This window comes from Ranitomeya imitator, chromosome 5 (assembly GCF_032444005.1).
Source record: "Ranitomeya imitator isolate aRanImi1 chromosome 5, aRanImi1.pri, whole genome shotgun sequence".
In the NCBI taxonomy this organism is placed as follows: domain Eukaryota; kingdom Metazoa; phylum Chordata; class Amphibia; order Anura; family Dendrobatidae; genus Ranitomeya; species Ranitomeya imitator.
In genome coordinates, this window is record NC_091286.1 from 411,057,207 (window position 1) to 411,201,385 (window position 144,179).

A 144,179-nucleotide genomic window follows, 5' to 3' on the forward strand; every position below is an offset into this window, starting at 1 on the left:
TGCCAGCTCTGCTAGCAGTTTCAGTTTCTTTCTAGGGTATGATTCAGCACAAACTTGTCATCATGATGTGAAACATTTACTGAGCTGTAGCCTGAGAAATGCCTGAGATTCAAAGTTCAGAGTAAAGCCATCTAGTAACAAAATATTACAAACTTCTTATTTGTCATCATCTGTACTGTTGATTTATGCAAAGTTTGTTTATTTCTATCCAAAATTATACATGATTCTCTATTCTTGCAGGCATCATAATATACCTTATTTTTTTCATAAGACAAAATTATTTTGAAAGCGAATTTATATGATTACAAAATGTCTAACAAACATCCTATGAAGTCAGCTGCATTTGAGCATTTCACATTGACTCAAAATGAAAAATATTTTGTGTGTCAGCGTATGACAGATGAATACAAATACTGTGAGCTCAAAATCAGTGCATACTCAGGCAGTAATAAAAATGCTTCTACGAGAGCTTCCAATCTTAAAAGACATTTACAACACTTACTCTCAGAAATTGTCAAAGCTGTGACTGAGAAATATCACAGCGACACAAAAAAACGTTGTCAGCACTTCACGCTATGCAAAAGAGGAGGAAAAAGCGTCTCAAACATCAGTTACAAGAAATTTTGTAAGTGGCAAAGTTACTGTAACAAATAACAATGGCAGCAGATATGTTTAAAAGACAGCTCATAGAACTTGTTGTGAACGACAGTGTACCATTATCATTATTCGCACGACCTGCTTTTACTGTTCTTAATGGTGAAATGGTCCACAAACTTGGTGTTTCTCTGGAAAGAGAAATGTATCAGAAAATTAGTGATTGAAGAAGCCCTTAACCAAAATTAAGATTTTAAAAAGACTCTTAAGAGACGTTTTATATTTCTTAAAATGGATGCCTGCACATGTCATAGAGTGAACTATTTTGCTATCAATGTGCAATTTGTTTGTGACAACAAGAAAATTATTACCAAGACACTGGCAGTAAAAGATACTAAAGTTCATCACACCAGCCAGTTTCTCCAGGCCTTAGTGGAAAAAGTTCTGCAAGATTATGAACTCAAAAAAGAACAAACATGAGAAGCCTACAACTGCATTTGATCTCCCTTTTTTGGGTACCATAAATCTCACTCTGAAACACTACTGTTGTAGGAAAGAAAAAAATCCACACTACTGAACCAGGTGCTTAAAGAATTTCCTTTTCTTCTACTAAGGAGCCAGAATAGTATTGCACGTTCATAATTCTGATAACTTGATGCACCCTACCTTGGACATGGTTGCCGTAGCAGCAGCCATAGTAATATTTCTCTGTTTTGACATATGCAATCTATGATGTGATCTCCTGACTGTACTTGATTGCTGTGCATTGGTTGACATGTATTCTAATTTCTTTTTCTATGTTTCCTTTTGCCCACATGTTTTTATAAAAAAAAATATTTTCACTGAGATAAAGATTGTTCTGATGAAGGTCCATCTTGGACCGAAAACGTTCGACAAGCTTTTTATTGTCTGGATGCATAATAAATGAACACACCTTTTCCAAAATATTCTTTGAGTGCCAAGTTATTTTGAACATCAAAAAAGAACAGGTTCTTGCTATTGTAACCAACAATACTTCAAACATGATAAGTACAACTAAACTGACTAATGAGAATAATGAAGGTGAACAGCAGCTAGAAGAAAACTTCAGATTCAGTATGTTTGAGGAGGAAGGCCACAGTCCTGTAACTGAGGAACAAACATATATTACTATGGAAAAACAGCAAAATTATACTTTACAATTACATGATTTTGTTGAAGCTGCTTCAAAGCTTTCTCATATTCAGCACAAGCGCTGTATTGTGCACACACTGCACCTGGCAATAAGAGGTAGTCTGCAAGAGGAACATGCTGGAACTCTGATTGGCAAAGTGAGAAAATTGGTTATTGCCTCTAAAATTGATTCGTTCTTGAAGAGACATGCTATAAAAGGGGAAATTGTGAATCAAGCCACTCGGTGGGGCAGCACCTATTTAATAATTGAGCGATTGCTGGAGCTGAAACCTTTCCTTGTAGATATGGCCATCCCTCAGGTAACACTAAATGAAGGTCAATGGACACTGGTGGCTGAATTGAAGGAGTTGCTTCATCACCCATTTACAGTGACAAAAAAAATAGAACTGAGGATTTAACTCCTGGCATTTTTATAAAGGAGTGGAAGAACTTGCTGTTTTGCTTGTCCCAAATAGTAGGTGTAATTACAGACGGCATTGCTGCTTCAATGAAACAGAGAGAAAATCCCATGGCAGACAATATGATCAGTGATAACAAAAATTCCCCATTAAATGTCACCTGCTTAACCCAGCAGGAAGTACGTTGGTGTCTAAAAATCACTAAAATTGACAAATCTCCGGGCCCGGATGGGATACACCACCGAGTACTGCAGAAATTAAGTACAGTCATTGATAGACCATTATTTTTAATCTTTAAAGACTCCATAAAAACAGGGTCTGTACCACAGGACTGGCGTATAGCAAATGTGGTGCCAATATTCAAAAAGGGGACAAAAACTGAACTCGGAAATTATAGGTCAGCAAGCTTAACCTCTACTGTGGGTAAAATCCTGGAGGGCATTCTAAGGGATGCTATACTTGAGTATCTGAAGAGGAATAACCTCATGTCCCAGTATCAACATGGGTTTACTAGGGACCGTTCCTGTCAGACTAATCTGATCAATTTCTATGAAGAGGTAAGTTCCGGACTGGACCAAGGGAACCCAGTGTACGTAGTATATATGGACTTTTCAAAAGCTTTTGATACGGTGCCACACAAAAGGTTGATACATAAAATGAGAATAATGGGGATAGGGGAAAAGATGTGTAAGTGGGTTGAGAGCTGGCTCAGGGATAGGAAACAAAGGGTGGTTATTAATGGAGCACACTCGGACTGGGTCGCAGTTAGCAGTGGGGTACCACAGGGGTCAGTATTGGGCCCAATTCTTTTTAACATATTTATTACTGACCTTGTAGGGGGCATACAGAGCAGAATTTCAATATTTGCAGATGACACTAAACTCTGCAGGGTAATCAATACAGAGGAGGACAATTTTATATTACAGGATGATTTATATAAACTAGAAGCTTGGGCTGATAAATGGCAAATGAGATTTAATGGGGATAAATGTAAGGTCATGCACTTACTCTGGGCAAAACCGTCAATGAAAAAGACCTGGTTGTATGGGTGGATGACAAACTCATATTCAGTGGCCAGTGTCAGGCAGCTGCTACAAAGGCAAATAAAATAATGGGATGCATTAAAAGAGGCATAGATGCTCATGAGGAGAACATAATTTTACCTCTATACAAGTCACTAGTTCGACCACACTTAGAATACTGTGTACAGTTCTGGTCTGCGGTGTATAAAAAAGACATAGCTGAACTAGAGCGGGTGCAGAGAAGAGCGACCAAGGTTATTAGAGGACTGGGGGGTCTGCAATACCAAGATAGGTTATTACACTTGGGGCTATTTAGTTTGGAAAATAATATACAGTTTTTGGAAATAAATAAACGGAAAATGTGCATGATTTTAATGGAAACATGCATGAAAAAAAGGATTCGGAGGCCGGATACATCATTTCACATCTCAGTTTCATACGTTATTCGCTGGATCCGTCGCTGTGCATTTTTTCGCCGGACAGAAAAACCGTTCCTCTGTATGTGTTTTCTGTCCGGTGGAAAGAGCTTTTTTGATGGATCCGGCAAAAAACAGATGAAACGTGTGGCCATCAGACGCAATCCGGCGCTAATACAACTCTATGAGAGAAAATGGATCCAGCAGAAAAAAACGGATCGTTTTTTTTTTTTCAAAACTCGCCAGATTGTGCCTGACGGCAAAAACCTGATGTGTGAAATTAGCCAGATAGATATATGGATAGAAACATCTATGTATCTATAGATATATCTATAGATAGATATATCTATAGATAGGCCGATGTTGATAAATGAACATAAAGAAAAAACGGGAAAAAAACGATGTGGGCTCCCGCGCAATTTTCTGCGCCAGAGGGGGAAAGCCGACTGCCAGGGGCCAATATTTGTAGCCTGGGAAGGGGGTAATACTCATGGCCCCTCCCGGGCTATGAATATCAGCCTGCAGCTGTCTGCGTAGCCTTTACTGGCTATTAAAATAGGGAGACCCCCCAAAAAAATGACGTGGGGTCCCCCTATATTTTATAGCCAGAAAGGCTATGCAGACAGCTGCGGGCTGATATTCATAGCATAGAGAGGGGCCATGGATATTGGCCCCCCCCCCCCGGCTACAAATACCAGTCCGCAGCCGCCCCAGAAATGGTGCATCTGTAAGATGCGCCAATTCCGGCACTTAGCCCCTCTTTTCCCACTCCCGTCTAGCGGTGGGATATGGGGTAATAAGGGGTTAATGTCACCTTGCTATTGTAAGGTGACATTAAGCCGGGTTAATAATGGAGAGGTGTCAATAAGATGCCTATCCATTATTAATCCTACAGTAGTTAAAGAGTTAAAAATAAAATAAAGACACAGCCAGAAAAAAGTATTTTAATATTCTTAATTTAACAATACTTACCATACTTCAGCGCCTGCAAAAAAACGTAAAATAATAAACCGTATACTACCTGTCTGCGTAGTCCAATTAATAACGAGTGTCCCACGATGATCTCCCCTATAGAACAGTGACATTGGGTGATGTCACTGCTCTATAGGACCTTCAGTGACACACTGACAGGAGACAATGGCTCCTGCAGTGCATCACTGAGAGGTTACTATAGTTGACTGGTCTCACTTTATGGCAAAATCTGCGTGGGAACTTTCTGTGTGGCAATGCCAAAAGTGAGACTAGGGACTATTGTTTTACAGTGGCGGAGGAATACAGTGTGGAAGGATACCTTCCTCCCGTCATTGTATTCCTGGAGCCCCTAGAGAGCGGTCGCATCAGCAGATGCTGCTGTTCTCCACGGGAGATCGTCGTGGGACACTCGTGGATTTCTGCGGATCAGGGAGTATATTGTTTGTTTGTTATTTTAATATTTTTTACAGATGACACTGGCTTCGGGGATCAAAGTGACAAGTGATGGTGAGTATGTAATCTACAGTGGGGCAAAAAAGTATTTAGTCAGTCAGCAAAAGTGCAAGTTCCACCACTTAAAAAGATGAGAGGCGTCTGTAATTTACATCATAGGTAGACCTCAACTATGGGAGACAAACCGAGAAAAAAAAATCCAGAAAATCACATTGTCTGTTTTTTTAACATTTTATTTGCATATTATTGTGGAAAATAAGTATTTGGTCAGAAACAAAATTTCATCTCAATACTTTGTAATATATCCTTTGTTGGCAATGACAGAGGTCAAACGTTTTCTGTAAGTCTTCACAAGGTTGCCACACACTGTTGTTGGTATGTTGGCCCATTCCTCCATGCAGATCTCCTCTAGAGCAGTGATGTTTTTGGCTTTTCGCTTGGCAACACGGACTTTCAACTCCCTCCAAAGGTTTTCTATAGGGTTGAGATCTGGAGACTGGCTAGGCCACTCCAGGACCTTGAAATGCTTCTTATGAAGCCACTCCTTCGTTGCCCTGGCGGTGTGTTTTGGATCATTGTCATGTTGAAAGACCCATCCACGTTTCATCTTCAATGCCCTTGCTGATGGAAGGAGGTTTGCACTCAAAATCTCACGATACATGGCCCCATTCATTCTTTCATGTACCTGGATCAGTCGTCCTGGCCCCTTTGCAGAGAAACAGCCCCAAAGCATGATGTTTCCACCACCATGCTTTACAGTAGGTATGGTGTTTGATGGATGCAACTCAGTATTCTTTTTCCTCCAAACACGACAAGTTGTGTTTCTACCAAACAGTTCCAGTTTGGTTTCATCAGACCATAGGACATTCTCCCCAAACTCCTCTGGATCATCCAAATGCTCTCTAGCAAACTTCAGACGGGCCCGGACATGTACTGGCTTAAGCAGTGGGACACGTCTGGCACTGCAGGATCTCTGTCCATGGTGGCGTAGTGTGTAACTTATGGTAGGCCTTGTTACATTGGTCCCAGCTCTCTGCAGTTCATTCACTAGGTCCCCCTGCGTGGTTCTGGGATTTTTGCTCACCGTTCTTGTGATCATTCTGACCCCACGGGGTGGGATTTTGCATGGAGCCCCAGATCGAGGGAGATTATCAGTGGTCTTGTATGTCTTCCATTTTCTAATTATTACTCCCACTGTTGATTTCGTCACTCCAAGCTGGTTGGCTATTGCAGATTCAGTCTTCCCAGCCTGGTGCAGGGCTACAATTTTGTTTCTGGTGTCCTTTGACAGCTCTTTGGTCTTCACCATAGTGGAGTTTGGAGTCAGACTGCTTGAGGGTGTGCACAGGTGTCTTTTTATACTGATAAGTTTAAACAGGTGCCATTACTACAGGTAATGAGTGGAGGAAAGAGGAGACTCTTAAAGAAGAAGTTACAGGTCTGTGGGAGCCAGAAATCTTGATTGTTTGTTTCTGACCAAATACTTATTTTCCACCATCATATGCAAATAAAATGTTAAAAAAACAGACAATGTGATTTTCTAGATTTTTTTTTCTCAGTTTGTCTCCCATAGTTGAGGTCTACCTATGATGTAAATTACAGACGCCTCTCATCTTTTTAAGTGGTGGAACTTGCACTATTGCTGACTGACTAAATACTTTTTTGCCCCACTGTATGTTATATGTACTGTATGTCTGTATCTATGTATTGTATGTAATGTATGAGTGTATTGTATGTAGTATGTATGTATGTAGTATGTATCTTGTATGTATGTAGTATGTATGTATGTAGTATGTATGTATGTAGTATGTATGTTGTATGTATGTTGTATGTATGCATGCTGTACGTATGTATGTAGTATGTTGTATGTATGTAGTATGTATGTATTATGTATTTTGTATGTATGTAGTATGTTGTATGTATGTATGTAGTATGTTGTATGTATGTATGTAGTATGTATATAGTATGTAGTATGTAAGTGTGTATGTAGTATGTATGTAGTATGTATGTTTATGTTTTTTACATTCAACACATTAGCCGGATGATGGGACTAATACTGTCCCATCATTACCTAATGTGTCAATCACTGTCATAGTAGCAGGCATAGCCCGATGGGACTTGTAGTCCGATCGGACGATGCCTGCACAAACACACAACCCCCGAGAGGCCCGCACAGACCCCCAACAGGCCCGCACAGACCCCCCGGCAGGCCCGCACAGACCCCGGCAGCCCGCACAGACCCCCGGCAGGTCGGCACAGACCTCCAGCTGTTGTGAATTCTGTTTTCTAACTCCTTCCTGTGGTCATGAATGGTACTTCGGCGAGCTCTGTCAATGGACTCCCTCTGGTGGCTGTGAGTGGAGCTGCTGCTTCTGAGGTTCCTTCCACAGGTGACGTAGTTTATTCTTTGGCTGGCTGTTCTATTTAACTCCACTCAGATCGTTACTCCATGCCAGCTGTCAATGTTCTTGTACTGGTTCAGTTCGCTCTTGGATCTTTCTGGTGACTTGTCTAATCCAGCGAAGCTAAGTCCCTGCTAGTTAATTATTTGTTCATTGTTTCCTTGTCCAGTTGGCTATCATGATTTTGCCTTGCTAGCTGGAAGCTCTGGGATGCAGAGTGGCACCTCCGCACCGTGAGTCGGTGCGGAGGTCTTTTTGCACACTCTGCGTAGTCTTTTGTAGTTTTTTGTGCTGACCGCAAAGATACCTTTCCTATCCTCAGTCTGTTTAGTAAGTCTGGCCTCCCTTTGCTGAAACCTGTTTCATTTCTGTGTTTGTGACTTTCATCTTAACTCACAGTCAATATATGTGGGGGGCTGCCTTTTCCTTTGGGGAATTTCTCTGAGGCAAGGTAGGCTTTATTTTCTATCTTTAGGGCTAGTTAGCTCTTAGGCTGTGAAGAGGCGTCTAGGTCGTGTTAGGTACGCTCCACGGCTATTTCTAGTTGTGTGATAGGATTAGGGGTTGCGGTCAGCAGAGCTCCCACTTCCCAGAGCTTGTCCTGTGTGAGTTTAACCATCAGGTCGTTCCGGGTGCTCCTAACCACCAGGTCCATAACAGTACAGCTGGCCCAGTATTAATGCATCTCAATAGAGGGATAAGAGAAGTTCTGAGACCATTTTTTTTTCTCTGCAGTGTTTTTTGTCTTTCTTTTCCCCTTAACCTCTGGGTGGTTCAGGACACAGGTGTAGATATGGACATTCAAGGTCTGTCCTCTTGTGTGGATCATCTCACTGCAAGGGTACAAAACATTCAAGATTTTGTGGTTCAGAATCCGATGTTAGAGCCTAGAATTCCAATTCCTGATTTGTTTTCTGGGGATAGATCTAAATTCCTGAATTTCAAAAATAATTGTAAACTGTTTCTAGCTTTGAAACCCCGCTCCTCTGGTGACCCCGTTCAACAAGTAAAAATTATTTCTTTGTTGCGTGGTGACCCTCAAGACTGGGCATTTTCCCTTGTGCCAGGAGATCCTGCATTGCGTGATGTATATGCGTTTTTTCTGGCGCTTGGATTGCTTTATGATGAACCAAATTCAGTGGATCAGGCAGAGAAAATCTTGCTGGCTTTGTGTCAGGGTCAGGATGAAGCGGAGGTGTACTGTCAGAAGTTTAGAAAGTGGTCTGTGCTTACTCAGTGGAATGAGTGTGCCCTGGCGGCAATTTTCAGAAAGGGTCTTTCTGAAGCCCTTAAGGATGTCATGGTGGGATTTCCCACGCCTGCTGGTCTGAATGAGTCTATGTCCTTGGCCATTCAGATCGATCGGCGCTTGCATGAGCGCAAAGCTGTGCACCATTTGGCGGTATTCTCTGAGCATAGGCCTGAGCCTATGCAATGTGATAGGACTTTGACCAGAGCTGAACGGCAAGAACACAGACGTCAGAATGGGCTGTGTTTTTACTGTGGTGATTCCACTCATGCTATCTCCGATTGTCCTAAGCGCACTAAGCGGTTCGCTAGGTGTGCCACCATTGGTACGGTACAGTCTAAATTTCTTTTGTCCATTAGTCTGATTTGCTCTCTGTCGTCCTATTCTGTTATGGCATTTGTGGATTCAGGCGCTGCCCTGAATTTGATGGACTTGGAGTTTGCCAGGCGCTGTGGTTTTTTCTTGGAGCCCTTGCAGTATCCTATTCCATTGAGAGTAATTGATGCTACGGCTTTGGCCAAGAATAAGCCTCAGTTCTGGACTCAATTGACCATGTGCATGGCTCCTGCACATCAGGAGGATATTCGCTTTTTGGTGTTGCATAATCTGCATGATGTGGTTGTTTTGGGGTTGCCATGGCTACAGGTCCATAATCCAGTATTGGATTGGAAATCTATGTCTGTGTCCGGCTGGGGTTGTCAGGGGGTACATGGTGATGTTCCATTTCTGTCAATTTCGCCTTCCACTCCTTCTGAAGTCCCTGAGTTTTTGTCAGATTACCGGGATGTATTTGAAGAGCCCAAATCCGGTGCCTTACCTCCTCATAGGGATTGCGATTGTGCTATTAATTTGATTCCTGGTAGTAAGTTTCCTAAGGACCGACTGTTTAATTTATCTGTGCCAGAGCACGCCGCTATGCGGAGTTATATAAAGGAATCCTTGGAGAAAGGTCATATTCGCCCGTCGTCATCACCGTTGGGAGCAGGGTTCTTTTTTGTGGCCAAGAAAGATGGCTCTTTGAGACCTTGTATTGACTACCGCCTTCTTAATAAGATCACAGTCAAATTTCAGTACCCTTTGCCGCTGCTGTCTGATTTGTTTGCTCGGATTAAGGGGGCTAGTTGGTTCACCAAGATAGATCTTCGAGGGGCGTATAATCTTGTGCGAATTAAACAGGGCGATGAATGGAAAACAGCATTTAATACGCCCGAGGGCCATTTTGAGTACCTGGTTATGCCATTCGGGCTTTCTAATGCTCCATCTGTGTTTCAGTCCTTTATGCATGACATCTTCCGAGAGTACCTGGATAGATTCATGATTGTATATTTGGATGATATTTTGGTCTTTTCGGATGATTGGGAGTCTCATGTGAAGCAGGTCAGAATGGTGTTCCAGGTCCTTCGTGCGAATTCCTTCTTTGTGAAGGGGTCAAAATGTCTCTTTGGGGTTCAGAAGGTTTCATTTTTGGGTTTCATTTTTTCCCCTTCTACTATCGAGATGGACCCTGTTAAAGTTCAGGCCATTTATGATTGGACTCAGCCGACATCTGTGAAGAGCCTGCAGAAGTTCGTGGGCTTTGCTAATTTTTACCGTCGCTTCATCACTAATTTTTCTAGTGTTGCTAAACCGTTGACTGATTTGACCAAGAAAGGTGCCGATGTGGTCAATTGGTCCTCGGCGGCTGTAGAGGCTTTTCAGGAGTTGAAGCGTCGTTTTTCTTCTGCCCCTGTGTTGTGCCAGCCAGATGTTTCGCTCCCTTTTCAGGTTGAGGTTGATGCTTCTGAGATTGGAGCAGGGGCTGTTTTGTCGCAAAGAAGTTCTGATGGCTCGGTGATGAAACCATGTGCCTTCTTTTCAAGAAAATTCTCGCCTGCTGAGCGCAATTATGATGTTGGCAATCGAGAGTTGTTGGCCATGAAGTGGGCATTCGAGGAGTGGCGACATTGGCTTGAAGGAGCCAAGCATCGCGTGGTGGTCTTGATGGATCACAAGAATTTGACTTATCTCGAGTCTGCCAAACGGTTGAATCCTAGACTGGCTCGATGGTCGCTGTTTTTCTCCTGTTTTGATTTTGTTGTTTCGTACCTTCCGGGCTCTAAGAATGTGAAGGCTGATGTCCTGTCAAGGAGTTTTGTGCCTGACTCTCCGGGTGTTCCTGAGCCGGCGGGTATTCTCAAAGAGGGGGTAATTTTGTCTGCCATCTCCCTTGAATTGCGGCGTGTGCTGCAGAAGTTTCAGGCTGATAGACCTGACCGTTGTCCAGCGGAGAAACTGTTTGTCCCTGATAGATGGACTAGTAGAGTTATCTCTGAGGTTCATTGTTCAGTGTTGGCGGGTCATCCTGGAATCTTTGGTACCAGAGATTTGGTGGCTAGATCCTTTTGGTGGCCTTCTTTGTCACAGGATGTGCGTTCTTTTGTGCAGACCTGTGGGACTTGTGCTCGGGCTAAGCCCTGCTGTTCTCGTGCCAGTGGGTTGCTTTTGCCCTTGCCGGTCCCGAAGAGGCCCTGGACGCATATTTCCATGGATTTTATTTCAGATCTCCCTGTCTCTCAAAGGATGTCGGTCATTTGGGTGGTTTGTGATCGCTTCTCTAAGATGGTTCATTTGGTACTCTTGTCTAAATTGCCTTCCTCCTCTGATTTGGTGCCATTGTTTTTCCAGCATGTGGTTCGTTTGCATGGCATTCCGGAGAACATCGTCTCGGACAGAGGTTCCCAGTTTGTTTCGAGGTTTTGGCTGTCCTTTTGTGCTAAGATGGGCATTGATTTGTCTTTTTCTTTGGCTTTCCATCCTCAGACAAATGGCCAAACCGAACGAACTAATCAAACTTTGGAGACATATCTGAGATGCTTTGTTTCTGCTGATCAGGATGATTGGCTGAGTTCGCCCTTAATAATCGGGCCAGCTCGGCTACTTTGGTTTCGCCTTTTTTCTGTAATTCTGGTTTCCATCCTCGTTTCTCTTCAGGGCAGGTTGATTGAGCCTTCGGACTGTCCTGGTGTGGATACGGTGGTGGACAGGTTGCAGCAGATTTGGACTCATGTGGTGGACAATTTGACATTGTCCCAGGAGAAGGCTCAACGTTTCGCTAACCGCCGGCGCTGTGTTGGTCCCCGACTTCGTGTTTGGGATTTGGTTTGGTTGTCATCTCGTCATGTTCCTATGAAGGTTTCCTCTCCTAAGTTTAAGCCTCGTTTCATTGGTCCGTATAAGATTTCTGAGGTTATCAATCCTGTGTCATTTCATTTGGCCCTTCCAGCTTCTTTTGCCATCCATAATGTGTTCCATAGGTCGTTATTGCGGAGATACGTGGCGCCTATGGTTCCCTCCGTTGATCCTCCTGCCCCGGTGTTGGTCGAGGGGGAGTTGGAGTATGTGGTGAAGATTTTGGATTCTCGTATTTCGAGACGGAAACTCCAGTACCTGGTCAAGTGGAAGGGTTATGGTCAGGAAGATAATTCCTGGGTTTTTGCCTCTGATGCTCATGCTGCCGATCTAGTTCGTGCCTTTCATTTGGCTCATCCTGATCGGCCTGGGGGCTCTGGTGAGGGTTCGGTGACCCCTCCTCAAGGGGGGGGGGTACTGTTGTGAATTCTGTTTTCGAACTCCCTCCTGTGGTCATGAATGTTACTTCGGCGAGTTCTGTCCATGGACTCCCTCTGGTGGCTGTGAGTGGAGCTGCTGCTTCTGAGGTTCCTTCCACAGGTGACGTAGTTTATTCTTTGGCTGGCTGTTCTATTTAACTCCACTCAGATCGTTACTCCATGCCAGCTGTCAATGTTCTTGTACTGGTTCAGTTCGCTCTTGGATCTTTCTGGTGACCTGTCTACTCCAGCAGAAGCTAAGTCCCTGCTAGTTAATTATTTGTTCATTGTTTCCTTGTCCAGTTGGCTATCATGATTTTGCCTTGCTAGCTGGAAGCTCTGGGATGCAGAGTGGCACCTCCGCACCGTGAGTCGGTGCGGAGGTCTTTTTGCACACTCTGCGTGGTCTTTTGTAGTTTTTTGTGCTGACCGCAAAGATACCTTTCCTATCCTCAGTCTGTTTAGTAAGTCTGGCCTCCCTTTGCTGAAACCTGTTTCATTTCTGTGTTTGTGACTTTCATCTTAACTCACAGTCAATATATGTGGGGGGCTGCCTTTTCCTTTGGGGAATTTCTCTGAGGCAAGGTAGGCTTTATTTTCTATCTTTAGGGCTAGTTAGCTCTTAGGCTGTGAAGAGGCGTCTAGGTCATGCTAGGTACGCTCCACGGCTATTTCTAGTTGTGTGATAGGATTAGGGGTTGCGGTCAGCAGAGCTCCCACTTCCCAGAGCTTGTCCTGTGTGAGTTTAACCATCAGGTCGTTCCGGGTGCTCCTAACCACCAGGTCCATAACACCCGGCAGGCCCATACAGACCCCGCATGGTCCCGCACAGACCCCGCCCGCACACACAGACACGCAGTCTCCGCCCACGCACCACCCACACTCTCTCCATCATGACATCATTTCAGCAGCAAATCACAGCCATGCCTTTAGTTAACATGGCTAACATGCCTAACAGGATGTGCCCACACTTCTTAGGATCCTCAACTGGCTCATTGCATTATGGGAACCTCCGATTCCGGTATTCGATATTGTAAAAGTATCGGAACTCCGATATAGCGAATATCGGCCGATATTTGCAGTATCAGAATGCTCAACACTACACATGTGTTAATTCATAGTTTTGATGCCTTCAGTGTGAATGTACAATTTTCATAGTCATGAAAATACAGAAAAATCTTTAAATGAGAAGGTGTGTCCAAACTTTTGGTCTGTACTGTATATGAGGGGACAGTACAGAGACCTTTCTGATGATCTTTTTAATCATAGACCTGAGACAGGGACAAGGGGGCATCCTCTACGTCTGGAGGAAAGAAGGTTTAGGCATAATAACAGACGCGGGTTCTTTACTGTAAGAGCAGTGAGACTATGGAACTCTCTGCCGTATGATGTTGTAATGAGTGATTCATTACTTAAATTTAAGAGGGGGCTGGATACCTTTCTTGAAAAGTATAATGTTGCAGGGTATATATACTAGATTCCATGATAGGGTGTTGATCCAGGGAACTTGTCTGATTGCCGTATGTGGAGTCGGGAAGGAACTTTTTTCCCCAAAGTGGAGCTTACTCTTTGCCACGTGGTTTTTTTTTGCCTACCTCTGGATCAACATGTTAGGGCATGTGTTATGAAAGGCAATTCAGAATCACAATGGACATGGAGGTCAGAGCACATACAGTGATCTGACAATAACCCAAAATAATAGAACGAGCTCTGAGACGTGGGAACTCTGCAGACCGCAATCCCTAATCCTATCAAACCACACTAAAGGTAGCCGTGGAGCGCTCCTGACCAGAACCTAGGCGCCTCGTCACAGCCTGAGAAACTAGCTAGTCCTGAAGATAGAAAAATAAGCCTACCTTGCCTCAGAGAAATTCCCCAAAGGAAAAGGCAGCCCCCCACATATAATGACTGTGAGTAAGATGAAAACACAAACATAGAGATGAAACAGATTTAGCAAAGTGAGGCCCGACTAGCTGAACAGAACGAGGATAGGGAAGATAACTTTGCGGTCAGCACAAAAACCTATAAATAACCACGCAGAGGGGACAAAAAGACCCTGCGCACCGACTAACGTTACGGAGGTGGTCCCTCTGCGTCTCAGAGCTTCCAGCAGGCGAGAAAAACCAATAAAGCAAGCTGGACAGAAAAATAGCAACAAAATAACATAAGCAAAACTTAGCTTTGCAGAGCAGCAGGCCACAGGAATGATCCAGGGGAAAAACAAGTCCTACACTGGAACATTGACAGGAAGCATGGATCAAAGCATCAGGTGGAGTTAAGTAGAGAAGAAGCTAACGAGCTCACCAGATCACCTGAGGGAGGAAACTCAGAAGCTGCAGTACCACTTTCCTCCACAAACGGAAGATCCCAGAGAGAATCAACCGAAGTACCACTTGTGACCACAGGAGTGAACTCTGCCACAGAATTCACAACAGGCATGTTAGGTTAGGCTATGGGTTGAACTAGATGGACTTAAAGTCTTCATTCAACCTTAATAACTATGTTACTATGACACTACTATTAGAAAATAACATTCTTCTGGCAGCTGTTTATGTGGACTCGAGTCATCGTATATTGCTGGATGATCAACAGCTTACTAAAGGAAAATAAGCTCTGTCTGAAGTAGCAGTTAGGATCAGTGGGCTACAGGACTGCCAAGAGCAAGAGAACTTGGGTCTTGCCTGTGCTATAACTACCATAGCTTCAGACTCATCAGATGAGGAGTTTAATTTTGAAAAGTATTTGGACAACATGGAGAAGGCAAAGCGTCGCCGCAAGGAAAAAGATTGCACTTCCATAGAAAACAGATTGACCATATTTCAGCAAAATGTTTTGCTTGCTCTCAAACAATTAGAAGATTTCAACCATTCATCAAAACTGACTGTGCATGAGGTAATTCCTTTATAGCCTGAAATTCTTAGAGTTGTTGCCCGAGTGATTACTGCTTTGCCACCAACCCAAGTTAGTGTAGAGAGGTTGCTCTCTTGCCTTAAAATAATTAGATCAGATTTGAGGTCATCTATGAAGGAAGATCTGATGGAGGCGATAGAATTTCTCTAAATAAATTCATACACTGCACAAATGTTATTAAGTACATTTTTGTTGAAAACATTTTTCCCCACTTACTGCATAGTTTATTGCATATTTACAATTTATTAAAGTTTTTTTGTGTTCTAAAATTGTATTCCAATAAATATATTTTATTTTCTATTTAAATAGCTTGATTATTGTATCATGATGGTGATTAAAAGCCTGATGTTACCATTTTAGTAAAGTAAATATATAACTTAAACATGAGCCATGTTTGTGGGAGTTGGAGACGGAGAAATTGAGGAGTCGGAGTTTTGGCTTACCATTCCACAGCCCTGCAATTATCTCTATATCACATTCCATTGGCCTGTGTTCTACCATTCATAGATTTGGTATTCCTGCTTTTTTATGGTAAAATACACTATTGTTGGATACTATTACTTTCCACTGGGAATTTTTTGGTTCTTGGTCATCCTGTTCTCCAGGTTTGTCTTTTTATTAAATATAAACCATAAAATTGCATATAGAGTAATTTATAACTGGTCAGTAATACTCCCTTGTTCTTGAGTGGGTCATGTAATTATTTGGAGTGCCAGTTTACATCCAAATCCAAATATGGGATAATACTATAAATGTGTGGATGTTCATAACTATGTGCCTGAAGAATCTATTGCTATTTAGTCTCATTAGATATAAGCCTGGTAACCTGGATTATATCAGACCAGAAACCAGCCCTGTTAGCATGTTAAGATAAAACCGAGAACATGGATGTGTGGATTCGTGGATCGAGTTAAAAGAGCAGTCCTAGGTTAAAATATTTAATATTAGCATTATTATTTAATATTACTATTTCATCGCCTCAAGGGCACATTAGACAATACACTATATACACAATGGTTATTCATATACAAAGGTCAAATGCAAATACAGGTGAAGTACAAAAGAAATGCAAGTTAGATGTTTGACCAAGTATGCTGGCCATTTGGGGACATGGGCTGCCAGCTAGTTCCAGTTCCTCCCAGAAAGTTACTCGACGTGGCCCTCCCATGAGAAGTGAACTGCAAGCATGGCAAAGAGAGAGAGCACATGATCTTACATAAGCCTTTACCCTCTTGGTTGGTCACACCCTTTTCCGCCTTATCCCCTTTCCCTGGGTGTTTGCAGGTAAAACTCCAAAAACTTAAGAAGGATCATAACATCCCAATGGAAGGTCATAGGGTGGCGGTTCTGGTGCCATTAGATCCGACTAAGCCACCGTTATGCTTGGAGACCACACACAGCTTTGGTACCTGGCTTCTACTAGTCGTTCTGCATATCCCTCACCCTGGTGTGCTAGAACGGACAGAGGCCCTGGAATGCGTTTGGCCTGTTCCAAATATCTAAAAAATGTAACTGGCATTTGGCTAAGATGTATGATAACTCTATATTATACTTAAATCTCCATATGCAATCCTAGCTGACTAGAGGAAGTTCGACTAAAGCAGTCTCACAGCGTGGGCTCCACAGGTGGTCATCCTGAGTGAGCCTTGATACTAGCTAGTGAGGTTGGACCACCTACTGAGCCAGGTGTCCTGTTACAGCTACACATGTTGAAGGAGGATGCTAAGCTGCCATTAAATCCCCCCATATTCTTCACACAACAGATAAGTGACCCAATTTTGGAAACTAGACCCTCTAAAGGAATGTATCTAGATATGTGATGAGTACCTTGAACCGCCAGGTGCTTCACAGAAGTTTTAACGTTTAGCTGTATAAATGAAAAATCACATTATTTTTCAGAAAAGTATCATTTTAGTCCCTTTTTTATTTTCACAAGGGTAACAGGAGAAAATGGAAACCATAATTTGCTGTGCAATTTCTCCTGAGTAGGCAAACACTTCATAGAATCATAGAATGTTATAGTTGGAGGGGACTTCAAGGATCATAGTGTCCAACCCCCTGCTCAATGCCAGATCCACTAAACCATCTCAGACAGATGTCATTCCAGCCTCTGTTTGAAGACTTCCACTGAAGGAGAACTCACCACCTCTCATCGCAGTCTATTTTACTCACTGATCACCCTCAATGTACAAAAATTATTTTTCTAATATCTAATCTGTATGTTCTCATTTTCAGTTTCCTTCCATTGGTTCTCATTTCCATGTGCAAATGGGAATAAAGGATGATCCCTCTACAGATATTTGTAGACAGCTATTAAGTCTCCTCTTAGCCTTCTTTTTTTGCAAGCTAAATATTTCAAATACCTTTAACCATTCCTCGTAAGATATACTTTGCAGTCAGCTCACTATCCTAGTAGCTCTTCTCTGAACTTGTTCCAGTGGTGGGTAAAAATTACCATTTGGGTGCATGGCAGGGCTCAGAAAGGAAGGAGTAACATTTTGAAATGCAGACTTTGATGGAATAGTCTGCGGGGGTCATGTTGTGTTTGGAGAGCCCCTGATGTGCCTAAACAGTGGACCCCCCACAAGTTACCCAACTAGACCCTTCAAGGAATTTATCTAGATGTGTGGTGAGCACTTTGAACCCCCTGGTGAGTCACAGAATTTTACAACAAAATGTTGTTTTAGCCCCAAATTTTTTCATTTTCAGAAGGTTAGCAGGAGAAAATTGACCCCAAAATTTGCTGTGCAATTTCTCCTGAGAACACTGATGCCCCATATGCGGTCAAAAACTACTTTTGAGGCAGAGTGCAAAGCTCAGAAGGGAAGTGCCATATTGGAGTTCAGAATTTGAGGGTATGATGTCAAATTGGCAGAGCCTCTGAGGTGCCAGAACAGCAGAAACCCCCATAAGTGACCTCATTTTGCAAACTACACCCCCAATGAACTCATATAGGGGTGCACTGATCATATTGACACATGTGCCTCACAGAATTTTATACCATTGGGCGGTAAAAGAATAATTACATTTTTACCACTAGAATGTTGTTTTAGCCCCAAGTTTTTAATTTTTCTAAGTACTAATAGGAAAAATTGGACCTCAGTTTGCTGAAATACTTTTGAGGCACAGTTCAAAGCTCAGAAGGGAAGGCGCGCCATATTATGGTGTAGATTTTACTGTTGTGGCTTGCGGGTGCCAGAACCCACTGGGAGAGCACATGAGGTGACAGGACAGCAGAACCCCTCACAAAGTGATGCCAGTTGACAAAGTATACTTCTCTGAATTAATCTATGGGTTCTGTGATCATATTAACAGCACAGATGTGTCACAGAATTGTATACCATTGGGCAGTGAAGAAAAATAATTATACTTTTACCACCAAAATTTTGGGTTTAGCCCCATATTTTACATTTTCATACTGGGAAGTAAGTAAAAATGGCACAAGAATTATTCCCACAAATCTCTGCTGACCGTGGAAATACCCCATGTGTGGCTGTACAGTACTGCTTAGACACACATCAAGACTCGGAGGGATGCAGTGTTATTTACCTACTGTGGCGTAGATTTTCCTAAAATAGTTTGTGGACTCCATATACAGAGTCTCTAACTAATAGAAGACCAGAAACCCCCTTCAACTGACTCCATTTTGGAAATTATACCCCTTTGGGAATTTATTTACAGGTGTTCTGACGATTTTGACTCCATGGGTGTTTTTCCAGAAACAAGTAGCACTGGATGTTGCTGAGTGAAAATTGAAAACTGCTGTTGTAATGATCAGTACGTTGTAGTCCCTAGTACGTTGTAGTGACCAGTACATTGTAGTCCATAGCTCATACTTTTGGAGACATAGCTACAGAAATGCCAAACATGTGGATGCTAAGTATATGGTTTAGGCACACTGGGGCTCAGATGGTAGGGAGGCATTTGGATTTGGGAGCACAGAATTTCCTGAATTTCTTTGGGAAGGGGGGGGGAGGGTACAAGGAGCCTATTCGCGTTTCCATAGCCTTTGTGCTACCTGCAACATGGAAGGTATTTTGGGGGGATTGGCTTGAAGCTTTTGTTACGAACATTTTACATAGCATATGGGATCACATTTATCCTGTGCTCTATGCTGAGCACTTATGTGTTTCCATCTAAGTGTACGGTGAAGTGATTCAGATGAAACCCCCAAGGGATCCATTCACTATAATATAGGCAGCAGTTACTGTGGACTCCGTCTGGCCTCTGTTCTGAGGTGTCCTTCTTTTCAGAAGGGCACAAAACGTGGCTGAGGCATTTTTATGCATGTCTAAAGAGAGACACTGCCAGATCATAGGCCAGACTGTGCCCACAGTGCCTCAATCTGCCTCTTTATAGGGAACAATCTGCTGGGAGTTCAGTCTGAATCACGTATTTCAGAGATTTATATGGACACCCTGGTGCAAGCACTTTATTCTGCGAGCTATAGCTTTTTAATTTTTCTGCTGATTGAGTTGTATGGCAGCTTGTTTTTTTGTGGGACAAGATGAAGTTTTCAGCTATACAATTTTTATTTACATTCGATTCGTCTTTTGGATCACGTTTTATTCCACCTTTTGTTTGGCGGCATGATGATAAAGCGTCAGGTTTTTTTTATGGTGTTTACTGATGGTGTTAATTAGTGTGACATTTTTATAGGGCAAGTCGTTCCAGATATGGCGATACCAAATATGTGTACTTTGTTTATTTAGTTTTTCATAAAAATATTTAGTTGTGGGTACAATACATATTTTTATTTATTTATTTTTTTACAATTTTTTTTCTACACTTTTTTACTTACACATACTATGGGACTTTGACTTTCAGCACTCTGATCGCAGTTATAAAGCATAGCAATGCAGGAGCTTTTCTATGCTTTGTAACGGTCAGTGCTGCACTGACACAAGTTAGTGAGATCATGCACTGTGCATAATTTAAGTAACTTACTAGAGCCTGGTGACCCAGATGTCGTCATAATGACATCAGATGACCATGGCAACAATCGGAACCCCCCGATGATGACATGGGGACAACGATCAGAGGGCAGATATAGCTTTCTCCCTCTCCCTGCCTTCTAAATGCTGCGATCGATATTGATCACAGCATTTAGGGGGGTTAAACTTCTGGGAGCGGAGCAGGCACCACTCCTGGCAGTGAGTGCAGGGTGTCAACTGTGAGAATCGCTGAACACCTGGTAGTGTTTGCGCGCGCATAGCAACTATGATCACAAAATCGACTTGACGTATCTATACATCCAAGGTCGGTAAGTACTTACCGACCAGAACGTATGCATACGTCCAAGGTTGTGAAGAGTTTAAATATTTTCCTCCTCACCTTCCCACCGCAAACATTTTATTTTAGTGTCGACATGGCCGTATGAGGGCTTATTCTTTTGTGTGATGTGATGTCGTTTTAAATTACATAATTAATTTTACCATATAATGACCTGACCTCAATAGGACAGTGTGATTGTGGTGATAACAAGTGTACATATTTTTATTTAATTTTTTTGGCTTATAAAAACGCCATATATATTTTATATATTTCACTTCATAAAGCTGAAAGAGGGCTTCTTCTTTTTGAGAGGTTAGCTGTAGATGGTGTCATTTTGGGGTTCATATGACTTTCTAATCTCTTTATCATGCATTTTGTTTTGTAGCTGACATAACCGAAAAACAGCAAGTCTGCTATAATTATATATTTTTTTCTCCAGTTTGGCGTTTGCCATGTGCAAAATTTTATTGTCGGAAACTTACTCACACGGCGGTACTAAATACAGTCATGGCCAAACGTATTCACACCCCTGCAATTCTGTCAGATAATACTCAGTTTCTTCCTGAAAATGATTGCAAACACAAATTCTTTGGTATCATTATCTTCATTTAATTTGTCTTAAATGAAAAAAACACAAAAGAGAATGAAGCAAAACATTGATCATTTCACACAAAACTCCAAAAATGGGCCAGACAAAAGTATTGGCACCCACAGCCTAAAACTTGGTTGCACAACTTTTAGACAAAATAACTGCGACCAACCGCTTCAGGTAACCATCAATGAGTTTCTTACAATGCTCTGCTGGAAATTTAGACCATTCTTCTTTGGCAAACTGCTCCAGGTCCCTGATATTTGAAGGGTGCCTTCTCCAAACTGCCATTTTTAGATCTCTCCACAGGTGTTCTATGGGGATCAGGTCTGGACTCATTGCTGGCCACCTTAGAAGTCTCCAGTGCTTTCTCTCAAACCATTTTCTAGCGCTTTTTGAAGTGTGTTTTGGGTCATTGTCCTGCTGGAAGACCCATGACCTCTGAGAGAGACCCAGTTTTCTCACACTGGGTCCTACATTATGCTGCTAAATTTGTTGGTAGTCTTCAGACTTCATAATGCCATGCACACGGTCAAGCAGTCCAGTGCCAGAGGCAGCAAAGCAACCCCAAAACATCAGGGAACCTCCGCCATGTTTGACTGTAGGGACCGTGTTCTTTTCTTTGAATGCCTCTTTTTTCTCCTGTAAACTCTATGTTGATGCCTTTGCCCAAAAAGCTTTACTTTTGTCTCATCTCACCAGAGAACATTCTTCCAAAACATTTTAGGCTTTTTCAGGTAAGTTTTGGCAAACTCCAGCCTGGCTTTATGTCTCGGAGTAAGAAGTGGGGTCTTCCTGGGTCTCCTACCATATAGTCCCTTTTCATTCAGATGCCGACGGATAGTACGGGTTGACACTTTGTACCCTCGGACTGCAGGGCAGCTTGAACTTGTTTGGAAGTTAGTTGAGGTTCTTTATCCAACATCCGCACAATCTTGCATTGAAATCTTTTTATCTTTGAAATCTCTTTTTTCTTTATGACACTGCGCACGGTAGACACAGGAACATTCAGGTCTTTGGAGATGGACTTGTAGCCTTGAGATTGCTCATGCTTCCTCACAATTTGGTTTCTCAAGTCCTCAGACAGTTCTTTGGTCTTTCTTTTCTCCATGCTCAATATGGTACACACAAGGACACGGGACAGAGGTTGAGTCAACTTTAATCCATGTCAACTGGCTGCAAGTGTGATTTAGTTATTGCCAACACCTGTTAGGTGCCACAGGTAAGTTACAGGTGCTGTTAATTACACAATTTAGAGAAGCATCACATGATTTTTAGAACAGTGCTAATACTTTGGCCCACCCCCTTTTTTATGGTTGGTGTGGAATTATGTCCAGTTTGGCTTTAGGACAATTCTTTTTGTGTTTTTTTATTTAAGACAAATTAAATGAAGATAATAATACCAAACAATTTGTGTTTGCAATCATTTTCAGGAAGAAAATGAGTATTATCTGACAGAATTGCAGGGGTGTGAATACTTTTGGCCATTACTGTATGTTGTTTCTTCATAGGTGTATAAACATGGCAAATATTGAGCATTCAATTGGCTCAGCTGGTAGCTATATAATGCAGCTGCCAAGTCCTGAACCATTTTTTCCATTAGGCTAGGGTCACACTTGCAAGTGCAATCCGAGAAACTTGCATGAGTCTCTCGCATCAATACCCGCACTGCCGCCAGCACTGGGGACCGGAGTGTGCGGCTGCATGTATTTCTATGCAGCTGAACGCTCCGGTCCCGAGTGCCAACGGCAGTGCCGGGTATTGATGCGAGTTTCTCGCATTGCATTCATAAGTGTGACCCCGGCCTTATACTGTAATTTTACTTAATTTAAAAAAATAAAGAAAAAATTAATACTACACATGAAAATATGAAACTTTGCAATATCTTATTTGAGAAATCCTCTTCCTTCTCCTTCAGGACTGATCAATCGTTCTCACGGGTAAAATGGGTTTCAGGGAACACAGATTTTTCACATTACTGAAATTGAAAATGACAGTTTTCCATAGAACTTTATAAGCACTAACTGTTGTTTCAGAAAAACTTGCAGCAGAATATCTTTGAGTTTCCCCCTGGTTGCCTGTAACTCTCTCCAAGTGGAAAATGAAGAAGCGTACTGTTGGATCTTCAAGAGCAGCAGAATAAATAATCTGCTTCGTGTATATTTCATTACACAGCAAAACAAAAAAAATGGATGGCATTTTTCTTTTAAGACTTTTTAAAAAATTTGCACATTAACTATTAGACAATTTCAGAGCAAAAGTCTCAAAACTATTACATGATGAAACTCACTAGAAGAAGGCATGGGAATTTACTTTGCATCACTTTGCATAATTAATTCACATGCAGTACGTGCTTCATACTGCAAGCAATCAGACATGTATCATTTAAAGCTATGATTACATAATGGAAAGTAGGCAATTTTAGACATTCAAAAAAAACTATCTCTTAAAAAAGACCCTTTGCAAACGTTTTCATGTTTGCTTCAGAGCAGAATAAAATGTTTTTTTGTTTTTATCTTATTTCAACTCTATCAGCAAATTATTTGGCACCTAATGAGTCTTAAAAAAAAAAAAAGTATTTCAGTGGGTGTTATTATACGATTGTCACTGGAGTGTGTGTACACCTTCTTCCCTTATAATGTTGACCAATCATAATCAGGAGGCAACAAAGCAAAAAAGAACACAACCCCACAATAGCTTACCATAATTTTATCAGTATGTGAGATGTAATAATACAGCCCTGATCTCCTGGTCTAACCGTCCGTATTATTAGAAAGTAATGGGAGATTACAGCAGAGATGAATAACGCCTTTCAGCAGTGGTGGGATTCAAATTTTTAACAACAGGTTCTGTGTTTGTGTGAAGGAAAACCACACCCATTTACACACACCTTTTCCTCAAACATATACAAGTAGGGGCGCAAATAGTTGGAAAAAAATAAATTGGAATGAGATCAGAACAGTGCACATTCTCGCCAGCAGCTCTCCTGACCCGCGTGTGACAGCTGCATATATTTCTATGCAGCTGTCTCACTTGACTGACTGGCTGGTCACATGATACTGTATAATGGCCACACAGTGCTCCATACTGTATAATGGCCACACATGATGCTCCATACTGTATAATGGCCACACATTATGTTCCATACTGTATAATGGCCACACATGATGCTCCATACTGTATAATGGCCACACATGATGTCCCATACTGTATAATGGCCAGACATGATGTTCCATACTGCATAATGGCCACACATGATGCTTCATACTATATAATGGCCACACATGATACTCTATACTGTATAATGGCCACACATGATGCTCCATACTGTATAATGGCCACACAGTGCTTTATACTGTATAATGGCCACACATGATGCTCCATACTGTATAATGGCCACACATGCTCCATACTGTATAATGGCCACACATGTTCCATACTGTATAATGGCCACACATGTTCCATACTGTATAATGGCCATACATGATGCCCCATACTGTATAATGGCCACACATAGTGCTCCATACTGTATAATGGCCACACAGTGTTCCATACTGTATAATGGCCACACATGATGATCCATACTGTATAATGGCCACATGATAATCCATACTGTATAATGGCCACACATGATGCTCCATACTGTATAATGGCCACACATGATGTCCCATACTGTATAATGGCCAGACATGATGTTCCATACTGCATAATGGCCACACATGATGCTTCATACTATATAATGGCCACACATGATACTCTATACTGTATAATGGCCACACATGATGCTCCATACTGTATAATGGCCACACACGATGCTCTATACTGTATACTGTATAATGGCCACACAGTGCTCAGTACTGTATAATGGCCACACACGATGCTCTATACTCTATAGTGGCCACACATGATGCTCCATGCTGTATAATGGCCCTACATGATGCTCCATACTGTATAATGGCCACACAGTGCTTTATACTGTATAATGGCCACACATGATGCTTCATACTGTATAATGGCCACATGATGTTCCATACGGTATAATGGCCACACATGATGCTCCATACGGTATAATGGCCACACATGATGCTCTATACTGTATAATGGCAACACAGTGCTCCATACTGTATAATGGCCACACAGTGCTCCATACTGTATAATGGCCACACATGATGCTCCATACTGTATAATGGCCACACATGATGCTCTATACTGTATAGTGGCCACACATGATGCTCCATGCTGTATAGTGGCCACACATGATGCTCCATGCTGTATAATGGCCCTACATGATGCTCCATACTGTATAATGGCCACACACAGTGCTCCATACTGTATAATGGCCCCACATAATGCTCAATACTATATAATGGCCACACAGTGCTCCATACAGTATATTGGCCTCACATGATGTTGGGTACAGTATAATGGCCACAAATGGTTACCCCACCCCCACCATTGCCCTCACACCCCCATCATTGTCTTCTGCATCACTACACACACACACCTTTCAATGCACTCCCTCAGAGCAGCTGGCAGTTTCTGCTCCCGCGGCGCTAAATGATGTAATCCAGCCGCACCGATGACTGCTCACGTCGCTGCTGCTCCGGTACACCACAAAGACCTTTCCGTGTCTCCTATGCCAGTCAATGTCAGAGCGAGGAGCAATATCTGCTCCAATCCAACACAGCTAGCGTCCGCTCCATACACTTCGTACACCTCGCGCACACGCGTCTCCGATCCGTACACCTCGCGCACACGCGGCTCCGATCCGTACACCTCGCGCACACGCGGCTCTGCTACATCCACACTGTAAACCCCTCCTGACCCCACACATAAACTTACCTTCATCCAGCACCATGACAACCAGCAGAGTCCTGCATGCATACACAGAGGCCCAGATCATGTGACCCCTGACGCCTCCCCTTCTGTGACTTCATCTCAGGTCCTGTGCGCACAGAGCAGCCATATATGTGGTGTGCTGCTCTGCAGATGGAGGGATAAGGCTGAGGCTGACATTGCAGTGCATGAGGTTGGGAGGTGTGCATAAGTACCAGACCGCGGCACTAAATCTCACCGGTTCGGTGAACCGGCTGCTTTTTTAACAAGCGGTTCCATTGAACCGGGGAAAACCGGCTGAATCCCACCCCTGCCTTTCAGATAAGGTCAGGAAGAGGCAGCAGAGCAGAGTTAAATTATGTCACATTACACACCCTTCTATCAGCTCTCATCTCCTAGTACTGTCAACGCTGCCCTTTCCAACACAATGCTTGTCCAGAGATTAGTCCTACTTATGTCTGTTGTGCTAAGGGCAACTTGGAACCCCTCTGCAATTAGAGAATAACAAGTTACTACTGTGTGAGATGTCATGAAACTCAGCTCTGATCTCACTTCAAAGCAATGACAAGATGCTGTGATTGTAACTCATTTCCAGACAGGCTTTGTGGGGAGATGCATTACAGCAGAGCTGAGTGATATGAAAACAACAGATCTGACAGAAGAGTAATGTTACGTGACACAGCTAAACTTAGCTGCAAGATAATCAGGCAAGAGGTTAAATCACGAGAGCAGAGTGATTTCATTATATCTCACTGAAAAACTGTCTATAAGCTATGATGATGGTGTATTCTTTCCTTTGAGAGCTACGACCTGGTTATGATTGGGTAACTCAAGCAGGGAGAAGATTTACGCACTCCAGTGAAAAATATCTGATAATTTTTGTTAAGTTCAAGTGTATGTTAAATCATTAGGTGCCAAATATTTTTATTGCCAATACCTCTGGGAAGGAAAGACTAGATCATAGGTTACAGTTGGAAGAGACCTAAAGGGTCAGCGTGTCCAACCCCCTGCTCAATGCAGTGCAGCTTCCACTAAAACTTTTCAGACAGATGTCTTTACAGCCTCTGTTTGAAGACTTCCTTTGAAGACTTCCATTGAAGAACTCCCCACTAGTGATGAGCGAGTATACTCGTTGCTCGAGATTTCCTGAACATGCTTGGGGGGTCTCCGAGTATTTGTAAGTGCTCGGAGATTTAGTTTTTGTTGACGCAGCTGCATGATTGACACCTGCTAGCCAGCCTGAGTACATGTGGGGGTTGCCTGGTTGCTAGGGAATCCCCACATGTAATCAAGCTGGCTAACAGATGTAAATCATTCAGCTGCGGCGATGAAAACTATATCTCCGAGCACCAAAAAATACTCAGAGGACACCCGATCGTGCTTGGGAAATCTCGAATAACGAGTACAGTCGCTCATCACTACCTCTTATGGCAGCCTATTTCACTCATTGATCACCCTGACTGTCATTTTTTTCTAATATCTAATCTGTATTTTTTCCCTTTCAGTTTCATTCCATTTCTTTCCATATGCAAATGAGAATATGGATGATCCCTCTCCACTGTGACAGCCCTTCAGATATTTTTAGACAGCTATTAAGTCACCTCTTAGCTTTCCTTTTTGCAAGCTAAACATTCCCAGATTCTTTAACTGTTCCTTGTAGGATATAGGCGGTCCGCTCACAATCCTGGTAGCTTTTCTCTGACCCTACTCCAGTTTTTTAATGTCTTTTTTAAAATGCGGTGCCCAGATCTAGACACGGAATTCCAGATGAGGTCTGACCATTGAGGAGTAGAGGGGGAAAATTATTTCACATGACCTAGACTCTATGCTTCTCTTAATACATCCTAGAACTGTTTGGCTTTTTTTGCTGCTGCTGCATCACACTATTGACTCACATGCAGTCTGTGATCTATTGGTAAACTCAAGTCTTTTTCAAATGTGGTGCTGCTTAGTTCTATTCCTCCCATTCTATAGATGTAATTTTTTGTTTTTCTTGCCCTGATGTCGAATTTTGCTTTTCTCCCTCTTAACTACCATTATATAATTTACTGCCCATTATTCAAACTTATCTAGATCCTTTTGAATCCTTTCCCCGTCTTCTCTAGTGTTAAAGGGAATCTGTCACCCCATTTTTGGCCTATAAGCTGTGGCCACCACCATTAGGGGCTTGTCTACAGCATTCTGTAATGCTGTAGATAAACTCCCAGTGTAACCTGAAAGATAAGGAAAACAAGTTAGATTATACTCACCCAGTGGCGGTCACGGTGCAGTCGGGTCCGGCGCCTCCCATCTTCATACGATGTCGCCCTCTTCTTTGCTTCCTGTCACGGCTCCTGCGCAGGCGTACTGTGTCTGCCCTGTTGAGGGCAGAGCAAAGTACTGCAGTGCACAGGCGCCGGGCCTCTCTGACCTTTCCCGGCGCCTGCGCACTGCAGTACTTTGTTCTGCCCTCAACAGGGCAAAGTACGCCTGCGCTGGAGCCACGACAGTAAGCAAAGAGGACATCATCGTATGAAGATGGGGAGCCGGCGCGACGCCCATCGGACCAGACCGCAGCGGGACCGCCCCATGGGTGAGTATATTCTAACTTGTTTTTCTTATCTTTTAGGTTACATCGGGGGCTTATCTATAGCATTACGGAATGCTGTAGATAAGCTCCTGATGGCAGTGACCGCAGCTTATAGGCCAAAAATGGGGTGACAGATTCCCTTTAACTATCTCTCCTAGCTTTGCATCATCTTCAAATTTGATTATTTACCTTCAGTTCCAATATTTATATCATTTAAAAAAAATGTTGAATAACAACGGGGCCAAGACTGAGCCTTGTGGTACCTCACTTGAAACACTCTTCCAATTGGATGTGCAACCATTTACCACTCTTTGAGTACGATCGCTGAGCCACTTATGAATCCATCCACCTAAACGTAGCCTTGTCAATCTCATACTTAAGTATGAGATACTTTATTAAATGCTTTGCTGAAGTCAAGATATACTATCTCTACAGCATTTCCCTGATTCACCCAGTCAGTGATTCCATCATAGAAGAAAATTAGATTAAGTCTGGCATGACTACGGACTACGGTGACTAAGGACCCCAAGAACCTGTCCTACATAGAGTCTGCTAAGCGCTTAACTCCTAGACAGATGAGGTGGTCACTTTTTTTTCACGTTTTCATTTTTCCATCACCATACGGCCTGGTTCCAAGAATGTCAAGGCCAATGCCTTGTCTCGCAGTTTGGATCAGATATCACCTCCCGAACCTCCTTCCTCCATTCTTCAGCATGGGGTGGTCATTGCTGGGGTGTCCTCTAAGTTGGAGCGGGAAATTTGCGAGGTTCAGTCTCTTGTTCCTCCATATTTGCCTGATAAGCTCTTTGTCCCTGTTAAGTATCGGTTGAGGGTTCTCCAGGAGTTCCATGACTCTGCTCTCAGTGGACATCCTGGAGTCTCGGCCACTCGGAGAGCTATTGTGAGGCTGTTCTGGTGGTCCTCCATGTCTTCTGACATCGCTGTTTGTGTCTGCTTGTGATACGTGTGCCCGTGCTAAAGCTTCCCATAACCGGCCAGCCGGGCAATTGGTGCCATTGCCAATTCCGGATACACCCTGGATTCATTTGTCCATGGATTTTATCACTGATCTCCCTCCATCAAATGGCAAGACTGTGGTTTGGGTGGTGGTTGACAGATTTAGTAAACAGGTGCATTTTGTACCTTTGGCAGGACTACCTAACATGGAAACTTTATCCAAGTTATTTATTGAACATGTTGTGCAGTTGCATGGTATGCCTCTGAATTTGGTGTCTGATAGAGGAGTCCAATTTGTGTTCAAGTTCTGGAGGGCATTTTGTAAGAGATTGGGTATTGATTTGACTTTTTGCTTGGCCTATCATCCCGAAACTAACGGTCAGAGAGGACCAATCAGTCACTTGAACAAATTTTGCGGTGTCTTGTCACGTCTCGGTAGGATGATTGGTGCTCCTCGCTGCCCGTGGCTGAGTTCGCATATAATAATCGGGTTAATCAGTTCACTGGCACCTCTCCATTCTTCTGTAACTACAGTTTTCACCCCCATTTTGGTGAATTTTCTTGGCTGGATTCGGGGTGTCCAGGGGCTGATTCGGCGGTTCAATGGTTGGAGGTCTGGAGGGAGGTTCAGGAGAACATTAGGGTGGCTGTGGGCAAACAAAAACATTTTGCTGATCAGTGACAATCTGTGGGACCTAACTTGCTGGTAGGAGACAAAGTGTGGCTGTCTACCAAGAACATACATCTGAAAGTTCCCTCTATGAAGCTGGGTCCTAAGTTTATTGGTCCTTACGAGATCATTGAGGTTGTCAATCCAGTTGCCTTCTGTTTACCTTCGTCGCTTAGGATCCCCCAATGTATTCCATTAGTCCCTTCTTAAGTCATGTGTACCTTCCTCTGCTGGGTCTCCATCCCCTCCGCCTCCTGTCTCTGTGAGTGCTCAAAAATGAGTATGAAATTGAAGGGATTGTTGACTCTCGGATGGTTCGCAGTTCACTTCAATATTTGGTCCACTGGAGGGGTTACGGTCCTGAGGATCGATCTTGGGTCCCGACGAGATCTGTCAATGCTGATCGATTGGTTCGGGCATTACATGCACGTTACCCTGTAAAACCTGGGGTTTTGGTGCCCCCCCCACTTCAGAGGAGGGTACTGTCATGATCCAAACTGGGTTTTGAGTCCTGTCTACCCCTTTCCCGGTCTGGTCATGTCAGGGGTTAACTTTGCTCTGCTTTATTCTGGGTTCAGGTTTGCAATTTAGCTCTGCTACATCCTGCAGGTGGTGTCAGTTATATTTTCTGCCTACGGCGTGAGTATCTGACTCTGGTATTACCCCGATTTGTCCTGCTGCCTTAGCTGACTTTGCTCATGTCTGTTCCTTCCTCTCACCCCATCCCGACTTGAGTGTTTTCTTTTGTATTTGGATTTCCCAGTGTTTGACTAGGCTTTGGTTCTGACCTGATTTTGTCTCTTGCTTCTGATACTGTGGCTTATGACTGGTACTGACACTCTGGCACCCCACTGACTCGGTATTTGGTGTTTTCCCTTTGTACTGAGCTACTCTCTAGGTTTTGACCTGGCTTGTTTGACTATTCTGCTGCCACCTGGTGGTAGCCTCGCTGCAGGTCTGCTTTGGCAAACTTGCTGTCCTCCCTCCACTCTATTGCCATCTAGTGGAGCTTGCATCATTCTGCATAGCTGCAGAGTGACACTAGGGACTTGAATTCTGTCTTTGTAGTGGAAAGTGACTCGTTATTCATAGCCATGCAAGATATTTAGTAAAAACTAGTCAGAAATTCAGCTTTGAAAAGTAAAGCAGCAGATCAGTGCAAGCATAGAGTAGCCTGTAAGTCATCATTAATAAAGGCATTTAGCATGAGCTGATAGACATTTTAATAAATATGTCACATATATTGCTTATGAAGACAGTTTTTATATAAAGCCATCAATTAGCCCTGCAATAAGATTGATAAATGTGTGTATATTTTTTGTGGTTCAGCATTCGCTAGTGGGCGACAGACTACAACCACCTGTATATCACAAACTTCAAAATACGGTAATGATGACACACAATAGAACTGATTGATGTTGCTTGCAGAGACTTCTCCAACAGAGATCTTTAGTAAACCCCTTTATCCTACTAGAGAGATATACTAATCCTTTCTAGGATCCTTTTTAACTATGAAAAATTCATTAAAGGTAACCTGTCACCATGAAACTGCAGTCCAATTTGTAGGCACAACGTTATATGGGGGGGGGGGAGAAAATCAGCAGATTGATATATAGTTTTGCTCTTCCTCTGCTCTATCTAGGATTTTTGGTTCAGTGGGTGGTCTAAGGGTACCGTCACACAGTGGCACTTTGGTCGCTACGACGGCACGATTCGTGACGTTCCAGCGATATACTTACGATCTCGCTGTGTCTGACACGCTACTGCGATCAGGGACCCCGCTGAGAATTGTACGTCGTAGCAGATCGTTTGAAACTTTCTTTCGTCGTCAAGTGTCCCGCTGTGGCGGCATGATCGCATCGTGTAACAAAAGGTGTGCACGATATTGTATACGATGTGCGCATAGTAACCAACGGCTTCTACATCGCAAACACGTCATGAAATTATCGCTCCAGCGTCGTGCATTGCAAAGTGTGACAGCAGTGTACGACGCTGGAGCGATAATGGTGCGATGCTGGAGCGTCACGGATCGTGCCGTCGTAGCGACCAAAGTGTCACTGTGAGACGGTACCTTAACAGTGACAAAGCTTCCTTTGTATAAATGTGCGTAAAGAGAAAGCTATCAATCACTGATTGGTCCAATGGGTGGTCCTAAGACCTCAGAAAGAATAGAGGTTTAAAAGGTGGAAAGGCAAGTTATATATAATTTTGTGAGAAAAGATTCAGAAGAAGTCTGCTCGGCAACTCCTGACCTATAACATGGTGCCTGCAGATTGGACGGCATTTTCGTGGTGACAGGTTCCATTTAATCTATTGAAAATCCCATCAGTGATTTTGCTCTCTAGCTGTTCATGAGGCGTAAAATGCATTCTTCAATTCACAAAGATTAGATGGCATTATGCCTTGTAGAGTCTATGTTTGGTCCAATGGTCAATGGAAAGACCTGGGGGCTAAAACAGTGTAGAAGGAAAATGATACATTGACCAAGAATGTTGGAAGAGAAAAAAAAATAAAAAATCTGACTTTTACAGATGTATGGCTCCTGAATAAAATGAAGTTTTCCTGGACTTTAGAAAAAAACAAAAAACACCTGTTTAGAAAGACTGTGTGTCATTTTATTTCCACAGACCATAAATTAGTACTCCAAGGTATTGTGACTGACTAATGCTCTCCAGAAAGCATCATTTAAAACGCCTCCAGAAAATGGAAATTTGCTCCACATCACAAGCTAATTTTTCCATGCCTGGGTGGGCAGGCGCTCCTGCCCATTCCATCTACACTATACAAGTTTGTTCTAAGACACAAAATAAGCCAAAAACACTGCCATTTTCAATCCACGCATAATGGAATGTGCACAGTGATTTACATATGGATGCAAATTTAAAATGAAACTCGGACAATTTCCATAATTAGTAAAATGGACGTACAAGGGTCAAGTAACAAACCAAGGCAATTTATTATGTCATTGTAGGAATCTAAAAGATGGCTGCACTTCTGCTATTGCCTAACCTGGTACCTCTCAGAATCCTTCCAAAGCACTACATTCAGATCTTTGCTCCATGTTAATGGATTATTCCTGCATTTACACACAAACTATCCGAAAGACTTCGAAATTGTAGCATAAAACCCCTTCAAATGTAGCTCAACTTTTTCGCAACCTGAAGTTGCACAAAAATTTAGCGACTTTTGGAATTTTGGACAGCGCCACCAAATGGAGTGTTTAAGGCTGGTTTCACATTTGCGTTTTTTTTTGTTGTTGCATTTTTGCGGTAAAAAACGCATGCGTTTTTTTCCCCTATACTTAACATTAAAAACGCCTGCGTTTTTTTGCATGTGTTTTGCCGCGTTTTTCAACCGCATGCGTCTTTTTTATGCATGCGTTGTGTTGCAGAAATGCAACATGTAGTAATTTTAGCGGCGTTTTTTTGCCGCAAAAAAACGCATGCTTTTTTTGCGGCAAAAAAATGCATTGCTGTCTATGTAAACGCATGCGTTTTTAACCACATGCGTTTGCGTGCGTTAAAAATGCATGCGTTTTTATTAAAAAAAAACAAAAAAACACTGATAAACCACCCCACACCATAAAATTGATAAAGGGATCCTACCCCTAACCCTACAACCCTAACCCTACCCCTAATCCCTTTAAGGGCAGGGTTTGGGTTAGGGTCCCTTTAGGGTTAGGATCCCTACCCCTAACCCTAGCTCTTTCTGTTTATAGTGGGTTTTTTACTTTATTTTGATGATTGGCAGCTGTCACACATTTATCTGCATGCGTTTAAAAAACGCAAACGCATGAAAAAACGCATGTAATCGCGTTAAAACGCCGCGTTTTTTTCACCACATGCAAAAAAGCATGCATCAAAAAAACGCGTAGTTTGCACGCGTTTACTTGCGTTTTTTCACCATACTTTTTTTTTTTAAACGCATACGTTTTATAACGCAAGTGTGAAACCAGCCTTATTCGTGCACCACAATCTAAGACTGGAGTACAAAACCCCAGTTTTAATGAATCATGGCATCAGTGTTTTGCGCAGAGTACATTCAGTGGATGGGCACAAAAAGAAGTCTAATAGGTACAGCTTTAGCAAAATACCGCATAGCAGGGATTAAGGGACGTAGTTTGGTCAATTTTCTCTGTACAGACCAATAATATGCAAACTTTTTTCATTTTGTCCTTTGTTTTACATAACACATTGAAAATTTGTGTTGGAGGGATCAAAGTAAAAATAATTAAGGTGCAGTTATGATACATGACCCTAGTAGCTCCATTTTAATTCTGAAAATTTGCCCAATTAATTTAGGATCTGTTGTTAAATTAGGAAGTGTTCTTCAAAGCTTTGTCTAAACAGCCTTAATTATAATTAAAGGGGTTATCTGGGACTTTGCTTATTTAATATAATGGGGCTAAACACTTACCAGCAGATAGTTGCTAACTACCTGCCCAACGACGATTTCTGCTGGCTCGGAGCAGTCACGGAGTACTTATACTGGCAATTCTGCAGCTTCCAGTGATATTAAAAGAGCATCTTCCATTCCACTCTGCTCTGTTGAGAGGGCATCTCTGCCGATTGACATATGGATCCCTGCTGCCTAGCTGCGGGGAGCCAGCTGTCCAACAGCAGGACATTGGTAGTGCCTGACGACAGAGCAGACCGAAAGGGAAAAGGCTGCTCTGATGATGTGATGTCACCAAAAGCTGCAGAATTGCCGGCAGTAGTCCGTGACCACTCTGAGCTGACAGAGATTGGCGCCGGACAGAACCGGCAGGTAGTTAGCAACTAACTGCTTGTAAGATTTTAGCCCCATTACAAAAGATTAACTCAGTCCCGGATAAACCATTTAACTTTATAAACCCCTACGTGACCTATGAGTTTAATAGACATTTATATCTGGTAAGATGGGCATGTATCTAAAATAAATGAACTAGAATAACTTAGAAGGGTTGTCCACTGCTGGGTAATTCAGCTTAATCACTTCAGTGCCCCAAAATACTGGACAACCCTTATAAAATGTCTACTTTTAATTGCAAATTGAATTTGCTACCATTATATTTTAACTTAGTTGACTAATTTGGTATCTAACGCACAATAAACAATTCAGTGGGAAGTACAATATATATGGTACGGACATGGGGCCTACTAGGGTAAACTAAAGTTTTCTCTGAAACAATAATGAAAAACCACCGAAAGATGTAAGATCAATTACAAATGGTACACTGTATGGGGAAGGTTAATTTTTTAGAATGGAAAAAAATGAAAGGGTAATGATGAACAATGTTGTAAATAGCTGTAAATATCTGAGACATTGCCCAAGATTAAACCAGCTAATATTGATATATATAGCTACAATCAATGCATTAGTGACCGTTTCTAGACCATGATGCCTTAGGCTGCATTCACACATCTTTATGACATGTCCTAGTGAGGTCAGATTTTTTATTTCTTTACTCGGACCCATAGAATAGACTGGAAGTATTAACGTATCTGTTAAAATCATGGATCCAAGAGTGAGATCTAGGAGAGTTAGTGCAGGTCCTATTCTCATCTATTTAGTGGGTTAAAGTCTATGGGGATCAGTCTAAAATGGATGGAACTCAGGCGTACAAAGTATGTCTTCTGTGTTTTCATCCTACCTTAACTGATCCATTGCGAAGATTTAATAAAATATTATTTTATTTTAAACTAAACTAATATTAAAATAGTTAAGTCTACTTGGGAAAAAAAATGAGAAAAAGAGACAAATGAAACAAGTATTAGGCCTGTTAGACCCGGCAGTATTTGTTGTACTTGACGTATCCATTTGTACTTTTAAAAAGGCGTAGGTAAACGTTAGGAACAAGAATAGAAAAAAAAAACGTATGGTGGATATTATGCTTGTGCACATTTTTGTTTCTATCTGCTATTTTTTTTTTTTTACAGTTCGTATCAGTTTTACAACAGATTACGGTAGTTTAAAAAAGTGCAGCTTTCAAAAGTTACAAAAGCGTGATATGAAACAGGCTCGACACCCGAGATAAAAAGAAGGGTATAATTCTCTCGGATGGTGACTCGCGGATGTGTGCATGCAGCCGTAGGACAATATGTAGGTGAAGGTCAATGCTCTAGAAACATTTCGAGCTCCGAGTCGCTGTCGTCACGTTTTTAGCTACATGCTCCACAGTGTCTCAGATCATATTGTATCAATGGTAAAAATCAAGAAAGCGTTAACGCTATGTTTTCACAGGTCAGAAATGTAGCAGATTTTAGGTTTGTTCACACATTAAGAGTTTTACTTCCAACACCGTAAATTCACAAGTATCTGCAAGGAAGTCCACAATGGCAGGTATTCCTGCGAGTGAGCGGCATTTTTTATTATTTATCATGTCTAATAAATCTATTAACCTGTAGGTTAATAATGTTATGAAGGTGCACGGCCGCAGTACTAAAAGTGTGGTGCCAGGAAAAACAAAATGCACTTTTTTCCTCCCATGAGCTGCCAGATTTCAGTCATGTAGGCGTGCCAGCGCGGCTACAGTCATCGCTCACTATACCGTGACTGACAGCAGGCTCTGTAGTACTTCAGTACAGAGCTGGCTGTCAGTCAAACGTCCAGGGCGCTTAAACCCGCCACTCACAGTGCTGTGAGCAGTAACTGTAGTCACGCCTGTAAACACTGCAACCACAATCATATATATGGGGAAAATCCGCAATAAAACAAGCAGGTGACACTGACATGCTGCAGACTGCTTTACTGATACCGTATTCCCCTGATAGTCTGTTCAAAATGTCAGAAATCTGCAGCACAACTATAATGTGTGAACATGAACATACCATTTCTGTGTATTTCTGGAGTTAAACGGTTTACAGTCCTGGAGATGTGGATTCATTTTTAAAAATCTCATCCATGTGCTACGGACTTATTCCACACAAACAATTGACCTGTGAAGTGGAATTTTATATCTTCGGCTTCCTAAATTTCACCAATTTCGAAGGGAGGGGTGACATTCACATCGAAACCTGCAATCTGATTAGAGATGGAAATAATACAATTATATGTTATGACTACCCCTGAATTTCCATGTACCTGAACCGCTGCATAACCATATGCTCGCTGGGAAGAAATCATTTTAACAGATAACAGTAAAGAGACAAAAAGTAGAGAAAACACAACAGGTGGGTTAGCAGTCTGCTGTGAACAAACTAAATAGTATTGTATCGGAGGATGCAGCGGACAGGGACAATAACTGAATAACAGATTCTGCTCCACGTGAAGACAGGGTCATGTGCTGCATGGTGTGCCCTCTGTGTACTGAAACATGGGCATAGTCCCGTAATGCATTCAAGTCCCTAGCACTCGACAAATGTTTTTTTTTTTCTTCCCCAGAAAAGAATAAAATGTAAATTAGAAATAGAACGGAGGGTAAAAAAAAATCCTGTATCTCCTTATTTTTCAAACGTAGAAGAGCCGGACTCTGGATGTACTGACAAGAAGTTCAGCATCGTAGAACTTGGTTTCTATAATTACATTGCCACTGTAAAGAAAAAAGAAAAAAAACTGTTATTACTACAAAGCACCTATCTAAATCCCAGCTTTTACAAGGGTACTCTATTAGAACAGGTAAAGAGTTTATAAGAATCCGTCAGCAGGTTTGTGCCATGTAATCTCAGAGCAGCATTATGTAGGGGCTGAGACCGTCATGTGTCACTTACTGGTCTGTATGTTTGATACAATCACTGCTTTCTATGATATATAGATACAGATTATATATATATATATATATATATATATATATATATATATATATATATATATATATATAATCAGTGCTAAAATGCTAAGCTCTGCCCACAACACTGATTGACAGCTTCATGTGTGCAATGTGCATAGGCAGAAAGCTGCTGAACAGTGGTGGGGGTGAGGATACACAGAGCAGAAGGACTGCGAGGCATGAGATGGCTAGTCCTATAATGATAATCTGCTGATAAAACACTGACTTTATTGATTAACAGCAACACACAGTCTTTTAAGTGACACATCATTAGAATCAGGGTCTCAGCCCCTGCATGATGCTGCTCTCAGATTACATGGCAAACTCCTGGTGATAGATTCCCTTTAAGTAGTTTTGCTGTAAGACATTTATCTCCCTGTAAGTTCATCTAATATATTCATTTCTCCCTCTGCTAATAAACTAAAGTCTATAAATGTAGAAAAAATACAACAAACTCGTAGTTTTGCGATACGACATCATATTTAATGATGATTTCTTACAGTGTCACCTTACAACCTGTGTCACAGTTTCTAGACTTGCAGGATTTACTAATCACTGGACACAATTCACCTGCAGTAGACTTCAATGCAATGCGCAGTCGTCACTTGTGACTGCGACACTTTTTTTGCGGCAAAATTACAGCTCTTAAATAGTCAAGCAACAGAAGGTTGCACAGACGTTTATAGAGAGACTTTTCTGAGAATTGATGTCGGGTGACACATACAGTGTATATTTGATTGTCAATTGTGTACCTTAACATTTTGAGCCCTACATATTTTCACGTGTCTGGAATACACTAATCCATACGAATTCCAGTTTTCTAGACTTCAGGTCGAGGTTTTTGATGAGCAGAAAAACTGGGCGATAGTAGCCTAAATGCTATGAAAACATAGGTTCCCAATCCAATTTCCACCATGTCAGCACACTGGCCAAGTTCTTACGTTAAAACATTAGCGGGCATCATTTGAGACTCCGGTGCTGCTTCTATCATGGACTGCCAGGTGTTCACAGAATTGGGCATTACGAAACCAAACTCAAAAGACCATTCTGAAAGACAAAAAAATACGTAACACATAATGAAATATTTAAAAGGATAAACCAAATGTATTGTTTGTGTGGGATGGTCATGAAACAAAATCTGCGGTAGAAAAAAAAAAAAGGAATGCAGATAAAAACGCAATGGACAAGAATAAAATTCAATATAGAGTTGGCGAGAATCACTTTACGGGACCAGGTCCATGGACCACATCAGTAATCTGTGGCCGCTGGACGAGAGCCGTGTGATCCGCCTAATGCATGACGGCATCTGGAGTTCCTCTTGATTAGTCGGCCTGACGCGACGCCATCATTGCTGCGTAAAGCACATGTGACGTCCCACCAGGCCGACATATCACAACACATGACTGTAGATGTCTCACGTAAAAGGCGGCTTTCAAGGCTCTGGTCCTGAAGGGGTGGATTGACGCGGTCTTGTGAATCGATTTGCCAGTAACATACCTTTAATATGACATCAACATGACCAGAGATTTTAGATTGACCTACATATTTTACCACTGAATGTGAACATAAAATGAAAATGTTAGTCATACTCTACTAGCAGGGATGAGCTGTGGAACCAGGGCATAAAACAAAGATCAAACAGTGCGTTAGATTTAGAAAACTAATGAAAAAGCATTCGACTCCCGCTCGTTTCTAAAGAGGCAACTCGAAAGTAATAGACTTTATAAACCAATCTCCAGGTTTGAGAATCGCATTCACTTCCTTTAAGAAACCATACCTTCTAAACACTGCCCCTTAAAGTAGACTTTCTGTTCTAGTCGAAAGTTCTCCATCTCTTCTTCAGATGCAAAGTTGATCTCTCTGGACACAGATTTACATTTCAAGATTTTCTTGGGCACCCGAGCTGTAGGAAAAGGCAAACAATGTAAAAAAAACAAACAAAAAAAAAAAACAAAGAAACCCATAAGCACCACAGTTATATGATCTACAATAGATGTATTGCTAGAATTGGTAGAATATGTCTCTAGATTATATTCTCTGAAGGACATCGTGACTTGCGTTTGGGCAGTGAGCTCCTTCGGTTCTGCAGCATTAAGAGTTGAGCAAAGATTCACGGGACTGTGGTCCGGTGGCCAAGTCGATGGTTCGCGGCTGCTAGACCAGAGCTTTGCAAATCTCAATTGTACAGGGAAGATTGATCCTTAAAGGGACCCTGTCATCAGAAAAAATGCTAAGAACTTGCAGATATGGGGTTAATCTGCAGGTTATCACCGTTATTATGCTGCCTGGTGCCTGCACGTAGTCCAACGCTGCGGGAAGAAAAGCAACTTTATTCACCCCAGCAGCGCTCCGGTTTCAGTCATGGTGGCGGCACCTGCGCTGGACTTCTTCATTCTTGTCATTTTATCCTTGTCTACGTAAGGTTATGAAAGAGGCTACGCTGCATTACCAGGCACAGCCACGATTACAAACAAATGATGTGCCTATGAAAGAAAGGGGTCTTTTTATACTGGTGTAACATTGGGAGTCTACTCTGTCTGATTGCCTGTCTCCAGTAGGTGTACACACCCAAAAATGATGCACAGCAGAGAGCACGATCGCTCTGTCAGCACCATTATAGTCTATGGCCAAGTCGGCACAAACACCCAGATCTCACTTTATGGGGGTTTTCGAAAGTAAGCTCCAGAGGGGACCAACGCAGTGTGAAGGCACCATAAGAATTAACAGGGATCAATACTTTTTGCTGAAAAACAAATAAAAGACTATCACTTTCTATTGTCTTTATAGCTGCATAAGTGGCAGAAAATGTAGATATTTTATACGTAACATTGACAACCACACCTGTACACAAGGCGAGCCACGCCACATGTTTCCTGCTCGTCTGAAAATCATCAAATTGCTCGTTAGAAGTTAATACTTACAGGGAAACTTCTACTACGAGCAGTTTGTACAGTTATCATATGGATAATATCTACAGAAAAGCTGAGCTACTCTCATACAATGCATTACTCAATTACTAGAAAGACAAACTGACTTTTTTTTTTATTTTTTTTTTATAGATTTTAGTAACTCAAAAGGATTCTCAACTGAAATCCCCTGTAATCCCCTCTGGCTTTAGTTTGTACAGAGCTTATTGCTTATGATCTGCACTAATGATATAGTGGATTCTTCAAAAAATCAGCTCACCATAAAAACAAAATCCTGTACTGATACACTTTAAAAACCTGCATGTTCATATTATACATTTCAGGCATTGCAGCTCATAATCATAGAGAAAACCGATAAAGGGGAGAGTGCAAGGCACAATAACAAAGAAAAAAAATGACAGTTTTATTGATTAATAATTAAAAATAATACATACAAAAGGTAAAAGGGATTTTCCCACGATCTTAAGTTCATTTTAATCAATAGATCTAGGAATAATATTAATTTCCACAATTGGATGTGTTTAAATAAAATGTCCATGTGACGAGATGATCTTAGGCTAGGTTCACACTACGTTATGTGAACCCGTTAAACGGACTACGTTACACCGTGGCATAACGCGGTGTAACGTAGTCCGTTAACGCCACCATTGCTTGTAATGGCGAACGCATCGCTAGCGCACGCCCACATTGGGCATGCGCTAGCGATGTGCCGTCATATTAGTGACGGACCGCGAACGCTGCTTGCAGCGTTCACGGTCCGTTCCTCGCTAGCGCAGATCGGGCATCTGCGCTAGCGGGATCGGCAAACGCGATCCCTTTTGGGACATTGCTTTAGCGCAGTCCGTAGCGCTATGCGCTAAACGGACTGCCCTAACGCAATGTGACCCTAGCCTTTTAAATGTGCCCCTGCTGTGTACTGTGTAATGGCTGTGTCTGACCGTGCAGGAACATGGTCTGATCATTCCTCAGCTCCTCGGCAGGGGAGGAAGCAAAAGACTATACTGACAGGACAGCATGGGATCACGGCTGATTCTTTCTGTGAGATAAAACATTTCACTGCCTGTTTTAAAACAATGTTTTACTTCAAATAAAGAATCATTCGCACTCCCATGCTGAACAGGACGTCATAATTATCATTATTCACTGCAGCCTGGATGAGGGTAGTTGACACAAGCTGTGAGGCAGTGTTGTGGTCACTTGTCCCTGCTTCTTTCACTATGATCACTGTGATTGAATCGATAGGTCATCAGGGCGCAGAGGTGAAAGAAGCTGTGGCAAGTGAACACAACGTTGCCTTCTGAGGACGTACGGTTTCATAATCCTGAGTGAATACTTTTGGCTCAAATGGAACATTACAAAAAGTAAAGTATGAAAACAGATATAGTCGTTTATGGAGAACTGTAGGGAAAGCGGATCTTTCACTGGATTACACAATAGAAAATACTAATATTACTAACCATTTCCTGATGTAGGACGTAATAGTATGTCCTACATCATGTTCGCATGTGTGAAGTGGGCTCAGGAGCTGAGCCTGCACAATACCCGGCAGATCCTCTCCCCCTCCCCCACTTTCTAAATAAATAAAATAACATATTTGGAGTTGCCATGTCTGAGAAGATACAATGTATCAAAATATAAGATCGATCAACCCAAACTTGTAAACACCGTAATGAGAAAAAAAATAAAAAACACCAGATTAAAAAATGCTAAATCTTGTGTACCAAAATGGTATTAAATTAAAAAAAAAGAATCATCAACACAAAATAAAAAAACAAAAAAAACAACAAAACATAAGCTTCACTGATGGAAAAATAAATAGGGGTCCCAGAAAATAGTGACACAAACCAATTCCATTTGTAAATTTCCATTTTTTTCACCACTTATAAGACAAATATTGCTATACAAGATGGTATCCCTGTAATGATACTGACCTGGAGAATCATTTTACCACTCGTTGTCTAAGGGATCCATTTAATAATTTATGCACCTGTCTATAGTGAAATCTGGTGACAGATCAGTTTTAGTGGGATAAAAAAAAATAAATGGCAAGAAGTACCCTTTAAAAAGGACATACCGTATATACTCGAGTACAAGCTGAGATTTTCAGCCCATTTTTGAAGCTGAAAGTGCCTCTCTCGGCTTATACTCAAGTCATTGTCCCAGGGGGTCGGCGGGGGAGGGGGAGTGGCAGCTTTCACATCATACACACCCCCTCCTGGCACGCAGGCAGCTCTTCCTGTGTTCAGCGGTCACGTGGTACTGCTCATTAAAGTAATGAATATGGACACGTCTACACTCCCATAGGCGTGGAGTGCATATTCGTTACTTTAATGAGCTGTACCATGTGACCGCTGAGCCCAGGAACAAGATACCGGCGCCATATACCATCGGAGAAGCAGGGACATACAGAGACCGCCAGGAGGAGGTGAGTATGACGGGGGAGGATGAGCCATGCGATATTCATCTGTCCCCGTTCCACCGCCGAGCTCTATCTTCCACGTACTCTTGCTGTAACGTTCAGGTCAGAGGGCGCGATGACGTGTTTAATGCGGGCCCTCTGCCTGAACAGTCACAGCCAGAGGATCCGGAAGACACAGAGGCGCGCAGCGGTGGAACGGGGACAGGTAAATATCGCAAGTGCCAGGGGCCTGAGCAAGCGGCACCGGCACCAGGCCTCCATAGCGCCTCGATGTCCCCGCCTGCTCAGGACACCGGCACCTGGCCCCCAGTGACGAGAGGTGAGAATGTCATTTTATTTTGTTTTTTATATCGCAGCAGCATATGGGGCATATTATTCTATGGAGCATCTTATGGGGCCATAAACCTTTATAGGGCATATTATTCTATGGAACATCTTATGGGGCCATCAACCTCATCTTATGGGGCCTTTATGGAGCATTACATGGGGCATATTATTCTATGGAGCATCTTATGGGGCCATCATTAACCTTTTATGCAGCATTACATGGGGCATATTTTAATATGGAGCATCTTATAGGGCCATTATTAACCTTTGTGCGGCATTATATGGGGCATACTTTTTGTATGGAGCATCTTATGGGGCCCATCATGAGCTGTATGGAGCATTATATGCGGCTCCTGATTCAATATTGATATTCAAAAACATTTAACCTAATGATGTCCCAATTAATTTTACTTTTATTGATATCTATTTTGATTTTTGAAATTTACCAGTAGCTGCTGCATTTCCTACCCTAGGCTTATACTTGAGTCAATAAGTTTTCCCAGGTTTTTTTTTCGGCAAAACTAGGGGTCTCGGCTTATACTCGGGTCGGCTTATACTCAAGCACATACGGTAATAAAACTTACCTTCATGTTCAACTCCTGGAAATGACAAATCTTCTGCTCCCTGCCACATCGTCTTCCCTGTTTCACCATCCCGGAGAATCATTGAATTTCTAATAGGATTAAGGAATACAACCTGCAGTGATCTAAAACACAAAAACATTCAGCCATTCATACATTACCAACTCCAAAGAAAAGATGCGGCTGGGTTATCATGCAACTCATACTATACATCCAAAAATTGGGTAAATGTTGCCATAGTCTCCTGGATGTTTTTCAGTACACGGACAGGGCTTGCCGCCGTCTGACAACCTCTTCAAAATGTTTCTATTTTTTTTTTTTACGAGCAGTTAATGACCACACAGATGCGGAATCCTGGATGTTAATCTCCACTAAAAAGGTGACTGCGACCTCTAAGCACTTTCTAATGCAGTTAAATGAAGATGGACCTTGCACACCAGACTTGTCTCCACCAATGATTTTACAACTTACTAGAAGCATTTTTCAAGTCCAGAATTGCAAATTTTTGCTGCAGTATTTCAGAGTACACAAGTTTAAAAAGAAACTATGCAGAGGAGGGTAACCTGTGCTGCTTCTCCAAGACCGACACAACTGAGAGAACATAGCCATAGGCAGGTCAACTAAACTGAGCCGGAATGGAAAAAGTCAGAAAGTACCAGCCAAAACGATTGGTCTCTCCATTCAAATTTTTATTTCAGGCTAGGTTTTCTCTGAAGCGGCATGCTGCATAGAGGGAGCCTGTCCCCGATTTCTGCTGCCTGTAGTTGGGAAGCAAGAATAACCCGACAGGTTCCTTTGATGCAATGCATCTCCTGAGAACATGTACTGGATCCAAGTTATTGAGGTTGTGATGGCTCACAACGTAAATGTACACACCTCAGAGTGAAGGATAGTCCTTGCAGCATGGCTGAGGCGTCATCTGCTAATGTGATTTAAACAGCTTAAGTTTACTTCACCCTGACTAAGGCAGAGGGCCACGAAGATTAGCAACTTCACACAATGAATTCAAGAATAGCCTAACGTGGTTATATCATACGTAAAGTCATCATCGAACGCTAGGCTAGGCTCACACAAATGCAGTGCTCTACCCCCAGCTCTGAATCAGGTTACCCTCAGAATCACACAAAAACAGGATTCCAGTGAAAACCACGTCAGAGCCAACTCCTATTAGGACCTTGATAGAACCACTTTGGACTCCTGGCCTTAATCGTAGCATCATTCCTACAATAAAGCTGACACTATATCTGTAAATATACAAAAAAAAACACCGGCTCATTTACTGGCAAAACAAAATGATCCTCATTTTCCCGTTACAAACAAAAATCTAAGATGATTTTTTTCCAGGATGATAACGGGCAATCATAAAATCCTCCATGTTCTTGCACTGGATGGTTAGTATTATAGTATGATCATACAGAGACTTATGATGTGGAGTCTACAGTGGATTCTGCTCTGAAATCCACATTAAAAAAACAACTTCAAATAATATTAAAGGCATTTTATTGATTTCAATAAGGTTATGTTCTCACGATGAGTTTTTAATGATTTTTTTTTACACTGCATATTTTGGAAAAAATGTAAGTAACCTATGTGTAATTCATGGGTGCAGAAAATCCGCAACTTCAAAAACTCATCAAAAGCTCATCGTGGGAACATAACCATTTATATAACTTGTTTTTCTTCCTTGAAGTAGTTTAAAAAAAAAAAAAATGAAAAAAAAAAAAAAAAAAAACAGTACGGTGGAAAAAGTGACATGTAACTTCTTTTAAATGGGTTCCTCATAGAATTTGCACCACATTTTACACTGATGTTAAAAACTTTCAAAAACGTGTGAAAGAAAAAAGAAAATCAGATACAGGGTCATAACTGAAGAATGTTATAGAAAAAAATAAAAACACACACAGATTTCTGATGAGGATTTCTCTTGAGAAAAGCATATTGAATATTTTCACACCACTGGGGAATTCACAGAAAATTCAAGACTGGATCCCAATTAAGTCCTGAAAGTGTGCAAATAGTCTAACACTGCTTCAATTTGGAAAGTGTTCCTGGATTGTATATGTGATGGCGAAACCAACAAAAGGCTGCCAAAGTGAGACAGGACTCCGCACTCTAGGATTGTGACACAACTGATTAAACTTACTGTATATTGGACTTATATCTGATATGAATTACCAGGGTATCAGTGAAAAATACATTTCCAGTGTATGAAAAACTGCTTAGCTTAAAGGGAACCTGTCAGCAGTTTTGGCTGATATAAGATACGGCCACAGCCTTTCAGGGCTTATCTGACCTGATAAGAAAAATACATTTTATCATACTCACCCGGCGGCCTGTCCGGTCCAATGAGTGTCGCAGGTCCTGGTTGGCGCCTCCCATCTTCTTGCGGTGCCGCCCTCCTGTTGCTTCATGGCTCCCCGGCATCGCGCTCCTGCGCAGGCGTACTTATCTGCCCTGCTGAGAGCAGAGGAAAGTACTGCAGTACGCAGCCACCGGGAAAGGTCAGAGAGGCCCAGTGCCTGCGCACTGCAGTACTTAACTCTGCCCTCAACAGGGAAGAAGATGGGAGGCGCCGGACCCGGACCTGCGAGACCCATCAAACTGGACGCCCCCCGGGTGAGTATATTAAAACTTATTTTTCTTATTTTTCAGGTCGGACCAGGGGTTTATCTACAGCATTGTTCAATGCTGTAGATAAGCCCTGAAACCTGGTGACAGGTTCGCTTTAACCATTGTGCTTGTATTAGACAGCACATAAGCTTCAGATTGTCTATGCATCGGCTGTGATAGAAAAGAGGGCTAGCATAGCTATAGAAACAAACTAGTGCTAATCACCTTCACAGGACTGATGACATGCTTGATATGGGGCCCGAACAAAGATATTTTTAGTTAGCTTTTGGTCACTTGGCACCTTCTAAAGAGGCTTTTACACTGAAAGTTTATTGTGAAATTTTTACTATTGTGGAGACCCGGGGGATCAGTGGGCACCCAGGTCCGCTACCTGGAACCACATGGACCATGGATTGTCCTGCCAAATGCCCGCTCTCCTTTTAATGTGGACAGAACACTACTCAGACAACACAGGGTGGGGGTAAAACAATGTGGCAATAATTTATTGAACCACCAACACACAAGAGCATACAGAACAGTCCCAGCAAATACCCAAAATGGTGAAAGTTATAGAGAGTCACCCTTCCGCTGACTTGCCGGAAATAGAGCTGCTTCAAATGTCGCTTACCCCCACCAGTGGCTCTCCACTTTTGGTGGGCCCCCACAATCAGGAGGTAGCGACAAGCTTAAGGTACCGTCACACTAAGCGACGCTGCAGCGATACCGACAACGATCCGGATCGCTGCAGCGTCGCTGTTTGGTCGCTGGAGAGCTGTCACACAGACAGCTCTCCAGCGACCAACGATGCCGGTAACCAGGGTAAACATCGGGTTACTAAGCGCAGGGCCGCGCTTAGTAACCCGATGTTTACCCTGGTTACCATCGTTAAAGTAAAAAAAAACAACCACTACATACTTACCTACCGCTGTCTGTCCCCGGTGCTGTGCTTCTCTGCTCTGGCTGTGAGCGCCGGGCAGCCGGAAAGCAGAGCGGTGACGTCACCGCTCTGCTTTCCGGCCGCTGTGCTCACAGTCAGTGCAGGAGGAGAGCAGAGAAGCACAGCGCCGGGGACAGACAGCGGTAGGTAAGTATGTAGTGGTTTTTTTTTTACTTTAACGATGGTAACCAGGGTAAACATCGGGTTACTAAGCGCGGCCCTGCGCTTAGTAACCCGATGTTTACCCTGGTTACCAGCGAAGACATCGCTGAATCGGCGTCACACACGCCGATTCAGCGATGTCAGCGGGAGATCCAGCGACGAAACAAAGTTCTCGACTTTCTTCCCCGACCAGGGATATCACAGCAGGGGCCTGATCGCTGCTGCCTGTCACACTGGACGATATCGCTAGCCAGGACGCTGCAACGTCACGGATCGCTAGCGATATCGTCTAGTGTGACGGTACCTTTAGGAAGCTAACCGAGACCAGTGAGGTATGTGGTCAGGGGAACAGATTGTCCCAATCTGGATTCTTTAAGACGTCTCTGGGGTTTCAGTGATGGTCAGTGAAGAAGTCCTGTGTTCTACTAGCCAGGTCCACAGTACCCTAAGCTGAGATCCTGAAGAGTCACACCGACCAGAAGAAAAAGTCTCTTTATATAGTGGTATGTAACCTATTTTCAGATTTAACAAGTGTCCTTCAGTCTAGCATCACAGATAGGGGAGAAGAATGGTGATTATATCAAGTAGCATTACTTGACCATTTAAACTATTTGCATACTTTTCCCTCTCTGCTTTCAAAGTCAACAAACAGGCCCATAACTCAATGCATAATTAGCATATCAGCAAACATCTTTTTTCAATGGCCATGCATTACTGTTTTACAAAGATAACAGAAGATAAACTGTAGGAGATAATATTAGGGGTTAATATTCGTCCTACAAGGAGAGTTAATACTTCAGACAACAGTTTATGATTCTGGGCCTACACAAATTACGTCTGGCATAATTAAGGGAAAACGTTAAGTCGTCACAACTATCATGATAATCTTTCAGTGTAAACTGGCTCTCGATATATGAGCAAAATGCTTGTTCATAAAGTGTTATGGCCTTTTGCGCAGCGTAAAAGATTATCATTCTCAGCGGCGTATCCTCCTGTGGCAGCCCATGCACACTAAGTGGCACAGTGACAGACCATGCGCATTAAGCGATCTCTGACAGATCACTCTGTTTAGCGTTTACTAGAGTCTGTATGTGTTATCAGTCTACTGTACGACCACCGATCGATAATATTTACTGATAAGCCGTCATTTAGTGCAACTGGTCAGTCCATGTAAACTGACCCCAACAAGTAAGAATTGTCCAAAGTGGAAGATTTCTTTACCATGGGATCATCACCTACAAACAGGCTGTCTATCCGCTACAAAGTCCAATACAAACTTAGCACTCTCACCCACAAACCTCTCCACAGTTCTATACCAGTTGAGTCTGTATTGTCCGCTGTAGTGTGATCCTCCATGTGCATGCCGCTCACTAATGCTTACTCACAGCCTCAAGCTAGCTTAGTGAACGGCGTGCACACAGAGGACCACACTACAGCGAATAATACAGACTCAACTTGGCTAAAGGTGACCCTAAGAAGCTGAAAGGCAAAATGTCTGCTTGTGCCTACTTTGTGCAGACGTGTAGTGAGGAACAGTTCTGCACCACCCTACATCTCCTCCCTCACATCTGTTTATCACGTTACTCATGTTCTCTGTTCCGCTAATGACCCAAGACTAACATCCTCAATAATCTGAACCTTCCACCCCATCTCCAAAACTTCTCACGTGCTGTGCCAATTTTCTGGAATACACTACCCAGGACAATTTTGATTAATTCCCAATATCCTCAGTTTTAAGCGTGCCCTAAAATGCGCTTCTTAAGACTGACCTACCGCCTCAATTATGCAACTACTCCCGTTTTGTGCTTCCAAAATTTTCTTCCAAAGCTGGCCCCTCGTAGCATCTGTTCACACACGCTCCTTGCACTTCTAGCCCTCTGTGTCTGTACTGTACACAGAGGTTGGTGACCGATTCATGCAGCGCTATGTGAATACCTTACTTAGTATATTATGGCTGTATCATACACTACAAGCACTTTTTACCATTTATCTTTCGTGTCTCCTCTATTTCCTCATTGATGGTGAGCTTGCGAGTAGGACCCTCACACCTGTTGGTATCTGCTGAATTAGGTGTTACTCTATATTGTGTGTCCATGTAATTTCTCTCTGAATTTTAAAGTGCTGCCGAATATATTGGCGCTACAGAAATAAAAATTATTACTACAGTCCTACTCAAAGGAGTTATACCAAGAAATAAAATACACTTTAATAGATCTCGGAATAAAATATATTCCCCAAATATATCTACACTTTAAAATATATAATTTCTCATTCTATAAAACATAACTAAAAATATATATATGATGGTGGCCCGATTCTAACGCATCGGGTATTCTAGATATGCATGTCCACGTAGTATATTGCCCAGCCACGTAGCATATTGCCCCGCCACGTAGTATATTGCCCAGTCACATAGTATATTGCCTAGTCACGTAGTATATTGCCCAGCCACGTAGTATATTGCCTAGTCACGTAGTATATTGCCCAGCCACGTAGTATATTGCCCAGCCACGTAGTATATTGCCCAGTCACGTAGTATATTGCCCCGCCACGTAGTATATTGCCCAGTCACGTAGTATATTGCCCAGTCACGTAGTATATTGCCCAGCCACGTAGTATATTGCCCAGCTACGTAGTATATTGCCCAACCACGTAGTATACAGCACAGAGCCATGTAGTATAAAGCACAGAGCTACGTAGTATACAGCACAGAGCCACATAGTATACAGCACAGAGCCACGTAGTATACAGCAGAGCCACGTAGTATACAGCACAGAGCCACGTAGTATACAGCACAGAGCCACGTAGTATACAGCACAGAGCCACGTAGTATACAGCACAGAGCCACGTAGTATACAGCAGAGCCACGTAGTATACAGCACAGAGCCACGTAGTATACAGCACAGAGCCACGTAGTATACAGCACAGAGCCACGTAGTATACAGCACAGAGCCACGTAGTATACAGCACAGACAAGTAGCATATTGGCCAGTCACATAGTATATTGCCCAGCCACGTTTGTAACAGGTTAGAAAATAAAAAATAAACATACTCACCTTCTGAAGGGCCCCTTGTAGTCCTCTCGCCTGTGTGCGGTGCACGCGGCAGCTTCCGGTCCCAGGTTTGGTATGAGCGCAGGACCTGTGATGACGTTGCGATCACATGACCGTGACGTCATGGCAGGTCCTTGTCGCATAGCATCCTTAGCACGTGTTTTGCCACGACCAATCAGCGACTTGGATTTCCATGACAGACAGAGGCCGCGACCAATGCATATCCGTGACAAAGACAGACGGAAGTGACTCTTAGACAATTATATATATATATATATATATATATATATATATATATGTGTGTGTGTGTGTGTGTGTGTGTGTGTGTGTGTGTGTGTGTGTGTATATATATACATACAGCCACGTAGTATACAGCCACCCCATTATATATATATATAATAGCCCTTTAATTTTTTGCTAAAGTGGTCAGAGAACTTGAGTGATATAAAACTTGTTTTGCTTTTCACTACTTCTCCGACACTACGTAATACTCTCACATGACACTTGACTGCAGGGGAGATGTATGCTCAGTTTTACGTTGCAGTCTAAACAGCTGTTACATTGTGGCATGCAACATTTAGAAATAAGCCATAGACCTTCTCAAACAAGTAATAAATTGTCTGGGAGAGAAGATACCGGTGCTCTTTATCAATGCATAGACAAAGGTGAACGTCTCACCGATGATACATCGCTGCATGCAGAAAAGCTAGAGGCACCAGTTTAACCATTGTAATGGAGTAATAGTATTCCCAGATGTAGAGCTGGAGAAGCTGATCAGAGGGAGATGTTTCCAGGGTGAGGATTGTGTACGTGAGGTTGATATAGAATACATTTGCTGAAAATATTCAGGAAAACAACATCATTGTGTTACAAGAGTTTGTTATAACTTCTAGGCTGCAGTTCCCCAGCATTTCTCATACACAGCAGGTGGTGCTCACTACACCTTCTAGGCTTCACCTTCCCCTGAGCTTCCCATTCACAGCAGGTGGTGTTTGTTATACCTTCTAGGCCATACCATCCCCAGAGATTCCCATACACAGGAGGTGCTGCTTGTTTTACTTTGTAGGCTGCCATTTCTCCAGAGCTCCCCATACACAGCAGGTGCTGCCTTTTATACTTTCTAGGCCGCCCTTCCCCAGAGCTCCCCATACACAGTAGGTGCTGCTTGTTATACCTTCTAGGCCACCCCTTCCCCAGAGCTCCCCATACACAGCAGGTGCTGCCTTTTATACTTTCTAGGCCGCACCTTCCCCAGAGCGCCCCATACACAGCAGGTGCTGCCTTTAATACTTTCTAGGCCGCCCTTCCCCAGAGCTCCCCATACACAGTAAGTGCTGCTTGTTATACCTTCTAGGTCACCCCTTCCCCAGAGCTCCCCATACACAGCAGGTGCTGCCTTTTATACTTTCTAGGCCGCCCTTCCCCAGAGCTCCCCATACACAGTAGGTGCTGCTTGTTATACCTTCTAGGCCACCCCTTCCCCAGAGCTCCCCATACACAGCAGGTGCTGCCTTTTATACTTTCTAGGCCGCACCTTCCCCAGAGCGCCCCATACACAGCAGGTGCTGCCTTTTATACTTTCTAGGCCGCCCTTCCCCAGAGCTCCCCATACACAGTAGGTGCTGCTTGTTATACCTTCTAGGTCACCCCTTCCCCAGAGCTCCCCATACACAGCAGGTGCTGCCTTTTATACTTTCTAGGCGGCCCTTCCCCAGAGCTCCCCATACACAGTAGGTGCTGCTTGTTATACCTTCTAGGCCACCCCTTCCCCAGAGCTCCCCATACACAGCAGGTGCTGCCTTTTATACTTTCTAGGCCGCACCTTCCCCAGAGCGCCCCATACACAGCAGGTGCTGCCTTTTATACTTTCTAGGCCGCCCTTCCCCAGAGCTCCCCATACACAGTAGGTGCTGCTTGTTATACCTTCTAGGCCACCCCTTCCCCAGAGCTCGCCATACACAGCAGGTGCTGCCTTTTATACTTTCTAGGCCGCCCTTCCCCAGAGCTCCCCATACACAGTAGGTGCTGCTTGTTATACCTTCTAGGCCACACCTTCCCCAGAGCTCCCCATACACAGCAGGTGCTGCCTTTTATACTTTCTAGGCCGCCCTTCCCCAGAGCTCCCCATACACAGTAGGTGCTGCTTGTTATACCTTCTAGGTCACCCCTTCCCCAGAGCTCCCCATACACAGCAGGTGCTGCCTTTTATACTTTCTAGGCCGCCCTTCCCCAGAGCTCCCCATACACAGTAGGTGCTGCTTGTTATACCTTCTAGGCCACCTGTTATGACCTGGTGGTCAGGACAATAATGGACCTGGTGGTTAAGAGCACATGGAATGACCTGATAGTTACTGATAATAAAGGACGAGCTCTGGGATGTGGGAACTCTGCTGACCGCAATCCCTAATCCTATCACACACACTAGAAATAGCCGTGGATTGCTCCTAACGCTCCCTATGCAACTCGGCACAGCCTAAGGAACTAGCTAGCCCTGAAGATAGAAAAATAAAGCCTACCTTGCCTCAGAGAAATTCCCCAAAGGAAAAGGCAGCCCCCCACATATAATGACTGTGAGTAAAGATGAAAATACAAACACAGAGATGAAATAGATTTAGCAAAGTGAGGCCCGACTTACTGAACAGACCGAGGATAGGAAAGGTAGCTTTGCGGTCAGCACAAAAACCTACAAAAAGACCACGCAGAGGGCGCAAAAAGACCCTCCGCACCTACTCACGGTGCGGAGGCGCTCCCTCTGCGTCCCAGAGCTTCCAGCAAGCAAGACAACAATAAAAATAGCAAGCTGGACAGAAAAATAGCAAACCAAAGAAAATACAAGCAGGAACTTAGCTACTGCTGGGAAGACAGGTCACAAGAACGATCCAGGAGTGAACTAGACCAATACTGGAACATTGACAGGTGGCATGGAGCAAAGATCTAAGTGGAGTTAAATAGAGCAGCCAGCTAACGAATTAACCTAGTCACCTGTGGAAGGAAACTCAGAAACACCCACCAGAGGAAGTCCATGGACAGAACCAGCCGAAGTACCATTCATGACCACAGGAGGGAGCCCGACAACAGAATTCACAACAGCCACCCCTTCCCCAGAGCTCCCCATACACAGCAGGTGCTGCCTTTTAGACTTTCTAGGCTGCACCTTCCCCAGAGCGCCCCATACACAGCAGGTGCTGCCTTTTATACTTTCTAGGCCGCCCTTCCCCAGAGCTCCCCATTCACAGTAGGTGCTGCTTGTTATACCTTCTAGGCCACCCCTTCCCCAGAGCTCCCCATACACAGCAGGTGCTGCCTTTTATACTTTCTAGGCCGCACCTTCCCCAGAGCGCCCCATACACAGCAGGTGCTGCCTTTTATACTTTCTAGGCCGCCCTTCCCCAGAGCTCCCCATTCACAGTAGGTGCTGCTTGTTATACCTTCTAGGTCACCCCTTCCCCAGAGCTCCCCATACACAGCAGGTGCTGCCTTTTATACTTTCTAGGCCGCCCTTCCCCAGAGCTCCCCATACACAGTAGGTGCTGCTTGTTATACCTTCTAGGCCACCCCTTCCCCAGAGCTCCCCATACACAGCAGGTGCTGCCTTTTATACTTTCTAGGCCGCACCTTCCCCAGAGCGCCCCATACACAGCAGGTGCTGCTTGTTATACCTTCTAGGCCACCCCTTCCCCAGAGCTCCCCATACACAGCAGGTGCTGCCTTTTATACTTTCTAGGCCGCACCTTCCCCAGAGCTCCCCATACACAGCAGGTTCTGCTTGTTATACCTTCTAGACCGCACCTTCCCCAGAGTTTTTCATACAAAGCAGGTTCTGCTTGTTATACCTCCTAGGCCATACCTTCAACAGAGCTCCCCATATACTGCAGGTGGTGATTGTTATACCTCCTATGCTGCCCTCTCCCTATACACAGCAGGTGCTGCTCTGGGAACATCTCAGGCTGCTGAAACAGAAAAGTGGTTAACACTAGGATTACAGCAAGTACAGTCTGAGGTAACAGTGCTTTGTAACCTCTAGGAATAAGTACTTTAAATCTGACAGACACTGTGGAGATCGCGGGGGATGGGGCTTATTTTATTAATGCTTGCCACAAGCTTCAATTTGACCACTCACAAAAAGTATAATAGAGGCTGGGGATGTGCAACTGTGCCATGAGCGGCTTATAGGCACATGAGGATTAGTAAAGGGGGGGGGGGGGAAACGTTATGAAATCTCTCTGCCTAATGCTCTCATGCAGCCAATGACCACCACAAATTTCTATGGAGTCTCATGAACTATCCCCCAACATTTCCAGTATGTGATTTTATCATTGGTTGCAACTCATGTGACACTAAAAAGGTACCTTACTCCACTAGATTAACGCAAATATTAAGACAAACCAAACACCTATTTATGGTGTGGATAATGCTGATGGGTAATGTAGGAAAATCAGTGATATCACACAATACACTGTTTAATGTACACAAAACACAAATGCAACTTGTGCAAAAGTTTGCTTTAGGATGGAAACCATTTCACTTTATTACCTAAAAGAAAATTATAAAAGGGAATCTATCAGTAGGATCAACCACGTTAAGATTTATGAACCAGATACAGATCTCACTGAGAATCTGCCTCCAGAGTGTCACGACTGTTGTGGGGTGACCTGGGGCTCCTTCCCTGTCCCCAATGCTAGGGGGCGCCCTAGCTCGCCCTATTCCCTGGGATACTTTTGAAGGTGAAGATGCCGGGCCACGTACCTTGCCTTATCTCCTTAATCCGCACTCCGTCTACACCAACCAGAGGAACAAGGTAACACGAACAGGGGAAAGTAAAATTCCAAGCTTACAACTATTCACTCACATATAACAGAGGAATGCACCAGGAAGTGGAAGATGGGGTAAAACCAAAGTAGGATAAGGAAAAGGAATTATCACAATTACTAAACCAAGCAACAATCACAGTAACCCAGCAAACTCCTACTCATATAACCATGAACACCTACCCTCCTAGTCATGCAGTAAAACCTATCTCTGACTATGTGTGACAATCAGGACCCAGATTATATAGGAGATAGGAGTGGCTAACAGTGCACGTCTGAGAGCCCTAGCTCACAGAGCTCCCAACATGGCCAATTAACCCCTGTACTGCCAAAAGAAAATTACACAGTTTAAAAAGAAGGGGAAGTGCTTCTTTCCAGTGCAGAAGGAGCAATCAGATGCTGCGGTCTTCTGGCTCCTCTCTGTTGCGATAACTCAGTGACACATAGCTTATTTTAACTGAAATGGGGTGTTACCCATGTTACACATGCAATGACTGACAGTTTGCTCTCCTGATCTCACTGCAGAACTGGGTTGTGATTACAACTAACAGTACTGTAGAGCTGAGCTTCAACTCATTACAAACACATCTGCAGTTGTAGCTGTCCATTCACAGTGCTGTCAGCACTGCTGTATTTCTCTCTGTCCACACTAGCTGCCTTTGAGATGGAAGCTGAAGTAGTATTAGTTGTAATCAGTCACAGCTCTGCAGCAGTGCTGAAGGCACTATGAGAGGAGAGGTACATGTGCAGATATGCTTGTAATGAGATAAAGATCATCTCTGCTGTACTGTGTTAGCTGTAATTACAACACAGCTCTGAAGTGAGATCTGGAGAGCGGATTGTCAGTAATTACAACTAAGTCTCACAATGGTAGCGCCTCCCTGCATTTAATATAATGCTCTGGATGCAGATTCTTGGGAAGCTTTATGTGCGGCCCATAGATAACTCATTAATATTAAGAAAAGCAAGGCATTCTCTGGAATAAGACAGTGGATCAAGATATCATTTTATTCAACTTCCTACCACCTACATGCCCATATAGAAGGCTTGGAAGGGATTGACCCTACTTACAGAGAGTGTGTATATACACATATACACACACACTTATCCAAAAAAGTTGAGGCAGCACACCAAATCCAAAATTATAAAGTGCTTTTTAATAGCCCATGTGGCAACGTTTCGGTCCTGGGTACAGACCTTTCTCAAGCAATTACAGAAGTGCATAAACAGGATATTTAAGGCAACCAAATTAACAAGTATTTAGCAGCAATATTGTAAATAAATACCATTATAATGGTGATTAAGCACAGTACATAAGAGTACAATATAAACAGATCATATAAAGTGACATAGTACAATGATAGTGCAAAAATGTACAGTACTAGTGATTAACATGTATAAAACATAATTGATTGAATTATAGCCAGCTGTCCACAGTTAGTCATATTCCATGACTCACCCCACCCATTCCTGATACATTGAGCCAAAAACCGGCGTCCTGCAGTGAACACTGCACATATCCTTGAAAAAAATCCACTATACTGGATAGTGTACCGATTGGAAGTTCACATAATGCCATCTTGGAAAAAAGTGAAAATGAAAAATGCCCACAAGCGCTAGACAAAGAAAAATTTTTTTGTATTTATTTATATATATAACGCATATATATGACGTGATTCTAACGTGTCAGGTATTCTAGAATATGTATGCAGTTTATTTATGAAGATTTCAGAATAATGCAATGAATACACAGGATTCGGCCGGCCGCGACCAATTAGCGAAGTGTGGTTCAAATCCCACGGCAATTCGCAGCCAGACTGCGTCTGTCGCTGATTGTTCGCGGCCGGCCACGTAGTATATAGCACAGCTACGCAGTATATAGCACAGACAACGCAGTATATAACACAGCCCACGCAGTATATAACACAGCCCACGCAGTATATGACACAGCCCACGCAGTATGACACAGCCCACGCAGTATATAACACAGCCCACGCAGTATATAACACAGCCCACGCAGTATATGACACAGCCCACGCAGTATATAACACAGCCCACGCAGTATATAACACAGCCCACGCAGTATATAACACAGCCCACGCAGTATATAACACAGCCCACGCAGTATATAACACAGCCCACGCAGTATATAAACACAGCCCATACAGTATATAACACAGCCCACGCAGTATATAACACAGCCCACGCAGTATATAACACAGCCCACGCAGTATATAACACAGCCACATAGTATATAACACAGCTATTTAGTATATTGCACAGCCACGTAGGATATAGCACACCCCACGTAGTATATAGCACAGCGAGGTAGTATATAACACAGCCCACGCAATATATAACACAGCCCACGCAGTATATAGCAATGTGGGCACCATATCACTGTTAAAAATTAAAATAAAAATTAGTTATATACTCACGTCCCTGCGGCCCCCAGATCCAGCCCAGGTCTTTAGCGATGCTCGTCGCGACGCTCCGTTCCCAGTAATGCCTTGTGGCAATAACACGTGATGATGTAGCGGTCTCGCGAGACTGCTACGTCATCACGGGTTGTTGCCACAATGCATTCTTGAGACCGGAGTGTCATGAGGAGCGGGAAAGGCTGGCGCGGACAACGGAAGGTGAGAATATAATGAATTTTTTTAAAAATTATTTTTAACATTATATATTTTTACTATTGATGCTGCATAGGCAGCATCAATAGTAAAACGTTGGTCACACAGGGTTAATGGCACCGTTAACAGACTGGGTTACACCGCGTTATAACGCAGTCCGTTTACCGTGTTTCCCCGAAAGTAAGACCCTGTCTTACATTAATTTTACCCCAAAAAGTCCCACCCTGTCTTACTTTCAGGGGAGGTCTTACATTAGCCGGAAAAAAAAATGACAATTTTCAAATTCAGTACAGTACTTAACGTTACACCGTTCAACTGGAAAGCAGACAACAAATCAAAGTACGGTAACAGTAACACACTACGGTACGGTACTGTACGGTAATTGCCGTATACCCTCTGCCTGCATACCATAACAGTGCCGTATCCCACTGCACACAGCCCCATACCCCATAACAGTGCCGTATCCCACTGCACACAGCCCCATACCCCATAACAGTGCCGTATCCCACTGCACACAGCCCCATACCCTATACAGTACATGTTTCCCTACTTGGTTTTTAAATGCTGGACGTTTTCCTCTGCGGTGCGGCTGTGGGTGCGGAAGGCCTGTGCTGCAGGGAACGCTGTGCCAATCAGCAGGGAAACAGCGGTGACGTGGGGCTGGGGCGGCCAATTACAGCCCGAGCTGCTGGGCCAATCAGCACTCGAGCTGATTGGCCAATCAGCGCTCGAGCCGGGGGCCGGCGGTGACGTGGGGAGCAGGGGCGGCCAATGAGCTGTTTAGCTGGGCGCATTGCGGGGTTAACACGGCGAGTTAACCCCATGAGCGCTGGACCCGCCCAGCTGCACCTGAGGACACCTCTGGAGCCTGGGGACCCAATGGGGGACAGCGGCGGCCCAAAGGTAAGGGCCTTACATTTCACAGCGGCCCCCCCAACCCTGCCTTACATTCGGGGGAGGCCTTACATTGGAGGACCCCCCCGAAACCCCCACCCTGTCTTACTTTCGGGGGGGTCCTACTTTCGGGGAAACAGGGTAACAGACTTCTGAAATGCTATGTGGGCGCTGACTGGAGGGGAGTATGGACGGGGCACTGACTGGACGGGAGTATGGAGGGGCACTGACTGGAGGGGAGTAGGGAGGGGCCAATTCGCGGCCTGACTGTGCCTGTCGCTGATTGGTCGCGGCCGGCTGGGCACGACCAATTAGAGATGTGGGATTTCCGTTAAAGTCAAACGAACAGAAGTGGAAAACAGACAGACGGAAGCGGACCTTAGACAATGATAGATAGATAGATAGATAGAGATAGATAGATAGATAGATAGATAGATAAAGAAAACAAAAAGCAGCACCAAAAGAAAACAAAGGGTGCAAAAAATCCTTCCAGGTATATACCAAACCTCATACTATAGTCCAAAAAATGAAGGCAGCACTCCAATAGGAAAAAAAGTGATTTATTGGCCCATGTGTGACGTTTCAGTCCAGGATGTGGACCTTTCTCAAGCACTCAAGGCTTTTTGGACTATAGATAGACAGAAAGAGAATTAGAGCAGCACAAAGAAAGAGTCCGGGTGCAGAGCCCCCCAGGCAAATACCAAACTTAATTATAAAAATCCAGAAAAATTGGAGGCAGCACACTGTTTTGTAGTGAAAAGGAGCTATTTAATCAGTCCAGAAAGTGACGTTGCGCACCTTGGGGTCCTGCTCTGCTTGCGCACCTTGGGGTCCTGCTCTGCTGCGCACCTTGGGGTCCTGCTCTGCTGCGCACCTTGGGGTCCTGCTCTGCTGCGCACCTTTCGGTCCTGCTCTGCTGCGCATCTCGTGGTTCTGCTCTGCTCCATATCCTGCGGTTCTGCTCCTTTAGTCTGTACTGGCTCCTACCAATTCCTGTCCCTCAAGTCTGAACTGGTTCTCATCTATTCCCTACTCTTACCTGCCTGTGTTCCCGTATCCCCTAAAGCAGTTCCTGTCTCTCCAGTCTGAACTGGTTCCTAACAGTTCCTGTCCTCCAGACTGAACTGGTTTTTACCTGTTCCCTTTTCCCACTCATACCTCTTTATGTTCCTGTCTAATCCGAATCAGTTCCAGTCCTGCCAGCCGTACCCGCCTGCCAAGAGTGTCAGCTATGCCCACCTGCCGTGCCCGCCTGCCTGCCAGCCATGCTCACCTGTTTGCCTGAGTGCCAGCTGTGCCCGCCTGAGTACCAGTCATGCTCGTCCGTACTTGCTCGCACCTGTTAAGACTTCTGTTCCCCAGTGGGATCAGCTGCTACGGCCAGACACTGCCCTGGACTGGTACCTGGCAGCTACTTGCCGCACAAGCCTGACCTTACCACTAGAGGCTCCAGTGAACAACAAGGTAGCTGCTTAGCCATGCCCCTCCAGAGTAGTCTGGTTTGTGGCACAGTGGGGCCACAACCTGTTATGAAAGGCAATTCAGTACTACAATGGACATAGCGGTCAGAGCACATACAGTGATCTGACAATAACCCAAAATCATAGAACGAGCTCTGAGACGTGGGAACTCTGCAGACCGCAATCCCTAATCCTCTCCAAACAACACTAGAGGCAGCCGTTGATTGCGCCTAACTCTGCCTATGCAACTCGGCACAGCCTGAGAAACTAACTAGCCTGAAGATAGAAAATAAGCCTACCTTGCCTCAGAGAAATACCCCAAAGGAAAAGGCAGCCCCCCACATATAATGACTGTGAGTTAAGATGAAAAGACAAACGTAGAGATGAAATAGATTCAGCAAAGTGAGGCCCGACTTTCTTAACAGATCGAGGATACAAAAAGGTAACTTTGCGGTCTACACAAAACCCTAAAGAAAACCACGCAAAGGGGGCAAAAAGACCCTCCGTACCGAACTAACGGCACGGAGGTAAACCCTTTGCGTCCCAGAGCTTCCAGCAACAAATTAGACAAGCTGGACAGAAAAAATAGCAAACAAATAGCAAAGAAGAACTTAGCTATGCAGAGCAGCAGGCCACAGGAATGATCCAGGGAAAAACAAGTCCAACACTGGAACATTGACAGGAAGCCAGGATCAAAGCATTAGGTGGAGTGAAGTAGAGAAGCACCTAACGACCTCACCAGATCACCTGAGGGAGAAAACTCAGAAGCCGCAGTACCACTTCCCTCCACCAACAGAAGCTCACAGAGAGAATCAGCAGAAGTACCACTTGTGACCACAGGAGGGAGCTCTGCCACAGAATTCACAGCAGTACCCCCCCCTTGAGGAGGGGTCACCGAACCCTCACCAGAGCCCCCAGGCCGACCAGGATGAGCCACATGAAAGGCACGAACAAGATCGGGAGCATGGACATCAGAGGCAAAAACCCAGGAATTATCTTCCTGAGCATAACCCTTCCATTTAACCAGATACTGGAGTTTCCGTCTTGAAACACGAGAATCCAAAATCTTCTCCACAATATACTCCAATTCCCCCTCCACCAAAACCGGGGCAGGAGGATCAACAGATGGAAGCATAGGTGCCACGTATCTCCGCAACAATGACCTATGGAATACGTTATGTATGGAAAAAGAATCTGGAAGGGTCAGACGAAAAGACACAGGATTAAGAACCTCAGAAATCCTATACGGACCAATGAAACGAGGTTTAAACTTAGGAGAGGAAACCTTCATAGGAATATGACGAGAAGATAACCAAACTAGATCCCCAACACGAAGTCGGGGACCCACACGGCGTCTGCGATTAGCGAAACGTTGAGCCTTCTCCTGGGACAAGGTCAAATTGTCCACTACATGAGTCCAAATCTGCTGCAACCTGTCCACCACAGTATCCACACCAGGACAGTCCGAAGACTCAACCTGTCCTAAAGAGAAACGAGGATGGAACCCAGAATTGCAGAAAAATGGCGAAACCAAGGTAGCCGAGCTGGCCCGATTATTAAGGGCGAACTCAGCCAAAGGCAAAAAGGACACCCAGTCATCCTGATCAGCAGAAACAAAGCATCTCAGATATGTTTCCGAGGTCTGATTGGTTCGTTCGGTCTGGCCATTAGTCTGAGGATGGAAAGCCGAGGAAAAAGACAAGTCAATGCCCATCCTACCACAAAAGGCTCGCCAAAACCTTGAAACAAACTGGGAACCTCTGTCAGAAACGATATTCTCTGGAATGCCATGTAAACGAACCACATGCTGGAAGAACAATGGCACCAAATCAGAGGAGGAAGGCAATTTAGACAAGGGTACCAGATGGACCATCTTAGAAAAGCGATCACAGACCACCCAAATGACTGACATCTTTTGAGAAACGGGAAGATCAGAAATAAAATCCATAGAGATATGTGTCCAAGGTCTCTTCGGGACCGGCAAGGGCAAAAGCAACCCACTGGCACGAGAACAGCAGGGCTTAGCCCGAGCACAAATCCCACAGGACTGCACAAAAACACGCACATCCCGTGACAGAGACGGCCACCAAAAGGATCTAGCCACTAACTCTCTGGTACCAAAGATTCCAGGATGACCAGCCAACACCGAACAATGAACCTCAGAGATAACTTTATTGGTCCACCTATCAGGGACAAACAGTCTCTCCGCTGGACAACGATCAGGTTTATTAGCCTGAAATTTTTGCAGCACCCGCCGCAAATCAGGGGAGATGGCAGACACAATTACTCCTTCCTTGAGGATACCCGCCGGCTCAGACAAACCCGGAGAGTCGGGCACAAAACTCCTAGACAGAGCATCCGCCTTCACATTTTTAGAGCCCGGAAGGTACGAAATCACAAAGTCAAAACGGGCAAAAAACAGCGACCAACGAGCCTGTCTAGGATTCAACCGCTTAGCAGACTCAAGATAAGTCAAGTTCTTATGATCAGTCAATACCACCACGCGATGCTTAGCTCCTTCAAGCCAATGACGCCACTCCTCGAATGCCCACTTCATGGCCAGCAACTCTCGGTTGCCCACATCATAATTTCGCTCAGCAGGCGAAAACTTCATGCAAAAAAAAGCGCAAGGTTTCATCACTGAGCAATCAGAACCTCTCTGCGACAAAACAGCCCCTGCTCCAATCTCAGAAGCATCAACCTCGACCTGGAACGGAAGAGAAACATCTGGTTGACACAACACAGGGGCAGAAGAAAACCGACGCTTCAACTCTTGAAAAGCTTCCACAGCAGCAGAAGACCAGTTGACCAAATCAGCACCCTTCTTGGTCAAATCGGTCAATGGTTTGGCAATACTAGAAAAATTGCAGATGAAGCGACGATAAAAATTAGCAAAGCCCAGGAACTTTTGCAGACTTTTCAGAGATGTCGGCTGAGTCCAATCATGGATGGCTTGGACCTTAACAGGATCCATCTCGATAGTAGAAGGGGAAAAGATGAACCCCAAAAATGAAACCTTCTGCACACCAAAGAGACACTTTGATCCCTTCACGAACAAAGAATTAGCACGCAGGACCTGAAAAACCGTTCTGACCTGCTTCACATGAGACTCCCAATCATCCGAGAAGATCAAAATGTCATCCAAGTACACAATCAGGAATTTATCCAGGTACTCTCGGAAGATGTCATGCATAAAGGACTGAAACACTGATGGAGCATTGGCAAGTCCGAATGGCATCACTAGATACTCAAAATGACCCTCGTGCGTATTAAATGCAGTTTTCCAATCATCGCCTCGCTTAATTCGCACAAGATTATACGCACCACGAAGATCTATCTTGGTGAACCAACTAGCCCCCTTAATCCGAGCAAACAAATCAGATAACAATGGCAAGGGGTACTGAAATTTAACCGTGATCTTATTTAGAAGGCGGTAATCTATACAAGGTCTCAGCGAACCATCCTTCTTGGCTACAAAAAAGAACCCTGCTCCTAATGGTGACGATGACGGGCGAATATGCCCCTTCTCCAGGGATTCCTTCACATAACTGCGCATAGCGGCGTGCTCAGGCACGGATAAATTAAACAGTCGACCTTTTGGGAATTTACTACCAGGAATCAAATTGATAGCACAATCACAATCCCTATGCGGAGGTAGGGCATCGGACTTAGGCTCATCAAATACATCCCGGTAATCAGACAAGAACTCTGGAACCTCAGAAGGGGTGGAAGACGAAATTGACAGAAATGGAACATCACCATGTACCCCCTGACAACCCCAGCTGGACACCGACATGGATTTCCAATCTAATACTGGATTATGGGCTTGTAGCCATGGCAACCCCAACACGACCACATCATGCAGATTATGCAACACCAGAAAGCGAATAACCTCCTGATGTGCAGGAGCCATGCACATGGTCAGCTGGGTCCAGTATTGAGGCTTATTCTTGGCCAAAGGCGTGGCATCAATTCCTCTCAATGGAATAGGACACTGCAAGGGCTCTAAGAGAAACCCACAACGCTTAGCATACTCCAAGTCCATCAAATTCAGGGCAGCGCCTGAATCCACAAATGCCATGACAGAATACGATGACAAAGAGCAGATCAAGGTAACGGAAAGAAGAAATTTTGACTGTACCGTACCAATGGTGGCAGACCTAGCGAACCGCTTAGTGCGCTTAGGACAATCAGAGATAGCATGAATGGAATCACCACAGTAGAAACACAGCCCATTCAGACGTCTGTGTTCTTGCCGTTCAACTCTGGTCAAAGTCCTATCGCACTGCATAGGCTCAGGTTTAAGCTCAGGTAATACCGCCAAGTGGTGCACAGATTTACGCTCACGCAAGCGTCGACCGATCTGAATGGCCAAAGACATAGACTCATGCAAACCAGCAGGCATAGGAAATCCCACCATGACATCCTTAAGGGCTTCAGAGAGACCCTTTCTGAACATAGCTGCCAGCGCAGATTCATTCCATTGAGTGAGCACGGACCACTTTCTAAATTTCTGACAATATACCTCTATCTCATCCTGACCCTGACAAAGAGCCAGCAAATTTTTCTCTGCCTGATCCACTGAATTAGGTTCATCGTACAGCAATCCGAGCGCCAGGAAAAACGCATCGATATTACTCAATGCAGGATCTCCTGGCGCAAGAGAAAATGCCCAGTCCTGAGGGTCGCCGCGCAAAAAAGAAATAACAATCAAAACCTGTTGAACTGGATCACCAGAGGAGCGAGGTTTCAAGGCCAGAAATAATTTACAATTATTTTTGAAACTCAGAAACTTAGTTCTATCTCCAAAAAACAAATCAGGAATAGGAATTCTTGGTTCCAACATAGCTTTCTGATCAATAGTGTCTTGAATCTTTTGTACTCTTGCCGAGAGCTGATCCACAAATGAAGACAGACTTCTAATGTCCATTGCTACACCTGTGTACTGAACCACCCAAATGTCTAGGGGAAAAAAAAGGGAAAACACAGTGCAAAGAAAAAAAAATGGTCTCATAACTTCATTTTTCCCTCTATTGAGAATCATTAGTACTTTTGGGCTTCCTGTACTGTTATGAAAGGCAATTCAGTACTACAATGGACATAGCGGTCAGAGCACATACAGTGATCTGACAATAACCCAAAATCATAGAACGAGCTCGGAGACGTGGGAACTCTGCAGACCGCAATCCCTAATCCTCTCCAAACAACCCTAGAGGCAGCCGTGGATTGCGCCTAACTCTGCCTATGCAACTCGGCACAGCCTGAGAAACTAACTAGCCTGAAGATAGAAAATAAGCCTACCTTGCCTCAGAGAAATACCCCAAAGGAAAAGGCAGCCTCCCACATATAATGACTGTGAGTTAAGATGAAAAGACAAACGTAGAGATGAAATAGATTCAGCAAAGTGAGGCCCGACTTTCTTAACAGATCGAGGATAGAAAAGGTAACTTTGCAGTCTACACAAAACCCTAAAGAAAACCACCAAAGGGGGCAAAAAGACCCTCCGTACCGAACTAACGGCACGGAGGTACACCCTTTGTGTCCCAGAGCTTCCAGCAACAAATTAGACAAGCTGGACAGAAAAAATAGCAAACAAATAGCAAAGAAGAACTTAGCTATGCAGAGCAGCATGCCACAGGAATGATCCAGGGAAAAACAAGTCCAACACTGGAACATTGTCAGGAAGCCAGGATCAAAGCATTAGGTGGAGTTAAGTAGAGAAGCACCTAACGACCTCACCAGATCACCTGAGGGAGGAAACTCAGAAGCCGCAGTACCACTTCCCTCCACCAACAGAAGCTCACAGAGAGAATCAGCCGAAGTACCACTTGTGACCACAGGAGGGAGCTCTGCCACAGAATTCACAACAACAACCCCTCGCTCATGCCACCCAGTCAGGGCGTGAGCGTTACACACTAGACACGCCAGTCCACCTCGGACCTGTTGCTGTGGACGACTGCACTGCTGTGTTAATGTGCGGCTCACAGCTTTACACAGTACATGATATCATTCAGTTTACAGTCACTAAACACGCCAGTCCTCCTCTTGAGACCAGTTGCCATGGGCGACTGCACCACCATGCTGTTCTACTCACAGCTTTACACCGTACACAATATCCTCCGGATTGCAGCCTGGAACCATATCCTCCAGTTTACAGTCACTAAACACACCAGTCCTCCTTCAGGCACAGGACAGTCTACCTCCGGTCACAAGACAGTCCACCTCAGAGACCTGTTACCATGGGCGACTGCACCGCTGTGCATGCTGTAGATGCCAGGCGTCTCAGCTCCTCTGGCCTGTGTTGCCTTACACAGCATGGAGCTCTGCAGACCCGACTGCTCTGTACTCCTCCAAACACCAAACTGACACTCTCTTATCCCGATACACCCAAACCCTAAACTGCAGGGCTTTTAACTAGCAAACTGTGACCTTCAGCTACATGGAAGACCCAGCCAGGAATTAAACGGACTGCAACACTAGCATCTGCAGTCTGTTTCAAAACACCAAAGCCCACAGCAGGATTTCCCTAAATCTGCCTTGGACAACTAGAATGTCCAAGACCAATACTCACTTTAGTCTGCATTGCAACAACAGCTACACCTGTGACTGCAATGCCTTCTCATGGCCTCACTATGCCTCCGTACGCAACCTGGGGGGGGAACACTGCCTCACAAGAGGTAATCAATAGGTCACAGCTATTGTCAGGAATTGGCATCAGTGGACCCACTTCTGTCCAAACATCACAGGAAGAGTCAGAATAGGAGCAGCATGGAATCATTTGGGTGATTAATACTCATTATTCTACACCATTCTGCATTGTTTTTAACAAAAACTTAGGACCCCTCACAAACCCTTTAATTATCAGAATTGTCCTCTAACTGTTTTCATGAGTTTCTATATCAGCCAATACAGTTTTATAGGGGTGTCACTCAGTGCTGTCCAGCGCATGCAGATTACATTGGGCTATCTATGCAGTGATACATTGCCTTCTCCCTTATTCATGAAGATTTCCCATTCAGGAGCCCGGGAGAGTAGGTTTACAACTTCTGTGACCATTTTGGTTGATTTTCTACATGACAACTGAAGTTTTTTGTTTGTTTGTTTTTAACCAAAGAGGACTTGTAATGCCCTAACCTGACAACTACAACTTCCATTAGCAAAAAAATTCTTGAATAAGCCAGAGCTGATGATGGTTGTAATTTTGACCTAGCTGTTGTGTGGCTCCTACAATAGATACTGCTAGAATACATTTTCCCTTTTAAACATAATCTACTCTGGATGCAGTCCTAGGAACCTTGCATAAAAGGAAAAAAAATAAATAAAAACAGATGTAATTGATTTTTTTCCTCACATGTTTAACGGATTACACATTTTACATATTTAATGGCGAGTAGTTGACAGCAGGCTCAAGTCAAGGTTTTGCCCGAGTTATTGGAATATTATCCGTCTCTCTCCATCTATCCCATAATGACACCATGTATTAGCAATCTTCCTGAGAGCATTAAAAGCCCATCATACTTATGGCGGAGGCGAGCGCCGCAGAAAATAGACCTGGCCCTGATCACGGTTAGAAATGACCACAAGATGTGTACACCTGCATTAAGCACATTAACTAGAATGTGTGCCTGTCATGAACACCGCGCGGTGGTGCTAATTTCCTAGATGCACCATAAATTCCATACGTGCAGGCCACTCAATAAACCCACACAACCAGAGCCAAAGCCTTCGAGCTACCTGCCATGAGCAGCAGGAAAGCTAGCTTTCAATGTGGTCGCATAGCACTTCATTACTGAGCCAGGGCTGTGCATACATTTTGTCCACAAGCTGAGAGCATTACCTAATAAAGCTGCCCACCGAAAGGAGAGTGCGGTAGTGGGAAATCTCACTGATTTATGGTGTATGAAGCCTTCCCAAATGTGATATATGGCAAAGATACAGCAGATAGGATTACACCTAAAGCCCTGACCATTCTAGGTTACTAGAAAGAATCCCGAGAAGAGAATTGGTACACATTACACACACACACACACACACACGCACACACACTTAAAGGGAACCTGTCAGCAGGATTGTGCTCAGTAACCTACAGAAAGTGTCAGATTGGCGCCGCTATACTGATTACAATGATACCTGGTGATGGAATCCGTCTTGTGGTTCTTGTTTAATCTTTATTTCTAGGTTTCAGTTAATGATATGCTCGTGCTCCGCGGCGGCCTGTGGGGGGGTCTTCATGTGGTCCTCTGATTAGGTATTCATCAGTATGGCTTCTGACAGGTTACTGATCCCTCATTGCCCCTTAGTTTACATAATGAATATATGTACAGTACATACAAAAAAAAAAAAAACACCTTCTGCAGCCAGACACCAGTGTTGTGAATTCTGTGGCCAAGCTCCCTCCTGTGGTCGAGAGTGGTACTTCGGCTGGTTCTTGTTGTGAATTCTGTGGCAGAGCTCCCTCCTGTGGTCACAAGTGGTACTTCTGCTGATTCTCTCTGTGAGCTTCCGTTGGTGGAGGGAAGTGGTACTGCGGCTTCTGAGTTTCCTCCCTCAGGTGATGTGGTGAGGTCGTTAGGTGCTGCTCTACTTAACTCCACCTAATGCTTTGATCCTGGCTTCCTGTCTATGTTCCAGTATTGGACTTGTTTTCCTCCTGGATCGTTCCTGTGGCCTGCTGCTCTGCATAGCTAAGTTTTCCTTTGCTATTTTGTTTGTTTTTTTCTGTCCAGCTTTTCTATTTGTTTGCTGGAAGCTCTGGGACGCAGAGGGTGTACCTCCGTGCCGTTAGTTCGGTACGGAGGGTCTTTTTGCCCCCTTTGCGTGGTTTTTAGGGTTTTGTGTTGACCGCAAAGTTACCTTTCCTATCCTCGCTCTGTTCAGAAAGTCGGGCCTCACTTTGCTAAATCTATTTCATCTCTACGTTTGTCTTTTCATCTTAACTCACAGTCATATGTGGGGGGCTGTCTTTTCCTTTGAGGTATTTCTCTGAGGCAAGGTAGGCTTATTTTCTATCTTCAGGCTAGCTAGTTTCTCAGGCTGTGCAGAGTTGCATAGGGAGCGTTAGGCGCAATCCACGGCTGCCTCTAGTGTTTGTTGACCGCAATTCCTGATCCTCTCCAACAGAGTTCCCACGTCTCAGAGCTCGTTCTATGTTTTTGGGTTATTGTCAGATCACTGTATGTGCTCTGACCTCTAGGTCCACTGTGGTACTGAATTGCCTAGTCATAACAGTACAGGAAGCCAAAAGTACTAATGATTCTCAATAGAGGGAAAAAAGAAGTTCTGAGACCATTTTTTTTTCTCTGCACTGTGTTTTGCCTTTTTTTCCCCCTAGACATTTGGGTGGTTCAGGACACAGGTGTAGCAATGGACATTAGAAATCTGTCTTCATGTGTGGATCAGCTCTCGGCAAGAGTACAAAAGATTCAAGACACTATTGATCAGAAATCTATGTTAGAACCAAGAATTCCTATTTCTGATTTGTTTTTTGGAGATAGAACTAAGTTTCTGAGTTTCAAAAATAATTGTAAACTATTTCTGGCCTTGAAACCTCGCTCCTCTGGTGATCCAGTTCAAACAGGTTTTGATCATTATTTCTTTTTTACGTGGCGACCCTCAGGACTGGGCATTTTCTCTTGCGCCAGGAGATCCTGCATTAAGTAATATCGATGCGTTTTTCCTGGCGCTCGGATTGCTGTACGACGAACCTAATTCAGTGGATCAGGCAGAAAAAAATTTGCTGGCTCTTTGTCAGGTTCAGGATGAGATAGAGTTATATTGTCAGAAATTTAGAAAGTGGTCCGTGCTCACTCTATGGAATGAATCTGCGCTGGCAGCTATGTTCAGAAAGAGTCTCTCTGAAGCCCTTAAGGATGTCATGGTGGGATTTCCTATGCCTGCTGGTTTGCATGAGTCTATGTCTTTGGCCATTCAGATTGGTCGACGCTTGCGTGAGCGTAAATCTGTGCACCATTTGGCGGTATTACCTGAGCTTAAACCTGAGCCTATGCAGTGCGATAGGACTTTGACCAGAGTTGAACGGCAAGAACACAGACGTCTGAATGGGCTGTGTTTCTATTGTGGTGATTCCACTCATGCTATCTCTGATTGTCCTAAGCGCACTAAGCGGTTCGCTAGGTCTGCCACCATTGGTACGGTAGAGTCAAAATTTCTTCTGTCCGTTACCTTGATCTGCTCTTTGTCATCGTATTCTGTCATGGCATTTGTGGATTCAGGCGCTGCCCTGAATTTGATGGACTTGGAATATGCTAAGCGTTGTGGGTTTTTCTTGGAGCCCTTGCAGTGTCCTATTCCATTGAGAGGAATTGATGCTACGCCTTTGGCCAAGAATAAGCCTCAGTACTGGACCCAGCTGACCATGTGCATGGCTCCTGCACATCAGGAGGTTATTCGCTTTCTGGTGTTGCATAATCTGCATGATGTGGTCGTGTTGGGGTTGCCATGGCTACAGGTCCATAATCCAGTATTAGATTGGAAATCCATGTCGGTGTCCAGCTGGGGTTGTCAGGGGGTACATGGTGATGTTCCATTTCTGTCAATTTCGTCATCCACCCCTTCTGAGGTTCCAGAGTTCTTGTCTGATTACCGGGATGTATTTGATGAGCCCAAGTCCGATGCCCTACCTCCGCATAGGGATTGTGATTGTGCTATCAATTTGATTCCTGGTAGTAAATTCCCAAAAGGTCGACTGTTTAATTTATCCGTGCCTGAGCACACCGCTATGCGCAGTTATGTGAAGGAGTCCCTGGAGAAGGGGCATATTCGCCCGTCATCGTCGCCATTAGGAGCAGGGTTCTTTTTTGTAGCCAAGAAGGATGGTTCGCTGAGACCTTGTATAGATTACCGCCTTCTAAATAAGATCACGGTTAAATTTCAGTACCCCTTGCCGTTGTTATCTGATTTGTTTGCTCGGATTAAGGGGGCTAGTTGGTTCACCAAGATAGATCTTCGTGGTGCGTATAATCTTGTGCGAATTAAGCGAGGCGATGATTGGAAAACTGCATTTAATACGCCCGAGGGTCATTTTGAGTATCTTGTAATGCCATTCGGACTTGCCAATGCTCCATCAGTGTTTCAGTCCTTTATGCATGACATCTTCCGAGAGTGCCTGGATAAATTCCTGATTGTGTACTTGGATGACATTTTGATCTTCTCGGATGATTGGGAGTCTCATGTGAAGCAGGTCAGAACGGTTTTTCAGGTCCTGCGTGCTAATTCTGTTTGTGAAGGGATCAAAGTGTCTCTTTGGTGTGCAGAAGGTTTCATTTTTGGGGTTCATCTTTTCCCCTTCTACTATCGAGATGGATCCTGTTAAGGTCCAAGCCATCCATGATTGGACTCAGCCGACATCTCTGAAAAGTCTGCAAAAGTTCCTGGGCTTTGCTAATTTTTATCGTCGTTTCATCTGCAATTTTTCTAGTATTGCTAAACCATTGACCGATTTGACCAAGAAGGGTGCTGATGTGGTCAATTGGTCTTCTGCTGCTGTGGAAGCTTTTCAAGAGTAGAAGCGTCGTTTTTCTTCTGCCCCTGTGTTGTGTCAACCAGATGTTTCGCTTCCGTTCCAGGTCGAGGTTGATGCTTCTGAGATTGGAGCAGGGGCTGTTTTGTCGCAGAGAGGTTCTGATTGCTCAGTGATGAAACCGTGCGCCTTCTATTCCAGGAAGTTTTCGCCTGCTGAGCGAAATTATGATGTGGGCAACCGAGAGTTGCTGGCCATGAAGTGGGCATTCGAGGAGTGGCGTCATTGGCTTGAAGGAGCTAAGCATCGCGTGGTGGTATTGACTGATCATAAGAACTTGACTTATCTCGAGTCTGCCAAGCGGTTGAATCCTAGACAGGCTCGTTGGTCGCTGTTTTTTGCCCGTTTTGACTTTGTGATTTCGTACCTTCCGGGATCTAAAAATGCGAAGGCGGATGCTCTGTCTAGGAGTTTTGTGCCCGACTCTCCGGGTTTGTCTGAGCCGGCGGGTATCCTCAAGGAAGGAGTAATTGTGTCTGCCATCTCCCCTGATTTGCGGCGAGTGCTGGAAAAATTTCAGGCTAATAAACCTGATCGTTGTCCAGCGGAGAAACTGTTTGTCCCTGATAGGTGGACGAATAAAGTTATCTCTGAGGTTCATTGTTCGGTCTTGGCTGGTCATCCTGGAATCTTTGGTACCAGAGAGTTAGTGGCTAGATCCTTTTGGTGGCCATCTCTGTCGCGGGATGTGCGTACTTTTGTGCAGTCCTGTGGGATTTGTGCTCGGGCTAAGCCCTGCTGTTCTCGTGCCAGTGGGTTGCTTTTGCCCTTGCCGGTCCCGAAGAGGCCTTGGACACATATCTCTATGGATTTTATTTCAGATCTCCCCGTCTCTCAAAAGATGTCAGTCATTTGGGTGGTCTGTGATCGCTTCTCTAAGATGGTCCACTTAGTACCCTTGTCTAAATTGCCTTCCTCCTCTGATTTGGTGCCATTGTTCTTCCAGCATGTGGTTCGTTTACATGGCATTCCAGAGAATATCGTTTCTGACAGAGGTTCCCAGTTTGTTTCGAGGTTTTGGCGAGCTTTTTGTGGTAGGATGGGCATTGACTTGTCTTTTTCCTCGGCTTTCCATCCTCAGACTAATGGCCAGACCGAACGAACCAATCAGACCTTGGAAACATATCTGAGATGCTTTGTTTCTGCTGATCAGGATGACTGGGTGTCCTTTTTGCTTTTGGCTGAGTTCGCCCTTAATAATCGGGCCAGCTCTGCTACCTTGGTTTCGCCATTTTTCTGCAACTCTGGGTTCCATCCTCGTTTCTCGTCAGGACAGGTTGAGTCTTCGGACTGTCCTGGTGTGGATACTGTGGTGGACAGGTTGCAGCAGATTTGGACTCATGTAGTGGACAATTTGTCCTTGTCCCAGGAGAAGGCTCAACGTTTTGCTAATCGCAGACGCTGTGTGGGTCCCCGACTTCGTGTTGGGGATCTGGTTTGGTTATCTTCTCGTCATATTCCTATGAAGGTTTCCTCTCCTAAGTTTAAACCTCGTTTCATTGGTCCGTATAGGATTTCTGAGGTTCTTAATCCTGTGTCTTTTCGTCTGACCCTTCCAGATTCTTTTTCCATACATAACGTATTCCATAGGTCATTGTTGCGGAGATACGTGGCACCTATGGTGCCATCTGTTGACCCTCCTGCCCCGGTTTTGGTGGAGGGGGAGTTGGAGTATATTGTGGAGAAGATTTTGGATTCTCGTGTTTCAAGATGGAAACTCCAGTATCTGATTAAGTGGAAGGGTTATGCTCAGGAAGATAATTCCTGGGTCTTTGCCTCTGATGTCCATGCTCCCGATCTTGTTCGTGCCTTTCATATGGCTCATCCTGGTCGGCCTGGGGGCTCTGGTGAGGGTTCGGTGACCCCTCCTCAAGGGGGGGGTACTGTTGTGAACTCTGTGGCAGAGCTCCCTCCTGTGGTCACAAGTGGTACTTCTGCTGATTCTCTCTGTGAGCTTCCGTTGGTGGAGGGAAGTGGTACTGCGGCTTCTGAGTTTCCTCCCTCAGGTGATGTGGTGAGGTCGTTAGGTGCTGCTCTACTTAACTCCACCTAGTGCTTTGATCCTGGCTTCCTGTCTATGTTCCAGTATTGGACTTGTTTTCCTCCTGGATCGTTCCTGTGGCCTGCTGCTCTGCATAGCTAAGTTTTCCTTTGCTATTTTGTTTGTTTTTTTTCTGTCCAGCTTTTCTATTTGTTTGCTGGAAGCTCTGGGACGCAGAGGGTGCACCTCCGTGCCGTTAGTTCGGTACGGAGGGTCTTTTTGCCCCCTTTGCGTGGTTTTTAGGGTTTTGTGTTGACCGCAAAGTTACCTTTCCTATCCTCGCTCTGTTCAGAAAGTCGGGCCTCACTTTGCTAAATCTATTTCATCTCTACGTTTGTCTTTTCATCTTAACTCACAGTCATTATATGTGGGGGGCTGCCTTTTCCTTTGGGGTATTTCTCTGAGGCAAGGTAGGCTTATTTTCTATCTTCAGGCTAGCTAGTTTCTCAGGCTGTGCCGAGTTGCATAGGGAGCGTTAGGCGCAATCCACGGCTGCCTCTAGTGTTTGTTGGAGAGGATCAGGGATTGCGGTCAACAGAGTTCCCACGTCTCAGAGCTCGTTCTATGTTTTTGGGTTATTGTCAGATCACTGTATGTGCTCTGACTTCTAGGTCCACTGTGGTACTGAATTGCCTAGTCATAACAGGTTCTGTCTATGAGCTTCCTTTGGTGGATGAGAGTGGTACTGCGGCTTCTGAGTTTCCTTCCTCAGGTGATGTGGTGAAGTCGTTAGGTGCTGCTCTATTTAACTCCACCTGGTGCTTTGATCCTGGCCTCCAGTCAATGTTCTAGTATTGGTCTTGCTTCCTCCTGGATCGTTCCAGTGGCCAGCATAAGCTAAGTTCTGCTTGTGTTACTTTTGTTTGCTATATTTTCTGTCCAGCTTGCTATATTGTTTTTTCTTGCTTGCTGGAAGCTCTGAGACGCAGAGGGAGCACCTCCGTACCGTTAGTCGGTGCGGAAGGTCTTTTTGCCCCTCTGCGTGGTTGTTTGTAGGTTTTTGTGTTGACCGCAAAGCTATCTTTCCTATCCTCGGTCTATTCAGTAAGTCGGGCCTCACTTTGCTAAATCTATTTCATCTCTGTGTTTGTATTTTCATCTTTACTCACAGTCATTATTTGTGGGGGGCTGCCTTTTCCTTTGGGGAATTTCTCTGAGGCAAGGTAGGCTTATTTTTCTATCTTCAGGGCTAGTTAGTTTCTCAGGCTGTGCCGAGTTGCATAGGGAGCGTTAGGCGCAATCCACGGCTACCTCTAGTGTGGTGTGATAGGATTAGGGATTGCGGTCAGCAGAGTTCCCACGTCTCAGAGATCGTCCTATGTTTTTGGTAATTGTCAGGTCACTTTGTGTGCTCTGAACTTCAAGGTCCATTGTGGTTCTGAATTACCTGCTCATAACACACCAGCGCTTCAGCATAATCGCACGTTTAATGTGCAGTTAATGAATGTGCCTTGTGTTTTCCTGAGGAGTATAAAAAAAATTACACAATTTTAAAAAGGAGCCTGCCACGCCTGCGCAGTAGCAGCTATCAGTGTATATAGAGGTAGTCCGATAACTGCAACTGCGCATGAACTGGCGGCGCCATCTTGCTAAAGAAGAAAAAAAAACCCAATGTCCTCCTCCAAGATGCACATAATAAAAATGCTTGCCACCGGGTCATAGAACGGTTCAATAGCTAGTCCTGGTATATGCTACCCTATTCTGGTCCCCCATTCAAAAAGCTGCAGATGGCGTACTGAAGAATGCAGCATAATCGCATGTTTAGTGTCCTAGTTAAAACTGTTCTTGATGTCATTGAGCTGCTACTGAGCAGGCACGGGCGGCGCCATCTTGGAGGAGGAAACTTTTTTTTTTCTTCTCCAGCAAGATGGCGCCGCCGGCGCAAAAGCAGCTATTGGATCACTATATACACCGATAGCTGATACTGCACAGTTGTGGCAGGCGCCATTTTCATCATGATTTTTTTTATTTTTTTTCTAATAACATCAAGCAGAGTTATCATTAGGACAGTACACATGTGATTATGCTGCAGCGCAGGTGCCACGGCCGGCATCTGCCTTCAGAAGTTTTTTTTCTTCATTATGTACAGGTATTGTGCAAACTAGGGGGCAGGTCACTGAGGGAGGGGCGATGCCCAGAAAAATATTTATCATGTGCCTTTTAAGCAGATGTACGTTCCCCAACTCCCAGTGCGTTCCCCTCTCTATTAATAGGAGTTCATCAGGGAACAGGTTTTCAAAAGACTCATGATACAGCCCTCATGGCCTGGAACGCACTCAGTGCTCCACTCTTAAGAGGTCTCCTATAAATAGGACTCTACGGGAGCGTCTGGCTTGGACCCCATTCATACCTAAAACAACCTATAGAGTTGGTAGAATGCAAGTGCGCTCCACACGGACAAACACGGACCGTGACTCGGATAGGTCCCAGCAGCAATAGAGTAACCACACACTTGGTCAAGTGCAGTGCACAAGGAGAATAAGCATTAAAAATGGAAAATAGTCACAGCAGTCCCTACACGGAGGTGGTCCACCTCTATTATACCATACTGGCACTATCCTACCAAGATCTTGTCTAGTTCTTCCAGGTTTGGTGCAGTGGGAGCAGTAAAACAGACGGCTGAAACATGCAACAGTTACTTAGCACAGTAATCCCTTTTCCCCTGGTCTCTGCATGACGCAGGTTCATGTCTAGTACTTTGCCAATAATTCAAAAAGGAAAGTTAGCAGATACAAAGAATGAAAAAAAAGCAGGACTGGACCACATATGATCTATTCATGATCACTCCGAAGGAAAATTTGTATCCATCTAGTCCCAGAGTAACCAGAGAGCATTACAGCACAATAAAATACTGAATATAAAAGTGGCATAAGGCCGGGATCACACATACGCGAGATACGGCCGAGTCTCACAGGTGAAAACCCAGCTCTGGCACCGGCACTCCGGAGCGGAGCGTGCAGCCGCATAGCAATACATGGAGCCGCACGCTCCGCTCCGGAGTGCCGGCGTCAGAGGAGGGATTTCACCTGCGAGACTCGGCCGTATCTCGCGTATGTGTGATCCCGGCCTTAGAATGACCAAATGAGAGCAGACTCCAGTTAAAAGTGGCATTTTTCAGGGGAGTGTGGCTGCCAAACCTCCACTGCTTGACGGGAGATATTTATTTTTTAAGCTGTGCAGAACAGGAGCTGTTCCAGGCAGAATATCTATAGTGTGGTAGATTGTTATTTGGCTAATAAACATGCTTTTACATGGGCACATGTAAACAGGTAATAAGTGATATTTAGAAACATTCTTCTAAAATGTCATTGCAGGGGGAGGGGAGTAGGCTGTGAACAGCCAGACTACCCACAGAGATGTCAGAGATGATTTATTATCATATTAGCCTTCCTGATTACTGCGTACAGAACGCTGAAAAAGCACTGTGAATATAGATTAGGTGCTTCCTTATTCGGACCCAGTGATGATGTGACTGCTTGGTATAGCAAGCCAGCCAATAAGCCAAATTTCCCCTGTAACTGGGGCTAACATACCATCATCAGTTACAGGGGAAATCAGCAATAACAATTCATAATATTAATAAGTTCAAGTGTTCAACAAAAGTCTGTTAAGGACTTATGATGGGGGCACACTGTAAAATAAATGAGAAAAAAAAAAAATATATAACCCCAGTCTAGTCAATGTTTAACGCTACTCCTCAGTAGAAATAAATACAAATAATTTAAAAGGGAAGGGGAACACAATATATACTTTTTTTTAGCTGTCCTTTGTGGTCATAGAAGATAAAATGTGAAAAAGAAATATGTATTTCCAATTTCTCTTCACATCATCCTCCCAGCCCCGATATGAGCAAAACTAAAGTAATATCACAATTATGCCCCATGAACTGTAATATATATACATATTATTTGAATATCCAAATGAGAAAAGCCATGCCTAAGTTACAGAAAAACACAGTAATGGGTTACATGGTTTTTAGAGGTATTAGATTCCAGAAGAATGGTTTTACAAGTGGGGTGAAGCTTTAATAAAGATCAACTCTTTAGGGTAAGTTCAGACAGGGCGTTGTTGCTGGGTTTTTTAATGCTAATTTTCAGCTGCTTTTTACAGTACCAGCAAAGCCTATGAGATTTCAGAAATCTCATGCACACACATTGGGTTTTTGTGTGGTCAGTATTTTGTGCTTTGCAGCGTTTCTTTGACATAGGGCTTGTCATTTCTTTCAGTGTTTTTCCAGCGTTTTCCACCCATTGACTTAAAAGGATGGTGAAAAAACGCTGCAAATACGCAGGTTGACTTTTCTTGCAGCGTATTTGCTGCAGAAAATCAAGGAGAGCCGGATGTGACGTCACATTCGGCTCCGCTACATCTAGATGGCACGCTGCATGATGCGTCCCTACAGCCTGTCATCCAGCAGAGCAGACCTGAACCCCATTCACTCTGAGGGCCCGACAATACAGTGCTTGGCATGCTGTCATATGCACGACAGTACAGCAAACACCGCTTCTGATCGGCGGTGAAACCATCCCTGCCAGTCAGACAGCTGCAGTTCCCACGCTGTCAGAAGACAGCGGGGAGCGCTCAGCTGTGATCAGAGGTGTAAACTTTACCTCCGATCACTGGTGTCAGCTGATGGGACTACTGCTCCCATCATCTGACACCTACAGCCGCTAATTACAGTGAGAGCAGGAGCAGCGGATGGGTGCCGCTTCTGCGCTATAATTTAAAATAAAAAAAACGGCGTGGTTTCCCCCCCCTATTTTTGATAACCAGCCAGACAAAACTCACAGCTGGGGTCTGCAACCCCAAGCTGTCAGCTTCAGCAAGGTTGGTTATCAAGAAGAGGGGTCCTGATGCGCTTATTTTTTTAAATTATTTAAATAATTAAAAAAAAAAAAAGGCTTGGGGTCTCCCACATTTTTGACAACCAGCCTTGCTAAAGCTCACAGCTGGGGGCTGGTATTCTCAGGCTGGTAAGGGGCCATTGATATAGGCCCCCCCCAGCCTAAAAATAGCAGCCCGCAGCTGCTATTAAAAGGCTCATCTATTAGATGCGCCAATGCTGGCGCTTTGCCCGGCTCTTCCACTTGCCCTGTAGTGGCGGAAAGCGGGGTAATGAGGGATTAATGTCACCTTCCTATTGAAAGGTGACATTAAACCGGCTTCGTAATGTAGAGGTGTCAAAAAGACACCTATCCATTATTAATCCAATAGTAATTAAAGGGTTAAATAAACACACACATGCAGAAAAAAGTATTTTAATGAAATAAAACCAGTTTTACCATTTTATTATTCTGCCATTCCAAGCGAAGCCATCGATCTTCTGAAATAAAAAATAAATTAATAAACCAACAGTATACTCCCTGATCCGTTGTAGCCCGATATAACGAGTGTCCCACGCAGTATCTGGGGAAGATAAAGCTTACAACTGGGAGCGCTGCTAATGCTACTGCTCCCAGCTGTAAGCGACTGGGGAATGAATGAGACGAAGCTGGCGCAGGCTCAGTAACTACCGGTGACGTCACCGAGCCTGCGCTCCCTCACAACCTGACCTGAGGTAACCTCTACACCGTGGGAAAATGCCGGGGAAGAGGTTACGGCAGGTAATGTATCTATTCCATCAATCTATCTATTCATTCTATATACAGGAAGTTGTTTTTTTTTCACTGTGCACTCAACTTTATTAGCATGCACAAAAGAGGAAAAAAAAGCATGAAAAAAACTGCACCTAAACCTATGTTATTTGGCACAGCTTCGTTCCTGCCAAGATGATCAGATTTTGCTGCAGAAAAAAAAAAAGAGGAAAAACGCCCCGTGTGAACTTACCCTTATCATCAAGACAAAATTTAATTTACCTTGGCACCAAGACAACAACCAAATGATTCATCAGGAAATGAGGATCACTCCCTTAGCTACACAACCATCTGGGATCTTATGCAGACACTCAAAATGGACCAGAGTTATTTGCCATGTGAGGCTCACGCCAGCTGAACACAGAGGTACAAGTGGGTGCCAAAGATTCCAAAATCTCATCAGCCTATCAAACAGAAGAAGTCTGACAAAAATGTGTTCTCGAAGGAATCAGCACAATGCAAGACGACCTTCGCTCTTCACCACCGGCTCTTTATGGATTGGTGTTTGTACATAGTGGTCTCGTTGAGCGAATTCTCTCATTTTGGGCTATGCCAAGAAGGTAGACAATTAATATAGGATGATACACGACGATCAGTACTAATCTGTGGAAAATGCAAGAGATTGTTGCATCATCACTGCGAACAACTGTCAGGAACACGGAATCAGAAGTGTATGACAAGGGACAGGGACTCAAAGGACCACTTGGCAGTAAACAACTTACAAACTGTGTCTGGTCTGTACATAGGGACACACTAATCATAATGGTGATGCAGCTGGCGCTACAGGCCAAGGTTGTTGATGCCCTGAGATACTGTTCTTGTCTGTTTCTCTTAGGAATAGGAACTTTAACCACAAATGTGTCCCTGTACCCCATATGTCTCCCCCCTTAAAATCTGTCACAATGGACAAAGGGAAGCAAGAAAGCTTTTCTTTAGTTCTTCCTTATGACTTTCTTTCGACATTGCTGGAATTGATTCTAATTTGTTTGCAATGACATATACAGAGAATAACAGATGGCAAACAGCCTAGCTTGGGACCCCTGCATCTGTGCATCCAGGGCTACTCTGCTCCATCCCTCCTGAATGTGATACACTAGAGGTAAAGATGATGGCAATTATAAAAATATTGTGTTATTGTGCATATTAACATTATAAGGACCAACATTTGTATTGGTTGTTTTTTTTTTCTGCATTGTCATATCCCAGATTAAATTTTTTTCTGTCAACGTGGTTTTTTTTGTTTTGCGGGATGAGCTTAATTTGTCAGGTCGCCTTGTCGTAGCTGGTAAGCCTATACAAAGAGGCCAACAAGCCTGTTAAGTACCTTCATTTCCTATGTATATTCAATATAACAGTAAGGGTATGTGCACACGTTGCAGATTTGCCTGTGGAATTTTCTGCGCAGATTCTGCATCTCTTGGCAGAAAACACAGGTAAACATCCGCGCAGATTTGAGGCGTTTTTTGATGCAGATTTGTATGCGTTTTTTGTAACCTAAATAAAGATCTATTATTTTATTATTTAACAAAAAAAAAAAAGAATTGTGATGTAATTTCTTGTCCAACCTCTTCATTTACATACTACATTGAAGAATAATATTTACACACAGATAGAGATAATAGATAGATATATGGATAGTATACTGTGGAAACACTATTTAAATGTTCACTTGATGTTTGTCCACTGCTTGAGAAAGGCAAAGAAATCTGCCGAAACGTTGCTGCTAATGGATCAGTAAAGCCACGGTTTTTCATTTTGATTTTTGAAGTGCAGCCTGTTTTTTTTTTTTTTTCTACTTTGGAGGTTTAGACATCACTTTTACATGTTTTATTGCACCCGTTTTTTGTTTTTCTTGATAGTCCTGCCAAATTTTCTTTAATTATTAGTTTTGTCCTTTTGGGTTTTTTTGCACACAGTTTTTTTCCCAAAAATGTTTTCTTAAATTGTTGTTTCATTTTTTTTCTTGTTTGATGTCCATGGATTATGGATATTAACAAAGATCCAGGTGTATTCTCATATACAGAGGAGGATGGCGAGCGGCTCTTGGGAGCCATAGGAGGAGATGGTGCCTTTTTAAATTATCCCACGGTGTTGGATTTGACAAAAAAACAAAAAAAAGTGTGATTTGGTACCGTGTTAGCCAGTAGAACAAAAAAATATAGCTCTCAGTGAGAGAAACAAAATAGGAATCTTGTGGGTGCGATACCTTTTAACCCCTTAATCCCCTATGATGTACTATCCCGTTCAGGTGACCTGGGACTTAATTCCCAGGGACGGGATAGTACGGCACAAACATGATCGCAGCATTTCGGCGGCATAGGGAAGCACTGCGCAGGGAGGGGGCTCCCTGCGTGCTTCCCTGAGACCCTCGGAACAACGCTATGTGATCGCGTTGTTCAGAGGGTCTCCTACGACCTCCTCCCTGCAGGCCCCGGATCCAAAATGGCCATGGGGCTCCTTCCGGGTCCTGCAGGGAGGTGGCTTGCAAGCGCCTGCTCAGAGCAAGCGCCAACAAGCCTCCCTGCAGTGCCTGTCAGATCAGCGATCTGACACTATACTGTGATGTCCCCCCCTGGGGCAATGTTATAAAGTAAAAAAATATATATATTTACAGGTGTAAAAAAAATTCCTAAATACATTTCTTTATCTAAATAAAAAAAAAAATTAAAAGTACACATATTTAGTATCGCCGCTTCCGTAATGACCAGACCTATAAAACTGTCCCACTAGTTAACCCCTTCAGTGAACACCGTAAAAAAAGAGGCAAAAAACAACGCTTTATTATCATACCTCCGAACAAAAGGTGGAATAACACGAAATCAGTGAGACACAATGTGTGTGTGTGTGTGTGTGTGTGTGTGTGTGTGTGTGTGTGTGTGTGTGTGTGTGTGTGTGTGTGTGTGTGTGTGTGTGTGTCTCCGGGATTGGCATCTGCACCGACGCAGCTACAGCCACAAAATTTTGCAGTCACACGTCTGGACCCCGAGAGCGTCATAGGCTATGTTGTGAGGCGAAATTTTAACCCCCACGCGTTCCAATTCACCAAACAATTTTGCCCTTATCTACATAAAGGGGAAAAAGTGAAAGGAAAAGTGTTGGAGGCAAAATGACAGCTACCAGATGTGAACAAGGGGGACTTAAAGAGTGAGAGCGATGGCGCCAAAGAGTATATACCGTACAGTTGCTAAGGTGGGGCCCCGACATGGGATACTCACCACACACGGGATACTCACCACACACGGGGATATGACCACACACACACAATGCGCCACACACTACCACGTGCTTGAACACATATACCACCCTCAGCACACATTTCACCACACATACACCAACCTTGCCACATAAAAGTCGAAACACAAAAGTCGCCGATCAAAACTCGCCACGCGCAAAACACGCCACGTGCAAAACTAGGCTCACGCAAAACTCACCTCATGGAAAACTCGCCACACGCGGAAAAATTGCCACATGCACAAAAGTTGCAATACATGCAAAAGTTGCCTCACACAAAACTTGCACATACTCAAAACGCACCACACATAAAACTCGCCATGCACAAAACTTGCTGCACACAACTTGCTACACTAACCTGTCACATGCAACTCGACACAAAAAGTTGCTACACGCATGTCGCCACACAAAACTCATCTCACAAAAGTCGCTACATGCATGTCGCCACACGCAACTCAACACATACAACTTGACACATGAAACTCGCCCTAAAGCACACACAAGTCTGGTATTATCCTTCAAAAATAAAAATCTGATTAATAAGCAGACAAACTACAAGAGCAACAACTGTACCATATAGGAAATACGGCAGCTGTCAGTCACATGACCTGTCTATTATGTGTATGTGTGAGCTAATATATACTGCCAGGGTGGAGGGCTTCCTGTTGGCTGGGGATTTATCAGGCTGCCAATTTAGCTTACAAATACGGAGGTAAAAATACTGAGCAAATAACGTGTGAACGAGGTTTAATACAGGAGGAGATGACACACAGATATATACAGGAGGAGATGACACACAGGTATATACTCTATACAGGGGAGATGACACACACACATATATACTATATACAGGGGAGATGACACAGGTATATACTATATACAGGAGATGACACACACGTATATACTATATACAGGCGGAGATGACACAGGTATATACTATATACAGGGGAGATGACAGGTATTTACTATATACAGGAGCATATGACACACAGGTGTATATACTATATAAAAGAGGAGATGACATACAGGTATATACTATATACAGGAGATGATATACAGGTATACACTATATATAGGAGGAGATGACATACAGGTATATACTATATATAGGAGATGACATACAGGTATATACTATATACAGGAGATGACATACAGGTGTATACTATATATAAGGGAGATGACAAACATGTATATACTGAGGGGAAAATGAGAGGTGTGAGATGAAAATGAGGGGTGTGAGGTGAAAATGAAAAGGTGCGAGTGCAAAAGGAGAGGAGTGAGGGAAAATAGTGGAGTGATTGGAAAATGACAGATGTGAGGTCGAAATGACAATTGTTAGGGGGGAATGAGAGGAGTGAGGGGGAAAATGAGAGGTGTAAGGGAGAAAATGAGAGGCGTGATGGGAAAATAAAAGAAGTGAGGTGCTATAACTAACCACAGATATTTACTATGCCCAGGCAACGCCGGGCTCTTCAGCTAGTATGTATATATATATATTTCATACAGGGCTAGATAGCAGAAAAGCCGGTAATTCAATTGCCGGCTTTTCCTATCTCCTTCTCAAACCCGACATGATATGTGACATGGTTTACATACAGGAAACCATCTCATATCCCTTCATTACATATTCCTCTTTACTAATGTAACAAGTGTCTGTGTTATATTTGGGGTCTCTAGCTATTAAGTCAAAGGGTTAAATCGCGGAAAAAAAAATTGGCGTGGGCTCCCGCTCAATTTTCTCTGCCAGAGTGGGAAAGCCAGTGACTGAGGGTCCATGGTTATAGGACACCCCCTGGCTAAAAACATCTGCCCCCAGCCACCCCAGAAAAGGCACATCTGGAAGAGGCGCCTATTCTGGCACTTAGCCTTTCTCTTCCCACTCCCCTGTAGCAGTAGGATATGGGGTAATGAAGGGTTAATGTCACCTTGCCATTGTAAAGTGACATTAAGCCAGAATAATAATGGAGAGGCATCAATTATGACACCTATCCATTATTAATCCAATAGTACCAAATGGTTAATAAACACACACATTATTACAAAGTATTTTAATGAAATAAAGACACATGGTGTTTTAATATTTTATTATACTCTTAATCCACCTGAAGACCCTTGTCACCTGGAACAAAGTAAAAAAAAAAAAAAACAATATTCCATATCTTCCGTTGTTCAGTCTTGTCCCACGCTGTAAATCCATCTGAAGGGGTTAAATCATTTTACACCCAGGAGCTCTGCTAATGCAGCTGTGCTCGTGGCTGTAAAAACCTGTGGGAAAATATTCTGAAAAGTTCCCAGGCTCGAGTTCATATGAGGACATCCAGCAGAGGGCACATCACCATGACTCGAGGTAACTACAGGTCATTCCACTGCATTCCATTAATTCCCCGGGTTTTTACGTAAAATATTTTATGATATATACTCATGTTTTTATTGTCTTTTATCAGATATGTGAAAAATAAAATATCCATGGTAGTATGGCAGGTACTATTATTATGTATATAATGTAATAATATTGAGGGAAAAAATTTTCATTATAAAGTCCTTTTTGGACAGGGAGTATACTGTTGGTTTATTATTTTGATTTTTTTTGTTACAGGTGATCGAGGGCGTCAGGAACTAGGTGATTGGTGAGTATGTACTGTATATGCGTTTGTTTGTTTTTTTGTTTTACACTGTAGCCGGATGATGGGACTACTACTGTCCCATCATTGGCTAGCTGTCACTGTGGCAGACATAGCCGGATGGGACTAGTTGTTCTATCGGACGATGCCTGCCTACATACGGACCCGCACACACACAGACATAGACACAGCCCCTAAGACACACACAGACACCCGCACACAGACACGCACAAACACAGCCCTGCAGACCTCCGCCCGCACACACATTGATACACACTAACACTCGCACACAGACACGCTCATCTTCTCCGCCCACACACAGTCTCCGCCAACACACACTTCCTCCGCCCGATCTGCAGCGTTTCTCACAGGCAACTCCGCAGCAAAACCGCAGATCTTTTTAAACCGGCGGATTTGCCTGACTCAACGGTAGTCAATGTGTGCAGAAACGCTGCAGATACACAAAAAGAATTGACATGCTGTGGAAAATAAAACACTGCAAATCTGCACTATTTTTCCGCAGCATGTGCGCAACAATTCTCAATTTCCCATTGACTAACATTGCTTGTGCACTACACTGCGGATTTGATGCAATTCCGCGGGTCCAAAAATGCTGCGGAAATACATCAAAATCCTCAACGTGTGCACATAACCTAATGTAGTTTACATATTCGATGTTTCTTTTATATCTCAGTGCATACAGAGTGCTGCTTTTTTGCTGGTGTTCCATGACCAGGTCTTCATCCATATGGCCCGCATTAGACAACGAGCTGGTTTTAACCTTAGATTAGAACCTTACTGACTCGGCGGACGTATCCGCCAAAAAGGCTGAAGCCAATTTCATGAGTGGGAGGGAGGCTATGGTATCTTCCCTAGGAGTTTTACTATTTAAATGCTCCTCCAATTACCCCATCCATAGAAACATGGTCCTGACCACTGAAGTGGCGTCTATATTGGTCTTAATCGATGCTGCGGACGTTTCCCCAAGCCCGCTTCAGGAGATTATCCGCCTTTCTGTCCAGAGGGTTCTTCAGTCTCGATGAGTCTTCAAATGGTATAGACATCTTCCTAGCTACTTTAGCCACCGGAATCAGGGTTGAGCGAAACGGATTGTTCATTTTCAAAAGTTGCCGACTTTTGGCAAAGTCGGGTTTCATGAAACCTGACCCGATCCCTGTGTGGGGTCGGCCATGCGGTACGCGACTTTCGCGCCAAAGTCGCGTTTCGTATGACGTGCTTGGCGCCATTTTTTCAGCCAATGAAGGAGCGTGGGCAGAGTGATGACATAGGTCTTAGGGGCGTGGACGCCTATCGTCATCTTGTCGCTTGTGCGCTGTAGTGATTTGCAATGTCTAACACCAGCTTTTCGAGAGAGAGAGAGAGAGAGAGAGAGAGAGAGAGAGAGAGAGAGAGAGAGAGAGAGAGAGAGAGAGAGAGAGAGAACAAAAAAATAAAATAATTCCCGTTGACTTTGCATTGGGTTTCGTGTTTCGGTCGATCCCCGTGTTTTCGCCATAATCGGCCGATTTCACTCGACTCGACTTTAGAGATAGTCGGGTTTCGCGAAACCCGACTCGACCCTAAAAAAGTAAAAGTCGCTCAACCCTAACCGGAATGTCTAACCTCCTACTAGATCTTAATGTCCTCAGGATCAAAAGGCAAACAATTTTTAAAGTTTTGTGCTACCACCAGGCGTTTCTCTGCATCCTCCCATTCCTCCAGGACCACAACCCAGATATGGTCATTCACCGGGAACATCCGTTGCTTCTGGGCTCAGAGACCCCCAAATAACTCATCCTGTATGGACTGCGGTTTTGGGACCTCCTCCACCTGCATCATATTTTTGACTGCCTGGACTAGATCGTCGGTATCCTCAGAGGCAAATAAATATCATCTGTCCCTTTCTGAATTTTCGATCACTAACTCCCCTTATTCCTCCTGGTCTGATGCAGGAGATTGGAACTCCTGGTCAGAGTTTTGCTCCATCTGCCATCGAGGTCTCTTAGCTCTTGGACCTGGATTGGAAGGTTGTGGCAGTGTGAGGCTAGACATACAGGCATGGACCTCCTCACGAATTAAGGACCTCATTTCAGACAGGAGGGACCGCTGTTCTTCCCTCACAACTTTGGTGGTGCAGCCCTCGCAGAGCATTCTTCCATATGTCTCTGGCAATTATATACTGCATATAGGGCATCGCCTGGACTTTACAAAGGCCTTGCCAGACATCTTAGGAGTAGGGAGGGACATAGAAGGGGTTCCCTTATACTATTTTAGTATAGAGAAAAGGGATAATCAGGATACTGCCAAGAAGGTGGGACTGCATCAAGCACACTTACCATGCAGTCCTGATCTCCTCTGCCCGCTTCCTCCATAGTGGCCTTGTGCATGCCGAGTGCCTCCCGAGACCCAGGTAATGGTCTTATTACCTGTCTCTGCATCACTTACGCTTTCCACCCTGGAACTGGCGCATCTGTGACCTCACCGGAAGATGCACAGTCTTCCGGAAGACGCAGCGCCCTACAGGCCAGCGCCGGAGCTGAGAGCTCCCCATCGGGAGGAAGCGGGTCCACCAAGGAGGCTTCTGCTCAAATGGTCTCTGTGGCTGAGGGACTCCCCACCGGAGAATGTCTGCTTCTTGACAGTGGGAAGGATTAGCTGTGCCGCACTATCGCCCTGAGCCCATCTGGTAAGCCCCTGCTTGCTCTCTTGTGCATCCCTCCATGCAGGGACAGGAAAAACACAGAGGTGGGTGGGGAGGGGCCTTTTAACCTCTTGATGTGTTTCCTGTCTCTGTAAGAGGGAGAAGGTGCTGGCAGGAGGGAAAAAAAGAGGCTAAGGGTACCGTCACACAGTGCCATTTCGATCGCTACGACGGTACGATTCGTGACGTTCCAGCGATATCGTTACGATATCGCTGTGTCTGACATGCAGCAGCGATCAGGGATCCTGCTGAGAATCGTACGTCGTAGCAGATCGTTTAGAACTTTCTTTTGTCGCTGGATCTCCCGCTGGCATCGCTAGATCGGTGTGTGTGACACCGATCTAGCGATGCGATCTAGTGATGCGTTCGCTTGTAACCAGGGTAAACATCGGGTTACTAAGCGCAGGACCGCGCTTAGTAACCCGATGTTTACCCTGGTTACAAGCGTAAAACTAAAAAAAAAAAAAACAGCACATACTTACATTCTGGTGTCCGTCAGGTCCCTTGCCGTCTGCTTCCCGCACTCAGTGACTGCCGGCCGTAAAGTGAAAGCAGAGCACAGCGGTGACGTGTGCTTTCACTTTCACTTTACGGCCGGCAGTCAGTGAACGCGGGAAGCAGACGGCAAGGGACCTGACGGACACCAGAATGTAAGTATGTGCTGTTTGTTTTTTTTTACGCTGGTAACCAGGGTAAACATCGGGTTACTAAGCGCGGTCCTGCGCTTAGTAACCCGATGTTTACCCTGGTTACCTGGGTACCTCGGCATCGTTGGTCGCTGGAGAGCTGTCTGTGTGACAGCTCCCCAGCGACCACACTACGATTTACCTACGATCACGGCCAGGTCATATCGCTGGTCGTAATCGTAGGTAAATCGTATAGTGTGACGGTACCCTTAATGTTTCTACATACAGCTTAGAATAATTCAGCTAGTCTGTTTTTAATCACATGAGGTCATAAACCTAATGGAAAAGAGAAGAATTAACTTAGTATAAGGGCAAAATAAGCAACTGTAAGTACACAATGCTATATAATAGGATGACTGCAATGTATTAAGAGGATTAAAACTTTAATGAGTGCTTCTTTAAGGAAAAGCAATAATGGAACATGTAAATTGATCTCATAGAATCTTCCTGTACAACAGACCGTATTTTTTCGGACTATAAGACGCACTTTTTCCCCCAAAAAAATGTGAGGAAAATGGGGGGTGCATTTTATAGTTGGAATGCAGGCTTACCGGCAGTGGTGTGGCGGCGGCAGAGGTGCGGGGATGATGAGGCGCAGTGAGCGGCATGACGTGAGCAGAGTCCCTTCCACAGGTGAGGTGACGCAGTGGCCCGGTATCCAAGGTAAGCAGCAGAGCCAGGTGAATAAATTCTAAATCTGCGAACTCTGCTTCAGGAAAATGGCCGCCGCGATCTCCATCTGCGCACGCGCGGCCTCCCACGGCCATTTTCCTGAAGCCCCGGGAAGCAGAGCACTTCATCTACGCATGCGCGGCCTCAGGTAGATGGCCACCGATAAAGCCACGTTTCACCCAGCTCTGCTGCTTACCTTGGATACCAGGCCGCTGCATCACCTCACTTTTGGAAGGGACCCTGCTCACGCCATACCGTTCACTGCGCCTCATCATCCCTGCACCTCTGCTGCCGCCACAGCACTGCTGCAACCCCCCCATGGACACCAGGCCGTAGCGTCGCCCACCTAAACAGGAAGGGACCCTGCTCAGGTGCACTCCATATCGCCCACCGCATCACCGCACCTCTGCCGAAACCATGCCTCCTGTGACCCTGCTCTGCCACCGCCAGCCCTCAGGTAAGATACTGTAAATTCAGACAATAAGACGGACCCCCATCTTTTTTTCTGCAATTTTCACCCCAAATTTGGGGAGCGTCTTATGGTCCGGTGCGTCTTACAGTCTGAAAAATATGGTAGTATCTACTTGTAGAAAAAATGCGATGTTCCAGCTCAATAAAATATAAACAGTTTATTGAAAAAAAATTTTTGGTTAAAATACAAATAAAAAAAAAAAAAGATTTGACAAAGGCCATAGCACGGTCGCTTTACCCACTGGGGTCATGGTGATGTATCAGGAGCACTCTTTTGTATAATTTTTTTTTTATTTGTATTTTAACAAAAAAAATTTTTTTTCAATAAACTGTTTATATTTTATTGAGCTGGAACATCGCTTTTTTTTCACTGTGCATAATGCATAACACACTGCGGGGCTGGGATTCACAAGCTGGGTGGCCGCACAGGCGCAGTCTGCGAGACTGCATCTGAGGTCAGATGGGCAGTGTTCACTGCGCCTCCCCCAGGCAGAACAAAACAGCGCAGGCGCCGGATTTGATTTGAAAACAGCGCAGAGGGGGCGGCGCCCGGCATCGAAGAAGCCTTGAGTGATGGCAGTGTGGCGTGTGCAGCAGGGGGGCGTTAAGACCTGCCTCCTTGACTGAAGACGGGTATTTTTGCGAAATTATAAAACGCTTTATTTCTGCTTTGACTGCACCAATAACTAAAAGAGCCACCTTGTCAGAATGCGGCATTACTGCTGCACAAGATGGCTCTTTTAGTTTCTAACGGCTGGAGGGGGTGACAGAGTCCCTTTAAGTATCTACTTGTACAAAGACTGCATTAAACCCAAAAGCTACAAGGCCACCATTTCCTAAACATAGCCAAACCAGAGCTTCACAATTGATTGACCTAACACAGAATGTGTATGGTCTAATACACCTCCATAGAGCCAGAGTCAACAAAAGATATGTTGACCTTTATAAAGGACTATTCAAGATACACAGTCACTTACCCAATGAAAAAAAAGTGGATAGTTAGTTAAACTAAAAGACAGGTTACAAGTTTCAGCATAATACCCTCATATTTCAAAAGCAAACTCTCAGGACTCCAAATCGAAGACTAAAACCATATAGGATAAAGAATTAAAAGACAGTCCAATAAACAACAAAGCAAAATGGGGTAGCTGAAAAGAAGAACAGAACCCAGACTAGAATGATCAGATGGATGTTCACAGATTTTGTCTGGATTACAGAAAAAAATACTGGGTTGAAAATATAAGAGCAACACATGAGACATATGGATAGCTATACGGTGAGTATCCAAGTGCAACACATGTCAGAATTTCTTAGGCTACGTTCACACTAGCGTTCTGCTAGTGTGCGTCGCCTTAGCGTCGGGCGACGCAGCGGCGACGCACGCGTCATGCACCCCTATGTTTAACATGGGGGACGCATGCGTTTTTGTGTGTTGCGTTTTGCAACACTTGCGTCTTTTTTGCCGCTAGCGTCGGACCAAGAAAACGCAACAAGTTGCATTTTTCTTGCGTCCGATTTTCGTCAAAAAACGACGCACGCGTCGCAAAACGCAGCGTTTTTGCGTGCGTTTTGCCGCGTTTTTGTGTGCGTCGTGCGTTGTGTCGCCGACGCAGCGGCGCGCAACGCTAGTCTGAACGTAGCCTTAGTTGCAAAGCACTTGTCTATATTGCGGAAGAAAAATGGATCAAACGCCAAAACATGAGTTTTAGTTTGATACAATCAGTACTGCAAAAGGCTACAGAATCCTAAACCCCATACATACAAAGTAACTATTATCAACAGTGTTACTTTCAATGGAAACAAGAAAAATATTGTGACACATCAGTAAAAATAAGGCTATATTCATACGTTGCTTTTTTGCTGCTTTTTTCTGCAGCCAAAACCTGATTTCTTGGCAATGAAAACGCTGCCGCCAAAAGGCCGGCTTTGTTGCCTTTTTTGCTGCGTTTTTCAGGATACCGGAAGTTCAGCTTTGCTTCCACCTTGAAAGACAGAACAATACCAGGTGTTAGGCCACTAATGCAAGACTTAAGCTGGAGTCACACATAACGATATCGTTAACGATACCGTTGCAACGTCACGCTTTTGGTGACCTAGCAACGATCCCGCTAACGATCTCGTTATGTGTGACAGTGACCAACGATCAGGCCCCTGCTGGGAGATCGTTGGTCGTTGGGGAATGATCAAGACCATTTTTTGGTCGCTGATCACCCACTGTCATCGCTGGATCGGCGTGTGTGACGCCGATCCAGCGATGTGTTCACTTGTAACCAGGGTAAATATCGGGTTACTAAGCGCAGGGCCGCGCTTAGTAAACCGATATTTACCCTGGTTACCATTGTAAAAGTTAAAAAAAAAAAAAAAAAAAAAAAAACAGTACATACTCACATTCTGATGTCTGTCACATCCCCCGGCGTCCACAGGGTTAAAACTGCTTTCGGCAGGAGCGCTGCTAATGTGTCAGCGCCGGCCGTAAAGCAGAGCACAGCGGTGACGTCACCGCTGTTACTGCCGGCGCTGACACAGTCAGTGCAGGGAAACTCTCGGCAGCAGCGTGTGCATTAGCAGCGCTCTTGCCGAAAGCAGTTTTAACCCTGTGGACGCCGACGGGGGACGTGACAGACATCAGAATGTCAGTATGTAGTGCTTTTTTTTACTTTTACAATGGTAACCAGGGTAAATATCGGGTAACTAAGCGCGGCCCCGCACTTAGCAACCCGATGTTTACCCTGGTTACCCGGGTGCGGCAGGGGGACTTCGACTTCGGCATCGTTGAAACTGTCTTCAGACTCCTCGCCAGAGACGGACTACACCTCAACAAACCTGGGAAACACACATTCGCCAGAAGACTCGCTACACTCATCAGGAGGGCGTTAAACTAGAAGAAGAGGGGAAGGGAAGAAAAACATTAGACTCGAACAAAGACGACCCAGGAAAACATACTCAGAAGGGAGGTAAGAACATTTCTAAAACAATCCACAGTGAGGAGATTGGAACAAAACAAAATCCTCTAAACTGCATGCTCGCAAACGCCAGAAGCCTGACAAACAAGATGGAAGAACTAGAAGCAGAAATATCTACAGGTAACTTTGACATAGTGGGAATAACCGAGACATGGTTATATGAAAGCTATGACTGGGCAGTTAACTTACAGGGTTACAGTCTGTTTAGAAAGGATCGTAAAAATCGGAGAGGAGGAGGGGTTTGTCTCTATGTAAAGTCTTGTCTAAAGTCCACTTTAAGGGAGGATATTAGCGAAGGGAATGAGGATGTCGAGTCCATATGGGTTGAAATTCATGGAGGGAAAAATGGTAACAAAATTCTCATTGGGGTCTGTTACAAACCCCCAAATATAACAGAAAGCATGGAAAGTCTACTTCTAAAGCAGATAGATGAAGCTGCAACCCATAATGAGGTCCTGGTTATGGGGGACTTTAACTACCCGGATATTAACTGGGAAACAGAAACCTGTGAAACCCATAAAGGCAACAGGTTTCTGCTAATAACCAAGAAAAATTATCTTTCACAATTGGTGCAGAATCCAACCAGAGGAGCAGCACTTTTAGACCCAATACTATCTAATAGACCTGACAGAATAACAAATCTGCAGGTGGTTGGGCATTTAGGAAATAGCGACCACAATATTGTGCAGTTTCACCTGTCTTTCACTAGGGGGACTTGTCAGGGAGTCACAAAAACATTGAACTTTAGGAAGGCAAAGTTTGAACAGCTTAGAGATGCCCTTAATCTGGTAGACTGGGACAATATCCTCAGAAATGAGAATACAGATAATAAATGGGAAATGTTTAAGAACATCCTAAATAGGCAGTGTAAGCGATTTATACCTTGTGGGAATAAAAGGACTAGAAATAGGAAAAACCCAATGTGGCTAAACAAAGAAGTAAGACAGGCAATTAACAGTAAAAAGAAAGCATTTGCACTACTAAAGCAGGATGGCACCATTGAAGCTCTAAAAAACTATAGGGAGAAAAATACTTTATCTAAAAAACTAATTAAAGCTGCCAAAAAGGAAACAGAGAAGCACATTGCTAAGGAGAGTAAAACTAATCCCAAACTGTTCTTCAACTATATCAATAGTAAAAGAATAAAAACTGAAAATGTAGGCCCCTTAAAAAATAGTGAGGAAAGAATGGTTGTAGATGACGAGGAAAAAGCTAACATATTAAACACCTTCTTCTCCACGGTATTCACGGTGGAAAATGAAATGCTAGGTGAAATCCCAAGAAACAATGAAAACCCTATATTAAGGGTCACCAATCTAACCCAAGAAGAGGTGCGAAACCGGCTAAATAAGATTAAAATAGATAAATCTCCGGGTCCGGATGGCATACACCCACGAGTACTAAGAGAACTAAGTAATGTAATAGATAAACCATTATTTCTTATTTTTAGTGACTCTATAGCGACAGGGTCTGTTCCGCAGGACTGGCGCATAGCAAATGTGGTGCCAATATTCAAAAAGGGCTCTAAAAGTGAACCTGGAAATTATAGGCCAGTAAGTCTAACCTCTATTGTTGGTAAAATATTTGAAGGGTTTCTGAGGGATGTTATTCTGGATTATCTCAATGAGAATAACTGTTTAACTCCATATCAGCATGGGTTTATGAGAAATCGCTCCTGTCAAACCAATCTAATCAGTTTTTATGAAGAGGTAAGCTATAGACTGGACCACGGTGAGTCATTGGACGTGGTATATCTCGATTTTTCCAAAGCGTTTGATACCGTGCCGCACAAGAGGTTGGTACACAAAATGAGAATGCTTGGTCTGGGGGAAAATGTGTGTAAATGGGTTAGTAACTGGCTTAGTGATAGAAAGCAGAGGGTGGTTATAAATGGTATAGTCTCTAACTGGGTCGCTGTGACCAGTGGGGTACCGCAGGGGTCAGTATTGGGACCTGTTCTCTTCAACATATTCATTAATGATCTGGTAGAAGGTTTACACAGTAAAATATCGATATTTGCAGATGATACAAAACTATGTAAAGCAGTTAATACAAGAGAAGATAGTATTCTGCTACAGATGGATCTGGATAAGTTGGAAACTTGGGCTGAAAGGTGGCAGATGAGGTTTAACAATGATAAATGTAAGGTTATACACATGGGAAGAGGGAATCAATATCACCATTACACACTGAACGGGAAACCACTGGGTAAATCTGACAGGGAGAAGGACTTGGGGATCCTAGTTAATGATAAACTTACCTGGAGCAGCCAGTGCCAGGCAGCAGCTGCCAAGGCAAACAGGATCATGGGGTGCATTAAAAGAGGTCTGGATACACATGATGAGAGCATTATACTGCCTCTGTACAAATCCCTAGTTAGACCGCACATGGAGTACTGTGTCCAGTTTTGGGCACCGGTGCTCAGGAAGGATATAATGGAACTAGAGAGAGTACAAAGGAGGGCAACAAAATTAATAAAGGGGATGGGAGAACTACAATACCCAGATAGATTAGCGAAATTAGGATTATTTAGTCTAGAAAAAAGACGACTGAGGGGCGATCTAATAACCATGTATAAGTATATAAGGGGACAATACAAATATCTAGCTGAGGATCTGTTTATACCAAGGAAGGTGACGGGCACAAGGGGGCATTCTTTGCGTCTGGAGGAGAGAAGGTTTTTCCACCAACATAGAAGAGGATTCTTTACTGTTAGGGCAGTGAGAATCTGGAATTGCTTGCCTGAGGAGGTGGTGATGGCGATCTCAGTCGAGGGGTTCAAGAGAGGCCTGGATGTCTTCCTGGAGCAGAACAATATTGTATCATACAATTATTAGGTTCTGTAGAAGGACGTAGATCTGGGTATTTATTATGATGGAATATAGGCTGAACTGGATGGACAAATGTCTTTTTTCGGCCTTACTAACTATGTTACTATGTTACTATGCCGAAGTCGTTCCCCTGATCGTTGGTCGCTGGAGAGAGCTGTCTGTGTGACAGCTCTCCAGCGACCACACAACGACTTACCAACGATCACGGCCAGGTCGTATCGCTGGTCGTGATCGTTGGTAAGTCGTTTAGTGCGACTAAAGCTTTATGTGACACCATACAACAGGGCAATTTGATCAAATAAGGAAAGCTGAATTCATGTACGAAGCACAGTAATTAACTTGGCGTATATTAGCTCATGAAAAAATATGCAATACTGTAAAAACAGTGGGGAATTAGAATTAGTAGGGCATTGTTTATATTAACATCCATGCTCATGTGAGAATATCAAGATATTATGGTTCAAACTGGGGAAGATTACAAAAATAAATAGGTTTACACATTGCTTCATATAGGCGATATAAACGCTGCAAAAACAGTGACAACTAGTGATGAGCGAGTACTCCTTGCTCATGTTTTCCCCAGCACGCTCGGGTGGTCTCTGAGTATTTTTTAGTGCTCGGAGATGGAGTTTTCATCGCGGCAGCTGAATGAGTTACAGCTACTAGCTAGCTTGATTACATGTGGGGATTCCCTAGCAACCAGGCAACCCCCACAGGGACTCAGCCTGGCTAATAGCTGTAAATCATTCAGTTGAGGTGATGAAAACTAAATCTCCGAGCACTAAAAAATACTCGGAGGACACCCGAGCGTGCTCGGGGAAAACCCGAGCAACAAGTATATTCGCTCATCACTAATGACAACTAATATGTTGCAGTTTAATAAAGAAAAGGAAAAAAAAAAACAAAAACAAAAAAAAAAAAACGCAAAAGTTTTCCAATTTAGTCAGGAACAAAAAACAAGTGTGCGCATGAGATTTCAGAAATCTCATGGCTTTTGCTGGCACTGTAAAACGCAGATTTTCATTTGCATGAAAGAGAAAGCTCTTTCTCTCTGATTGTTCCATGCCTAATTTTGGTTTATAAATTCTGAGGTAAAATACTGACCAAATACTGAATGCGTGCACGAAGCCTTAGGGCAGAATAGTTATTTTAATTTCAGAAATCAATCATACACAGTAAAATAAGAAACTTATTATGCATCTTATCAGATAAATTTGCTTCTTTTTCTGCTAAAATTCATCAGCCATTATCAAAATGATCAATACTGAGGTAAAAACAGGCTTTTTCATTACTGTGATAAGAGACGGTGGCTGCTACTGATAACTAAAATTTGGCATTTGCATATGTATTCACCCCTTTTGCTATGAAGCCCATAAAAATTTCTGGTGCAAGCAACTACCTTCATAAGTCACATATCTAGTGAAAGAAAGTCCACCTGTGTGCAACCTAAGTGTCACATGGTGTGTCAGTATATACACACTTTCTGCAACACCATTAAAGGGAACCTGTCAGCAGGATTGTGCACAGTAACTTACACAGCGTTAGGTCGGCTCCATTATACTGAATAAAATGATACCTGGTGATGAAATCAGTCTTGTGGTTGTTTCTTAATCTTTATTTTCAGTTTTGTGTTAAATGGAAGGTGCCACCAGTTTTTTTTTTGTAGTTTGTTTTTTTGTGAAAAATATAGTTCTTACCGATAACGGTATTTCTCTGAGCCCATGACGGCACCACGGAGAGAGGGGATCCGCCCACCAAGGACAGGAAACCTACGGATAAAAAGGCGGTACCACTCTCCTGCATCAGTTTGTTTACATAGATAACGATGGGAGACTACTAAGACATTTGTAAAAATTTTTTTAACTGTTTAGCATAACAAGATACCGCGTGACTTTAAACTATAAAAGGACTATGGCACTATTTCAATGTGTGCACCCATAAGTGAAGGGAGGGAATGTACGGGTGCCGTCATGGGCTCAGAGAAATACCGTTATCGGTAAGAACTATATTTTTCTCTGATCGCCCATGACGGCACCACGGAGAGAATTGCATAGATAGTACATTCAGGGAGGGACCACCGCCTCCATAACCCTTTTACCAAAAGTAAGGTCTGAAGAGGAGATTAGGTCCAATCTATAGTGCCTATAGAATGTGGATGGTGAGGACCAGGTAGCAGCTCTACATATCTGGTCTATGGAAGCTCCGGCCTTCTCCGCCCAGGAAGTTGCTACTGCCCTCGTTGAGTGAGCCTTAACCTCCCCGGGAACGGACATCCCACTTGCTGAATATGATAGACTGATGACGTCTGTGATCCATCTTGCTATGGTGGCTTTAGATGCTTTTTTCCCCTTCCGGGGACCCTGGAAACACACAAACAGAGAGGAATCCTCCCTACTCTCTCTAGTGACTTCTAGGTAGTGTAAGACATCTTCTTACATCTAGTGTATGTAGTGTTTGTTCCTCCTTGTTCTTAGGGTTAGGACAGAAGGAGGGGAGAGATATCTCTTGAGACCTGTGAAATTTTGAAGCCACTTTCGGGAGATATGCTGGGTCTGTTTTTAGGACAACCCTGTCCTCTAGAAATTGTGTGTGAGGAGGGTTGGCTGAAAGAGCCTGTAAGTCGCTGACCCTATGGGCAGAAGTGAGAGCGACTAATAGAGCTGTTTTGAGGGATAGCGTTTTTATTGTAGATTCATGTAATGGTTCGAATGGAGGACTGGTCAGGGCTTTAAGGACCAAGTTTAAGTCCCATTGAAGAACCACTTTTACTGGCAGAGGCCTTGATCTTCCTGCTGCCCTAATGAATCTAGAGACCCACCTATTTGAAGCAAGGTCAAAATTAAATAGGGCTCCTAATGCTGCCACGTGAACTTTTAGGGTACTGGTGGCTAAACCCATATCCAACCCGTTTTGTAGGAACTCTAATATGGAATTGATGGGAATCTCTTTCCCTATTTTTGCACCTGAAAAGGACAGAAACATTTTCCATATTTTGCCGTACTGTTATGTTGTAACCGGCTTCCTACTTTTTAACAGAGTTGAGATTAACCTCGAAGAAAACCCTCTGCTTTCTAATATTTTCCTCTCAAGAGCCAGGCTGTCAAGTGCAAGTTCTTTACTTGTGGATGACAGATTGGGCCCTGTGACAACAGATCCTGGAGGTCTGGTAATACCCAAGGGTCGGATATTGACATTTTCCTCATCCATGAGAACCAAGGTCTCTTCGGCCAGAACGGGGCAATAAGAATGACCAGCGCCCCGTCCTCCCGAATCTTCCTCAGCACTGCTGGAATCAGAATGAGGGGAGGAAAGGCATAGACCAGATGGTGACCCCAAGGAATCAGGAACGCGTCCACGGCTACCGGGTTCCCCAGGGGAGATAGGGAGCAAAAGGAGGCTACTTTTTTGTTTAAATGGCTCGCGAAGAGATCTATTTTGGGAACACCCCATTTTTGTGTGATCTGGGTAAATATCTCTGGATTTAGTTCCCATTCCCCCTGTTTTAGGCTGGATCGACTGAGGAAGTCTGCCTTGTAATTGTCTACCCCCTTTATGTGTAGGCTTGTCAGGGATAGAAAGTTGCTCTCGGCTAATTGAAGGATCGAGTTGGTCACTTCCATTAGGCTTTTGGAACGGGTACCCCCCTGATGGTTTATGTAGGACACTACCACCCGATTGTCCGACATCACCCTTACATGGTGAGATTGAAGGACTCCCGAGAATTCCTGAATGGCAAATTTTACAGCCAGGAGTTCCTTCATATTGGAGGAATTGTTTGCAAGGGAAGGAGACCAAATGCCCTGAGCTACCAAGTCGCCCAGATGAGCTCCCCACCCTGAGGGGCTTGCGTCCGTGGTTAGGACCTTTGATATCGGGATTACCCATGGAACTCCCTGGGAAAGATTTTCCTGCAATGTCCACCAAATCAGAGAGTGATTGGTGCGAGGAGATAATGTTAACCGCCCGTCTAAATGCTCTCCTAGGAGGATTTGCTCTGAAAGTAGCTGCCATTGGAGATCTCTTGAGTGTAGTTGGGCCCACTGGACCGCAGGAATGCAAGAGGTCATAGAGCCTAACAGGGACATGCCCTGACGGAGAGTTATAGAGGGGAGAGATTGTACTCTTAACGTTAAGCTCATTATCTTTTGTATTTTGCTCTCTGGGAGCCGGCATTCCATTTTCCTGGAGTCTAGAGTGAGACCTAGGTACTCCTGAACCTGAGAAGGCACCAATCTGGATTTCTCTAGGTTTATTAGCCAGCCCAGGTCTTTTAGAGAATGAATCACTAAATCTAGCTGATTATTGCAATGTCGCGGGGAGGAGCCTATCACCAGAAAATCGTCCAGATATGGTACGATCAGGGTGTTTTCTTCCCTGAGGTGAGCCATTACCTCCGCGACCAACTTTGTAAAGACCCTTGGAGCTATTGCTAGGCCAAATGGTAGGGCTGTGAACTGGAAATGGGTTAGGACTCCCTTGATGTGGATTGCCAGTCTGAGGAATCTTTGGTGATCCTTGTGTATTGGGACGTGATAATACGCGTCCTTCAGGTCCAGGACCACCATGAAGCATTGAGGAAACAGCATTTTGATTGATGATTTTATCGTTTCCATCTTGAATGCCTGAACCTCTAGGTAATTGTTTAGGTTCCTCAAATTGATAATAGTCCTGAAGGAACCGTCCGGTTTCTTTCTCAGGAACAGAGGGGAATAGTACCCTTGCCCTCTTTCTTGAGGGGGAACTTCCAGGAGTACTCCTTTTTTTACTAACCCCACAATCTCGTTCTCTAGTGTTAACTGCTCTTCTGCCGAGGATCTTGTACATGTTATCCTGAAAGAGGGACGAGGGTACCTCTTGAATGTTAATCTCAGTCCTGATTTTATGATGTTTAAGATCCATTGACTGGAGGTAATCTTTTCCCAGGCTGGGAGAAAGAGAGATAATCTCCCTCCCACCTGGGGCGAACCTTCATTGTGGAGGTTTCTTGCGGTCATTGAGGTTTTTGTTGAAGATAAACCCTTTATTCTTGTTCTTCTTATCTTCCCAATTCCCCTGGCCTCTCCCTGGGTCCTTACGGAAAAACCTCTTGTTCCGAAAGGGCTTCCTATAAGAGGGGAGACCCAGAGAGGGGAAGGACTTTTTCTTGTCCCCTGCTTTCTCCAGGATGTCATCTAGAGTCGACCCGAACAGAAACTCTCCTTCGCAAGGGATGGTACACAGTTTCGTTTTCGTCTGCAGGTCACCTGGCCAATTCTTAAGCCAGAGGGCACGCCTGGCCGCATTAGCAAATGCTGCTGCTCTGGCGGACAGCCTGATGGAGTCGGCCGAGGCGTCAGCTAGGAAAGCCGCGGCCCCTCTCATTACGGGTAACGTGTTCAGAATTGAGTCCCGGGAAGTTTTCCCCTTTAATTGACTCTCTAGTTGGTTCAGCCAGATCATCAGCGAACGTGAAGTGCATGCTGCTGCAACTGCCGGCTTCAAGCCTCCTCCTGCTGCTTCCCAGGACCCCTTGAGAAAGGCATCTGCCTTCTTGTCCATGGGGTCTTTTAGAACACCCATGTCCTCAAACGGGAGGGCGAATTTCTTTGAGGCTTTAGCAATTGCTACATCTAATTTGGGGGCCTTCTCCCAAAAGGAGCACGATTCCTCCTCAAAGGGGCATTTCCTTTTTGGCGTTAAGAGAGTCTTCCTCATGGGCTTCTTCCATTCCTTCTTACTCAAGGCCGCGATTGCTTCATTAAGCGGAAAAGCTCTTCTCTTTTTCTGTTCTAGACCCCCGAACATGATGTCTTGTACGTTTTTTTTAGGATGGGAGTCTACCAGCCCCATGGTACTTCTCACCGCCTTTATGAGGCCATCAGTATCCTCTAGAGGGAAACAGTTATGTCCCCCTGAGGAAGAAGTAGATGATGCAGATGAATCGGAGGAGACTGATGACATTGAACTCTCACTATCACTTTCGGATTTTGAGACTGGAGATGGGGACCTGTGTTTGGTCTTTCTCCTTTTTTTTCCACTTTTTAGTGACCTAAAAGTGTCCTCTACTTGCTCCTTAATTAGGCTTTTAAGATCTGTTGCAAACCCTGGAAGGTTTTCAGATACAGTCTGCTGAATGCAAGTATTGCATAGTCTCTTATCCCATGTAGGTGGAAGATCCTCTCTACAGATGGCGCAACTTTTGTGCTTAGTTTTAGCTACGCTTTTCCTCCCCTAAAAAGAGACAAATAACACTCTTACTGTCCCTGACATTCACGAAGATCCACTTACCACCTCCAGAACCCATAAATACCGGTTGGGGGTTCTCTGCCTCTGGCTTTCTCCCCGACGCCGTACTGGACTCCTTACTGTGTTGAGACCTTTGGCGTTCCTTGCTGGTGTCCTGGTGCCCTTTCTGCTGTCGCCTTTTTTGCTGCTGCTGCTGCGGCGATGCTGCAGGTGGAGGTGATTCGGGCAAAGGTGATGCCGGGTCGCTCATACTGCTGCTGGTCTGCGGATGCTGCCTCGAGCTTGGCTTAGCTGGCGCTCCTCTCTTGAGGCTCCTGCTTATTACTGCAGAGCCACTGGGAGGATATGGATTCTCCTATTTGAATCCTCACGCCGCTCCCCGCACCTGCGCAGTAGCGACCGCCAAACGCCGGCGCCTGCGCATTAATATCCGAGGTGCCAAGAACGCTCTAACAGCTGACCCACCGGCGCCTGCGCAGAGCGCACCAAGCGCCCGGCCGGAAATCCCGCCGGCGCCTGCGCAGAGCGCACCAGGCGCCCGGCCGGAAGACATGCCGGCGCCTGCGCAAAGCGCACCAAGCGCCCGGCCGGAAATCCCGCCGGCGCCTGCGCAGAGCGCACCAGGCGCCCGGCCGGAAAACATGCCGGCGCCTGCGCAAAGCGCACCAAGCGCCCGGCCGGAAGGCCCGCCGGCCAGGAGAACACGCTGGCGCCTGCATGAAGCACCCGGCGCATACCGGCGCACGAGCGCACCGCGAGACCAGCCCGACGGGAAGCAGAATGGCGCTGCTGACCGGCGCCCCCGGTCCTATGCAGACCCTGTAGCGCTTTCTCTGCACGCCCGGTGGCGGTGCAGCGTGCAGACTTACGCTTGTTTTAGGGAGGGTCGCGCTGCACCTCCTGCAACCACAGAGGGACCCCCCTGGATGTTGCCGCTGCTGCATCTTACCTGGGGAGGTGACCGCGAACTCCTTGTCACCTCCCCCGCACACCATGTCGGCCCACTGGCTCCCAGCGGTGGCGCTTCGGGTCACCACCCTAGCCGAGGCAGAGGGACCCCAGCTGCCTGAATCGGACTGGTTGGCCCTGGAATTCCAACGACGACTGGTAAGTCCGTAGGTCTCCCATCAAGGACAGGAAACCAACTGATGCAGGAGAGTGGTACCGCCTTTTTATCCGTAGGTTTCCTGTCCTTGGTGGGCGGATCCCCTCTCTCCGTGGTGCCGTCATGGGCGATCAGAGAAATTAAAGGGAACCTGTCACCCCGTTTTTTGAGATTGAGCTATAAATACTGTTAAATAGGGCCTGCGCTGTGTGTTCCTATAGTGTATGTAGTGTACCCCGATTCCCCATGTATGCTGAGAAATAACTTACCAAAGTCGCCGTTTTCGCCTGTCAATCAGGCTGGTCAGGTCGGGAGGGCGTGGTGACATCGGTGGTTCTTCCTCAGCTTTACGTTGGTGGCGTAGTGGCGTAGACACAGCGCGCGATCTGCGCTGTAATCCCTTGCATCGGTGGGGGCGGCCATCTTCCTGGGGCCGCGCGTGCGCAGATCGAGTGCTCTGCTGCACGGGGCTTCAGGAAAATGGCCGCGGGATGCCGCGCGTGCGCATTAGAGATCGCAGCGGCCATTTTCCCAAAGCCGAGTTTGCATCTCGGCTTTGGGAAAATGGCCGCCGCGATCTCTAATGCGCACGCGCGGCATCCCGCGGCCATTTTCCTGAAGCCCCGTGCAGCAGAGCACTCGATCTGCGCACGCGCGGCCCCAGGAAGATGGCCGCCCCCACCGATGCAAGGGATTACAGCGCAGATCGCGCGCTGTGTCTTCACCACTACGCCACTACGCCACCAACGTAAAGCTGAGGAAGAACCACCGATGTCACCACGCCCTCCCGACCTGACCAGCCTGATTGACAGGCGAAAACGGCGACTTTGGTAAGTTATTTCTCAGCATACATGGGGAATCGGGGTACACTACATACACTATAGGAACACACAGCGCAGGCCCTATTTAACAGTATTTATAGCTCAATCTCAAAAAACGGGGTGACAGGTTCCCTTTAAGCTTAAAATAGTAAATAAAATGTATTAATGCAATGTTTGCACTGTTTGCAAACATTTCTATATGAAAAATATTATATATTTTCTTACAAATATATATTGACCACTAGGGGGAGCATTTTCCGTTTTAGACCTCAAGCAGCTATAGTAAGACTTACCAGCTTTCCTGTTAGCTGGAAAATTGGGGCAGTAACTGCTGACATCAGCATTTCCCTCCCCTTTTGGGTGGTCTAATATCCCTGGGGCAGAATGAAGAGCAGCATCACAGGGCAGAGCCATTTTGTGTGTGATTGCCGAGTGATCTGCTATCACCAGCAGTTACTGCATCAGAAACACAGCTACAGAGTTTACAAAAAAGCAGAACACAGTGGGCTCAGCAGCATGGTGGACTGGAGGAAAAGTGAAGACATGTGGTGTTTATGTATGGAGCAGCATTATCTGAGCAGAGCTGTCTGTGACTCATCCCTCAGTAAGATAAGAAGGAGGAGATCCAGGTCTACAGAGAATGGCCAGGCATTGTGGAGGGAGGGGAGAGATACTTTGTATGGCAGAGAGAGAGGCAGGCTGTGAATGCAGCTTACCAGAGATCACAGGGTCTGTGTGTGAGGAGGCGGAGACAGAGCAGGAGAAGCACACAGGGAGGGCAGCAGAGGAGCATGGAGATAAATCACCCGCACTCCCCATCCTCCGGTTCCAGTGAGTGCTTCTCTCCTGCGACAGAAAGTAAGTGGAGCTCGGCAGATAGCACTGGGCTATAATAAAATGGCGGCCAGTCACACCTACAGCAGTGAATTGTGCAGCCCACAGAGGCGTGCCCAGCTCACTGCTAAAGCAGCTACAATGTTAGAGATAGGACATAATAGACCAGCGCTGACCCTATGTCCATGGGCTGCCATAAAATGACACTGATAGTGTCCTGAACTGCTGTGAAACCAAGATGTCAGCCCCCAGTGCCTTCTTTAAACTCATATTACACACGTAATCCGTTTCACATGCATGTAAAACTTGGTTATAGCAGCATGTTATGCTACATTACAGTGATTTATTAATGATCTACAAACGCGGTACCTTCCCTTTAATGATATGCTCGTGCCCTAAGGTGGGGTCGGTGTATGTGGTGCTCTGATTATATATTCATAATGAAGACTGCTGATAGGTCACTGCTCCCTCACTGACCTGCCTCTTAGTTTGCATACTGAATATATGCACATAGTGGAGGAAAAAAAAAAAAAAAGCTTCTGCAGCAGGTGCCAGCCATGGCCCCTGCGCTGCAGCATAATCACGTTTACTGTGCACTTAATCCCTTTTGCTGATTTAACAGAGCGAGGACAAAAAAAATAGCAATTTGAAAATGACGCTTGGTGCGCCTGTACAGTAGCAGCTATCGGTGTGTATGGATTTCATAGCTGATATTGCACAGGCGCTGGTGGCACGATCTTGCTGAAGAAAAAAAATAAAAAAAACTTCCTCCTACAAGATGGCGCCGTCACACATGCACAATAGCAGCTCTTGTAGGAGGAAATCATTTTCTCCAACAAGATGGCGCCGCCTGTCGAATGTATACACACCGATAGCAGCTACTGCGCAGGTGCTGCAAGCGCCATTTTCAAATTGCCTTTTTTCTTTTTTGTCTTTGCTCAATTAAATCAGCAAAAGGGATAAAGTGCACAGTAAACATGCGATTATGCTGCAGCGCAGGTGCCACGGCTGGTACCTGCCTGCAGAAGCATTTTTTTCCCCTTCACTATGTACAGTACAGACCAAAACTTTGGACACACCTCATTTAAAGATTTTTCTGTATTTTCATGACTATGAAAATTGTACATTCACACTGAAGGCATCAAAACTATGAATTAACACATGTGGATCTGCCCGGTACACTGCCCCGCTCCCCTCCGTCCTGTGCTCCGCTCCCCCCCATGCTCTTGTCCGCTCACCCCCGTGCTCCAATCACCCCCCCTGCACTCCGATCCACCCCCCCGTGCTCCGTTCCACCCTCCCCGTGCTCCGTTCCACCCTCCCCGTGCTCCGTTCCACCCTCCCCGTGCTCCGTTCCACCCTCCCCGTGCTCCGTTCCACCCCTCCCGCGCTCCGATTCACCCCCCCATGCTCCGATCCCCCCCCCCCCATGCTCCCCCCCACCCATTCATACTTACCGATCCTGCCGGGGTCCGTCCGTCTTCTCCCCGGGCGCCGCCATCTTCCAAAATGGCAGGCGCATGCGCAGTGCGCCCGCCGAATCTGCCGGCTGGCAGATTCGTTCCAAAGTGCATTTTGATCACTGAGATAGATTATATCTCAGTGATCAAAATAAAAAAATAATAAATGACCCCCCCCGCTTTGTCACACCCATAGGTAGGGACAATAAAAAAATAAATAATTTTTTTTTTCCACTAATGTTAGAATAGGGGTAGGGTTAGGGTTAGGGGTAGGGTTAGGGTTAGGGCTAGGGTTTCGTTATGTGCACATGTATTCTGGTCCTCTGCGGATTTTTCCGCTGCGGATTTGATAAATCCGCAGTGCTAAACCGCTGCAGATTTATGGCAGATTTACCGCGTTTTTTCTGCGCATTTCACTGCGGTTTTACAACTGCGATTTTCTATTGGAGCAGTTGTAAAACCGCTGCGGAATCCGCACAAAGAAGTGACATGCTGCGGAATGTAAACCGCTGCATTTCCGTGCAGTTTTTCCGCAGCATGTGTACAGCGATTTTTGTTTCCCATGGGTTTGCATTGAACTGTAAACTCATGGGAAACTGCTGCGGATCCGCAGTGTTTTCCGCAGCGTGTGCACATACCTTTAGAATTAGGCTATGTGCCCACACTGCGGATTGGCCGCTGCGGATTCGCAGCAGTGTTCCATCAGGTTTACAGTACCATGTAAACCTATGGAAAACCAAATCCGCTGTGCCCATGGTGCAGAAAATACAGCGCTGAAACGCTGCGTTGTATTTTCCGCAGCATGTCAATTCTTTGTGCGGATTCCGCAACGTTTTACACCTGTTCCTCAATAGGAATCCGCAGGTGAAATCCGCACAAAAAACACTGGAAATCCGCGGAAAATCCGCCGCTAAAACGCAGTGCCTTTTACCTGCGGATTTTTCAAAAATGATGCTGAAAAATCTCACACGAATCCGCAACGTGGGCACATAGCCTTAGGGTTAGGGTTGGAATTAGGGTTGTGGTTAGGGTTGTGATTAGGGTTATGGCTACAGTTGGGATTAGGGTTAGGGGTGTGTTGGGGTTAGTGTTGGAGATAGAATTGAGGGGTTTCCACTGTTTAGGCACATCAGGGGTCTCCAAACGCAACATGGCGCCACCGTTGATTCCAGCCAATCTCGTATTCAAAAAGTCAAATGGTGCTCCCTCAATTCCGAGCCCCGACGTGTGCCCAAACAGTGGTTTACCCCCACATATGGGGTACCAGCATACTCAGGACAAACTGCGCAACAATTACTGGGGTCCAATTTATCCTGTTACCCTTGTGAAAATAAAAAAATGCTTGCTAAAACATCATTTTTGAGGAAAGAAAAATGATTTTTTATTTTCACGGCTCTGCGTTGTAAACGTCTGTGAAGCACTTGGGGGTTCAAAGTGCTCACCACATATCTAGATAAGTTCCTTGGGGGGTCTAGTTTCTAAAATGGGGTCACTTGTGGGGGGTTTCTACTGTTTAGGAACACCAGGGGCTCTGCAAACGCAACGTGACGCCCGCAGACCATTCCATCAAATTCTGCATTTCAAAAGTCACTACTTCCCTTCTGAGCCCCGACGTGTGCCCAAACAGTGGTTTACCTCCACACATGGGGTATCACCGTACTCAGGAGAAACTGGAAAACAAATATTGGGGTCAAATTTCTCCTGTTACCCTTGGGAAAATTAAAAAATTCTGGGCTAAATAATTATTTTTGAGGAAAGAAAACGTATTTATTATTTTCACGGTTCTGCATTATAAACTTCTATGAAGCACTTGGGGGTTCAAAGTGCTCACCACACATCTAGATAAGTTCCTTTCGGGGTCTAGTTTCTAAACTGGGGTCACTTGTGGGGGGTTTCTACTGTTTAGCCACATCAGGGGCTCTGCAAACGCAACGTGACGCCCGCAGAGCATTCCATCAAAGTCTGCATTTCAAAACGTCACTACTTCAATTCCGAGCCCCGGCATGTGCCCAAACAGTATTTTACCCCCACATATGGGGTATCACCGTACTCAGGAGAAACTGGAAAACAAATATTGGGGTCAAATTTCTCCTGTTACCCTTGGGAAAATAAAAAATTGCAGGCTAAAAGATCATTTTTGAGAAAATAATTTTTTTTTTTTATTTTCATGGCTCTGCGTTATAAACTTCTGTGAAGCACCTGGGGGTTTAAAGTGCTCAATATGCATCTAGATAAGTTCCTTGGGGGGTCTAGTTTCCAAAATGGGGTCACTTGTGGGGGATCTCCAATGTTTAGGCACACAGGGGCTCTCCAAACGCGACATGGTGTCTGCTAACAATTGGAGCTAATTTTCCATTCAAAAAGTCAAATGGCACGCCTTCCCTTCCGAGCCCTGCCGTGTGCCCAAACAGTGGTTTACCCCCACATATGAGGTATCGGCGTACTCGGGAGAAATTGCCCAACAAATTTTATGATCCATTTTATCCTATTGCCCATTTGAAAATGAAAAAATTGAGGCGAAAAGAATTTTTTGTGTGAAAAAAAAGTACTTTTTCATTTTTACAGATCAATTTGTGAAGCACCTGAGGGTTTAAAGTGCTCACTAGGCATCTAGATAAGTTCCTTGGGGGGGTCTAGTTTCCAAAATGGGGTCACTTGTGGGGGAGCGCCAATGTTTAGGCACACAGGGTCTCTCCAAACGCGACATGGTGTCCGCTAAAGAGTGGAGCCAATTTTTTATTCAAAAAGTCAAATGGCGCTCCTTCCCTTCCAAGCCCTGCCGTGCGCCCAAACAGTGGTTTACCCCCACATATGAGGTATCAGCGTACTCAGGACAAATTAAACAACAACTTTCGTGGTTCAGTTTCTCCTTTTACCATTGGGAAAATAAAAAAATTGTTGCTAAAAGATAATTTTTGTGACTAAAAAGTTAAATGTTCATTTTTTCCTTCCATGTTGCTTCTGCTGCTGTGAAGCACCTGAAGGGTTAATAAACTTCTTGAATGTGGTTTTGAGTACCTTGAGGGGTGCAGTTTTTAGAATGGTGTCACTTTTGGGTATTTTCAGCCATATAGACCCCTCAAACTGACTTCAAATGTGAGGTGGTCCCTAAAAAAATGGTTTTGTAAATTTCGTTGTAAAAATGAGAAATCGCTGGTCAAATTTTAACCCTTATAACTTCCTAGCAAAAAAAAATTTTGTTTCCAAAATTGTGCTGATGTAAAGTATACATGTGGGAAATGTTATTTATTAACTATTTTGTGTCACATAACTCTCTAGTTTAACAGAATAAAAATTCAAAATGTGAAAATTGCGAAATTTTCAAAATTTTCGCCAAATTTCCGTTTTTATCACAAATAAACGCAGATTTTATTGACCTAAATTTACCACTAACATGAAGCCCAATATGTCACGAAAAAACAATCTCAGAACCGCTAGGATCCGTTGAAGCGTTCCTGAGTTATTACCTCATAAAGGGACACTGGTCAGAATTGCAAAAAACGGCAAGGTCTTTAAGGTCAAAATAGGCTGGGTCATTAAGGGGTTAAAGGGACTCTTACCTTAATTTGGAGGGAACAATCTTCAACCATAGGGGCAAGATTGCAGATTGTGCAGGCATGTACTACGGAGGACAGAGAATGAACTTCAATCCAATATTGCAGGCAGCATGCAGCCAGCGGGTAAAAAAAGGGTAAGTCAAACACCCGAAAACCCCGCCCCTATGGCTGAAGATTGTTCCCTCCAAATTCAGGTGACAGAGTCCCTTTAAGGGACAGCAATCTCTGAATGCACAGTCACACAGGGAAGACCGTCAATCACTGAATAGGCCGTCCACTTAACTTATAGATACAAAACACCAGGTAACAATAAAATGCAAGGTTTACTAAATTGTATAAAAAAATAAGGGTCTATCAATCTCATCAGCTCCCCTGCTCTATAGCGTCCAGCCAGCGGGTCAGATACAATTTTCAACATGACAGGTTCCCTTTACAGTGAATATTTCAACATTTCAGCTTGGAAACCGTATGCCATCTATGGACAGCTTATTATATAACTGGATGATCTGAACAGGTTAATATACGGTGTATGATGTCACAGGTGATGATCACTTCTCATTCTTGTGTGGTAGAAGGTGTATCTCCCACGTAGATTATACACACAGACAGCTGTCAATCACTAATTAGGACCACCCCAATGACTCCAAAGACCAGAAATTTCAATAAATAAAATGCAAGTGAAGCTGAAATCACACATCTCAGTATTAGGGCAGTCTCACACATCCAGATAATTCCGGTACCGGAATTATCCGTGTCCGTGTGCCCCTGCGTTTCTGTGGCACATCAGTGTGGCACACGTGTGCTGCCCGTGTGCCCACTGGGTACCACACGCACTGTGCAGGAGACAGCGCTAGAGATAAGCGCTGTCCCCCCCCACTGGTGCTGAAGCCGCCATTCATATCTTCTCGGCAGCAGCGTTTGCTGTAGAGAAGATATGAATAATCGTGTTTAAAATAAAGATCCATGGGCCCACCCCCTTCCACCTTTCCACTGTTATTAAAATACTCACCCGGCTCCCTCGTTGCCTGGCGCTGCTTCCTGTCCTGGCCGCACCTTCTACTGTATGAGCGGTCACGTGGGGCCGCTCATTTACAGTAATGAATATGCAGCTCCACCCCTATGGGAGGTGGAGCCGCATATTCATGACTGTAATCGGCAGCCCCACGTGACCGCATACAGGAGAAGCTGTGGCCAGGACAGGAAGCAGCGCCAGCCAGCGAGGGAGCCGGGTGAGTATTTTAATAACAGCGGGGGGGGCGCACATGGGGTGGGAGGGGGGTGGGCACATGGATCTTTATTTTAAAACATGATTATTCATATCTTCTCTACAGCAAACGCTGCTGCAGAGAAGATATGAATGGCGGCTTCAGCACCAGTGGGGGGCAGCACTTAATCTAGCGCTGTCTCCTGCACGGCACACGGACTGCACACGGACAAGGTCCGTGTGCGGTACGTGTTTACACGGACCCATTGACTTTAATGGGTCCATGTAATCCGTGCGCTCCCACGAACACTGACATGTGTCCGTGTTTGGCACACGGAGACACGGTCCGCAAAAAAAAAAAATCAATGACATCTGCACAGATGCATTGATTTCAATGTGTCTACGTGAGTCAGTGGCTCCGGTACGTGAGGAAACTGTCATCTCACGTACCGGAGCCACTGACGTGTGAAACCGGCCTTAGGCCGGGGTCACACTTGCGAGTGTGATGCGAGAAACTCGCGCATCAATACCCGGCACTGTCGCCGGCACTCGGGACTGGAGCTTTAAGCTGCATAGAAATACATGTAGCCACACGCTCCGGTCCCGATTGCCGGCGGCTGTACCGGGTATTGATGCGCGAGTTTCTCGCATCACACTCGCAAGTGTGACCCCGGCCTTAGAGCTCATTCACACATCAGTGATTTTTCTCATGGAGGTTTCACAAGCTTTTTTCATTGACAAGTCTTTGAAAAACGTACAATTTATGGATCCAATTATCGTCCAATTTTTACACTAACGGGTTTGATCCGAGACTAGGATCCATATTGGGCGAGTCTACATTTTGTGAGAACAATTCAGTAGGAGGGGAAAGAGGTCTGGATTTTAAAGGCCGAGTCTGATACGCAAAACAGGAAATAATAGAACCTGCTGCAGTCTCAGACCAGTCACATGGATTCGTTTTTAACCCCCTAGTGATCAGGCCACATTTTTAAAATCATGTGTCACTTTATGTGGCAGTAACTCTAGAATGTTCCATCATATCCCAGTGATTTTGAAGCCGTTTTCTTTTACTTTATTATATTAATCATAAATTTAGGTCAGTATATTTTGTATTTATAAAAATATCAGAAACTTGACATTTAAAATAAAAAATAAAAAAAATTAGCAATTTTCAAACTTTGAGGCTATGTGCACACGTTCAGGATTTTTCGCGCTTTTTTGGGGGCCGTTTTCCATGGGAAAAACGCTTAAAAAACCCATACATAAGCATCCCATCATTTTTAATGCATTCTGCAATTTTTGTGCACGATGCGCTTTTTTTCTGGGAAAAAAACGCATCGCGGTAAAAAACGTAGCATGTTCATTATTTTTACGGATTTTTCATGTTTTTCCCACTATTTAATGCATTGGGAAGCTCCGGAAAAAAAACGCGTAAAAAAGTGAAAAAAAACACATGCGGATTTCCTGCAGAAAAAGTCCAGTTTTGTTCAGGAAAATTGCGCAGCAATGCTTTTCGGCTTTGCCTGCAGTTGGGCAAAGCATACTGCGCATGTGCGACCGATGATTGCATTGCGCACGCGCCAACTATGGAGCACAAGTACTCTAATTCACTAACATGTTGTGGACAACAGGGACGGATGGGGTGGAGAAATGAAGATGAAATGCCGCCCATCGGACCGGAAAAAAGTCATTTAAATATCCCGCCAATTTGAGGTGACAGATTCCCTTTAATGTTTTTGTTCCCAGGCCTATATGTAACAAAAAAGTTGAAACTGGTGAAGAACAATGCCCATCTTGCCTGTCGAGGCATTAGAAGTTTCGCAGACTCTAAATATACGAAATTCTTATGATCCATGATTACCATAATGGTAATGCCACCTCCAAAAAATTACGCCACTCTTCAAAGGCCCACTTGATTGCCAAGAGTTCCCTGTTACCAAGGTCATAATTTCTCTCTGCAGATGACAGGTTTTTTTTTTAGATAAGTATGCACATGGACGCCATTTACCAGGAGACGCACCCTGTGACAATACATCACACCCCCTCCCCCCCCCACTTCAAACGCGTCAACTTCTACAATAAAAGGCTGAGTGACGTTCACCGGGCTGTATGAGAACTGGAGCAGATGAAAAGGTATCGACTGCCTCCTTGGCCGGATTGGACCACTTGAAAAGTCTGTCCCTTTCCTGCTCATATCCATAAGTGGTTTTGTCACTACCGAAACAATTTTGATTAACTTACGGTAGTAGTTGGCCAAACCCAAAAACCTTTGTAACGCCTTCAAATTCTCAGGACGATCGCAATATAATACTGCCTGGACTTTTGTTTGCCATGCGAAAATGCGAAAACCAGTGGACGATAACACATATCCTAGAAAAGGGATTTCCTCAACAGAGAACACACATTTCTCTGGTTTGACAAATAATTTATTGTCTGAGTATATGCAAGACCTGCCTGACATGTACCTGATGCTACTCAAGATCAGGTGAATAAATTAATATGTCAGCAAGATAGATTACAACAAATCTACCTACCAAGTGACTAAAGATGTATTTTACAAAGTGCTGAAAGACGGCGGTAGCATTCTTCAACCAAATGGCATCACAGGGTTCTCATAGTGTCCCTCAGGTGTATTGAAAGCTGTTCTCCACTCACCCCCCTCTTTAATACAAATGAGATTATACACCCCCTGATATCCAGTTTAGAAAACCATTTTGCTCCTACAATCTGATTAAAGAGGGCTGAGACGAGAGGGTGCAGATTCATATCCCGGACCATGATCTGATTGAGTTAACCCCTGTATTTTTGCTTTACAAAGAAAAATCCTGCAGCAATGGTGATGAGGATGGTCTGATATGACCCTTTGCCAAACTTTCCGCAATATATTCCTTCATGTCCTGCCTCTCTGGACAGAGAGATTATATAGTCTGCTCTTTGGCAGCTTGGTCCCAGGGACAAGATTAACAGCGCAGTCGTAACGATGATGGGGAGGACGTTCTTGGCACCACTGCTCCGGACACACATCCCCAGACTCAGACAAGTATTTAGGCACAGACTGGGTATCCACACTTGCAAGCCGGGTGCCCAGTGTCCCTGACAATACTCCCTCCTCCTTACTACCTCTCAAGTCTACCAATCTACCACAGAGTTGTGAAGAGTGAGCCAAGGAAGTCCAAGAACCACAGGAGAGGGCAGACCCTCAAGCACATAACGGTCAATACCTTTTGAGCGCATGGCCCATACCTGTAGATGTAACCCCTGGACTAAAGTAAAATACCCCTGTCTCAAGGGTGCAGAGTCGACAAAGATTACGGGTATAGGTCTGGACAGTGTATGTGGTTTGAGGCCCTGCATAAACATAGCATTAATTAAGTTAAACCCTGCCCCACTGCCCAGAAACGGAGAAACAACCACCTTATTTATGCCCTGACGGCTTTCAGCAGGCAGAAAAAAAAAAATTGTCCTACCTACGGAGGAGATATGTACACCAGAGTTACTAAACTCCCTGCAACCCAGGCACCTTGGTTTTACGGTGGCTGTTTACAGCGAGATAGGGAAGGACACATGCCCACGAAATGGCCCTTTCCACAACAATAAAAACATACTACCCCTTTGCACCAAACAGACTGCTTTCCAGAACGAGTTGCCCCACCCAACTGCTTAAGTTCTGCAGATGACTCAGACAAGTGTCAGTGGACCACCTCCAAAACAAAGCAATTCGCCGCCGTCAGACAGTCTCCCTGCTGAAGCTGACGTAGTGTTGATTCTGCCAGGAAGATGCGGTCGGGTCGTCGTATATATGACAGTGCAAGAAAAAAAAGATTCCTCCACCGTCTGGAGCGACCAGGAGTCAGATGGGGGAGAGAATGCACATGCTTGGGGTCACCCTGAAGTAGAGAGATTATTATCCCCATTCATTGCTCCTCGGTTCCTGAGGAACAAGGACGTAACCTGTAGTATAGCTTTTAGGCCTCCCTGAAAACAACAAACTTGTCACGGCCCCCAAAGAACCTGTCAGGTAAAGCAATCTTGGGCTCCACTAAGGCTTGCCTGGGAGTTATGGTCCCCAAACCTGATGTGTTAGAGGGCCATAAAACAACAGTGTATAAATCTGCCACCTCCAGGCTGAGATTCTGCAGTTGCCCTTTCAGAGCAGTAATACCATAATGGTTTCAGTCAGAGTTTATGTCACAACTCTGTTGTCGGGTATCCCAGGGGCTTCTTCCTTGTCCCTAATGCCAAGTGCGAACTAGCTCGTCCTGTTCCACGGATGACTTCTGATCGTGAAGACGGGGTCAAAGTACTTTGCCTTAGCTCCTGAATCCGCCCTCAGTCTGTACCCTTCCCCCACCCAGAGAAGACTGGAGTAGTAGTGTATCATAATACACCAGATTAAAGGGAACCTGTCACCCCATTTTTTCAGATTGAGCTATAAATACTGTTAAATAGGGCCTGCGCTGTGCGTTACTATAGTGTATGTAGTGTACCCTGATTCCCCATGTATGCCGAGAAATACATTACCAAAGTCGCCGTTTTCGCCTGTCAATCAGGCTGGTCAGGTCGGGTGGGCGTGTTCACAGCGCTCTTTTCTTCCCCAGCTTTCCGTTGGTGGCGTAGTGGTGTGCGCATGTCCAAGGTCCGAATTCCCTGCGCCCACGTGAAGACACAGCGCGCGATCTGCGCTGTCATCCCTTTCATCGGTGGGGGCGGCCATCTTCCTGGGGCCACGCGTGCGCAGATGGAGTGCTCTGCTTTGCTGCACGGGGCTTCAGGAAAATGGCCGCGGGATGCCGCGCGTGCGCACAAGAGATCGCGGCGGCCATTTTCCCAAAGCCGAGATGCAAACTCGGCTTTGGGAAAATGGCCGCCGCGATCTCTTGTGCGCACGCGCGGCATCCCGCGGCCATTTTCCTGAAGCCCCGTGCAGCAGAGCACTCCATCTGCGCACGCGCGGCCCCAGGAAGATGGCCGCCCCCACCGATGCAAGGGATGACAGCGCAGATCGCGCGCTGTGTCTTCACGTGGGCGCAGGGAATTCGGACCTTGGACATGCGCACACCACTACGCCACCAACGGAAAGCTGGGGAAGAAAAGAGCGCTGTGAACACGCCCACCCGACCTGACCAGCCTGATTGACAGGCGAAAACGGCGACTTTGGTAATGTATTTCTCAGCATACATGGGGAATCAGGGTACACTACATACACTATAGTAACGCACAGCGCAGGCCCTATTTAACAGTATTTATAGCTCAATCTGAAAAAACGGGGTGACAGGTTCCCTTTAACAAGGTAATACTAATGGGGATAAAGGAAAATACCTATCATACAAATACACACATAAACAACAGAGGTAAACATGGGGAGTGGAGGAAATAATAATAATGGGGATAAACTAAGGCAGGAAAAGACAGGAAATTATCACACTCAAAACCTAGCAACAATCACAGATAAATCCACCAAATGCCTTCTCCAATAATAACCACCAACAACCTCCAGCATAACCTGACAATGAGTGCTAGCCAGGACCCAGCTTTATATAGGAAATGGGACTGGCTATCCGTGCACAGCTCAGCCTAAACACAAGAAATCTTCCAGGAGCTTTCAACTGAGCAGATTAACCCCTGCACTGCTAAAATAAACTTACACCGTTTAATATGAAGGTGCAGTGTTTCTAATCAGTGCAGGAGTAGGAGAAATCAGACTCTGCGGACTTCTGGCTCCTCTCTGTCACAGTAAACCCATGACAGGCACGACTTACGTCCTAGAGAGCACAGCTGGTGATGATAATCCCAGTCCAAGGAGAGGCGAATCAAGCTACAGGAAATAAGTACCATATTTGATACACTGACAATTTTGCACGGTTTGCCACCTACAAAGAATGGAGAGGTCTGTCATTTTTATCGTAGGTAAACTTCAACTGTGAGATATATATATATATATATATATATTTATATATATATATATATATATATATATATATATATATATATATATATATATATATATATATATATATATATATATATATATATATATATATATATATAACACACAACACAGAAAAACAACATTGTATGATTTTTAAATAATTAAATTGAAATTTCTTGCATGAAATGCAGTTGTGGCCAAAAGTATTGACACCCCTGCAATTCTTCCTGAAAATGATTGCAAGCACAAATTCTTTGGTATGGTCTAAAATTCCAGCAGATCATTGTAAGAAACTCATTGATGGTTACAGGAAGCGGTTGGTCACAGTTATTTTGGCTAAAGGTTGTGCAACCAAGTATTAGGCTGAGGGTGCCAATACTTTTGTCTGGCCCATTTTTTTGGAGTTTTGTGTGAAATGATCAATTTTTTGCTTCATTCTCTTTTGTGTTTTTTTCATTTAAGACAAATTAAATGAAGATAAAGAATTTGTGTTTGCAATCATTTTCAGGAAGAAACTGAGTATTATCTGACAGAATTGCAGGGGTGTCAATACTTTTGACCACAACTGTAAGTATTTGATCACCTGCCAACGAGCAAGATTTGCGAACCTCAGAGTTTTTTTTTTTAGAAGCCCTCCTACTTTGCACTCATTGCCTGTATTAACTGCACCTGTTGTAACTCGTTACCTGTATAAAAGACACCAGTCCACACACTCAATCACACTCCAACCTCTCCACTATGGCCAATACCAAAGAGCTGTCTAAGGACAACAGGGACAAAATTGTAGACCTGTACAAAGCTAAGATGTGCTACAAGACAATAGACAAGTAGCTTGGTGAGAAGGCAACAACTGTTGACACAATTATTGGAAACTAGAAGGGTAAGGATGATTTTGAGAAGGGTCAGAAATCAGCCCAGAAATATTCGGGAGGACCTGGTCAATGACCTAAAGAGAGCTGGTACCACAGCCTCAAGCATTACCATTAGTAACAGACCACGCCGCCATGAATTAAAATCTGCAGGGCAAGCAAGGTCCATCTTCTCACACCAGCACAAGTCCAGGCCCGTTTGAAGTTCTCCAATGACAATCTGGATGATCCAGAGGAGACACGGGAGAAGGTCATGTGGTCAAAGGAGACCAAAATAAAACTTTTTGGTATTAACTCCTCTCCCAGTGTTTGGAGTAAGACGAAGGATGAGTACAACCCAAAGAACACTGTCCCAACTGTGAAGCATGGTGGGGGAAACATCATACTTTGAGGGTGCTTTTCTGCAAAGGGGACAGGTTGACGGCATCATATTGAAGGGAGCATGGATGGGGTTATGTATTGTGAGATTTTGGCCAACAAAACCTCCTTCCATCAGTAAGAGTGGTGAAGATGGGTCATGGTTAGGTCTTCCAGCATGACAATGAACCAACACACACAGCCAGGACAACTAAAAAAGTGGTTCAGTAAGAAGCATTTCAAGGTCCTGTTGTGGCCTAGTCAGTCTCCAGATCTTAACCCAATAGAAAATCTTTGGATGGAGCAGAAACTCATTGTTGTACAGTGACAGCCCCGAAACCAGAAAGATCTGGAGATCTGAATGGATGAGGGGCCAAAATCTCTGCTGCAGTGTGTGCAAAATTGTTCCCGAACTATAGGAAATGTCTGACCTCTGTAATTGCAAACAAAGGTTTCTGTACCAAATATTAAGTTCTGTTTTTCTATTGTATCAAATACTTATTTCATGCAATAAAATGCTAATAATTTCTGAAAAATCATAATGTGATTTTCTGGATTTTTTTTTTAAGATTCTGTCTCTCACAGATAAAAAAAAAAAAAAATGTAGACCTCTCCATTTTTTGTAGGTGGGAAGACTTGGAAAATCAGAAGAGTATCAAATACTTATTTTCCCCACTGTATGTAAGGTATGGACCACATGACTCCACAATCTGAACCTAAATAACAAGGTCACAAATGCCCTTCAGATTTCATTGACTAAGGACACTTTTGGGGACTGTAGGAAGAAAACCATCACTGACTTATGTTGGTTTGGGACAAAAAAAAACCCTGACCGGTTATTTTTACAGCGACAGATTAATACATAATGTGATAATTATGCAATGATGCATGAAGCCAAAACCCACAGTAGCCCAGACTGACACCACCTTACACACATTAGGATACAGCTTGAATCCCTCCATGATCTTCTTCGCTCGCTCGTTGCTGGACATGCTGAGTGTCTTCCTGGAGTCTACTCCGTATCAGGACTGATGAAGACTCTACAATGATGAAACCGGTAACAACACGTCCAGATGTCACCCGTCCAGTGGTACCTGTCACCTACGCTGGGTACATAGGAAATGCCACAGACCGGCGGCAGAGTGGATCACAGACCGGATCACAGACCGGCGGCAGAGTGGATCACAGACCGGCGGCAGAGTGGATCACAGACCGGATCACAGACCTGCAGCAGAGTGGATCACAGACCGGCGGCAGAGTGGATCACAGACCGGCGGCAGAGTGGATCACAGACCGGATCACAGACCTGCAGCAGAGTGGATCACAGACCTGCAGCAGAGTGGATCACAGACCGGCGGCAGAGTGGATCACAGACTGAATCACAAACTGGCAGCAGACTGGATCACAGACGGGCAGCAGAGTGGATCACAGACTGGATCACAGACCTGCAGCAGAGTGGATCACATACCTACAGCAGAGTGGATCAGACTGAATCACAGACTGGCGGCAAAGTGGATCACAGATTGAATCACAAACTGGCAGCAGAGTGGATCACAGACCTGCAGCAGAGTGGATCATAGACTGGATCACAGACCTGCAGCAGAGTGGATCACAGACCTGCAGCACCGAGTATCACAGAGTGGCACCGGCTACAGCTGAAGGGCAACCCTAAGCCGGAGGGCTGTGCACCGGTGACAAGTGCAGCACTCCGGTAACGGATGGGACTTGCTCTTTGTATCAAAGTTTGGCAGTGGCAGATTCTTGAAGGAAGCGTCAGGCTCCGCAAGTCTGTGCTATTATTATTACTACAGACAGTGGCGACTCTACATTGCCGTGGGCAGAACCGGCCTTTTGCATGCTACAATCCCGGTGCGGAGGCCGCTATTCATTATCATGTAGTCTCCGGCTCCAGCTAAGCGGATTTATGGAAGAGACTGCAGCTCCTCCCTCGGCTCTCTGTAACGCCTTGTGTGTGTAACCAAACCCCGTAACTGTCCTATAACTGTCAGGATACTGCCTAACGAAAAGCACCTTACACCAATCAGGAGCCGGGTGTCATTTAAGGCCGCCCTCAATGGGCGTGGTATAATCTACAGGCTTCGGTTGTGCTGATAACGTTCAAGAGCGGCCATATGCGCGTCACTCTGCCCAGCAACGTGACGTTCCATAGAAACGGCTAGCTGTGTACGGGAAGAGAGGGGGGACAAAAGAATTAGCGCTTCTATCAATAACACAGATACTACTAGTGTTCGCCTGCTTGAAACTGACACGGAGATTAAAAAGCACATTATGCCATGGCAACAGAATGACTGATCATACAACGTATAAATATCGATAATGTCTTATAAAATTAGTTGTTAGAAATTACATTTAGAATTGAGAGTCCTCAGTGGGTGATACCTTTTAAAACTGTACCAAGATATATAGCTTTCCTGTAGAAATCACATGGCAGGCTACGTGAAAATAGTGGAAACAGGAACACATGGGCTACTTGCACAGTGAACAAGTCTGTATGATCATGTTCACACACCACCAAGAAACCTGAAGACACAAAAGAGAATGGTAAAACCAAAAACGTGAAAATAGTGCAAACCTCCCAACATAGCCCCCAAATTTCTATTTGATGCCAATTTTACACCAAGCAAAATGATCCCTCTCACAGAATGCTGTCAAACACAGCCCACTCACAGTATAATGTCCCCCACAGCCCACTCACAGTATGATGTCTCCCACAGCCCACTCACAGTATGATGTCCCCCACAGCCCACTCACAGTATAATGTCCCCCACAGCCCACTCACAGTATAATGTCCCCCACAGCCCACTCACAGTATGATGTCTCCCACAGCCCACTCACAGTATGATGTCCCCCACAGCCCACTCACAGTATAATGTCCCCCACAGCCCACTCACAGTATAATGTCCCCCACAGCCCACTCACAGTATGATGTCTCCCACAGCCCACTCACAGTATGATGTCCCCCACAGCCCACTCACAGTATAATGTCCCCCACAGCCCACTCACAGTATAATGTCCCCCACAGCCCACTCACAGTATGATGTCTCCCACAGCCCACTCACAGTATAATGTCCCCCACAGCCCACTCACAGTATGATGTCCCCCACAGCCCACTCACAGTATAATGTCCCCCACAGCCCACTCACAGTATGATGTCCCCCACAGCACACACACAGTATGATGTCCCCCACAGCACACACACAGTATGATGTCCCCCACAGCCCACACACAGTATGATGTCTCCCACAGCCCACTCACAGTATGATGTCTCCCACAGCCCACTCACAGTATAATGTCTCCCACAGCCCACTCACAGTATGATGTCCCCCACAGCCCACTCACAGTATGATGTCCCCCACAGCCCACTCACAGTATAATGTCCCCCACAGCCCACTCACAGTATGATGTCTCCCACAGCCCACTCACAGTATGATGTCCCCCACAGCCCACTCACAGTATAATGTCCCCCACAGCCCACTCACAGTATAATGTCCCCCACAGCCCACTCACAGTATGATGTCTCCCACAGCCCACTCACAGTATAATGTCCCCCACAGCCCACTCACAGTATGATGTCCCCCACAGCCCACTCACAGTATAATGTCCCCCACAGCCCACTCACAGTATGATGTCCCCCACAGCACACACACAGTATGATGTCCCCCACAGCACACACACAGTATGATGTCCCCCACAGCCCACACACAGTATGATGTCTCCCACAGCCCACTCACAGTATGATGTCTCCCACAGCCCACTCACAGTATAATGTCTCCCACAGCCCACTCACAGTATGATGTCCCCCACAGCCCACTCACAGTATGATGTCCCCCACAGCCCACTCACAGTATGATGTCCCCCACAGCCCACTCACAGTATGATGTCCCCCACAGCCCACTCACAGTATGATGTCCCCCACAGCCCACTCACAGTATGATGTCTCCCACAGCCCACTCACAGTATGATGTCCCCCACAGCCCACTCACAGAATGATGTCCCCCACAGCCCACTCACAGTATGATGTCCCCCACAGCCCACTCACAGTATGATGTCCCCCACAGCCCACTCACAGTATGATGTCCCCCACAGCCAACTCACAGTATAATGTCCCCCACAGCCCACTCACAGTATGATGTCCCCCACAGCCCACTCACAGTATGATGTCCCCCACAGCCCACTCACAGTATGATGTCCCCCACAGCCCACTCACAGTATGATGTCCCCCACAGCCCACTCACAGTATGATGTCCCCCACAGCCCACACACAGTATGATGTCCCCCACAGCACACACGCAGTATGATGTCCCCCACAGCCCACACACAGTATGATGTCCCCCACAGCACACACACAGTATGATGTCCCCCACAGCACACACACAGTATGATGTCCCCCACAGCACACACAGTATGATGTCCCCCACAGCCCACTTACAGTATGATGTCCCCCACAGCCCACACACAGTATGATGTCCCCCACAGCCCACTCACGGTATGATGTCCCCCACAGCCCACACACAGTATGATGTCCCCCACAGCCCACTCACAGTATGATGTCCCCCACAGCCCACACACAGTATGATGTCCCCCACAGCCCACACACAGTATGATGTCCCCCACAGCACACACACAGTATGATGTCCCCCACAGCACACACAGTATGATGTCCCCCACAGCCCACTTACAGTATGATGTCCCCCACAGCCCACACACGGTATGATGTCCCCCACAGCCCACTCACGGTATGATGTCCCCCACAGCCCACACACAGTATGATGTCCCCCACAGCCCACTCACAGTATGATGTCCCCCACAGCCCACACACAGTATGATGTCCCCCACAGCCCACTCACAGTATGATGTCCCCCACAGCCCACTCACAGTATGTCCCCCACAGCCCACACACAGTATGATGTCCCCCACAGCCCAGACACAGTATGGTGTCCCCCACAGCACACACACAGTATAATGTCCCCCACAGCCCACTCATAGTATGATGTCTCCCACAGCCCACTCACAGTATGATGTCCCCCACAGCCCACTCACAGTATCATGTCCCCCACAGCCCACTCACAGTATGATGTCCCCCACAGCCCACTCACAGTATGATGTCCCCCACAGCCCACACACAGTATGATGTCCCCCACAGCACACACACAGTATGATGTCCCCCACAGCACACACACAGTATGATGTCTGTTGTGAATTCTGTGGCTGAGTTCACTTCTGTGGTCACAAGTGGTATTGCAGTCTCTGGGCTTCCTCCCTCAGGTGTTTTGGTGAGCTCGTTGGCTGCCTTGCTATTTAGCTCCACCTGAGTCTGTCTTCCTTGCTCCTTGTCAATGTTCCAGTGTTGGATCTGAGCTACTGCATCTTTCCTTGGGCCTGCTGCTCTGCTAGATAAGTGCTTCTAGTTTGTTTTCTGTTTTTTCTGTCCAGCTTGCTATTAACTTTTGCTGGAAGCTCTGAGAAGCAAAGGGGTGCACCGCCGTGCTGTTAGTTCGGCACGGTGGGTCTTTTTGCCCCTTTGCGTGGTTTTCGTTTTAGGGTTTTTTGTAGACTGCATAGTTCTCTTTGCTATCCTCGCTCTGTCTAGAATATCGGGCCTCACTTTGCTGAATCTATTTCATTCCTACGTTTGTCTTTTCATCTTGCTAACAGTCATTATATGTGGGGGGCTGCCTATTCCTTTGGGGTATTTCTCTGAGGTAAGTCAGGCTTGTATTTCTATCTGCAGGCTAGTCAGCTCCTCAGGCAGTGTCGAGTTGCATAGGTAGTGATAGGCGCAATCCACTGCTGCTTATAGTTGTGTGAGGATAGATCAGGTACTGCAGTCTACAGAGACTCCACGTCTCAGAGCTCGTCCTATTGTTTTTGGTTATTGCCAGATCTCTGTATGTGCGCTGATTACTGCACGCTGTGTGGCCTGATTGCCAGCCATAACAGTACAAGGAGCCACTCCAATGATTTCCAATAGAGGGAAAAAAGAAATCCTGACATCATTTTTTTTTCTTAGCTCTGTCTTCAGTCTTTTTTTTCCCCTAGACATTAGAGTGCTTCAGGACACAGCTGTGGACATGGATATTCAGGCTCTGTGCTCCTCAATGGATAATCTCGTTGTAAATGTACAAAAGATTCAAGATACTGTTGATCAGAAATCGATGCTAGAACCAAGAATTCCGATTCCTGATTTGTTTTTTGGTGACAGAACTAAGTTCCTGAGCTTCAGAAATAATTGTAAGCTATTTTTGGCCTTGAAACCTCATTCTTCTGGTAATCCTATTCAACAGGTTTTGATTATTATTTCTTTTTTGCGCGGCGACCCACAGGACTGGGCGTTTTCTCTTGCACCAGGAGATTCTGCATTGAGTAATGTTGATGCATTTTTCCAGGCGCTGGGATTGCTTTACGATGAGCCTAATTCAGTGGATCAAGCTGAGAAAAATCTGCTGGCTTTATGCCAGGGTCAGGATGATGTAGAAGTATATTGTCAGAAATTTAGGAAATGGTCAGTACTCACTCTGTGGAATGAATCTGCACTAGCGGCTTTGTTCAGAAAGGGTCTCTCTGAAGCTCTTAAGGATGTAATGGTGGGATTTCCTATGCCTGCTGGTTTGAATGAGTCTATGTCCTTGGCCATTCAGATCGGTCGTCGCTTGCGCGAGCGTAAATCTGTGCACCATCTGGCGGTATTGTCTGAGAGTAAGCCTGAGCCTATGCAGTGCGACAGGACTATGACTAAAGTAGAACGGCACGAACACAGACGTCTGAACAGACTGTGTTTCTATTGTGGTGATTCTACTCATGCTATTTCTAATTGTCCTAAACGCACTAGGCGGTTCGATAGCTCTGCCGTTATTGGTACTGTACAGTCCAAATTCCTTTTGTCCATTACCTTAATGTGCTCTTTGTCATCATATTCTGTCATGGCGTTTGTGGATTCAGGCGCTGCCCTGAATCTGATGGATTTGGATTATGCTAAACGTTGTGGATTTTTCTTGGAGCCTTTGCGGTGTCCTATTCCGTTGAGAGGAATTGATGCTACACCTTTGGCCAAGAATAAGCCTCAGTACTGGGCCCAGCTGACCATGTGCATGGCTCCTGCACATCAGGAAGTTATTCGCTTTCTGGTACTGCATAATTTGCATGATGTGGTCGTGTTGGGGTTGCCATGGCTACAAACCCATAATCCAGTATTGGATTGGAACTCTATGTCGGTAACCAGCTGGGGTTGTCAGGGAGTACATGGTGATGTTCCATTTTTGTCTATTTCGTCATCCATTCCTTCTGACATCCCAGAGTTCTTGTCGGACTTTCAGGATGTATTTGAAGAGTCCAAGTCTGATGCCCTACCTCCGCATAGGAATTGTGATTGTGCTATCGATTTGATTCCTGGTAGTAAATTCCCTAAGGGTCGTTTATTTAATTTGTCCGTACCTGAACACACCGCTATGCGCAGTTATGTGAAGGAGTCCCTGGAGAAGGGACATATTCGCCCATCGTCGTCACCATTGGGAGCAGGGTTCTTTTTTGTAGCCAAGAAGGATGGTTCGCTAAGACCGTGTATTGATTACCGCCTTCTTAATAAGATCACTGTTAAGTTTCAGTATCCCTTGCCATTGATATCTGACTTGTTTGCTCGGATTAAGGGGGCTAGTTGGTTTACTAAGATTGATCTTCGTGGTGCGTATAATCTGGTGAGAATCAGGCAGGGAGATGAATGGAAAACGGCATTTAATACGCCCGAGGGTCATTTTGAGTATCTGGTGATGCCGTTCGGACTTGCCAATGCTCCATCTGTTTTTCAGTCTTTTATGCATGACATTTTCCGTGAGTATCTGGATAAATTCTTGATTGTTTACTTGGATGACATTTTGATCTTCTCAGATGATTGGGAGTCTCATGTGAAGCAAGTCAGAATGGTTTTCCAGGTACTGCGTGCTAATTCCTTGTTCGTGAAGGGATCAAAGTGTCTCTTCGGTGTGCAGAAAGTTTCATTTTTGGGGTTCATCTTTTCCCCTTCTACTATCGAGATGGATCCGGTTAAGGTTCAGGCCATCCAGGATTGGACTCAGCCGACATCTCTAAAAAGTCTGCAGAAATTCCTGGGCTTTGCTAATTTTTATCGTCGCTTCATCTGTAATTTTTCTAGCATTGCCAGACCATTGACCGATTTGACCAAGAAGGGTGCTGATTTGGTTAATTGGTCTTCTGCTGCCGTGGAAGCTTTTCAGGAGTTGAAGCGTCGTTTTTGCTGTGCCCCTGTGTTGTGTCAACCTGATGTTTCTCTTCCGTTCCAGGTCGAGGTTGATGCTTCTGAGATTGGTGCAGGGGCGGTTTTGTCACAGAGAGGTTCTGGTTGCTCAGTGTTCAAACCATGTGCTTTCTTTTCCAGGAAATTTTCTGCTGCTGAGCGTAATTATGATGTGGGCAACCGAGAGTTGCTGGCCATGAAGTGGGCATTCGAGGAGTGGCGTCATTGGCTTGAGGGTGCTAAGCATCGCGTGGTGGTTTTGACTGATCATAAGAACCATACTTATCTTGAGTCTGCCAAGCGCTTGAATCCTAGACAGGCCCGTTGGTCGTTATTTTTTGCTCGTTTTGATTTTGTGATTTCATACCTTCCGGGCTCTAAAAATGTGAAGGCGGATGCTCTGTCTAGGAGTTTTGTGCCCGACTCTCCGGGGTTATCTGAGCCGGCGAGTATCCTCAAGGAAGGAGTCATTGTGTCTGCCATCTCCCCTGATTTGCGGAGAGTGTTGCAGAAATTTCAGGCTAATAAACCTGATCGTTGTCCGGCCGAGAAACTGTTCGTCCCTGATAGGTGGACTAGTAAAGTTATCTCTGAACTTCATTGTTCGGTGCTGGCCGGTCATCCAGGAATCTTTGGTACCAGGGAGTTGGTTGCTAGATCCTTCTGGTGGCCATCTCTGTCACGGGATGTGCGTGCTTTTGTGCAGTCCTGTGGAATTTGTGCTAGGGCTAAGCCCTGCTGTTCACGTGCCAGTGGGTTGCTTTTGCCCTTGCCGGTCCCGAAGAGGCCTTGGACACATATTTCGATGGATTTCATTTCTGACCTTCCCGTTTCTCAAAAAATGTCGGTCATTTGGGTGGTCTGTGATCGCTTTTCTAAAATGGTCCATCTGGTGCCCTTGGTTAAATTGCCTTCCTCCTCTGATTTGGTGCCTTTGTTCTTCCAGCATGTGGTTCGTTTACATGGCATTCCTGAGAATATTGTTTCTGACAGAGGTTCCCAGTTTGTCTCGAGGTTCTGGCGAGCCTTTTGTGGTAGGATGGGCATTGACCTATCTTTTTCCTCGGCCTTCCATCCTCAGACTAATGGCCAGACTTAACGAACCAATCAGACCTTGGAAACATATCTGAGATGTTTTGTTTCCGCTGACCAGGATGATTGGGTGTCATTTTTGCCGTTGGCTGAGTTCGCCCTTAATAATCGGGCCAGCTCGGCTACCTTGGTCTCTCCATTTTTCTGCAATTCTGGGTTCCATCCTCGTTTCTCTTCAGGACAGGTTGAGTCTTCGGACTGTCCTGGTGTGGATTCTGTGGTGGACAGGTTGCAGCAGATCTGGACTCAGGTAGTGGACAATTTGACCTTGTCCCAGGAGAAGGCTCAGCTTTTCGCTAATCGCAGACGCCGTGTGGGACCCCGACTTCGTGTTGGGGATCTGGTTTGGTTATCTTCTCGTCATATTCCTATGAAGGTTTCCTCTCCTAAATTTAAACCTCGTTTTATTGGTCCGTATAGGATTTCTGAGATTCTCAATCCGGTGTCTTTTCGTCTGACCCTCCCAGACTCCTTTTCCATACATAATGTATTCCATAGGTCGTTGTTGAGGAGATACGTGGCACCTATGGTTCCATCTGTGGAGCCTCCTGCCCCTGTTTTGGTGGAGGGGGAATTGGAGTATATTGTGGAGAAGATTTTGGATTCTCGTGTCTCTAGACGGAAACTCCAGTATCTGGTCAAATGGAAGGGTTATGCTCAGGAAGATAATTCCTGGGTTTTTGCCTCTGATGTCCATGCCCCAGATCTTGTTTGTGCCTTTCATGTGGCTCATCCTGGTCGGCCTGGGGGTTCTGGTGAGGGTTCGGTGACCCCTCCTCAAGGGGGGGGGTACTGTTGTGAATTCTGTGGCTGAGTTCACTTCTGTGGTCACAAGTGGTATTGCAGTCTCTGGGCTTCCTCCCTCAGGTGTTTTGGTGAGCTCGTTGGCTGCCTTGCTATTTAGCTCCACCTGAGTCTGTCTTCCTTGCTCCTTGTCAATGTTCCAGTGTTGGATCTGAGCTACTGCATCTTTCCTTGGGCCTGCTGCTCTGCTAGATAAGTGCTTCTAGTTTGTTTTCTGTTTTTTTCTGTCCAGCTTGCTATTAACTTTTGCTGGAAGCTCTGAGAAGCAAAGGGGTGCACCGCCGTGCTGTTAGTTCGGCACGGTGGGTCTTTTTGCCCCTTTGCGTGGTTTTCGTTTTAGGGTTTTTTGTAGACTGCATAGTTCTCTTTGCTATCCTCGCTCTGTCTAGAATATCGGGCCTCACTTTGCTGAATCTATTTCATTCCTACGTTTGTCTTTTCATCTTGCTAACAGTCATTATATGTGGGGGGCTACCTATTCCTTTGGGGTATTTCTCTGAGGTAAGTCAGGCTTGTATTTCTATCTGCAGGCTAGTCAGCTCCTCAGGCAGTGTCGAGTTGCATAGGTAGTGATAGGCGCAATCCACTGCTGCTTATAGTTGTGTGAGGATAGATCAGGTACTGCAGTCTACAGAGACTCCACGTCTCAGAGCTCGTCCTATTGTTTTTGGTTATTGCCAGATCTCTGTATGTGCGCTGATTACTGCACGCTGTGTGGCCTGATTGCCAGCCATAACAGATGTCCCCCACAGCACACACACAGTATGATGTCCCCCACAGCACACACACAGTATGATATCCCCCACAGCACACACACAGTATGATGTCCCCCACAGCCCACTTACAGTATGATGTCCCCCACAGCCCACACACAGTATGATGTCCCCCACAGCCCACTCACGGTATGATGTCCCCCACAGCCCACACACAGTATGATGTCCCCCACAGCCCACGCACAGTATGATGTCCCCCACAGCCCACACACAGTATGATGTCCCCCACAGCCCACTCACAGTATGATGTCCCCCACAGCCCAAACACAGTATGTCCCCCACAGCCCACACACAGTATGATGTCCCCCACAGCCCAGACACAGTATGGTGTCCCCCACAGCACACACACAGTATGATGTCCCCCACAGCCCACACACATATATACCATCAAAAAATGGAGTTCCATACACAAAGTAAAAGATATAGGTAAAGTTTATTGTAAACATACAACTATAATTCTAAATAAATAAACGAAAAAGAGGCCCTAGTACAAATCAAGTGAGACCTGGGCACAAACATCACTAAACAAAACCATGGTATAAGTGATATGTCATTAATAGTCATATGGATAACCAATGCATCCTGCATACATCATAGCATGGTCCATATGTTTACCTACTTAGCTCCTGAAGCTAACTGACACCAGTGCTAGAAAATCCCCTCAGATTATTATATGGACCAGTGCCGTGACTGAGGGAGATAGAGTACATATAAAGCACTTCTAATACAGCGGGAGCTTACCCATAGTAATTGTGATGTGGTGCCCAGGGACCGGATCCACCCCTTGACGTGCGTTTCGCGGAAGCTTTTTCAGAAAGGGATCATGCCGAGCTATCTGCATACCGGCGCCTTTATAGCGCCACTGATTATGTGCAGCGTCCATATTGCGCGTGCGCACCGCCACAAGACCGGAAGAGCGTCCATTTCCCAGCGTTCATCAGGAGTGCACGTCAAGGGGAGATCCCCATGTGAATTCAAATAAGGACGCGTGCTCCTGATTGATTGAAGCCGGAGATCTGGGGCTTTCCCGGTGAGTGCAGGGCGCACGCGCCGGACGGCATCACACATCTCCGAGACCAATAAGGGGAGGGCCAATACGCATGTTTGTAAAAGAGAATGAAGCCAAATTATAGAGTCCCCGTGGATATAGCACACATACATAGAGTGTTTAGAGGCACAGCTAAGCACCTATGTGAATTATTGTCATGGTACGAGAGGTGTAGGGAAAAGAGGGGGAGATATCTACTGTAGAAGCTAAATCAGTGCAATATAACAGCTGCAGGAGATAAATATTATAACTCCTGTAATAAAGTGCAAAGTGCAAAGATATTATAATAAATAATGACCCTAACATATGAAACATATATACGTAGCATGTGCATATAAACATACAATATCAAGTTATAAACTATAGGCATTATCTATGCAAAATATTAATGTGAAATAGAAAATGACACTATTAATACATCAATTGTATAAATTTACAAAAATAGTGTACAAAATAGATATATATATATATATATATGCGTGTCGAATGACAAGCGTAAAGTGCGATATATAAAAAGACATATACGGTATAATCCCCCCTTCCAACTTCCCCAGACCCTCAAGTTGCATCCATATCTTCATCCCGGAGGAAAAATCCAATTCATATTTCCATATTTTTAGCCATCCTCATTAGATTAGTGAAGTGACCTCACTGCATTATGATAGACTATAGTGGCACCAGCAAGATGCACATATAGAGAAAGCTCGATCTAGGGACATAACAAAAATCATGAGAAAAGAGAAAATAAAAAACAAAATCACATAAAATTAAGAACCATTAAAAATGAAAATATTTAACCACTGCATAGATTGGGGACGTCTAGGAGCACAAGGGATCATAGAAAAGGAGCAAAGCTCAACTTTTCATTTAGTCCTGTGGGGGCCATAGAATCCAAGGTTACGATCCATCTACATTCGGTCTGAGCTAACAAGCGTTTAATATTTCCTCCCCGACTGCCGCAATGCACCTGATCAATCCCCATGATCCGTAGACCTGCGGGGTCACAGGCATGCATCTTACGGAAGTGCTTTGGGAGGGTTTTAAGGATGCTAATATCCTCCGCCTCTTGAGCATTCTTGATGTCCCTCACATGTTCCCTCACACGCACGCGAAGCTGACATGATGTGAGTCCGACATAGATCCTGGAGCACGGACATGGGGCCAGATATATAACGTATGTACTTGTACAGCTAATATGATGCCGAATCTGAAATTTAGTTGCTCCATCAGCTGATGAGAAATGAGTACTCCTAATCAAGTTCTTCTCTTTACAGGCCAAGCAATCCCCGCATGGGTAACATCCCCATGTTGGGCTCCTATTTGTAGGATTTAAGGGGTTTGTCACTTTTGCCACATAATGGTTTTTGACCAGTATGTCTTTGATGCTTTTGCCACGCCTTGCAGTAAATTGTGGCCTAACAGGGATATTGTATGCCAAAACTGGGTCAGTAAAAAGAACTGGCCAGTGAGTATTGATTATCTCTTGCATACGTCTCCAATAGCAGTTGTAAGAAGAGATAAATCTAATCTGGTTCTCTGATGCTTTCTTTTTCTCTTTTTTATAGAGCAAATCCTGTCTCTCAGTTTTTTTGGCTCTCAAATAGCCCTGTTTAATACATCGGTTGCTGTAGCCCCGAGCTCTAAATCTTTTCCTCAGGTCTTCTGCTTGTGCCTCAAATTTATGCTCTGTTGAGCAGATCCGCTTTGTCCTGAGGAACTGCCCAACTGGGATGGCTTTGATAGTATGGGTGGTGTGAGACGAGGAGGCATGTAACAATGAATTCACAGCAGTTGTTTTTCTAAAAATATCTGTATGTACAGCCCCCGTCTCATCCACCACCAAACTAATATCCAAGAAATCAATTTTGTTCTTATTTGCCTTATAGGTCAATTTGATGTTAAAAGGGTTGCGGTTGAGCTGATCCACAAACTCAATGATACCCATCTCATCCCCCTGCCAAATGAAAAGGATATCATCAATATACCTATGCCAACACTGCACTCGGTCCACGGCAGAGACCCCGTCCTGCTGGAAAAGGGATCTCTCCCATAGACCAAGAAACAGGTTGGCATAGGCTGGGGCACAAGCTGCCCCCATGGCAGTGCCACGTTTTTGTAAATAATACCTATCTTTGAAAACAAATAGGTTGTGGGTCAGCACAAACCGCAACAACCTAATGATAAAATCACAAAGTCGGCCATCCCAGTTGCTGTTCCCCAGGAAAAAGCGGACCGCATCAATACTGTCATCGTGGGCAATACATGTATATAGTGACTCGACATCAGCTGTTACTAGCCACATGTCCGGCTCCAGGACCATCCCCTCTACTTTAGTCAGCATGTCTGTTGTATCGCGTACGTATGATGGGAGTATTTCTACCATAGATTTTAAGTAATGGTCGATGTACTTACAGACTGGATCACAGAGGCCGTCGATCCCAGAGACTATGGGTCTTCCCGGAGGATTTTTTGTGTCCTTATGTATCTTTGGTAACAGATACAGTGTGGGGATCTTTGGGAACTCCATGGATAAGCCATCAAAGGTCCTTTTATCAATAATTCCCTGGTCCAGTGCATCTCGCAAAATTTGGTTCAATTCTGTTTTATACGTAACTAGAGGGCAATAAGACAGTCGACTGTAAGTATCTTTGCAGCCTAACTGTCTAAATACCTCCCTCTCGTATTTGACAGTGGGCCAGATGACCACTTTCCCCCCCTTGTCCGCTTTTATCACCACGTGTTCCATGGCCCTGAGTTCGTCCAGAGCCTGACGTTGGAATTTCGTTATATTATCATTGGTGATAAACTTGGGGATTTTTTTGAAATCCTCCAGCATCAATTTGGTGAATAGCTCAACTTGTGGGCATATGGACAAGGGAGGGAACGTGGTCGACTTAGGCATTATCGACCTCGGAAGCATACCTTGGGCCTCAGGCTCTTGTTCTTTGAGCAAATCCACCAGAATAGCCAATGTCTCCTTTTCAGCCATGGTTGTTAAGTCACATTCTTCACTATCCCGTTTGTTATGTAGTTTTTTCAAGATTAATTTGCGACAAAATAAATGTAAATCTTTCATGGCTGAAAAATAATTAAATGGATTGTTAGGTACAAATGTAAGACCGAGAGAAAGCACATCCAGTTGTGCATCTGATAATTTGTGGCTGGACAAATTGATTACCTCCAATGTTCCAGCCTTTTTCTTTTTATCATCAGAATAGCTTGATGCCGGAAATATGAATTGGATTTTTCCTCCGGGATGAAGATATGGATGCAACTTGAGGGTCTGGGGAAGTTGGAAGGGGGGATATTATATGTCTTTTTATATATCGCACTTTATGCTTGTCATTCGACACGCATATATATATATATATATATCTATTTTGTACACTATTTTTGTAAATTTATACAATTGATGTATTAATACTGTCATTTTCTATTTCACATTAATATTTTGTATAGATAATGCCTATAGTTTATAACTTGGTATTGTATGTTTATATGCACATGTTACGTATATATGTTTCATATGTTAGGGTCATTATTATAATATCTTTGCACTTTATTACAGGAGTTATAATATTTATCTCCTGCAGCTGTTATATTGCACTGATTTAGCTTCTACAGTAGATATCTCCCCCTCTTTTCCCTACACCTCTCGTACCATGACAATAATTCACATAGGTGCTTACCCGCGCCTCTAAACACTCTATGTATGTGTGCTATATCCACGGGGACTCTATAATTTGGCTTGATTCTCTGTTACAAACATGCGTATTGGCCCTCCCCTTATTGGTCTCGGAGATGCGTGACGCCGTCCGGCGCGTGCGCCCTGCACTCACCGGGAAAGCCCCAGATCTCCGGCTTCAATCAATCAGGAGCGCGCGTCCTTATCTGACATCACATGGGGATTTCCCCTGACGTGCACTCCTGATGAACGCTGGGAAATGGACGCTCTTCCGGTCTTGTGGCGGTGCGCACGCGCAATATGGACGCTGCACATAATCAGTGGCGCTATAAAGGCGCCGGTATGAAGATAGCTCGGCATGATCCCTTTCTGAAAAAGCTTCCGCGAAACGCACGTCAAGGGGTGGATCCGGTCCCTGGGCACCACATCACACTTACTATGGGTAAGCTCCCGCTGTATTAGAAGTGCTTTATATGTACTCTATCTCCCTCAGTCACGGCACTGGTCCATATAATAATCTGAGGGGATTTTCTAGCACTGGTGTCAGTTAGCTTCAGGAGCTAAGTAGGTAAACATATGGACCATGCTATGATGTATGCAGGATGCATTGGTTATCCATATGACTATTAATGACATATCACTTATACCATGGTTTTGTTTAGTGATGTTTGTGCCCAGGTCTCACTTGATTTGTACTAGGGCCTCTTTTTCGTTTCTTTATTTATTTAGAACTAGCTGAAGAGCCCGGCGTTGCCTGGGCATAGTAAATATCTGTGGTTAGTTGTAGCACCTCACGTCTCTTATTTTCCCATCACGCCTCTCATTTTCCCAGTCACATCTTTCATTTTCCCCCTCACATCTCTCATTTTCTCCCTCACTCCTCTCATTCCCCCCTAACACTTGCCATTTCGACCTCACATCTGTCATTTTCCGATCACTCCACTATTTTCCCTCACTCCTCTCATTTTGCACTCACACCTTTTCATTTTCACCTCACACCTCTCATTTTCACCTCAGTATATACATGTTTGTCATCTCCTTTATATATAGTATACACCTGTATGTCATCTCCTGTATATAGTATATACCTGTATGTCATCTCCCCTGTATATAGTATATACCTGCTGTGTGTCATCTCCCCTGTATATAGTATATACCTGTATGTCATCTCCTCCTATATATAGTATATACCTGTATGTCATCTCCTTCTATATATAGTATATACCTGTATGTCATCTCCTCCTGTATATAGTATATACCTGTGTGTCTTCTCCCCTGTATATAGTATATATCTGTGTGTCATCTCCTCCTGTATATAGTATATATCTGTGTGTCATCTCCTCCTGTATATAGTATATACCTGTATGTCATCTCCTCCTCTATATAGTATATACCTGTGTGTCATCTCCCCTGTATATAGTATATACCTGTGTGTCATCTCCTCCTGTATTAGACCTCGTTCACACGTTGTTTACTCAGTATTTTTATCTCAGTATTTGTAAGCTAAATTGGCAGCCTGGCAGTATCTATTAGCTCACACATACACATAATAGACAGGTCATGTGACTGACAGCTGCCGTATTTCCTATATGGTACATTTGTTGCTCTTGTAGTTTGTCTGCTTATTAATCAGATTTTTATTTTTGAAGGATAATACCAGACTTGTGTGTGTTTTAGGGCGAGTTTCGTTTGTCAAGTTGTGTGTGTTGAGTTGCGTGTTGCGACATGCATGTAGCGACTTTTGTGAGATGAGTTTTGTGTGGCAACATGCGTGTAGCAACTTTTTGTGTGTCGAGTTGCATGTGACAGGTTAGTGCAGCAAGTTGTGTGCAGCAAGTTTTGCGCATGGCGAGTTTTTGCGCGTGGCGAGTTTTATGTGTTTTGCCTTTTGAGTATGTGCAAGTTTTGTGTGAGGCAACTTTTGCATGTGTTGCAACTTTTGTGCATGTGGCAATTTTTGCGCGTGTGCAAGTTTTGCGTGTGGTGAGTTTTCCATGAGGTGAGATTTGCACTTGTGGCGAGTTTTGCGTGAGCCTAGTTTTTGCATGTGGTGAGTTTTGCGCATGGCGAGTTTTGAGCGGCGACTTTTGTGTTTCGACTTTTATGTGGCGAGGTTGGTGTATGTGTGGTGAAATGTGTGCTGAGGGTAATATGTGTTCAAGCATGTGGTAGTGTGTGGCGCATTTTGTGTGTGTTCATATCCCCGTGTGTGGTGAGTATCCCATGTCGGGGCCCCACCTTAGCAACTGTCCGGTATATACTCTTTGGCGCCATCGCTCTCATTCTTTAAGTCCCCCTTGTTCACATCTGGCAGCTGTCAATTTGCCTTCAACACTTTTCCTTTCACTTTTCCCCATTATGTAGATAGGGGCAAAATTGTTTGGTGAATTGGAAAGCGCGGGGTTAAAATTTCACCTCACAACATAGCCTATGACGCTCTCGGGGTCCAGTCGTGTGACTGTGCAAAATTTTGTGGCTGTAGGTGCGACCCCTCCAACACTTTTCCTTTCACCTTTTTCCCCATTATGTAGATAGGGGCAAAATTGTTTGGTGAATTGGAAAGCGCGGGGTTAAAATTTCAACTCACAACATAGCCTATGACACTCTCGGGGTCCAGACGTGTGACTGTGCAAAATTTTGTGGCTGTAGCTGCCACGCCTCAAACACTTGTCCTTTCACTTTTTTCCCCATTATGTAGATAGGGGCAAAATTGTTTGGTGAATTGGAACGCGCGGGGTTAAAATTTCGCCTCACAACATAGCCTATGACGCTCTCGGGGTCCAGACGTGTGACCGTGCAAAATTTTGTGGCTGTAGCTGCGACGGTGCAGGTGCCAATCCCGGACATACACACATACACACACACACACACACACATTCAGCTTTATATATTAGATTATAGTTGTATGTTTACAATAAACGTTATCTATATCTTTTACTTTGTGAATGGAACTCCATTTTTTTGATGTTATATATGTGTGTTGGGAGTATACACTTATTCTGTCAGTATTTCATGGGTAGATACTATCAATCACAAGGATATTACGTAGCATATAAAACCCATGTTTTATCTGTGAGTTTGAGTTTAACAGCTCACACACAGTATGATGTCCCCCACAGCCCACTCACAGTATGATGTCCCCCACAGCCCAAACACAGTATGTCCCCCACAGCCCACACACAGTATGATGTCCCCCACAGCCCAGACACAGTATGGTGTCCCCCACAGCACACACACAGTATGATGTCCCCCACAGCACACACACATTATGATTTCCCCCACAGCACACACAGTATGATGTCCCCCACAGCCCACACACAGTATGATGTTCCCCACAGCCCACACGCAGAATGATGTCCCCCACAGCCCACACAGTATGATGTCCCCTACAGCCCACTCACAGTATGATGTCCCCCACAGCCCAGACACAGTATGATGTCCCCCACAGCCCAGACACAGTATGATGTCCCCCACAGCCGACACAGTATGATGTCCCCCACAGCCCACACACAGTATGATGTCCCCCACAGCCCACACACAGTATGATGTCCCCCACAGCACACACACAGTATGATATCCCCCACAGCCAGGGCCGCCATCAGGGCATTACTGCCCTCACTGGAGTATGGGGCCCAGTGGGCAGAGGGGGCCCGCATCGAGCCCTGTCTCATCTGCTCACCGGGCCCCTACCTGCAGGCTAAACCGGGCCCTTAGCGGCGCTGCGGCAGCAAAGCTATTGATGTGCGGGTCCGTACCCGCACGTCAATAGTTAACAGCCGCCAGCCAATCGCTTCAGCTGAGTGGAGGGAGCCTCGCCTTTGGATCGCCCCCCCAAGGGCCGTGGGATACACGGTACCGGGTCCTTCGGTTCACAGGGGGATGTCACAGTGGCTGACCCACTCCGTGGCCCGGGGATGTCCGTATAAAAGGGAAAGGTCTTTAAAGGGATAAAGTTTATGTTCATGACGCCACCTGTGGTTTTCGGTCAGGGTGACGCTGCTTTAAGGGGTCCGCTGGGGTGAAGTTATGGCAGCCAGATGGTATACCTTTCCACAGGTGAAGTATGTCCCCAGGGCTTCCCGGTGTGTAGATGGTGTTATGGTGAGAGGCACAGAGAAGAACGAGGACACAAGGTTGCAGTCTCTTTACCTTTACTGAAGACTTCAGCATCCACAGTCCAGGGTACCAGATCACAGGGCAGGCAGAGTCCAGCCAGTTTGGAGGCAAGTCCAGAGTTCCCTTGACCAGGTGGAAATCAGTAGCCTTCCCTTGCGCTGCGGTGGTGTAGTCCCTTACTGCCTATGGCTTCACATAAGGGTCTCACAGATGCGATGTTTCGCTCCCTCTCCCCGGTATAGGATAGGACAAAACCCGTATGACTGGTGACTTGAGCCTGTTTATAGGGTCTCTTAGATAACCCGGCTCTGTAGGTGTCACCGTGCCTCCTGGGTGCAGGTGCGGATAGGTAACCTGCAATTAGCTGTCCTGCCGGTCTTTGAAATAATAATAATAATATTTTTTATTTATATAGCGCCAACATATTCCGCAGCACTTTACAATTAAGCGGGGACATGTACAAACAATAAATTCGGTACGAGTTAAGACAATTTAAACAGTTACATTAGGAGTGAGGTCCCTGCTCGCAAGCTTACAATCTACAAGGCGTAGAGGTCCTTACTCCCTCGGTGTTCCAGCTACTGGGATTTTGCACCTCAGAAGGAGGCAGCCTGAGCGGGGCTGGTCCCTTTCTGGTATCCCCTCCTTTGCTTCGACTTCCTTCACACGCTTTGCAATACAATTCTGCCTTTCAATGTCTCTTTCTGGGAGCTGCAGCTCTGAGGGCATGCACAGCTCCTTTAACCTTCTGTCCTCCTCAGACTACTGTCTGGAACTAATTGACTTTCCCTACAGACTACCAGTTATATATATATACTAGCTATTGAACCCGTTCTACACCCGGGTGGCTAGCATCTATATTGGTATATGGTCTCCATCCTGGTATGTGATGCTCCATCCTGCGTCCCCATCCTGTCATGAGCTGCCCCATCCTGCGTCCCCATCCTGACATGTGCTGCACCCATCCTGCACCCCCATTCTGACATGTGCTGCTCCCATCCTGCACCCCCATTCTGACATGTGCTGCTCCATCCTGCGTCCCCATCCTGTCATGTGCTGCATCCATCCTGCGCCCCCATCCTGCCATGTGTTGCACCCATCTTGCGCCCCCATTCTGTCATGTGTTGCACCCATCCTGCACCCCCATTCTGTCATGTGCTGCTTCCATCCTGCGCCCCCATTGTGACATGTGCTGCTCCCATCCTGCGCCTCCATTCTGTCATTTGCTGCTCCCATCCTGTCATGTGCTGCTCCCATCCTGTGTCCCCGTTCTGTCATGTGCTGCTCCCATCCTGTGCCCCCGTTCTTTCATGTGCTGCTCCCATCCTGCGCCCCTGTTCTGTCATGTGCTGCTCCCATCCTGCGCCCCCGTTCTGTCATGTGCTGCTCCCATCCTGCGCCCGTTCTGTCATGTGCTGCTGCCATCCTGCGCCCCCGTTCTGTCATGTGCTGCTCCCATCCTGCGCCCATTTTGTCATGTGCTGCTGCCATCGTGCGCCCGTTCTGTCATGTGCTGTTCCCATCCTGCGCCCCCGTTCTGTCATGTGCTGCTCCCATCCTGTGCCCCCGTTCTGTCATGTGCTGCTCCCATCCTGCGCCCGTTTTGTCATGTGCTGCTGCCATCGTGCGCCCGTTCTGTCATGTGCTGTTCCCATCCTGCGCCCCCGTTCTGTCATGTGCTGCTCCCATCCTGTGCCCCCGTTCTTTCATGTGCTGCTCCCATCCTGCGCCCCTGTTCTGTCATGTGCTGCTCCCATCCTGCGCCCGTTCTGTCATGTGCTGCTGCCATCCTGCGCCCCGTTCTGTCATGTGCTGCTCCCATCGTGCGCCCGTTCTGTCATGTGCTGTTCCCATCCTGCGCCCCCGTTCTGTCATGTGCTGCTGCCATCGTGCGCCCGTTCTGTCATGTGCTGTTCCCATCCTGCGCCCCCGTTCTGTCATGGGCTGCTCCCATCCTGTGCCCCCGTTCTTTCATGTGCTGCTCCCATCCTGCGCCCCTGTTCTGTCATGTGCTGCTCCCATCCTGCGCCCGTTCTGTCATGTGCTGCCATCCTGCGCCCCGTTCTGTCATGTGCTGCTCCCATCGTGCGCCCGTTCTGTCATGTGCTGTTCCCATCCTGCGCCCCCGTTCTGTCATGTGCTGCTGCCATCCTGCGCCCCCGTTCTGTCATGTGCTGCTCCCATCCTGCGCCCGTTTTGTCATGTGCTGCTGCCATCGTGCGCCCGTTCTGTCATGTGCTGTTCCCATCCTGCGCCCCCGTTCTGTCATGTGCTGCTCCCATCCTGTGCCCCCGTTCTGTCATGTGCTGCTCCCATCCTGCGCCCCTGTTCTGTCATGTGCTGCTCCCATCCTGCGCCCGTTCTGTCATGTGCTGCTGCCATCCTGCGCCCCGTTCTGTCATGTGCTGCTCCCATCCTGCGCCCGTTCTGTCATGTGCTGCTGCCATCCTGTGCCCCCGTTCTGTCATGTGATGCTCCCATCTTGCGCCCGTTCTGTCATGTGCTGCTGCCATCCTGCGCCCCCGTTCTGTCATGTGCTGCTCCCATCCTGCGCCCCTGTTCTGTCATGTGCTGCTGCCATCCTGCGCCCCCGTTCTGTCATGTGCTGCTCCCATCCTCCGCCCCTGTTCTGTCATGTGCTGCTCCCATCCTGCGTCCATTCTGTCATGTGCTCAGCCATCCTGTGCCCCCGTTCTGTGATGTGATGCTCCCATCTTGCGCCCCCATTCTGTCATGTGCTGCTCCCATCCTGCGCCCCTGTTCTGTCATGTGCTGCTCCCATCTTGCGCCCCCATTCTGTCATGTGCTGCTGCCATCCTGCGCCCCCGTTCTGTCATGTGCTGCTCCCATCCTGCGCCCGTTCTGTCATGTGCTGCTGCCATCCTGCGCCCGTTCTGTCATGTGCTGCTCCCATCCTGCTCCCCCGTTCTGTCATGTGCTGCTCCCATCCTGCGCCCGTTCTGTCATGTGCTGCTGCCATCCTGCGCCCTCGTTCTGTCATGTGCTGCTCCCATCCTGCGCCCGTTTTGTCATGTGCTGCTGCCATCGTGCGCCCGTTCTGTCATGTGCTGTTCCCATCCTGCGCCCCCGTTCTGTCATGTGCTGCTCCCATCCTGTGCCCCCGTTCTTTCATGTGCTGCTCCCATCCTGCGCCCCTGCTCTGTCATGTGCTGCTCCCATCCTGCGCCCGTTCTGTCATGTGCTGCTGCCATCCTGCGCCCCCGTTCTGTCATGTGCTGCTCCCATCCTGCGCCCGTTCTGTCATGTGCTGCTGCCATCCTGTGCCCCCGTTCTGTCATGTGATGCTCCCATCTTGCGCCCGTTCTGTCATGTGCTGCTGCCATCCTGCGCCCCCGTTCTGTCATGTGCTGCTCCCATCCTGCGCCCCTGTTCTGTCATGTGCTGCTGCCATCCTGCGCCCCCGTTCTGTCATGTGCTGCTCCCATCCTCCGCCCCTGTTCTGTCATGTGCTGCTCCCATCCTGCGTCCATTCTGTCATGTGCTCAGCCATCCTGTGCCCCCGTTCTGTGATGTGATGCTCCCATCTTGCGCCCCCATTCTGTCATGTGCTGCTCCCATCCTGCGCCCGTTCTGTCATGTGCTGCTGCCATCCTGCGCCCCCGTTCTGTCATGTGCTGCTCCCATCCTGCGCCCGTTCTGTCATGTGCTGCTGCCATCCTGTGCCCCCGTTCTGTCATGTGATGCTCCCATCTTGCGCCCGTTCTGTCATGTGCTGCTGCCATCCTGCGCCCCCGTTCTGTCATGTGCTGCTCCCATCCTGCGCCCCTGTTCTGTCATGTGCTGCTGCCATCCTGCGCCCCCGTTCTGTCATGTGCTGCTCCCATCCTCCGCCCCTGTTCTGTCATGTGCTGCTCCCATCCTGCGTCCATTCTGTCATGTGCTCAGCCATCCTGTGCCCCCGTTCTGTGATGTGATGCTCCCATCTTGCGCCCCCATTCTGTCATGTGCTGCTCCCATCCTGCGCCCCTGTTCTGTCATGTGCTGCTCCCATCTTGCGCCCCCATTCTGTCATGTGCTGCTGCCATCCTGCGCCCCCGTTCTGTCATGTGCTGCTCCCATCCTGCGCCCGTTCTGTCATGTGCTGCTGCCATCCTGCGCCCGTTCTGTCATGTGCTGCTCCCATCCTGCTCCCCCGTTCTGTCATGTGCTGCTACCATCCTGCGCCCGTTCTGTCATGTGCTGCTGCCATCCTGCACCCGTTCTGTCATGTGCTGCTGCCATCCTGCGCCCGTTCTGTCATGTGCTGCTGCCATCCTGCGCCTGTTCTGTCATGTGCTGCTCCCATCCTGCGCCCCTGTTCTGTCATGTGCTGCTCCCATCCTGCGCCTGTTCTGTCATGTGCTGCTGCCATCCTGCGCCCCCGTTCTGTCATGTGCTGCTCCCATCCTGCGCCCCCATTCTGTCATGTGCTGCTGCCATCCTGCGCCCCCGTTCTGTCATGTGCTGCTCCCATCCTCCGCCCCTGTTCTGTCATGTGTTGCTCCCATCCTGCGTCCATTCTGTCATGTGCTCAGCCATCCTGTGCCCCCGTTCTGTGATGCTCCCATCTTGCGCCCCCATTCTGTCATGTGCTGCTCCCATCCTGCGCCCCTGTTCTGTCATGTGCTGCTCCCATCTTGCGCCCCCATTCTGTCATGTGCTGCTGCCATCCTGCGCCCCGTTCTGTCATGTGCTGCTCCCATCCTGCGCCCATTCTGTCATGTGCTGCTGCCATCCTGCGCCCGTTCTGTCATGTGCTGCTCCCATCCTGCTCCCCCGTTCTGTCATGTGCTGCTACCATCCTGCGCCCGTTCTGTCATGTGCTGCTGCCATCCTGCGCCCGTTCTGTCATGTGCTGCTGCCATCCTGCACCCGTTCTGTCATGTGCTGCTGCCATCCTGCGCCCGTTCTGTCATGTGCTGCTGCCATCCTGTGCCACCATTGTATTATATGCCCCCCATAAGATGCTCCATTATATATGCCCCGTATGCTGCTGCCATATATAAAAAAAAATACCATACTCACCTATCGTCGCTGGGCGCCGAGTGCTGGGGGCCTGAGCAGGCGGGGACACCGGCGCGCTGTGGGGGTCAGGTGCCGGAGTCAGCGCTAGCTCAGGCCCCCAGCACTTGCTATACTCACCTGTCTGTCCCGTTCCAGCGCTGCGCGCCGCCATCTTCCGACTCCTCTGGCTGTGACTTTTCAGTCAGAGGGCGGCGCCGGCGCGCATTAAGCGCGTCATCGCGCCCTCTGAACTGGGAACGTCACAGCAGAGGACCTGGGAGACGGAGCCGCACGCAGCGCTGGAACGTGGGACAGGTGAATATACTTACCCTCCTGGCGGTCCCTGACTCTCCGGTGGAGATCGCGGTGTGCGTTCAGTGTTTACGCATACCGCGATCTCCTGGGAGCGTCACTCTGTGAGGCCCAGACTGCGCCGGCGCTTGCGCTTCCGCAGTCTATAAAGGCTTCGGACAGAGTGACGCTCCCAGCGTCATATTATAGATATATAGGAAGTGACCTAATAAATAGGAGCAGAAGCTCCCCCTGGTGGCCTGGAGTATGAAATGCATTGCATGTTTGTGATACCTGGATGCAGTTATCCTTTCTTGCCTCCAAATGTAGCATCACTCTCCCCGAGAGGAAAGCAATACCACTGCTATGACCAGGACCCTGGGGCACCGCACCTTCGCCGAAGGAGCGCAGCCAGGTAAGAACTTTTTTTTTTATTATTATTATTATTATTGAGAGCGATGATCCGGGGGCTCCAGCGCAGAATGCTGGAGATACGGGGCAGGGGGGCAGAATGCTGGAGACACTGGGGCACAATGCTGGAGACACTAGGGGCAGAATTCTGGAGACACTGAGGGTAGAATGCTGGAGACACTGAGGGCAGAATGCTGGACACACTGAGGGCAGAATGCTGGACACACTGAGGGCAGAATGCTAGACACACTGAGGGCAGAATGCTGGACACACTGAGGGCAGAATGCTGGACACACTGAGGGCAGAA

At 45.4% G+C, this 144,179-nt stretch overlaps 1 protein-coding gene across 1 annotated transcript; it reads right to left on the bottom strand.

The window, feature by feature from the left end:
• Nucleotides 1–32,664: 32,664 nt before the first annotated feature.
• Nucleotides 32,665–120,339, bottom strand: PDE6D (phosphodiesterase 6D). Its single transcript, XM_069727015.1, has 5 exons — nt 119,325–120,339; nt 44,076–44,164; nt 39,596–39,721; nt 38,760–38,865; nt 32,665–37,581 (listed from the first exon to the last, which is right to left on the bottom strand). Exons 1-5 carry the CDS (start codon nt 119,369–119,371, stop codon nt 37,500–37,502), a joined length of 450 nt encoding a protein of 149 aa, XP_069583116.1. The 5' UTR covers nt 119,372–120,339; the 3' UTR covers nt 32,665–37,499.
• Between the last annotated feature and the right edge of the window lie 23,840 nt (nt 120,340–144,179).

Bases quoted from the DNA above. Each gene is read 5' to 3' on its own strand.
- PDE6D (XM_069727015.1), bottom strand. From the start codon at position 119,371: ATGTCCAGCAACGAGCGAGCGAAGAAGATCATGGAGGGATTCAAGCT. The intron at 39,722-44,075 runs GTAAGTTTTATT...CTTTTCCTACAG, and splicing joins TCCAGGAGTTGAACATGAAG to CTCGGGTGCCCAAGAAAATC. The intron at 38,866-39,595 runs GTATGGTTTCTT...TTTGTCTTTCAG, and splicing joins TAAGGGGCAGTGTTTAGAAG to AATGGTCTTTTGAGTTTGGT.